This window comes from Lepus europaeus, chromosome X (assembly GCF_033115175.1).
Source record: "Lepus europaeus isolate LE1 chromosome X, mLepTim1.pri, whole genome shotgun sequence".
Taxonomy (NCBI): Eukaryota; Metazoa; Chordata; class Mammalia; order Lagomorpha; family Leporidae; genus Lepus; species Lepus europaeus.
The window spans coordinates 96480241-96622921 of record NC_084850.1 but is presented as its reverse complement, the minus strand read 5'-3'; the positions used below and the strand labels follow the sequence as shown (position 1 = coordinate 96622921).

General features: G+C 47.6%; 2 protein-coding genes across 3 annotated transcripts; one reads left to right on the top strand and one right to left on the bottom strand.

Moving 5' to 3' along the window:
* The first annotated feature begins 73320 nt into the window (after positions 1-73320).
* Positions 73321-78778, top strand: TSR2 (TSR2 ribosome maturation factor). Of its 2 annotated transcripts, none has more exons than XM_062184177.1 (5): positions 73321-73415; positions 73571-73661; positions 77146-77237; positions 77729-77905; positions 78131-78778. In XM_062184177.1, the coding sequence occupies exons 1-5, from the start codon at positions 73332-73334 to the stop codon at positions 78263-78265; spliced, it is 579 nt and encodes a 192-aa protein (XP_062040161.1). In that variant the 5' UTR covers positions 73321-73331; the 3' UTR covers positions 78266-78778. The 2 variants fall into 2 exon arrangements, with proteins under 2 accessions (XP_062040161.1, XP_062040162.1); XM_062184178.1 differs by lacking the exon at positions 73321-73415 and adding an exon at positions 75882-75986 and having other exon boundaries at positions 73593-73661.
* Positions 78779-79759: 981 nt separating this feature from the next.
* FGD1 (FYVE, RhoGEF and PH domain containing 1) lies at positions 79760-123080 on the bottom strand. The gene is made up of 18 exons (XM_062184176.1): positions 122774-123080; positions 105399-105572; positions 104923-105100; positions 104354-104795; positions 103001-103090; positions 101771-101919; positions 99995-100151; positions 99758-99896; positions 89460-89518; positions 89160-89306; positions 88690-88782; positions 88443-88522; positions 82941-82971; positions 82365-82466; positions 82093-82218; positions 81759-81920; positions 80575-80718; positions 79760-80078 (listed from the first exon to the last, which is right to left on the bottom strand). Exons 1-18 carry the CDS (start codon positions 123078-123080, stop codon positions 79773-79775), a joined length of 2886 nt encoding a protein of 961 aa, XP_062040160.1. The 3' UTR covers positions 79760-79772.
* Between the last annotated feature and the right edge of the window lie 19601 nt (positions 123081-142681).

Below are 142681 nucleotides of genomic sequence, written 5' to 3'. Positions count from 1 at the left end.
TTTTAGATCTAGCTCTATTGTATATTCTATTCTATTATATGAATCAATCACACTTGATCTATCCATTGTGATACCGAGGCACAGTTGGATCATTTCCACTTTTTCACTTTTGCATATGGTTATATAGTGAACATACTTGCACATGTCTATCCATACTTATGCTTGAGGCTTTCCTCTGGGACAAACACCTAGAGTTGGATTGCTGGGTAATAGGAGACATGCATCTTTAACTTTTACCTAACATTCCATTATGAAAATTTTCACACATACAGAAAAGTTGAAAGAATTATATAGTGAATTCACAGGTACCCACCCACCTAGATTCTACAATTAATATTTTACTATACTTGCTGTATCAACGTATGTATCTGCCTACTCATCTTTCTAGCCATCCATCAATATCCCCCCCCCACCTTTTTTACCCATTTCAAAGTTGCTGACATCAATACACTTCACCCCTACCTAAACACTTCATCACACACATCACTAATTGGAGTTCATTATTTGTTTACTTCTTTTTTTATTTTGTAGTAAAATTTACCTGTAAGAAAATTCACAATTCTTGAGTGGTAATTCAGTGAGCATGTACGCATATTGACCAAACCCCTTATCAAGGCACAACAGTACGTTACTATCAACCTAGAAATTTTCTTCACTTCTCTTCCCAATCAATTATCCCCAACCCCAGTATAGGCAACCACTGTTCTAACTTTTTCCCACCATAGACCAACAGTTTTGTCTGTTAAAGAACTTCAGATAAATTGAAGCATCCACTAATTATTCTTTGGTGTAAAATTTTTTCACTCAGCAGTTTTGCTGCTGAATAGTATTGCATTGAACCAATACAACACAGTTTATCTGTTCTGTTATTGATGGACATCAAAGCTGTTTCAAGTTTGAGGCTTTAATAAATAAAGCCTCTAAAGGGACTCCAAATAATACCTGTCTCCTGGAGTAAATGAACTTGAAGATTCCAGCCCCTTCAGTAGAGCCTTCACATGTAGCCCTGTGAGAGAGAAACCCTGCGGCAGAGGCGTTCAGCTAAGCCACACCTGGACCCATGAAGACTGTGAAATAAGAACTATTTGTTGCTTTAAGCTGCTAAGTTTTGGGGTAATTTGTTATACAACAACATATAATGCAACAGCTAAGAACATTCTTGTAAATGTCTTGTTCTGGTCACCTGTTTTGATTTCTCTTGAACATGAATCTTTAATTTTACTAAATATTGCTGAATTAATCTACAGAGCAGTTGTACTGATTTATACTTCCATTGTTAACATCTGAGTGCCTTTTTTCCACTCCCTTAACAGTACTAGGTATTATCAGACTTGATTAATTTTTAAAATGTAATCCATTTTGCCAATCTAATGGTTGTGAAGCATTACCAATTTCATTGCATAGAAGTGAGAATAAGTCACATTTCCTTCACTTTGTTTCACTCTGCCTTCAATTTTAATTTTCTTGATTATTAGTAAGATTTACCATATTTTCACATAGTTATTGTCTCTTTTGTGTTTCATCCTGTGTGAATTATCTGCTCCTACTGTTTTCCCATTTTTAAATTGAGTTGTTTACTTTCATTTTGACTTACAGGAGTTCTTTATATAAATTGGGTATTAATTGTTTGCTGCTGTATTTATGGCAATTTCTTTTCCCAGTTTATGGCTTAATTTTTAATGAAATCGCTTCTTTATCCACCCATCACTTATCCATTCATGAATATTCATGGATATATGTTATAGAAAGACTTCACCATTTGTTAACTCTAGTTATTTCCAGGTGACCGGAGTCTAGGGTGCTTGTTCTTGTATTTGTTCTTTTTTTAAAAAAAAGATTTTATTTATTTATTTGAGAGGTGATGTTACAGACAGTGAGAGGGAGAAACAGAGAGATAGGTCTTTCATCCTTTGGTTCACTTCCAAAATGGCTGCAATGGCTGGAGCTGGGCTGATATGAAACCAAGCACTTGAGACATCTTCCATTGCTTTCCCAGGCCATAGCAGAGAGCTGGATCAGAAGAGTAGCAGCCCGGACTCAAACCAGCATTCATATGGGATGTCAGCACCGCAGGTGGAGGATTAACCTACCATGCCTCAGGGCTGCATCCATATTTGTTCTTTTTTACTTGACTCTTCTATTTAAAAAAGTTTATGATTTTTATAAAAGCAATAAAGTTTACATCTTTATTAAATGCAATAAAGTATATATCTACGAAATGAAATCTAGAGAAAGAGAAAAGGAAAATAAGAAAAAGAATGTGATTTGCTTGAGGGGTGGATGATATTGAGAATCAAACAAAGTTGGAGAAAGGGCTAGACAAAGTTGCTGGCCTGGACCTCCAGCTGAAGCAGGGATGGAGTAAGCTGCTCAATGAGTAGCAAGCTACTATACTTAATGAAAACTTCCATACGTGCTCAACTTACTCTATTCTGAATTCAAGAAAAAAGAACCTATATGAGAGGGGCTTGGCCGGCGCCATGGCTCAATAGGCTAATCCTCCACCTTGCGGCGCTGGCACACAGGGTTCTAGTCACGGTTGGGGCGCCGGATTCTATCCCAGTTGCCCCTCTTCCAGGCCAGCTCTCTGCTATGGCCTGGGAAGGCAGTGGAGGATGGCCCAAGTGCTTGGGCCCTGCACCCGCATGGGAGACCAGGAAGCACCTGGCTCCTGGCTTCGGATCAGTGAGATGCGCCAGCCGCAGCGGCCATTGGAGGGTGAACCAACGGCAAAAAGAAAGACCTTTCTCTCTCTCACTATACACTCTGCCTGTCAAAAAAAGAGAGAGAGAGAGAGAGAGAGAGAGAGAGAAGGGCTAATGTTGTGGCACAGTGGGTTAAGCTACCATCTGTAACACCAGCATCTCATGTAGGAGTACTGGTTCAAGTCCCAACTGCTCCACTTCTGATCCAGTTTCCTGTTAATGCACCTGAGAAAACAGCAGAAGATGACCCATGTGCTTGGACCCCTGACATTGATGTGGGAGACCCTGTTGGAGATCCAGGCTCCTAGTTTCTGCCTGGACTAGCCCTGGCCATTGCAGTCATTTGGGGAGTGAACCAGTGGATGGAAGATATATCTCTGTCTCTGTCTCTCTCTGTGTCCACTCTGCTTTCAAATAAATAAAACAAATTTAAAAAAATACCTATAGAAGAACTATCACTGGGGGGCCAGCACTGTGATGTAGCAGGTAAAGCCTCTGCTTGCAGTACCAGCATCCTATATGGGCACCAGTTCTAATCCCAGCTGCTCCACTTCTGATCCAGCTCTCTGCTGTGGTCTGGGAAAGCAGTAGAAGATGGCCCAAGACCTTGGCCCCTGCACTCACATGGGAGACCTGGGAAGAAGCTCCTGAATCCTGGCTCCTGGCTCCTGGCTGCGCCGGCCATTGTGGCCAATTGGGGAGTGATTAGCAGATGAAAGACCTCTCTCTCTCTCTCTCTCTACCTCTCCTTCTCTCTCTGTGTGTAACCCTGACTTTCAAGTAAGTAAATAAATCTTTAAAAAAATCTATCACTGAGCCCTCTGTTTTAGGAAATGTTACGTAGAAGCATCACCAGGAAGAACAGAAGGATGGTACTTAAAGAAGCTTTGGTGCAGCATTGGTTACCTTGGAGAATCACAATTCACAGTCTGGCTCTCACTTGCAGGTTCAATGTGGCTGGACACATTTTAGGTGAAAGTATTTTTTTAGGTAAATTACAATATAAATTTAAATTAATTTAAAGGCAGAGAGACAGACGGAGCTCCCATTCAGTGATTCACTCTCCAAATGCCTGCAATGGCCCCAGGAAGCCAGCAGCCAGGACAGCAATCCAGATCTCCCACTTGGGTGGCAGAAGCCCAGTGACTTGAACCATCACTGCTCTACCCCAGGGTCTGCATGAACAGGAAGCTGGAGTCAGAAACCGAGGGAGGTATTTAATCCAGGCACTCTGATATGGGAAGCGGGTGGCTTAACTTCTGGGCAAAATGCTCATCCCAGGTAAATTTTTCCATAATACATTACATACACATACAGAAAAATGCACAAATCTTAACTGTAGACTTTAGTAAGTTTTGATGAAGACAACACACCATGAAAGCAATATCTAAATCTCAAAACTAGACATGAACAGTCCCCTAGAAGCACTCCTCATTGCCCACAAGGTCACTACTCACTGCGAAGGTAACCACCATCCTGATCAAAAAGTAAAAGTTGCCACTTTTAGAACTTTATATAAATTGAACCATACAGTATGAAGTCTTTATCTGCTTTCTTTTGCTCAACATTGTGCTTGTGAGCATTTTCTAGTTGTTTCATCTGGAAATCACTATCATTGTTTTATATGTCATTACATTGTGTGAATGTACTACACCTTTATCCATTTTACTGTTAAGGAACATTTGGGTAGCATATTAGCTTTTCATCACTGTGACAAATAACTATGAGAAGCTACTTAGGAAGGAAAGAGGTTTAATTTGGCCCATGGTTTTTTTTAAAGATTTATTTTATTTATTTGAAAGACAGAGTTACAGAGAGAGGTAGAGACAGAGAGAGAGGTCTTCCATCCACTGGTTCACTCCCCAGATGGCCACAACAGCCGGAGGTGCACCGATCCGAAGCCAGGAGCTAGGATCTTCCTCCAGGTCTCCCACATGGATGTGGGGGCCCAAGGACTTGGACCATCTTCTTCTGCTTTCCCAGGCCATAGCAGATAGCTGGATTGGAAGTGGAGCAGCTGGGACTTGAACCGGCGCCCATAAGGGATGCCAGCGCTTCAGGCCAGGGCGTTAACCCGCTGCACCACAGCACTGGCCCCGGCTCATGGTTTTGGAGCTTCACAGTTCCAGGCCCACCTCCAGACACAATATTTAGATAAAGTCTTCAATTTTTAGTACCATTAACTTATGACCTTGTGGTTTAACTTTTTTCCTTTTAATTTGAAAGGCACAGAAAGAATGAGAGAGAAAGAACCTTCCCAAGCACTGAATCATTGCTCAAATGCCCACAAGGGTTGGAACTGTGCTGAGGCTGAAGCTGGGAGCCAGAAATACAATCTAGGTCTACCACAAGAGTGGAAGAAACCCAGTCACTTAAGCCATCGCCACTGCTTCCCAGAATCTGCATTGGCAGGAAGCTAGACTTAGGAGCTGGAGCCAGGAATTGAACCCAGGCACTCCCGTGTGAGATGTGAGTCTTAACTGCTAGGCTAAATGCCCATTCCCAACTTTGCAGGTTTTTTTTTTAAAGTATTCTTCAGCTAAAACAGCAGAACTGAGAACAGATCTGGTCCAGAATGTCACAGGCCCAGGGCAATCAGAGACTGTGTCAGCACGGGGGTCTCTGTTAGGTGGTTTCAGGACCCATCAGCAATGGAAGTTTCAGCCGCTTTGAGAGACAGAATGTAGACAGTAGCAGGCAGCCCAACAATTGTACCAGTGTCCCCAGGCTCTGGCCTCCCTTCTGCTCCTTTGATCACCACGGTTACTCAAGCTTGAAGTCCACTGGGACCTCTGCATCATCTGTTGTTGTTTAATATTTATTTATTTTCTGTGAAAGGCAGAAAGAAGGACAGGCAAAGAGAGATATTCTATCTGCTGATTCATGCCCACAAGTGACAGCAACGCCAGGGCAGGTCCAGGCCGAAGCTAGGAGACTGGAACTCCATCTAGATCTCCCATATGGGTGGGTAAGGACCCAACTACTTGAACCATCCTCTGCTGCTTTCCCAGGCACATTAGCAGGGAGGATTGGAAGCAGAACAGTTGGGACTCTATCTGGCACTCCTATGGGATGCTGGCCTCACAAGTGCTGGCTTAATCCACTGTGCCACAAGGCCAGGCCCCCTCATCATTGTTCATTTGCAATTTAGCCTGTGCATTTGCTTCTTCTTCCACTTGGCTCTCACAGCATGGATGTTTATTTTTTTTTTTTAAGATTTATTTATTTATTTGAAACTCAGAGTTACACAGAGAGAGGAGGAGCAGAGAGAGAGAGAGAGAGAGAGAGAGGTCTTCCATCCATTGGTTCACTCCCCAATTGGCCGCAACAGACTTGGGCCATCTTCTACTGCTTTCCCAGGCCACAGCAGAGAGCTGGATCAGAAATGAAGCAGCTGGGTCTTGAACTGGTGCCCTTATGGGATGCCGGCACTGCAGGTGGTGGCTGTACCCACTATGCCACAGTGCCGGACCCCAGTATGGAGGTTTCTAAGATGATAGGTATTAAGGAGAGCAACTTTGGGGTTTAAATGTCTGTCTGCATGAGCTGGGGAGTCAAATCTTGTTCAAATCAAGGCAGGTAGTTTCTATTTAAGGCTATTGTAAGTAGTTCATTAATAAACATTTCTTTTTAAATGATTTACTTATTTATTCATTCATTCATTCATTTATTTTAAGGGAAGAGCCAGAGAGAGTGAGAGAGATCTTCCATCCTCTGGTTCACTCCCCAAATGCAACAACAGTGAGGTCTGGGCCAGGCCAAAGCCAGGAGCCAGGAACTCCATCTTGGTCTCTCACATGGGTGACAGGAGCCTAAGTATGCCAGGTGCGTTTGCAGGGAGCTGGATCGGGAGGAGAGGAGCCAGGATTTGAACGTGCACTTTGGTAGGGGATGCCGGCATCACAATTGGTGGCTTAGCCCTTTGTGCCACAATGATGGCCTCTAGCATTTAAAAAAAAAAAAGATTTTATTTATTTATTTGAAAAGCAGAGTTACAGAGAGGCAGAGACAGAGAAGAGCGAGAGAGGTCTTCCACCCACTGGTTCACTCCCCAATTGGCCGTAATGGCCAGAGCTGCGCCGATCCAAAGCCAGAATCCAGGAGCTCCCTCTGGGTCTCCCACATGGGTGCAGGGGCCCAAGGACTTGGACCATCTTCTACTGCTTTCCCAGGCCATAGCAGAGAGCTGGATTGGAAGTGGAGCAGCTGGGACTCAAACTGGTGCCTGTATGGGATGGTGGCACTGCAGGCAGCGGCTTTACCTACTACGCCATAGTGCTGGCCCCTCTAGCATTTTTTTTTAAAGATTTATTTGAACTACAGAGTGATAGAGAAAGAGAGGTGAGTAGTGGGGGAGAACTGGCACTCATATGGGGATGGCAGCATTGCAGATGGTAGCTTAATCTGCTGCACCACAATGTCGGTCCCTTAATAGTGTTTTTTGATAAACAGCAATTGTTTATATTAATTAATTGAGTCTAATTTATCAGTTTCTTCCTTCTATGGTTAGTACTTCCTGTATCTTATTTATCAATATCTCCAGATAATCTTTTGAAATATTTATTTTTTCTGTCCTGTATTTTCTTCTTTCCCCTTTCCCCATCATGGCAGATAGCAGGATGTCTGCTTCGAGGCCTTCTAGAAAGTACTGGTGAAGTTGAAAACAGATTAGCTTGCAAGATATTTGAGTATCCTTTTCTAAAAGCACATGAAAGAGGATTGGATATGAAGGAGAATGGTCTTCCATCAAATTAAAAAGTGATGTCCGTTGAATTGCAGGGTGAAGGGAGGGGACCTGAGATCTGCTTCTTGAAGTCTCCTGGTGAGGCCGGAAAGGAATGGTTGCTTAATGAACCAGAGGGACAGGAATGCCAGGACGGGGGTAACAGGCATTATAAGAGATATCTGGATCCCAACTGAAGCACATGCCATAGAGAGCCTGCCAATCTAAAGATGCCAAATGAACAGTATGATCCCTCAATCAGAAACTGTGGGGGAAATGATCCTTCCCAGGACCTTCGTAGGATTTGACAACGTGTGAGACCTCAGAACTGGCTAAGGGGGCTCCAAAATGTAACTGAGATGGGTCGCAACAGAAGCAGCTCCATCTATCCCTTTATGTGTAGTTCCTGAAGTTTGAGGTTTAATTGGGAATTGAGATCATTAAAAATTATTTAATGATGTAGCCACCAAGTGTGGATGGAAATTACTTGATGTGAACTGCAGGTGAAACTATAATCTTCTTAATAAATTCCAGTTTTAGCCAGCATAGCTTCCTGAATGATCTAAGATTAAAATAATAGCATGGTTTAAAATGAAAGCGTTTTTTTCCCTTTTCCCCTGAATTATAGTCCTTTTCTTGATCCTCTTAGGAGCTCACCAAACTTTTCTTCCTCCTGTATTTTTCCTTTCCATTAAAACAAAATGAACGTGGTTACTTTCTTTAGATATAAAAATGCATTTAATTTCCATAATAGCAAGTTTAGAATACTCCTAATTTATTTTTACATGTTTAAAGTGAGATAAAACTTGTTGCATACAAAAGAATCTGTATAACTTATATTTAAGTTATAAAGCTTAATAATGCAATGAATACTCATGAGCCCACCACACAACTTAAACACTGGAATATTATCATTAATTTGCATCTATCTGAATGTTACCTACCTTGGCTCTTCTTCCCTCTTCTTTTGAAATTTATGTTTATCATTTTTTTTAAAAAGTTCTACTGCCTATGTATTTACAAAAATATATTATGCAATTTTTCCCAGCTTATAACTTTATAAAAAGAATATCATGCTCCATTTTGTCTTTTGCATGTTGCTCTTTTCACTCATGGTTGTTCCCAAGATTCATCCATTTTTTATGTGTAACTGTTGCTCAATCATTTTCAAAGATATACAATATTCCATTGTGAACATATAGCACAATTTATTTTTTCTCAATGGATGTTTGGGTTGTTCCCATGTTTTTCCTATTACCAATAGCAGTGCTATGAACGCATCTCTTTTTTTTTTTTTAAGATTTTATTTATTTATTTGAGAGGTAAAGTTGCAGACAGCTAGATGGAGAGACAGAGAGAGAGCTCTTCCATCCTCTGGTTCACTCCCCAAATGGCTACATCAGCTGGGAGCTGGACCCATACAAAGCCAGGAGCCAGGGGCTTGCTTCGGGTCTCCCACACAGGTGCAGGGGCCCAAGGACCTGGGCCATCTTCTTTTTTATTTTTTTTTTTGGACAGGCAGAGTGGATAGTGAGAGAGAGAGACAGAGAGAAAGGTCTTCCTTTTTGCCGTTGGTTCACCCTCCAATGGCCGCTGCGGACGGCGCATCGTGCTGATCCAAAGCCAGGAGCCAGGTGCTTCTCCCGGTCTCCCATGCGGGTGCAGGGCCCAAGGACTTGGGCCATCCTCCACTGCCTTCCTGGGCCATAGCAGAGAGCTGGCCTGGAAGAGGGGCAACTGGGATAGAATCCGGCGCCCCGACCGGGACTAGAACCCGGTGTGCCAGCGCCGCAAGGTGGAGAATTAGCCTGTTAAGCCACGGCGCCGGCCCTGGGCCATCTTCTACTGCTTTCCCAGTTTATATCAGAAGAGGAGCAGCCAGGACTAGAACTGGCATCCATATGGGAGGCCGGTGCTTACAAAGACTTTTTCCAGGCCATATGCCTGAGATTGGAATGGCTGGGTTTTACAATATGGGTGTGCTGAACTTTATTAGCTTGTGTCAATGTGTTTCTGAAGAGTTTGCTCCTGTTTATATTCCCACCAGCTGTCTATAAATATCCTCCTTCCTATCAGTTTGCACTTGCAGACTTCTAAACTTTTGATAATCTAATGAGTAGTGCCTCATTGTGATCCTTTTATTTATTTATTTATTTTTATTTTGAAAGACATAGATAGATGATAGGTAGATAGACAGACCGATAGATGATAATAGATAGATAGAGATAGCAAAATTTCTGAGACCCTGTTTCATTCCCCAAATGCCCTCAATAACCAGAGCTGGGCCAGGTCAAAACCAGGAGATTGGAATTCAATCTGGGTCACCCACATTGCAGAGAGGGACCCAACCACTTGAGCCATCACCTGCCTCCCAGAAGTGCATTACAAGGAAGATGGAATTGAGAATACAGCTGGGATTCAAACACAGGCATTCTGATAGAGGATGCTGGTATCCCAAGCAGTGTTTTAACTGCTGTGCCACATGCCTGCCCTGAAGTCTTTTTTAAAAAAAAATTGATTTATTCATTTGAGAGAGAGAGAGAGAGAGGAACATATACAGAGGAGAGTGAGCTTCCACCTCTGGTTCATTCCCTAAGTACCTGCTGGGCCAGGCAGAAGCCAGGAGCCAGGCACTTAACCCACATGGATGGCATAGACCCAATTATGTGAGCCATCACTGCTGCCTCCCAAGTTCTGTATTAGCATGAAGCTGAAGTCAGGAGCTGGAGCCAGGAATGAAACCCAGGTACTCCGGTGTGGGACATGAGTGTCTTCATTGGCATCTCAACCACTAGAGTAAATGCCCTACCCCCACATTGAAGCCTTAATTTGCAATATTCTGAGGTCAAGCATCCTTCCATTGTTTACTTGACATTCAAGTTCCCACTCTGTAAAAATGCTTCTTATTTTTTGCCATTTTTCTATTGAGTCATTTTCCTTCCATTTCGATTTGTAAGAGCACTTGATTTATATTCTAGAAACCAGTCTTTTGTAAATTATGTGTATTTCAACAATTCTCACCTAGTTTACAGCTTTATGATTTCATTTTAATTTCATGTCTTTTGATGAATCAAAGTTAATGATTTTAATGAAGTCTATATAAGATATTTAACAATAATATAAATTACCTTAAAACTTACTGGTTGGAGTGGGTATTGTGTGTGACACACCAGGTTAAGCCACTGCCTGGAACCTATATCAGATTGCTAGTTTGAGTCTTGGTTACTCCGCTTCCAATCTAGCTTCCTTCTAATGCATCCTGGATGGCAGTGGATGGTGGCTCAAGTGCTTCAGCCCCTACCACCCATGTGGGGGACCTGGGTGGAATTTCAGGCTCCTGGCTTCAGCCTTGCCTAAACTCAGCTTTTGTGGGCATTTGGAGAGTAAAACAGCAGCTAAGAGATGTCTCCGTTGCTCTGCCTTTCAAGTAGATGAAAACAAATAAATAAATTTAAAAAAAATTTAGTGGCTTAGGGGTCGGTGCTGTGGCATAGGTTAAGCGGCCTCCTGAAGTGCCAGCATTCCATATGGGTGTCTGTTCAAGTCCCAGCTGCTCTACTTCCAATTCAGCTTCCTACTAATGAGCCTGAGAAAGCAGCGGAAGGTAGCCCAAGTCCTTGGGAGGAAACTCCTGGTTCCTGGTTTCAAACTGGCTCAGCTTCAGCCATTGTGGCCGTTTGGGGAGTGAGCTAGAGGATGGGAGATCTCTCTCTCTCTCCTCTGTGTCTCTGCCTTTCAAATAAGTAAATAAATATTTTTTAAAAATAAAAACCTTAGTGACTTAAAACAATAAATTACATCTCAAACTTTCTGTGTTAGGAATCTAAACTTTTAGCCTCTGGTTCAAGGTCTATCATGAGGTTTAGTCAAGGTTTTGTTGTGGGTGTCTCTCCGAAGATCTGCCTCAGGACATGTACCAGATTACTTGCAGGGTGAGACATTCTAGATGAGAGCGGGGGGGGGGGGGAGTTTGTGAGAGAGAATATCCTAGAGAAGCCACAGTGTTTTGAGGACCTACTCTCAGAAATGGTATCCCATCTATTTTGCCCTATCATTTTTTAAAGATTTATTTATTTTATTTGAAAGAGTTACACGCAGAGAGAAGGAGAAGCAGGGGCGGGGGTCTTCCATCTGCTGGTTCACTCTTCAATTTGCCACAACAGCCAGAGCTGTGCCAATCCGAAGCCAGGAGCCAGGAGCCAGGAGCCTTTTCCGGGTCTCCCATGCGGGTGCAGGGGCCCAAGGACTTGGTCCATCTTCTACTGCTTTCCCAGGCCATAGCAGAGAGCTGGATGGGAAGTGGAGCAGCCAGGAATGGAACCAGTGCCCATACGGGATACTGGTACTGCAGGCGGCAAGCTTTACCTGCTATGCCACAGCACCAGCCCCAACCTATCATATTTCTTCAAAGCAAGTTAGGACAACCAATCCACTCTCAAGGAGAGAGGATTATACCAATGTGTGAATAGCAAATACCAAGAGGGCAGTCACTGGTACCATATCAGAAGCTGCCTACTACATGGCCAAATTTGTCAATTTTATCTTGTATTGTTAATGTTTTTATGTCTTGTTTAAGAAATACTCCCCTGCGCTGGGTTGGGTGTTGTGGAGCAATGGGTTAAACTGTCACTTGAAAGACTCACATCCCATACTGGAGTGCTAGTACAAGTCCTGGCTACTTCGGGCTCTTGGTCCAGCTTCTTGCTAATGCATACCCTGGGAGGTTGGTAGGCAGCATTTGATGGCCTATGTGCTTGGGGTCCTGCAACCCACAGGAGACCTGGATAGAGTTCCTGGCTCCTGGGTTCAGCTAGGACTAGCCCTGGCTGTTGTGGGCATTTGAGGAGTGAACCAGTAGAGGGAAAATTCATCATCCTCTCCCTCCCTTCCTCCCTCTTTCCCTCTCCCTCTCTCTCTCTCTCTGCCTCTCCCTCTCTGTGCCACTTTACCTTTCAAATAAATAAATAAATCTTTAAAAAGAGAACTACTGGGGCTGGTGTTGTGGCATAGCTGTTTAAGTTTCCGCCTGTGAAACTGGCATCCCATATGGGCACTGATTTGAGTCCTGGCTGTTCCAGTTCCCATCCAACTGATGTGTCTGGGAAAGCAGCAGAGGAGGGTCCAAGTGTTTGGGCCCCTGCACCCATGTGGGAGACCCAGAATAAGTTCCCAGTTCCTAGATTCTGCATGGCCCAGCCCCAGCCTTTGGGGCCATTTGGGAGAGTGAACCAGCAGATGGAAGACCTCTCTCTCTTCTCTCTGTAACTCTGCCTTTCAAATAACTAAAAAATAAATCTTTAAAAAAAGAGAAAAGAAAACTACTTCCCTACCCCAGAATAAAATATTCTCCAAAATTTTCTTCTGAAGTTTCTCAAGTTGTCAAGGCATTCCAACCATAGACTGTTCTATTCATCAGTAATATATCTGTAAGTTACAAGGTGGATTTATCGCTCACTACAGCAAGGGAGAATACTCCCCATGAGGAGTCAAGGGGTATCTCAGTAAGACTGTATTAGAAAGAACCTTTTATTAGACTTTGGTGATTTGAAGGAGTGTCTATGAAAGCCGTGGTTTGGTCTACAGTGAATGCTATCAGAAAGTGGAAGACAATTCTATGACTGGGAACCTCAATACATTTTATCTATATGGAACAGAAAATACCGTGAGGATGAAACTGTAATTGGAAAAGAAGTAGCAGTCACTCATTTGGGCCAAGAGAAGGAGTGTTTAGTATTTTGTGGGTGGTATAGTTCTTAGACAAAATTATGAAGCGACCTTGCTTTGTCTCATTTTATCACAGTCTCACAGTAAACTTGTTTGAGGGTAATATTCTGTCATATTGTTTATGTCTAAATAGGAGAATAACATAGCCTGGCTGTGATCTTCAGGTCCGCTTCTGAATGTCAGCGGCTGCTTTTTTTTTTTTTTTTTTGGTTTATTTTGTAAAGTTTTGCCTTTGCTTTTAAGCAATTGATAAGCCCGGAGTTAGATTTTGTATGTGACATAGAGGAAGGCTCAAATTTCATTTTTTCTTATGTATAACTTTTACTATTATGTGCTGCCAAATCTCTGGTCATAAATCTCTTGGTTTGAGAGCTTTTAATAAATGTTATGAGTTTTGTTTTTTTAAATCATGACTTAAGAATGTGGTAAGTTAGTGACATAGCCAGTGTGATATAAATTTATTTTATCTTTTCTATTTCTTCTTCAACACACTTTTTGAGTTTCATGTGGCGTTTTCCAGAGCAGGAAAGGTTTTATTTTACTCTTTGAAGACCCCTGTTGACATAAACTACTCATGACATTTGAGTTCATCTCAAAGAGCATCTCTGGCAGAAATATCACCAGAATGTACTGTTTAGACAACTTGAATGTATTTAAAAGGAAAAATGAAAACAACAGGAAAACGATTGAGTTAACAGATACTTGGCACTATGTTTATATAGTACTTTCAAATAAGAAAGCACTAAGTGGGGACAGAGGATCATAGAAAGGATTATAAGAATATGAGTTTTGGGTCAGCATTGTGATACAGTGGGTTAAGCTGCTGACTGTGGCACTGGTACCTCATAGGAGCACATGTTCAAGTCCCAGCTGCTCTGCTGCTGATCCAGCTCCCTGGTAATAATGCACCTGTGAAAGCAGCAGAAGATGGCCCAAGTGTTTGGGCCCCTGCACCCATGTGGGAGACCCTGATGGAGTTTCTGGCTTCTGACATAGGTCTGGTTCTGCCCTGGTCACTGTGGTCATTTGGGGAATGAACCAGCAGATGGAAAATTTCTCTTTCTCTCTAACTGACTTTTTCTTTTAGATTTTATTTATTGATTTGACAGGTAGAGTTACAGACAGTGAGAGGGAGAGACAGACAGAAAGGTCGTCCGTCCGTTGGTTCACTCCCCAAATGGCTGGAGTTGCGCCAATCTGAAGCCAGGAGCCAGGTGCTTCTTCTTGGTCTCCCATGAGGGTGCAGGGGCCCAAGGAGTTGGGCCATCTTCCACTGCTTTCCCAGGCCATAGCAGAGAGCTAGATAGGAAGTGGAGCAGCCAAGGACCAGAACCTGCGCCCATATGGGATGCCAGCGCCACAGGCAGAGGATTAACCCACTGTGCCACAGTGTCAGCTCCCTAACTGACTTTCAAATAAATAAATAAATATTTTTTTAAGAGTATGAGTTTTGGGGACTGGCTCTGTGGCTTAGTGGGTAAAAGCTGCTGCCTGCAGAGCCAGCATCCCATACGGGCGCCTGTTTGAGTCCCGACTACTCCTCTTCCAGTCCAGCTCTCTGCTATGACCTGGGAAAGCAGTAGAAGATGGCCCAAGTGCTTGGGCTCCCAGTGTGGGAGACCCAGAAACAGCTCCTGGCTCCTGGCTTTGGATTGGCCCAGCTCCAGCTGTGTTGCAACCTTTTGGGGAGTGAACTAGTGGATGGAAGACCTCTCTCTCTCTCTCTCTCTCTCTCTCTCTCTTTCTCCCTCTCTCTGTCACTTTGTCTCTCAAGTAAATAAATTAGTCTTAAAAAAAGAGCCCAGGTTGGGAGGCCCTCATCCCATGTCAGAGTGCCTGGGTTCAAGCCCTGGCTCTGCTCCTGATTCCAGCTTCCTGCTAATGTGCACCCTGAGAAGTTGGTAGGCACTAAGTGATGGCTCAAGTGGTTGGGTTCTTGCCATACATGTGGGAGACCAAGATTGAGTTCCTGGCTTCTGCCTTCTGCCTGGCCCAGCCCTGGATGTTACAAGCATTTGGATAGGGAGCCAGTGGATGGGAGCTCTTTTTCTTTGATTGTCTGTCTCTATCTTTCAAATAAAGAAAAAAAAATTAGAAGAATATTGGTTTTAGAGACATATAGTCAACTCTAAGGAAAATCTTTATGATCTCAATAAGCTCATGAGAAATGATCATGTTCACATGAGATGCTTAAAGTTAAAATAAACGTTTAGCTAAATACAGGTTGGTTGTGTGTAATGTTTGTAAAGAAATTGACAAGACCTTAGAAATGAGATAAAGACTGGAGTTCAGGGGCTGGCGTTGAGGTACAAGGTATTAAGCAATGCAGCATCCCATATGGGTGCCGGTTGGAGTCCCAGCTGCTCTACTTCCAATCCAGCTCCCTGCTAATGTGCCTGGGAAAGCAGCAAAACATGACCCAAATGCTTTGGCTCCTGAACTCACATGGGAGACCTGGAAGAAGCTTCTGGCTCCTGGCTTCGGATTGGCCCAGCTCAAGCCATTGGGGCCATTTGGGGAGTGAACCAGTGGATGGAAGATCTTTCTATCTTTCTCCCCTCATCTCTGTCTCTCCCTGTCTCTATAACACTGCCTTTCAAATAAATAGATAATATATATTTTTGTTTTTTGACAGGCAGAGTGGACAATGAGAGAGAGAGACAGAGAGAAAGGTCTTCCTTTGCCATTGGTTCACCCTCCAATGGCCGCTGCGGCCGGCGCATCTTGCTGATCCGAAGCCAGGAGCCAGGTGCTTCTCCTGGTCTCCCATGGGGTGCAGGGCCCAAGCACTTGGGCCATCCTCCACTGCACTCCCTGGCCACAGCAGAGTGCTGGCCTGGAAGAGGGGCAACCGGGACAGAATCCGGCGCCCCGACTGGGACTAGAACCCAGTGTGCCAGCGCCGCAAGGCGGAGGATTAGCCTAGTGAGCTGCGGCACTGGCAAATAAATAATATTTTTTAAAACACTGGGGTTGCAAGGAGATAGAGTAAATATATCTGGATGCTTTGATTACTGAGCCTGAATCCAGACTTTGATGATATGACATGCTGTAGTTATGAACTACCATTTATGTTTCATTTACTAAATGCTAACTGTTTCACTTGTATTACTCTGTTGAACACTCACAGCAGCCTTGTGAAAATTAGATACTCTTATTATCATCATTGCCTTACTAATGGAGAAACAGAGGCTTAGTGAGATGCAGTGACCGGCCCAACATCACACAGCAGACGGGTGGCAGGAACTGGGATCAAATCTATGCATTCTCCTTCAAAAGCCTCTGCTCCTGATCACAGAGATCTGCGGTTTCCTCACTGGTGGAAAAGGCAGGTGCTTTTGAATAAGAATAGCAGAGTTCAAATTCTGGTTCTTCTACTTAACAGTTGTGCTACCTTGGACTTGACATCTTTGACCCCCGTTTACTCAGCTCGGAAATGAGAATCATACTTGATCCTGGGGCTTTGCTGTGGAAATGCCTGGCTAGTCTGTGTAGACCCTTGAGTCATGTTATTTCTCTTGTTTTTTTTTTTCCTCCCTTTGTAGCCCAGCTCAGTTTTCCCTTCATTGAAGCCAGCTCCTTGTTGTAGCATTAAACTTTGCAGTTATTGTTATTTTGTTTCTGTTCCTTCAAATTCCAGTGGTCTAAATTGTACTTATTTGAAAGGAAGACTGACAGAAAAAGAGAGGGAGAGCTCTTCCTTCTGCTGGTTCATTCTCCAAATGCACACAACAGCCAGGTCTGGGGCAGGTGAAAACCAGGAGCCAGGAACTCCATGCAGGTCTCCCATGTAGGTGGCCTGAACCCAAATACTCGGGCCATCATCTGCTGACTCCCAGGCATATTATGAGGAAGGTGAATCAGAAGCAGAAGTGGGACTGGATCCATAGGTGGGGAATCCATACAATGGCTTAGCCCAGATCTGGTTTGATAGAAATTTGCCTGATAGAAAGATTTAGATGTGCCAGTAGGTTTCTGGAGCTGGCTCTTAGCAGCTCCTAAGAAAGATAATTGTCAAATTCAATTGACATCATGTAATAGCTTGAGATTGGTCATGAAGGGACTGTTTGCATCATGGAAATCAGCAAACACCACGAATCAAAGCTTTTTTCCCTAGAGAGCCTGTTGTTAAACATTTACAAGGGCACAACTGGCACTGGCCATTGTGACAGGTGGGCTGGAAACGGAAAATTGGAGTGAGGGAGCCACATGAATAATCAAGAAGAGAGTTGTTGGGACCAGAGTCTAGGGGAAAATGAAATTTAAAGAAAATAGAAGGAAATAAAAATCGTGAAATTAAACATAAAAACCCTCTATTCTCAAAATTAAACTTGAATCAACAATGTATAAAACAAATTATATGACATGACTCAGTAGAATTTATTCCAGGTATGCAAGTCTGGTTCAACATAAGAAAAGCAATCATTGGGGCCAGCACCGCAGCTCACTTGGCTAATCCTCCGCTTACAGCGCCACACCGGCACTCCGGGTTCTAGTCCCGGTTGGGGCACTGGATTCTGTCCCACGTGCTGCTCTTCCAGTCCAGCTCTCTGCTGTGGCCCGGGAAGGCAGTGGAGGATGGTCCAAGTGCTTGGGCCCTACACACACAAGGGAGACCAGGAGGAAGCACCTGGCTCCTGGCTTCGGATCAGTACGATGCGCCGTCCGCAGCGGCCATTGGAGGGTGAATCAATGGAAGGAAGACCTTTCTCTCTGTCTCTCTCTCTCACTGTCTAACTCTACCTGTCAAAAAAAAATTTTTTTTAATTAAAAAACTAAGCTTGCTTGGTGCAAAAAAAAAAAAAAGAAAGAAAAGAAAAGAAAAGAAAAGCAATCATTATTATTCAAAATATCAATAAACTAAAGAAGAACAAATCATATGATTTATCAATAGGCACAGAAAATGCTCTGGGGCAAAATTCAATACCCATTCTTGAGAAAACCCTCGGTAAATTAGGAATACAGCGGAATTGCTTCAATTTGAAAGTGCAGCTACCAAAGAGCCCCTCTAGTTTATAGAGGAAATATTTGTCTATGTTGAAAATCACAAGAATTTTAAAACAACAGCAAAAAAATAAACATCTACCTTAGATCTAAGTATGGCAAAGTTGCAGGATACAAGATCAATAAAAACACCAATCACATTTCTATATATTAATAAAGAACATGCAAATAACAATATTAAACACAGTACCATTTACAATTATTCCAAAGAAAATGAAATATTTAGATATACACTTAACAATGTGTATAGAATCTGCAAGCTGAAAATTACAAAATGCTGATAAAAAAATTAAAGACCTAAATAAAAAGATATTTTCACTATGTTCATAAATTAGAAGAGTCAGCCTAATAAAAATGTCAATTCTCCTTAAATTAATCTATAGGACTAATCCAATTCCTATCAAATCCCCAGAAATGCTTTCAAAGACAGACAAGCTAATTTTAATACATATATAAAAAGGGGCAGGTGGTTGGCTTGGTTAATATACCACTTGAGATGCCTGCATGCCATATTGGAGTGCCTAGGTTCAGGACCTGGCTCCCCTCCTGGCTCCAGTTTCCTGCTAAGGTGTATGCTGGGAGGCAGCATGTGCTGGCTAAGGTGGTTAGGCTCCTATTGCCCATGTGGGAGACGCTGATTGACTTCCTGGTTCCCAGATGCACCCTGGCCCAGTTCAAGTCATTGTGGGCATCTGGGGAGTGAACTAGTAGAGGGGGGCTCTGTGAGTTTGTGTCTTTCTGACTCTCAAATAAATAAATAGAATAAAAATTTTAAAAGGCAAAGCCAGGGCTGGCTCTGTGGTGTAGAAGGTTAAGCCTCGGCCTGTGGTGCCAGCATCCCATATGGACACCGTTCGAGACCAGGCTGCTCCACTTCCGATCCAGCTCCCTACTAATGGCCTAGGAAAGCAGTAGAAGATAGCCCAAGTGCTTGGTCCCCTGCACCCACGTGGGAGACCCAGTAGAAGGTCCTGGCTCCTGGCTTCGGATTGGCAAAGCTCTGGCCATTGTGGCTATTTGGGGAGTGAACCAACAGATGGAAGACTTTTCTCTCTCTGTTTTTCCCTCTCTCTGTCTGTAATTCTGCCTCTCAAATAGATAAATCTTTTTAAAAAAGGCACAAGCCACTGATTAGATAAATTATCTGAAAAAGAAGAATAATGTGGGAGGAATTAGTTCATCCAATTTTAAGGCTTATTGTAAGGACTGGCATAGTGGCATAGTAGGTTAAGCCATCGCCTGCAATGCTGGCATGCCATATGGGTACCGGTTCAAGTTTTACCTGCTCCACTTCTGATCCAGCTCCCTGTTAATGCACTTGGAAAAGCAGCAGAAGATGACCCAAGTGCTTAGGGCCTGATCACCCAGGTAGGAGACCCAGAAGAAGCGTTTTGCTCCTAAGTTCGGCCAGGTCTAACCCTGGCCATTGTGGCCATCTGGAGAGTGAACCAGCCGATGAAAGAGTCTCTCTCTCTGTCTCTCTAACTCTGCCTTTCAAATAAATAAATAAATAAATAAATAAATAAATAAATCCTTAAAAAACAAAGTGAGCCATGACCTAAATTTCACATATTACATGAAAATTTAACTCAAAGTGGATATTAAATCACACAAATTTAAATATAAAACATAAAACTACAACATTTTAAGGAAAAAGCAGAGAAAAATCTTTGTGATCTATAGCTAGGCAGTGTTCTTAGATTTGAAACTAAAAACACAACCCATAAAAGGAAAAACTGATATGTTGGTATCATAAAAATTAAAATCTTTTGGGAGTCGGTGCTGTGACATAGCAGGTTAAGCTACTGCTTGCAATGCAATTCAAGTCCCAGCTGCTCCACTTCTGATCCGGCTTGGGAAGGCAGTAGAAGATCGTCCAAGTCCTTGGGCCCCTGCACCCACATGGGAGACCTGGAAGAAGCTCCTGGCTCCTGGTTTCGGATAGGCACAGCTCTAGCTGTTGCAGCCAACTAGGGAGTGAACCACTGAATGGAAGCCCTCTCTCTCTGTCTCTGCCTCTCCTCTCTCTGTGTAACTCTGCCTTTTAAATAAATAAATCTTAAAAAAAATCTTCTGCTCCGTGAAAAGCCTTGCTCATAGATTGAAAAAACAAGCTTCAGACTGGAAGGAATATTTGTTATCCATATATCAAATAAAGGATTAGTATTTAGAATATGGTAAACGGCTCTCAAGACTCAACAGTAAACAAAATCCAAGCAATTCAATTTAAAAAATGGATGAAAGCAGGTGGACATTGTGGCACAGCTGATGAAGCCACCACTTGGAATGCCTGCATCCCATATCTGAATGCCTGAGATAGAGTCCCACCTCCAATTCTGATTCAGCTTCCTGCTAGTGCACACCCTGGGAAGGCAGCAGATGGTGGCCCAAGTACTTGGTTCCTGCTACCCATGTGGGGCACCTAGGTAGAGTTCTTGGCTCCTGGCTTTAGCTTGGCCTGGCCTTGACTGTTGCAGTCACCTGGGGAGTAAACCAGTAGGTGGAAGATCTCCCTCTCTCTTTCTCTCTCACTCTGCCTGGGAGACCAGGAGAAGCACCTGGCTCCTGGCTTCAGATCAGCGAGATGCGACGGCCACAGTGGCCACTTGGGGGGTGAACCAACGGCAAAGGAAGACCTTTCTCTCTGTCTCTCACTGTCCACTCTGTCTGAAAAAAAAAAAAAAAGAAAGAAAGAAAGAAATGAACAAAAGACATGAACAGATATTTCACTTAAGATACAGAAATAGCAAAGAAGCATATGAAAAGGTACTAAAAATCATTATCCGGTGGGGAAATGCCAATTAAAATGTGGCATTTGTACACACCTAGCAGAATGCCTAAAATAAAACCAGTGGCCACACCGAGCACTGCTGTCATGCAGAAAGGCTGAATCAGTCACATTTGCCAGTGGGACTGTGCCGGCTATTGTAGGCACCCGGCAAGCAGATGGAAGACCTCTCGCTCTCGCTCTCTGTCTCTCATCTCTCTGTCACTCTGCTTTCCAAAGAAATAAATAACTTAAAAGAAGCAACATGAAGGATCATTTGGATGACGGAACTGGTCAGTATCTTTTCTGTGACGGTGGATACATGAACCTACACAAGTCTAGAACTTCACTTACACACACAAGTTTTATTTAGCAAAACAGAAAATCTGAATAAAATTAGTGGATTCTATCAATCTTAATATCCTGGTTGTGATATCATATTATAGTTTTGGGGATAAGTTTACAAAGGGCACCAGAGACATCTCTGTATTATTTCCTATAACTGCATGTCAATCTATAGTTATCTAACAATATTTTTTGTAAAACATACTTCAATTTAAAAAAATTAAAACTAAATTTGATACGAATGCCACTACCATTCTTTGTCATAAATTATGGGCTAATCTTTGACATGGTACTGATTCTCTTTTTTCAAGGAAATAAGTAGAAACATATAAACCTACCTCTATCAGTATATGTAACAGATTAGAAGGCTTACAGTTCATTTTGCTGGATGAGAATTGCTTTATCAAGACAAAGTAGCTTCTCCAAGACTTTTGGGTTTAATCAGGTTGTGTCATTTTGTCTTCAAGTAAGTGAAATCTGAACTATAGATCCTGTTCACATCACAAACAAAATGATTGCAACCCCATGTTTCAATTTTATGACTATCTGGAAGAAGTAACCTTCCAGAAGCAACCTTCAAAAACACTTCTGTGGCATCTCCAGGTATCTGTAGACTTTTGTGCTCACAGAAACTGACAGGACTTTGTCAACTCTAGTTAGCAGGATTCTCTTTTTTCAGTCTCTCTAAGATTAAGGAAGAGTTATTGTTCTTATTAAAAGCCCAAACTGGGTTGGGTGATCGGTGTAATGGTTAGGATGCCACTTGGAGGGCTGGTGCTGTGGTGTAGCAGGTAAAGCTGTTGCCTGCAGTGCTGGCATCCCATATGGACACCGGTTCGAGTCCCAGTCTATGGTCTTGGAAGGCAGTAGAAGATGACCCAAGACCTTGGGCCCCTACATCTGCGTGGGAGACCCAGAGGAAGCTCCTGGCTCCTGGCTTTGGATCAGTGCAACTCTGGCCGTTGTGGCCATCTGAGGAATGGACCAGATGATGGAGGACCTCTCTCTCTCTCTCTCACTTTCTCTCTCTCTCTGCCTCTCTGTAATAAATAAATAAATAAATAAATCTTAAAAAAAAAAGATGTCGGCCGGCACTGTGGCTTAACAGGCTAATCCTCCGCCTGCGGCACCGGCACCTGGGGTTCTAGTCCCGGTTGGGGCGCCGGATTCTATCCCAGTTGCCCCTCATCCAAGCCAGCTCTCTGCTATGGCCCGGGAAGGCAGTGGAGGATGGCCCAAGTCCTTGGGCCCTGCACCCGCATGGGAGACCAGGAGAAGCACCTGGCTCCTGGCTTCGGATCAGCGCGATGTGCCGGCCACAGCGGCCATTGGAGGGTGAACTAACGGCAAAAAGGAAGACCTTTCTCTCTGTCTCTCTCTCACTATCCACTCTGCCTGTCAAAAAGAAAAAAAAAAAGATGTCACTTGGAACTTCTGCATCCTGTAATAGAGTGCCTGGGGTCAAGTTCCAACTCTGCTCCTAATTCCAGCTTTATGCTAATACACACCTTGGGAGGCATCAGGTGATGGCCCAAGTAATTGGGTCTCTGCCATCCACCTGGAAAACCTGGATGGAGTGCCTCTCTGCTGACTTTAGCCTGGCCCAGTCCCAGCTGTTGTGGGTATTTGGGGGAGTGAACCAACATCTCTTTCTTGTTTCTTTCTTTCTTCTCCCTCTCTCCTTCCTTCATTCCTCCCTTTCTTCCTTTTTAAAAGATTTATTTATTTGAAAGGCAGAGTTACAGAGAGGCAGAGGCAGAGAGAGAGCAAGGTCTTCCATCCGTTGGTTCACTTCCCAGATGGCCGCAACAGCTGGAGCTCGCTGATCTGAAGCCAGGAGCCAAGAGCTTCTTCCAGGTCTCCCACGTGGGTTCAGGGGCCCAAGGACTTGGGCCATCTTCTACTGTTTTCCCAGGCCATAGCAGGGAGCTGGCTCAGAAGTGGAGCAGCTGGGATTCAAACCGGCTCCCATATGGGATGCTGGCACTGCAGGCAGCGGCCATATCTGCTACGCCACAGCACTGGCCCACTTCCTTTCTTTAACTTTCTCCCTTTTTCTTTCTCTCCCTCTCTCCTCTGACTTTAAAAAAAAAAAGCCTAAACTAACTCTTGGCATCAGAGACTAATGTTGGTTGTGGATGCTAAAAATTAAATGGGTTGGCAGCAAGCATTTGCCTCATGCCTAAGACGTCTGTGTCCTACACCAGAGTACCTGGATTCAATTCCTTGCTTTGACTCTTCTCCAGCTTCCTAACAATGCAGTCCCTAGGAGGGATGCTCAAAGCAATTAATTGGGTTCCTGCAACTGAGGTGGGAGAACTGGATTAATTCCTGGCTCCCAGCTTTGGCCTTGGCCCAGCATCAAAGGACACTATTTAGAAGGTGAAAAGACAACCTACTGAATGAGAGAAAAATATTTTTGAATCATATATCTGATAAAGGCCTAGGACTCAGAGTATATAAAAAACTCCTGCAGCTCAACAACAAAAAGACAACTCAATTAAAAATGGGCAAAGGATTTGAATAGACATGTCTCCTAAGAAGATAGATAAATCACCAATGAACACATAAAAATATTCTCAACTTCATTAGTCAAAATGCAAATCAAAACCACAACAAAATACCACTGCATACCCACTACTGGTGAAGATATGGAGAAATCGGAACCCTCATTCATTGCTGGTGGCAATGGAAAGTGGTGCAGTCACTGCTGAAAGAAGTTTAGGTTTCTCAACAAGCTGAAAATAATATTATTATGTGATCCAGCAATTTCACTCCTAGATACATACCTAAAAATTTTTAAAACAGATTTTTGAACAAGAGCTTGTATGTGAATATTCATAGCAGCACTATTGGCAAAAGCCAAAGGGTGGAAACATTCCAAACATCCATGAACTAATGAATGAGAAACAAAACATGATAATGCATACAATGGAATATTCAGCCTTAAAATGAAGCAAGTGCTACATGCCACAACATGGATGAACCTTGAAAATTTTGTGCTAAGTGCAAGAAGCTATACATGAAAGGCCACATGTGTGGTTCTATTCATATGAAATATTCAGAATAGGCAACTTCTTTTATTTTTTAGTTTTCCAAATGTATTTATTTCTTTAAATTTTATTTAAGATATACAAATTTCATGTATTTTCTATATACAGATTCAGGAACATATTGATACTTCCCACCCTCCCCTCCCTCCCGCCCATGCTTCTACCCTTCTTCCTCCTCCCTCTCCTATTCCCACTCATAATTTTTACAAAGATCTATGTTCAGTTTACTTTACATTCGTAAAATTAACCTTACACTAAGTAAAGAGTTCAAAACATAGTAAGAAGAAAAAAGTACTGTTCCTTAACAGTAGAGACAAGAGCTTTAAACAATCATCTAAACTCAAAGTGTTAATTTCACTCCTATATGTTACACTGTAGGTTCTCTATTAGTTACCACAGATCAGGGAAAATATATGGTAACCTTCATAGACACAGAAAGGACATTTGTGGTTTCAGCTGCTGGAGTGAGATGATGGAGAGTGACTGATGAGTGGTCATGGGGCTTCCATTTAGGGTGATGAGCATGGTCTGGGGCTAGATAGTAGTGATGGTTATACATAATATCACTGACTTTTTACATTTTGTGTTAAGAATATTTTAGCACAATAAAACATGGAAAAAAGAGAAAAAATAATTAAAAGGGTCTTGGCAAAACAGCTAAGTTAAATACCATAGTCTTCCAGGTCACATACAAGATGCCATGCCAAAGAAGGTATGGAAAGATCCAAAATCCTGTGAGATCTGCAGAGATGGTAAAATAGATATCATGAGAAAGGCACAACAGTACAAATGCGGAGACTGTTATGATGAAGATGAGACTGCCCTCTTTCAATAAGAACCAACCTCAGGCTGGCACTGCGGCACAGCAGGTTAAGCCACCACTGCAGTGTTGGCATCCCATACAGTCCCTGGTTTGAGTCCCGATTGCTCCACTTCCAATCCAGTTCCCTGCTAATGCCCTTGGAAAAGCAGTGGTGATGGCCCAAGTGCTTGGGCCCCTGTACCCATGTGGAAGATCTGGAAGAAACGCCTGGCTCCTGGCTCCTGGCTCCTGGCTTTGGATCAGCCCAGCTCCAGTCATTGTGGTCATCTGGGGAGTGAACCAGCAGATGGGAGATTGATCTCTCCCTGCCCCTCACTATAATTCTGACTTAAAAATAAATAAATCTTAAAAAAAATCCAACCTAAAGGGGCTGGCGTTGTGGCATAGAGGGCTAAGCCACCATCTGCAGTGCCAGCATCCCATAAAATGCTGGTTCGAGTCCCGGCTGCTCCACTTCCTATCCAGCTCCCTGCTGGTAGCGTGGGAAAAGCAGTGGAAGATGGCACAAGTATTTAGGGCCACCTGCTTAGGAGATCCAGAGGAAGGTCTTGGCTCCTGACTCCTGCCTGGTGCAGTCTTGGCTATTGAGGCCATCTGGGGAGTGAACCAGCAGATGGAAGATCTCTCTCTGTCCCTCTCTCATTATAACTATGACTTTCAAATTAATACATATTTTTAAAAAGAAAGAAACAATATAAAACCCTCATATAGGTACCACTAACTCTTCTAAACTCTTCACAAAATTAAGCTAATGGTATCCCTGTAACAGCCTTATGAAGAAGGTGCTATGAATATTCCCATATAGCACCACGTCTAGAATGATGATGAGACCAAGTTAAGGGTAAGATTGTATTAGTTTTCTACTGCTGTGTAGCAAATTATCATAAATTTAGTGGCTTAAAGCAACATACATGTTCAGTATCTCAGAGTTTCTGTGGGTCAAGAGTTCAGGCATAGCTTTGCTGAGCTCTCTGGTCAAATCCCACCAGGCTGTATTATAGGTGCTGGCTTCTTCAGAGCCAGCAAGGGAGCATCTCTGATTCCAGTCCTCTAAGGTGGAGTCATATATAAGGGTTTTTTGTATTATTTATTTATTCTGAAGGAAGAGGTGCAGAGAGACAGAGAATTTTCCATCTGCTGATTCACGTGCCTGCAATAGTCTAGGCTGAGCCAGGCTGAAATTGGGAACCAGGAACTCAATCCAGGTCCCCCATATGGGTGACAGCACATCCGATTACTTGAGCCATGTTCTGCTGCCTCCCAGGGTGGACATTATCAGGAAGCTGAAATCAGGTATGGGGCCAAGGCTTGAGCCCAGGCAACTCTGGTAGGGGATATGAGCATTCCAAGCAGCATGTTTTTTTTTTTTTTTTTTTAAGATTTATTTGTTTATTTGAAAGTCAGAGTTACACAGAGAGAGAAGCAGAAAGAGAAAGAGGTCTTCCATCCTCTGGTTCACTCCTTAATTGGCCGCAACGGCCAGAGCTGGGCCAATTCGAAGCCAGGAGCCAGTAGCTTTATCTGGGTCTCCCACATGGGTGCAGGGGCCCAAGGACTTGGGCCATCTTCTACTGCTTTCTCAGGCCATAGCAGAGAGCTGGGTTGGATGTAGAATAGCCGGGACTTGAACCAGTGCCCACATGGGATGCCGGCGCTGCAGGTGGCGGCTTTACTCATTATGCACAGTGCTGGTCCCCCAACCAGCATGTTAACTACTATGCCAAACATTCGACCCTAATTTTTTATTATTTTTAATATTTATTTATTTGAAAGAGTTAGAGAGAGAAGGAGAAGCAGAGACAGAGAGGGCTTCCATCCACTGGTTCGCTCCCCAGTTGGCCACAATGACTGGAGCTGTGCTGATCCGAAGCCAGGAGCCAGGAGCTTCTTCCAGGTCTCCCACGTGGGTGCAGGGGCCCAAGGACTTGGGCCATCTTCTACTGCCTTCCCAGGCCACAGCAGAGAGCCATATCAGAAGTGGAACAGCCGGGACTCGAACCGGTGACCATATGGGACGCCAGCACTACAGGTGGCAGCTTAACCCGCTATGCCACAGCGCTGGTCCCCTAATGTTTTCCTAAGTGTGATATACCTCATCCTTGCTATTTAATATAACCTAATCAAATCAGTGACAACCTTTGCCGCATGTTGTTCATTAGAAGGATGTCATAGGTTCCACCTGCACTCAAGGAGAGATGATCTCACAGATGCATGGGCATGAGGGGGTGGTGAGCTTTGGGATCATCCTGGGTTCGCTCTCCACAATGATTGAGCAAATCAATTCTATACTGGGTCCCTGAGATTGAAGATTTTAAACAATTTTAAAGCCTTAACAACTTCTTTATTTTCATTTTTTATTTGAAAGGCAGAGAGACAGATACAGAGATAATCTTCCATCCACTGGTTCATGCCCCAAAAGAATGCAACATCCAGGGCTGGGCCAGGCTAAAGTAAGGAGCCTAGAACTCAATGTGGGTCTTTCACAAGGGTGGCAGGCACCCAAGTACTTGAGCCAGCATCTGCTTCTCCCAAGGGTACACAGTAGCAGGCAGCTGGATTGGAAGCAGAGTAGCTCCAATATGGGATGTAGGAGTCGCAAGCAGTGGCTTAACCACTTAACCACCAAATGTCCATCCTTAAAGCATTTTATTTATTTGAAAGGTAGAATTACAGAGAGAGGAAAAGAGACACAGAGTGAGAGAGATCTTCCATCCTCTGGTTCACTCCCCAAATGGCCACTACGGCCAGGCTGAAGCCAGGAGCTTCTTCTGGGTCTCCCACATGGGTGCAGGGGCCCAAAGAGCTGAGCCATCTTCTACTGCTTTCCCAGGGACATCAGCAAGGAGCTGGATCAAAAGTAGAGCAGCTGGGACTTGAACTGGTGCCCATATGGGATGCTGGCACTGCAGGCAGTGGCTTAACATGCTGCACATAGCACCAGCCCCAGTTTGCCTCTTTCAGAGCCTTGCATAAATTGAGTCATACTGTATGAGTATGAACTCTTATGTCCAGCTCCTTTTGTTCAACATTTTGTTTATAGGGCAAGCAATTGGCCTAGTGGTTAAGAGGCCAGTTAAGATCCCTGTGTCCCACATTGGAGGGCCTGGGTTTGCTACCCAGCTCTGCTCCTGACTCCAGCTTCCTGCTAACATGCACCCTGGGAGGCAATGATGATGGTTCCCGTGATTGGATTCCTGCAATCCACGTGGGAGACCTGGATTGCGTTCCTGGCTCCTGGCTCCTGGCTTCCCATTGGCCCAGCCCCAGTCATTATGGGTATTTGAGGGAATGAACCAACAGATGGGGGTTTTTCTCTCCCTCCCTCCCTCTCGCCCTCTCGCCCTCACCCTTGCCCTCTTGCCCTCTTGCCCTCTCACCCTCTCACCCTCTCGCCCTCTCTTCCTCTCAAGTAAATTCATTTAAAAATTTTTAAGTGAAAATATTTAGACAAAAGAAAAATTACCCAGAAGAGAGTCATCTTCAACTTGGCAGCCAATGAACTCTGTTAGCCTTTGTGCTTCCCACAAGTGGATGTAAATATTACTTGATCATGTTGACACCTGATCTGGCTTTGGCTTTGCATTTCCTATAAAAATAGCCACACTTGCCAGTACCTTTAATGACCTTATCACCTCATGCAAATTGTCAAGTGATTGCTTCAGACTGAGGCTCCTACTTCATCACCTAAAACCATGACAGCTGTTGTTTTTGGAGCTATCCAATCTCATACTTTCCATTGAGTGTAGTCTTGGCAATAGGGAAATGCCTAACACCTGCTTCCCACTGCTGGCTCTCATTGTAAAAGCTGAAGGGACTAGATATTTTCTTTGCTTGTCCCTGGAATAGATATGGTGTGGACACTTGCATGAGTCTCTTGTGTTACCATAATGACATACATGAGGCTGGGTAAGTTTTTTTTTTTTCTTTTTAAGATCTATTTATTTATTTGAAAGGCAGAATTACAGAAAGGCAGAGAGTGAGAGCGAGAGCGAGAGCGAGAGGTCTTCTATCCTCTGGTTCACTCCCCAGATGGCCACACTAGCCAAGCTTCACCGATCTGAAGCAAGGAGCCAGCAGCTTCCTCCAGGTCTCTCACATGGGTGCAGGGACCTAAGGACTTGGGCCATCTTCTACTGCTTTCCTGGACCATAGCAGACAGCCAGATTGGAAATGGAGCAGCCGGGACTCAAACCCGTATGCCCATATGGGATGCTGGCACTGCAGGTGGCGGCTTTACCCACTATGCCACAGCATCGGCCCCGAGGCTGGGTAAGTTTTAAGGAAAAGGGTTTTCTTTTGGCTTATGTTTCTGGAATCCAAGGCTGACGGTCTCATCTGGTGATAGCTTTCTTGCTGGCAGAGTCCCAAGTTGCCACAGGGCATCTCATGGCCAGACACAGGCAATGTATGGACATTTGTGTCTTCTGGGCTCTCTTCTTCCTTTAAAGCTACTAGTATTGAATTATGGAAACTCACCCTGATGACCTCATCTAATCTTGGTCACCTCCTGAAGGCTCTGCCTCTAAACCATCATAGATTAAGCTTCTACTCTCTTAATATCTCACACTAGGGATTAAATTTCAACACGTGCATTCTTGGGTGACACACTCAAATCATATTCAAACCATAGCAGCACTCAACCCAAATTTGGCTCATCCTTAGGACTTTGAATCGTGAATGAATAATGCAATAGTGGAAGAAAATTTTTTTAAAGATTTATATTTATTTTATTTGAAAGGCAGAGTGAGAGAGATAGAACAGGGAGAGAAAGAAAGAGACCTTCCATCTGCTGGTTCACTCCCCAAATAGCTGCAGCCATCAGGGCTGGGCCAGGCCGAACTCAGGAACACCAGCTAGGTCTCCCACATGAGTGGCAGGGGCCCAAGCACTTGGGCCATCTTTCACTGCCTTCCCAGGTGCATCAGCAGGGAACTGGATGGGAGTTAGAGCGGCTGGGACTCCAACCAGCGCCACATGAGATGTCGGCACTGCAGGCAGCAGCTCAACCTGCTGCACCACAACACTGGCCCCAGAGGAAGGAAACTTTGGTGGTGATATTGTTTGCTGTTATTTCAATGACATCACAAATCGCTTTTTTCCTTCACATTCCTCTAGATCAAGAATAAAAGGAGGGGCCAGCGCTGTGGCGTAGTGGGTTATTGCCCTGGCCTGAAGCGCCGGCATCCCATATGCGCGCCATTTCTAGTCCTGGCTGCTCCACTTCAGATCCAGCTTTCTGCTGTGGCCTGGGATAGCAGTGGATGATGGCCTAAGTGCTTGGGCCCCTGCACCCACGTGGGAGACCCAGAGGAGGCTCCTGGCTCCTGGCTTCAGATTAGCACAGCTCTGGCCATTGCGGCCAGTGGGGGTGAACCATCAAATGGAAGACTCTCTCTCTCTCTCTCTCTCTCTTTCTCTCTCTGCCTCTCCTCTCTCTATGTAAGTCTGACTTTCGAATAAGTAAATAAATCTTAAAAAAAAAAAGAATAAAAGGAACTTAAGCTCTAGGCTCTAATGTAGGACTCATGGAATTGAGGATATCCTAGGCCTGGTCCCTTTGTTCCCAATGAGTGTGACTTTATTATAAGGGACCCTTTAGCTGAGGCTGCAGATTCTTTGATTCAAGGAAAATTTATTCAGCACCTGCTCTGGGGCAGGCACTGTTCTTGCTCCTGGTGATAGATTGATACACAAAACACAATACACAATATAGATATGATCATGGTTCTCGTTTGGTTGTATTCCAGTCGCAAAACAGATGATAAATTAACTAGTACACATAGTACTACATGATATGAAGAAAATAAACCAGGAAAAGGTAATATGGATTTAGGGGGGCTGGTGCTGTGGCATAGTGGGTAAAGCCTGCCATGCCAGCATCCCATGTGGGTGAAGTTTCAAGTCCCGGATGCTCTACTTCCAATCCAGCTCTCTGCTATGGCCTGGAAAAGCAGTGGAAGATGGCCCAAGTCCTTGGGCCCCTGAACTCACATGGGAGACTCCGAAGAAGCTCCTGGTTCCTGGCTTCGGATCAGCATCACTCCAGCTGATGTGGCCAACTGGGGAGTAAACCAGCAGATGGAAGACCCCTCTCTCTCTGCCTCTCCTTTTCTCTGTGTAACTCTGACTTTAAAATAAATAAATAAATCTTGGGGCGCCGGATTCTATCCCGGTTGCCCTTCTTCCAGGCCAGCTCTCTGCTATGGCCCGGGAAGGCAGTGGAGGATGGCCCAAGTCCCTGGGCCCTGCACCGGCATGGGAGACCAGGAGAAGCACCTGGCTCCTGGCTTCGGATCAGCGAGATGCGCCGGCTGCAGCGGCCATTGGAGGGTGAACCAACGGCAAAAAGGAAGACCTTTCTCTCTGTCTCTCTCTCACTATCCACTCTGCCTGTCAAAAAATAAATAAATAAATAAAAATAAATAAATAAATCTTAAAAAAGAAAGGGATTTGGAGGTGGAGTGGGGAAGAGAACATTAAATGAAACAGTTCCTTATCCTTCAGGTCTTAGGTCAAATGTCATCTCTATGAACCAGTAGTGTTGCAAGGCCACCACAAAACACACCAAACGCGGGAGTAAGGGAAAGGTTTATTTGGGGAAACCCGACAGACCGGAGGGAAGAGGCAAAGAAGGAAAAGAGGGAAAAGGAGAGTGTAAGAGAGAGAGAGATCAAGAAAGAGAGCGAGAGACGGAGAGAAAAGAGACCGAGAGAGAGACAGAGAGGGACAGAGAGATCAGGAGATGGAGAGAAAGAGAGCCACGTGTTCAGGAATGGGTCCTTTAAAACTTTGCCAGGGGGCGGGCGGGGCAGCAGGAGCAGCGAATTCCATTAGGATGGGGGTGGGGCGGACACCAGTGGTTGGGCCATGTGGCCACCTGGCTTCCAGCAATGGCTGCAGATGCTAGAGCTTAGGATGGTGTCAGGGTGCAGATCGCACCATAGATAAGACTGCACCATTTTACTAACAAGTGTGGCTTCTGGAGGAAAATAATTCCAGGGAGAAGAAAAAACAGGTATAAAGACCCTGAAATAGGATAGGTTTGGTGTGTCTAAGAAACAAAAAGAGGCCATTGTGGCTGGGATAGAGCAAATCAGAAATAGGAGATAAGATCAGAGAGGTCTTGGGAGGCCCGATCATATGGGGCCTTGCAGGCCACAATAAGGACTTTGATTTTGACTCTGTGTAAGTTGGGAGCCCTAGCAGGACTTTTAATGAGGGAGATGTTTGACTTTGGTTTATTAATAAGGACGGAGGTGATTTGCTTTGGTTTATACAGGGTTCCTTTGTCTGCTTCCAGAACAGACTGTAGGGAGCAAGGATGGAAATAAGAACAGGGTAGCTGCCTAGCTGTTATTTGCCTATCATTGTGTGATTTTGAAAAAAAAAATGCCTGGGGCTAGTATTGTGGTGCAACAGATTAAGCCTCCACCTGCAATCTGACATTCTGTATCAGAGCGTTGCTTCCAATCCCACTTCCTGCTAATGCACCGGGGAAAGCAGTGGATGATGACCCAGTACTTGGGGACCTGCTACCCATGTGGGAGACTTGGATATAGTTCCAGGCTCCTGACTTCGGCTGGCTTTCTCCATCCTTGGCTGTTGTGGACATCTGGGGAGTAAAACAGTGGATGGAAGACCTCTCTCCATCTCTCTTTCTCTCTCTCTCTCTCTCTCTCTCTCTCTCTCTCTCTCTCTCTCTCCCTCTCTTTCTCTCCCCCTGTGTGTGTATGTGGCTGTCTGTGTGCGTGTGTGCTCCCTCTCTCTGTGTCATTCTGCCTTTCAAATACATGATAAATAAATTTAAAAAAAAAGAAAAAAGTGCCTCTTTAGGTGAACATGGGCCCATGGCCCTTGGCTTGGAAAGAAGAACCTTTGTCTAAAGAGAAAGATGCTCCTATTCCTGAAGATGCAGCCCCACAGCAGAGTTCATGGCTTAGCACCAGCATACAACCTGGATTTCAGTCCTTGCTGGGTCCTTTAGTGAGATGCCCTGTGCACTAACTACAGGACAGTCTCCAACCCTGATCCAAGACAGTGCTAGGAGGCTATGGTAGTATGACAGGTGCTGTTAGCTTGGCTCAGGGTGGCTGCAGGGGGAAGAGTGGTGATCACAGAAGAGAAATCCTTAGCCCTGGGTCCCAGCCCCAGTCATGGGAGGAATGGTAAGTTTTTGCCTCTCTAAGAACAACTGTGATGTCCACCAGACATGTGGGCTGAGACTCATTTCAGTCTTAAACAACTGCCCGGAGGGAGGGTTTGGGATGGTTACTCTACAAAAAGCTGTAGCCTGCAAGAAGGATGATAGGCAATAGGGGTGCCTCTCCAGGGAGTCCAGGAGCAGGAGTGTATCTGTGCAAATCGTGTGACCTGAGGATATTAATTGCTACCTAAGGTTGTGAGGGTCAAATGTATATTCCTAGCAGCTAGACTGGCACTGCCGCTTACTGGGCACTCCAAAGATCTCAGCTCTAATTCTGGCTCCTCCACAGACTCACCAAGGGATCTTCAACCAATCACTTCTCCCTTTGAATACAGTTTCTGCATTGATGCGATGTGATGTTCCCTGCAAAGGAAAGCTTGCTGAAGCACACGGAATGCAGTCCTTGGGTGCAAGGGAAGCCCTTGGAAGGACGGCCATCTAACCAGTGGCACTGGGATGCTGTAGCTTCTCCTTCTTTCCTGGCTGTCCCCCGAGTCCAGTCCCTTTGGCCAGAACTTCTGGAAGAGCCTCCCAGATGGTTACTGCAGCTTTGGTCTCATTGCTGCCCGATCTAGTCTTCCCGAACCTCCTGAACTGGAAGCTGGCCAAAGCTGAAGGTGCCTTCTGCCCTTGCTCAAAGCAAAGACTTGGATAGAACAACAACAACAAAAGAGATCGCCCTAATTTACCCAGGGGAGTTAGAGGAGCCAGAGGCACTCACTTCCCTTCTCCTTTCTTTCCTTTTTTTCTTCCTGTCCCCCACCCTTCCTGGCCCCTTTCTCTTTCTCTGTGATTCAGATTTCTTTTTTCCGGTTTCCCTTCTCTTTCCTTGCACGGATTGGGCTTTCGGTCTGTTTACCTCTCTGCCTCAACCCTCCCGCCCACCTCTCTCTGGTTCTGTGTCTTCCCCACCCCCACTCTCTACCTTTCCTCCCCCATCCCAGGTTTAAGGATGAACAACCTCTGAGAGTCTGGGGGAGGGGTCGCAGAAAAACAAGAGGTGTCTTTTTTTATATTCATTATAGGCGGGAAAGAGGGAGACAAAGGAGGACTTTACAACTGTTTTTGCCCCATATGCAATTTATGTTGGGCTAAAAGCTTGGTTTGACTTTCGAGGAAAGCAAATTCTTCTAAGAAACCACATAGTTTAAACACGTGGTTTGCTGTGGACCACAGCATCTGATAAGACAATGAAAACAGAAAAGGCTTTTAAAACCAATTTGAGCCACACGCAAATGTAATTGCAATGCAGAATCAATAGTCTGGTGGATCATTTTTCTTGTGACTCCTTGGAGAAGCTTAAAGAGACTTTCAATCAGCGGCATGGGTAGTAAATAAAATGTTCTTTTTGAAATAAATTGAATTGATTTAGGGGCCGGCGTTGTGGCATATGGAGATAAAGCTGCTGCTTGCAAGGCCGGCATCCCCTATGGGTGCCGGTTTGAGTCCTGGCTACACCACTTCCAATTCAGCTCCCTACTCATGGCCTAGGAAAGCAGCAGCAGATGACCCAAGTGCCTAGGTCCCTGCACCTGCATGGGAGACCTGGAGGAAATCCTGGTTCCTGACTTTGTACCACCCAGCTCCAGCTGTTATAGCTATTTGGGGAGTGAGCCAGTGGATGGAAGATCTCTCTCTGTCTCTCTCCCACTCTGTAACTGTGCCTTTCAAATAAATAAATTTTTTTTAAAAAATCAAATTGATTTAAAGACAAAGATTAAGTAAATAATAACTAAGGTGGGGGAGGCGGGTGCTGTGGAGTAGGTGGTTCAACCTTCGCCTGCAGTGTCAGCATCCCATATGGGCACCAGTTCGAGTCCAGACTGCTCTGCTTCTGATCCAGCTGCTTGCTAATGCACCTGGGAAAATAGCGGAAGATGGCTCAATTGCTTGGGCCCCTGCAGCCATGCAGGAGACCCAGAAGAGGCTCCTGGCTTCCACCTGACCCATTCCTGGCCATTTCAGCCATTAGGGGAGTGAACCAGCAGATGGAAGCCAGCTTGCTCTCTCTCTCTCTCTCTCTGCCTCTTCTCTATCTCTGCCTTTCAAATAAATAAATAAGTCTTAAAAAAAAAAAGCAAGGTGGCATTTGGTCTTGGCAAGTCTTTTTTTTTATAAGATTTTATTTATTTGAAAGGCAGAGTGATAGAGAGAGAGGGACACACACATACACACACCCATATATACACATATCTTCTACTCACTGATTCACTCCCCAAATGCTTACAGTGAGACTGAAGCCAGGAGCCAGTAGCTTCATCCAGGGCTCCTGACATGGGTGGCAGGGGCCCGAACACTTGGGTGATCTTCTGCTAGCTCCCAAGCACACCAACAGGAGTAAAAGATCTGAAGCAGAATGGCACTTGATCCCAGGTGCTCCGATATAGGGCTTCTCCAATGCCTGCTTTTGGGAAACACTGATCTAATGGTGTCAGTATGTAATGGGAGAGGCCAAATGCTGAACACAGATTCATCAGGGCTAGGAACACATGTGAAGGAAGAATGGTTCCATGAACAAACGTCCCTTGAAAAGCAGAGACACAGATTGGAGCAGTATGGCTAGGCCGGTCTACAGGAGGGAGATTTGGTGATTTTGCTCTGTGGCTGCCAAGACTCTCTTCTCCATTCCTAACCACACCCTGATGCCTCCGTGGAATTCACTGTGACTCCACTGTGGCAGGCCTTATCAGCTACCCTTTTTGTCCCAGCTCTCAGTCTAATGCTTTGCTTGCAGGGCCCCATGTGACTCAGGACTAAATCCTGATAGATACAAGCCAGTAGTCCTTCTTGTGTAATCTGGAAAGCCCTGGAGGATCCCCAAGAACCTCTCCAATGATAAGCTCAAAACTTTGCGAGCACGATGTGCCTCACTCTCATTCTTTCACAAGTATACAGAGGAGTTTTCCAGAAGTTACATGACATGTGGTGTCATCGTTCTGACACTGAACAGAATGTGTGCCTGTGTGGTATAGGGTCGTCTAAGATTTAGCATATGCATTTCAGTGGTGAACTCAGTCTGATCGCAGTACTTCCACTGTGCTGCTTCCAGCTATCTCCAGTGATGCATGCTAGAACCTCTGTAACTTTATTGTCATCAGGTAAATTATTGTTTTTAAATCCCCATGTTTTCCTTGCATCTATATAGAAATACAGGAAATTTGTACTTTTTTTTTGCTTTTTTGGCAATAATATTCTTTCAGAGATTCATTTTATGTATTTGAAAGGCAGAGTTACAGAGAGATATCTGTTGTTTCATCCCCCAAATGACCATTAACAGCCAAGACTGTGCCATGTTGAAGCCAGGGGCCAGGAACACCATCCAGGTCTCCCATGTGAGTGGCAGGGGCCCAAGCACTTGGCTTTCCCAGGTGTGTTAATAGGGAGCTGGATCAGAACTGATGCAGGGGCAGCCCTGTGGCATAGAAGGTTAAGCCTTTGCCAGCAGTGCCAGCATCCCATATGGGTGCTAATTTGAGTCCTGGCTGCTATGCTTCCCATCCAGCTCCCTGCTATGGCCTGGGAAAAGCAGAAGAAGATGGCTCAAGTGCTTGGGCCCTTGCACCCATGTGGCAGACCCAGAAGAATCTCCTGGCTCCTGGCTTCCTATCGGTCTAGCCCTGGCCGTTGCATTCATTTGGGGAGTGAACCAGCAGATAGAGGGTCTCTGTCTCTGTCTCTCTGTCTCTCTCTCTCTCTGTATCTCTTCCTTTCAACTAAATAAATAAATCTTAAAAAAAAAAGAACTTGAGCAGCCAGGCCTTGAACCGATGTGCATGTGGGATGCTGGCATCACAGGTGGCAGTTTAACTCACTGTACCACAGCACCAGTCCCACAGTTATATATTTTTAAAAGAATACATTTTTCTGTTTTTACAAGTTTTATTTATTTATTTATTTATTTGAGAGGTAGAGTTCCAGAGAGAGGGTTCGGGGTGGGGGAGCTGGTTCACTCCCCAAATGGCTGCAATGACTAAGGCTTCGCCAGGCTGAAGCCAGGAGCCAGGAGCTTCTTCCGGGTCTCCCACGTGGGTGCAGGGGCCCAAGGACTTAGGCCATCTTCTACTGCTTTCCCAGGCCATAGCAGAGAGTTGGATTGGAAGAGGAGAAGCTGGGACTCGAACCGGAGCCCATATGGGATGCTGATGCTGCAGGTGGAGGCTTATCCTAGTATGCCACAGTACTGGCTCCTACAATTATTTAAAAAAAAAACGCTTAGTGAAATAAGCCAGTCTCAAAAAGACAAATATCATGTTTTCTCTGATATGTGGCAGTTAATATATAATACAAAAAACGTATAGGAATGAAATGGACATCTTGTAATGTGATTGGGTTTTTTAGCCCTTGTTTATAGACCCGTGGAACTGTGGAGTATTGTTGCATATTATAGTTAAAACTTGTTGCATATTATAGTTAGGAGTGAATTAAGCCTGTGAGTATAGAGTGTATTAAAATTATGTCTTTGCAAAAACTGAGGAAGAGAGGGGAGGGAGGGAGGGGGATTTGGGAGGAACAGAGGAATGTGGGAAGTGTGTGTGGTTGTCTTCTTGGAACTGTACCTATGGAACGCATGAACTCTGTTCTCTTTATATTAATAAAAATTTATAAATTCCCCCAAATTTCTCATTACTAATTTCTAATATTATAAAAACTGGTAGTTATCACTCACATTATCAAGAGCTCTTTGAGAGCTACTTTTGAAGAATATAAAGATGTTCTAAGGCCAAGAAGTAGTTGGTTTACGCCAACCACAGAATAACAACATGGTAATTGAATTAACCAATTGTGAAGCCCTCTACTAGGTCCTCTTACGATGCGCTATAGGGCGTCTCATTTTTTTTTAAAAAAAATATTTATTTGAAAGGCAGAGTTACAGAGTGGCAGAGGCGGGGTGGGGGGAGGTCTTCCATTTCCTGGTTCACTCCCCCAAATGATTGCAATGGCCGGAGCTTGGCTGATCTGAAGCTAGAAGCCAGGAGCTTCTTCCGGGTCTCCCACATGGGTACAGGGACACAAGGACTTGGGCCATCTTCTGCTGCTTTCCCAGGCACATTAGCAGGGAGATGGATTAGAAGTGGAGCAACCGATACTCAAACCGGTGCCCATATGGGATGCTAGCACTGCAGATGTTGGCTTTACCTGCTATGCCACAACACAGGGCCCCATCTCCTTGTTTTTAAAGTCACTTGAGTGGTGCTTGAAATTTCTTGCAGGTTAATTAATTGATTAATTAATATGCCCATTGCATGTAGTCTTGGTAGGTAGTAAACCCCCACTATGCCAGCTATGAGCATATCATGAGCAAAGCATAAAGGATGGAGGGAAGAGATTGAAGTGGTTCACTCTTCATCCCTATAGCATTCATATTTCCTACCCAGTCTGTAGCCTAGTTGTCCAGTCATATATGGTTCTGCCAGCACTTAATAGCCATCCACTAATTTGTTAGCCAGAGTTGGTTTCTGTTCACAACCAACTAACTTAATAGAGATGGAAGGTCAGAGACAAGGATAAACCAAGGATTAAGAAGTGCTCTCAGGGCCAGTGCTGTGGCGTAGTGGGTAAAGCTGCTGCATGCAGTTACCGGCATCCCATATGGGCACCAGTTCGAGTCCCAGCTGCTCCACTTCCCATCTAGCTCTCTGCTATGGCCTAGGAAAGCAGTGGAAGATGGCCCAAGTCCTTGGGCCTCTGCACCCATGTGGGAGACTCAGAAGAAGCTCCTGGCTCTTGGCTCCGGCCATTGCAGCCAAATGGGGAGTGACCAGTAGATTGAAGACCTCTCTCTTTCTCTGTCTCTCCTTCTCTCTGTGTAACTCTGACTTTCAAATAAATAAATAAATCTTAATAAAAAAAAAGAAAAAAAGAAAGAAGTGCTCTCTGTTTCATTTGTTTCCTCAGGCAAATATCACCAAGACTCTTCACCTCTCTTGGCTCTGGTTCTCAGTCAGGCAGCCAGTCCACAAATTAATTAAATCACGTTTGTTGGGATGGGCATTGTGGTGCAGGGGGCAAAGCCACTGCTTGGGACCTCTGCAACTTGCATTCCATATCAGGACACCTGGGCTTGAGTCCTGCCTTTTTTTCTGATCCAGCTCCCTGTTCATGCACTTGGGAAGGTGGTAGAAGATGGCCCAAATACTTGGGCCCCTGCTCCCCATGTGGGAGATCAGGATGGAGTTCCTGGCTCTTGGCTACAGCCCTGGCTGCAATGAGCATTTGGGGATCTTCCAATGGATGGAAGAGCTCTCTCTGTCTCTGTCTATCTCTGTCACTGTGCCTTTCAAGTAAATAAATAAATCTTTAAAAAAATAACGGTGTATGTTTTGTGGAGTAAGTCCACAGTTTGCTTCTATCACCCAGCTCTGTGTTTTGATTGGCTCCTTGTGTTCTTCAAAATCCAGTGTCTTGGACCCACAAGGCTGAGGTTTATAGACCCTGGATTGTAGAATGTGAGGTCTTTGAACCAGCTGTAAGTAACCATCTATTCAGTCAGCAAATGTTTAGTAAGTATCCAACTGTTCTGGGAGAAAGATGTGGCAGTGAACAAAACAGACGTAGTTCCTATCTCTGTGGAGCTGACATTCTAGTTGGATACAGAAACATTAAATAATCCGTTGTCCAAGTATTTAACTGTAAGCAGCACAGGGGGCTTAAGTACAGCGTGCCTTGAGAATGGGCAGTTGGGCCCCAAACTGATCGATAGTGTCAGGAAAAGCTTGCCTTGAGTCGGGCGAGAGGGAGCATTCTAGGTAGAGTGTCGCAGCATATCAGGATGGAAGGAGGGAACCAGAATAAACTCCTGATTGTTGGGGCAGGAAATGATGGGGAGAATAGGGTCCAAAGGGACTAGAGAGATGGCAGAGGTCACAAGTGACTTTGTAGGCCAGCCTTTCTTTTAAAAAAAATTAATAGTGGTAAATTATGCGTAACATGAAATGTACCATCTCAACAATTTTTATGTCTCTGGCTTAGGGGCATTAAATACACTTAGTTTGTTGGGCAACCACCATCAATGTTCATCTCCAAAACCCTTTTTCTCTCAAAACTCTATACCAATTAAGCAAGAACTCCCCATTTCCCCCTTTCTCTAGTCCCTGCTAACCACCATTCTATTTTCTATCTCTATGATTTTGATTATTCCAGGTGTCTCACACAAATGAAATCCTGAAGTACTGGCTTATTTTACTTAGAAGAATGTCTTTCAAATTTATCCATGGTGTAGTATGTGTCAAAATTTCCTTCAGGCCAGCCCCTCTCTTTAAAAAAAAAAAGTTATTTATTTTCATTTACTTGAAAGGCAGGAAAAGAGAGAGAGAGAGAGAGAGGCACTGGTTGTGCTGGTTCACTTCCCAAATACCCAAAACAACCAGGGTTAGGCTAAGACAAGACCAAAGCCAAGAGCCAAGAACTCTGTCCAGGTCTCATACTTGCATGACAGGAGCCAAAGTACTTGAGCCCTCACCTCAGGATGCATTATCAGGAAGTTGGGTCAGAAGTAGAGTTTCCAGGACTGAAACCTGGCACTCAGATTGAAATACATGTGTCCCACATGGCAGCTTGGCCCACTGTGCCAAATTGCCATCCCTGGTCATCCCTTCTTAACCTGTAATTGTACTACTCTTTATATTCACTTTATTTATTTATTTTTATTTTATTTATTTATTTTAAATTAAACTTTTATTTAATGAATATAAATTTCCAAAGTACAGCTTATGGGTTACAATGGCTTCCCCCTCCCAAAACTTCCCTCCCACCCGCAACCCTCCCCTTTCCCGCTCCCTCTCCCCTTCCAATCACATCATGATTCATTTTCAATTCTCTTTATATACAGAAGATCAGTTTAGTATATATTAGGTAACGATTTCACCAGTTTGCCGCCATATAGCAACACATAGTGAAGAAAAAAAAATACTGTTGGAGTACTAGTTATAGCATTAAATAAGCGTGTACAGCACATCAAAGACAGAGATCCTACATAATATTTTTTTTAAAAAATTAATTAATTTTCTATGCCATTTCTAATTTAACACCAGGGTTTTTTGTTTTTTTTTTTTCATTTCCAATTCTCTTTATATACAGAAGATTGATTCAGTATATAATTAGTAAAGATCACATCAGTTTGTACCCACACAGAAACACAATGTGTAAAATTACTGTTTCAGTACTAGTTATAGCATCACTGCACATTAGATAACACATTAAGGACAGATCCCACATGGGATGTAAGTACACAGTGACTTCTGTTGCTGACTTAACAATTTGACACTCCTGTTCATGGCGTCAGTAATCTCCCTAGGCTCTAGTCATGAGTTGCCAGGGCTATGGAAGCCTTTAGAGTTTGCTGACTTTGATCTTATTCCGATAGGGTCATAGTCAAAGTGGAAGTTCTCTCCTCCCTTCAGAGAAAGGTACCTCCTTCTTTGATGGCCCCATTCTTCCCACTGGGATCTCACTCACAGAAATCTTTCATTTAGGTTTTTTTTTTCCCATGGTATCTTGGCTTTCCATGCCTACAATACTCTCATGGGCTCTTCAGCCAGATCCGAATGCCTTAAGGGCTGATTCTGAGGCCAGAGTGTTGTTTAGGACGCCTGCCATTCTATGAGTCTGCTGTGTATCCCATTTCCCATGTTGGATCTTTCTCTCCCTTTTTGATTCTATCAGTTAGTATTAGCAGACACTAGTCTTGTTTGTGTGATCCCTTTGATTCTTAGACCTATCAGAGCCATCAGTTGTGAACTGAAATTAATCACTTGGACTAGTGAGATGGCATTGGTACATGCCACCTTGATGGGATTGTATTGGAATCCCCTGGTACATTTCTAACTCCATCATTTGCGGCAAGTCAGATTGTGCATGTCCCAAATTGTACATCTCCTCCCTCTCTTTTTCCACTCTTAAATTTAACAGGGATCACTTTTCAGTTAAAATTTAAACACCTAAGAATAATTGTGTGTTAATTACAGAGTTCAACCACTAGTAATAGAACATATGGGCATCGATTCAAGTCCCGGCTCTCTGCTATGGCCTGGGAAAGCAGTGGAAGATTGTCCAAGTCCTTGGGCCCCTGCACCCGTGTGGGAGACCCAGCGGAGACTCCTTGCTCCTGGCTTTAGATCAGCACAGCTCTGGCTGTTGCAGCCATCTAGGGAGTGAACCAGTGGATAAAAGACCTTTCTCTCTCTCTCTCTCTTTGCCTCTGCCTCTCTGTAAGTCTGCCTTTCAAATAAATGAGTCTTTTTTTAAAAAAAAGCGCTGGTGGCAATTTTTTAACAAAAATTTTAAAAGACTTTTAAAAATAAATAAATACCACTAGTAATAGAAGGTATTTATTTATTTTTAAAAGTCTTTTAAAATTTTTGTTAAAAAATTGCCACCAGCTCTTTTTTTTTTTTTTAAAAGACTCATTTATTTGAAAGGCAGACTTACAGAGAGGCAGAGGCAAAGAGAGAGAGAGAGAGAGAGAGAGAGAGAGAGAGAGAGAGAGAGAGAGAGAGAAAGGTCTTTTATCCACTGGTTCACTCCCTAGATGGCTGCAACAGCCAGAGCTGTGCTGATCTAAAGCCAGGAGCAAGGAGTCTCCGCTGGGTCTCCCACACGGGTGCAGGGGCCCAAGGACTTGGACAATCTTCCACTGCTTTCCCAGGCCATAGCAGAGAGCCAGGACTTGAATCGATGCCCATATGGGATGCAGGCGCCACGGACCGGGGCTTTAACCCGCTAAGCCATAACACTAGCCTCAAGATTAACTTTAATTAATGAAATTGTAAAATAAGATCTTGAAATCTTAATCTCTGTGCTATTTCTTTTGCCTTATCTTTGTTTATTTTTACTAGGAAACAAGAACATCTATGTTTGTCTTAGTTTCTCAGGAAGGCCACAAAAGAGTACCACAAGGGGTGGATGTTTGGTGCAATGGTAAAGACAATGCTTGGGACAACCACATCCTGCAAAGGAGTATGGAATTCAAGTCCCAGCTCTGCTCCTGATTCAAGCTTCCTGCTAATGTACACTGTAAGAGGCAACAGGTGATATTTCAAGTAGTTTGGTCCTTGCCATCCATGTGTAATATTCAGATTGATTTTAGGCTCCTGATTTTGACCTGGCTCTGCCCTGACTGTTGTGGGCATCTGGGGAGTGAACCAGTGAATGGAAGATTCTGTCTCTCTCTCTCTCTCTCTCTCTCTCTCTCTCTCTCCTCTGTCTCTCTGCTTCTCAGATAAATGAAAAAAAATTTAAAGTATCACGAGGGGCCAGCATTGTGGCATAGTGGATTGGGCTGCCACCTGCAATGCTGGCATCCCATATGGGCACTGGTTCATGTCCTGGCTGCTCTACTTGTGATTCAGTTCCTTGCTAATATGCCTGCAAAAAGAGTGGAAGGTGGCCCAAGTCCTTGGGCCTCTGCATCCACATAGGAGTCCTGGATGAAGCTCCTGGCTCCTGGCTTCAGCTTGGTCTGGTCCTTGAGACCATTTGGGGAGTGAACCAGTGGATGGAAGATATTTCTCTCTTTCTCTCTGCCTTTCAAATAAATAAACAGGTCTTTAAAAAAGTATCATAACTGGGGTAACTTAAAACAATAGGAATTTATTTTGTTATAGTTAATGAGACCAGAAGTCCAAACTCAAGGTGTTAGCAGGGTTAGTTGTTTCAGGAAGCTGTGAGGGAGGGTCTACAATGCCTCCCTTGTAGTTTCTTGTATTTGCCAGCAATCTTTCATGTTTATTTTTTTTTAAAGATTTATTTATTTACTTGAAGGTCAGAGTTACACAGAGAGAGAAGGAGAGGCAGAGAGAGAGAGAGAGAGAGATCTTCCATTCTCTGGTTCACTCCCCAGCTGGCCGCAACGGCCGGAGCTGTGCCAGTCCAAAGCCAGGAGCCAGGAGCTTCTTCCAGGTCTCCTACGTGGATGCAGGATCTCAAGGACTTTGGCCATCTTCTACTGTTTCCCAGGGCACAACAGAGAGCTGGATCGGAAGTGGAGCAGCTGGGACTCGAACCAGCGCCCATATGGGATGCCAGCGCTGCAGATGGCAGCTTTACCTGCTACGCCACAGTGCTGGCCCCGATCTTTCATGTTTATTGCCTTGTGGGTGCATTCATCCAGTCTTTGCCTCCATCTTCACTCGGCCATCTTGCTGTGTATATCTTCTGATATTTCTGTCCAAAATTGTTTCTTCTTGTAAGGACACTGATCATTGGAACTAGAACACAGGTTAATCCAGTAGTACTCCATCTTAGCTTGGCTATATATTTCCAAATCTGGTCACATTCCCAGGTTTTGGGTGCACATAAATTTGGAGTACCCAGTACACTGCAGTGCATTGTTGCTTGGAAGAGAATGAGATTATTAGAGAAGTAACCAAGAAAAAGATGTAGATAATGTTTAGTGTCTTTTTTTTAATTTCTAAATTGAGATTTTTGAAGAAAGCTAATGTATTTTGACGTTATGCAAAAGAGAAGTCCTTGACTGGGGCAGAACATATTACAACAAAGATTGGAAGTGGAGAAGGGGGAAGGAGAGCCCACTTTGGGGGGCTCTCTTACTGGATACTACTCAAAGGTCACTTGATCTTGTAAGGGGAAGGAGATCAATGGGCCTAAGAAGAAACTATTGAAATGCTTGTGGCTCCATGGCACGGCCCTGGGAGCAGGACATGTGGCAGGAGCAGGATGCAAGCAGGGCTGAGCACTCTTGGGGCAGGTCAGGTTGCCCTCCAGTGGCAAAGGTCTGTTCTTGGTGTATGTAGCAATTAGGTGTGTCTATGGCACCTACCAGGGGAGTTCAAAGTAGCAGAAGAGCCTAGAGTAGGTAGGATATCTGGCCAGAACAAATGACATTCCACCAAAATCTTCAGATATATTGGGGGAGGGACTGGGTTTTTCTAAGATGTGTTGACTAGGATTTGAATTATTTATGAGGATATTTAAGGATAAGGAGACACGGGGCAGATGTTGGGCTACTGATTAAGAGACCACTTGAGTGCCCGAATCCCATATCAGAATGCCTAGGTTTGGGTCCCAGGTCTGTGCTGGATTCCAGGTTCCTGCTAATTCAGACCCCGAGAAGGAACAGTGTTGGCTCAAGTACTTCGATCCCTGGCATCCACATGGGAGACCTAGATTGAGTTCCTCGCTCCAGGTCCGGACTGCATGTCAGTCTCAGCTGTTGCGGGAATCTAGTGAGTGAATCAAGGGGTAGGGGTACTCTCTCTCCCCCTCTGTCTTTCTGCCTCATAATTAATTAATCAAAAAAGAGTGAAGATGCTCTTGGTTCTTTACTGAGATGCCTGCCTAGTCTGTCAGGTGTGTGCTCTTAATTATTTCTTTTTATTAAACTTTGCTAGCATCCTCATGGCTTAAAAAAAAATAAAGAGGGGGCCAATGCTGTGGCTCATGGATTAATGCCACAACCTGCAGCAACGGCATCCCATGTGGGCACTGGTTCAAGTCCTGGCTGCTCCACGTCCTATCCAGCTCCCTGCTTACGCACCTGGAAGGGCAGTAAAGATGGCCCAAGTGCTTGAGCCCCTGCTACCCCTGTGGGAGACCCAGAAGAAGCACCTGGCTCCTGGCTTTGACCTGGTTCAACCCTGGCTGTTGCAGCCATTTGGGGCAGTGAACCAGTGGATGGATGGTCTCTTCTTCTTCTTCTCTCTCTCTCTCTGCAACTCTGCCTTTCAAATAAATAAATAAATCTTAAAAAATATGAGGAGACCATATCAGTCTGTACTCTTTGGGTACATCCAGGCATATGGCATTTAGGTTTTGTCCAATCACTATCAATGTTCTTTTTTAAAAGATTTATTTATTTATTTGAGAGACAGAGTTACAGACAAAGGGAGAGATGGAGAGAGAGGTCTTCCATCCTCTGGTTCACTCCCCAAATAGCCACAATGGCCGGAGCTGAGCGGATCTGAAGCCAGGAGCCACATGGGTGGCAGGGCCCTAAGCACTTGGGCCATCTTCTACTGCTTTCCCAGGCCATAGCAGAGAGCTGGATTGGAAGTGGAGCTGCTGGGACATGAACCAGTGCCCAAATGGGATGCCAGCACCACAGGTGAGGCTTAACTTTCTATACCACAGTGCCAGTCCCATATCAATGTTTTATCTTGAGGCTCTGTATCACATTCATTCATTCAACAAATATTTGCTGAACACCTACCAAGTACTATGTTCTGGGAGTGCAGAAACGAATAAGACAAGTTCCCTTTGGTATTTTCTGGTTTGGAAGGGAACTTCTGAAATAATAATTACATATATATGTATATGTATATATACACAGAGAGAGACTGTGAACAGTTCTACAACTCTTGAGGTACAAGTGTAGTCATATACTTTGTAATTCTCCAAATAAAATGAGGGGACCGGTGCTGTGGCATAGTAGGTAAAGCCACCACCTGCAGTGCTGACATCTGATATGGACACTGGTTCGAGTCCTGACTGCTCCACTTCCTGTCCAGCTCCCTGCTTATGGCCTGGGAAAGCAGTAGAAGATGGCCCAAGTCCTTGGGCCCCTGCATCCACGTGGGAGACCCGGAAGAAGCTCCTGGCTCTTGGCTTTGGATCGGTGCAGCTGCGGCTGTTGCAGCCAATTGGGGAGTGAACCAGTGGATGGAAGACCTCTCTCTGTCTCTGCCTCTCCTTCTCTCTCTATGTAATTTTTTCAAATAAATAAATGGATCTTTAAAAACATTTTAAAAAATAAATTAAATGAAAACTGGCTTGAGTCCTCATGGTCTAGACTATCAAGAAGTTCACTAGGACCCTTTTTGATTTTTTTCTTTCTCTGGCTTCCCCAGGAGTTTATACAGTCCAAGGAGGTTGCCCTGATAGCCTCAGCAGGAAAGACTCCACTGCCACACTTGCCATTGTGCCTCGTGGCCACAGTGTGTCGCTATTGAACACCAGTCTGTTTCCATCTATTATGCTGATCTAGTGTGGTCCTTCCAGGGTTCCCCAAGGTGTAGCTCTGAATGATCAGTCTTTCTTTGCATACACTCGGCTCTTCTCGGAGATCTCATTGTCTGAGCAGCACTGGGTTCAGACTGAGGCAGGTGTTTGCCCACTGTAGACCTTCCCTAAGAATTCATCTCAGGAGTTGGGCAAAATGACTTCATTGACTCCAAGGAGAGTCCATATCTAATGAAAACACAAAGGTTTGTTTAATCCTTCCTGGGGAAAAACACTTCCAAAGCTCACCCTCTCAGAGGACCAAGGATGAAGTGGGCACTTATTTGATTCTTTTGGTAACAGCATTATGATTTGAGAGATTTCAGATGCTCATTTCCTCCACTGGATACAGCCTAGCTGGACTGTCAGTCACAGTATCCTGGCCAAGAGATGGGGCACATGACCTGAACCAAATCAGCTAGATCTTGAACAGCGCAGTGCTTCTCCAAACTCTAAAATTCATACAAATCACCTGGGACTCTTGTTCTGCTGTAGACTGACCCTGAGAGCTACAAAGCTCCCAGGTGCTGCCAGTGCTGCTGGTCCACAGATCATCCTTTGAGTAGAAAGAGGGTAGAGTGAGCAAATAGCTGGAGTTGTTTCATCCAGTTGCAGAAACATTAAAAAACCATCAATCCAGAACTGCGTTGGATCCTACCCTCTCTGACGCGAATCTTCAGCCTTTTCTTGCAGTTCTGCAAGTTCCCCATAGTCATACAGTAGATTATTTTTTATTTCAAGGTGACAGAATCAATTTCTATTACTTGCAACCAAAAGAAAGGAGGGCAGGAAGAGGAGAGAGAGAGAGAGAGAGAGAGAGAGAGAGAGAGAGAGAGAGAAGGAGAGGGTCCGGGTGGGGAGAGAAAGAGATTGATTTCCCTTCAGTATGCAACCCATGTAACTGGGTGAAAATACCACTGTCTCACCATACAGCCAGCACTCAGTTTTTTTTTTCCTTTATGTGCTGCTGATATATCAAATGCATTCTATTTTGTGAGCCCCTTTGGGAAACTATAAAGGCTCCTGAGGTGGTTTCAAAGTGGTAGGAAGTTTCTTTGTCCAGCCACAGTTGGAAGAAGGTTTTGAGCAGTGTGAGCATATACACACTTAGTTGTTCATCTAGTTTTGCTGTTTAGGGAAAGAGAGAAGGTCTGTCCATCACTGTGATTCTTTGTTTTGATGTCAAAGCCTCTCATTAATAATTGTTCTGGTTCATCAAGTTGCTGGAAGGCTATGTTCGAAAGATTTAGTATTAAAAATGAAGTGGTACATTGAGGGCTATGTGGCTGGAGGGAGATATGGTTATGGAGTGATCTGAGCTTGATGTTCCAAACTCACTGTTCTCATAAGCTGGGTCATCCTAACTTCAAAATCTGTTACATGGTTGCAAGACAAGGCATGAGTTTCTCAAGTGTGTCCCAAACAAGGGTTGTTATCAGCCGATAGGAGCATTTCAGAAAGTTCCTTTTTAAAAAAATAAAAATAAGAAATAAACTTAATATCTCTGTGAGGGTTAATCTTTGAACAAAGCCCTCATATGAAGCCCGGGGTCCAAGAGATGGAATGGATGCTTGGTCACACAGGCATCACTGTGGATGGGGCCCAGCAGTTGGAATTTCAGCAATTATTTAATTTTGGTTTCTCCCAAGCAATGTGATAGAATTTCTTTTTGTATAGAATTTTTATTTATTATTTCCATTTTATTTGAATGGAGAGAGAGAGAAAGAGAAAGAAAGAGAAAGAAAGGAAGGAAGGAAGGAAGGAAGGAAGGAAGGAATATATTTCATCTGCTGGTTCATCCCCCGAATGCCCACAATAACTGGCACTGGGCCAGGCTAAAACTAGGAGCCTGGAACTCAATCTGGGTTTCCCACATGAGTGGCAGGGACCCAGGTACTTGAGCCATCACCTGCTGCCTCCCAGAGTATGCATTATCGACTAGTTGGATTAGAAGCAAAGGCATATGAATTAGAACCAGGCACTCTGATATGGAATGTTGTCATCCCTAGCAGTGTCTTTTTAAAAAATAATTTAAAATATTTTTTATTTATTTGAAAGGTAGAGTTACAAAGAGGCAGAGGCAGAGAGAGAGGGGAGAGCGAGAGCGAGAGCGAGAGGTCTTCCATCCGATGGTGCACCGACCTGAAGCCAGGAGCCAGGAGCCAGGAGCTTCTTCTGGGTCTCCCATGCGGGTGCAGGGCCCAAGGACTTGGGCCATCTTTTACTGCTTTCCCAGGCTGTAGCAGAGCTGGATCAGAAGAGGAGCAGCCAGGACTCAAACCGGCAGCTTCACCTGCTACACCACAGCGCTGGCCTTGACTAGCAGTGTCTTAACCACTGTGCCAAACACTGGCACTGGCCCCCTTGCCAACATCTTGATTGTGATGAGTGAGACCTTGAATAAAGAACCTAATTGGGCTGTGCCTGGACTTCTAACCCACGGAAATTGTGAGATAGTAAGTGTGTGTGGTTTTAAGATGCTAAAATTGTATGAATTGTATTATTCAGCAATAGAAAAGTAATGCACCCAACTCATGTTTCTTTATCCATCATCATAATCACTTGCTTGCATGTATCTAGACTATTCTAGCCCTTGTGGCTGACACACAACTAAAGTGACCCCTCAGTAATCCCCACCACCTGGTGTTCATGTCCTCATGTAATCCCCTCCCCTTGAGTACGAGTGGAAGCTATGGTTTGCTCATAGCAAATAGGATATGGCAAAAGTGATGTCATACCCCTGAGATGCCATTGTGGTAGATAAGAGTTTGAGAGATTCTCTTTTGCCAGTTTTGAAGAAGTATGCTGCCATGTTGTAAGAGTGCCATGTGGCAAGGAACTTGGCTATTAGCAGTTGAGAACCATCTCTGGCTGAGAGCTAGCAAGAAAGTGATGCTTTGGGGGCCGGCGCCGTGGTGCAGTAGGTTAATCCTCTGCCTGAGGTGCCGGCAACCCACATGGACGCCGGCTCTAGTCCTGGCTGCACCTCTTCTCTCTGCTGTGGCCTGGGAAAGCAGTGGAGGATGGCCTTGGGCCCCTGCACCCACATGGGAGACCTGGAGGAGGCACCTGGTTCTTAGCTTTGGATCAGTGCAGCTCCGGCCATTGTGGCCATTTTGGGGGTGAACCAATAGAAGGAAGATCTTTCTCTCTGTCTCTCTCTCTCACTGTCTGTAACTCTGTCAAATCAATAAAAAAAAATCTTAAAAAAAGAAAGTTATGCTTTGAGTTCTGTATCTGCAGGATTTCTTCTAACAACTCGAGGAAGCCAAATGTTATTAGAGGAGATCAAAATGCACACAGAAATTCATTTAACTCTAAGTGATTTTTGGTTTTTAAAATGTATTTATTTGAGAGAGACAGAGAGAGAGAGAGAGAGAGAGAGAGAGAGAGAGAGAGGATGCATATCAGCTGCTTTACTCTCCAAATGTGTGCAATAGCCTGGGCTGGGCTGGGCTGGACCAAGCTGAAGCTGGGAACCAGGAACTCCCTCCAGGTCTCCTACATGGGTGGAAGGAACCCACGTAAGTTACTTGAGCCACACTGCCACCTCCCACTGTTTACATTACAGGAAGCTTGGATTTAGGAGCCAGAGGGAGGCATTGAATCCAGGCACTCTAATATGGGCTGCAGGCATTTTAACTTTAAAAAAATTGTTTCTTTGAAAGGGAGACAGAAAGAGAGAGAGAGAGAGAGAGAGAGAGAGAGACAGAGAGAGAGAGAGAGAGAGAAATGAGTCAGAAACAAAGACAGTGATCTTCCACCTGCTTGTTGACTCCCCAGATTCCCACAAAATCACCAGGGCTGGGCAAGGCCAAATCCAGGAACTTGTTATTCAATCCAGTGCTCCCACATGGTGGCAGGAACTCAATTACTTGAGCAATCATCATTGCATCCCAGGGCATGCTGAAACTGGGAGTGGAGCTAGAGGCAGCTGTAACCCCTTGGCCAAAAGCCCACCTGATTTCACGCTACATTATTGATTGCAGTCCTCAAATGGACATTAATAGATCAGCAGTCCTGCTATGCTATCACTTCCCCACCCCCAGAGATAACTATTTCCTATTTTCTCCTCTCCTCCCAAACCTTGCTCCTCCCAGCCTCTGCCCTTAGCTTTGGCTGATAGCCTCACATTACCCATCATTAAGAAGATATGTAGGCTGGGGGGCTGGCCCCGTGGTGCAGTAGGTTAATCCTCCACCTGCGGGCATCCCATATGGGCACCGGTTCTAGTCCCAGCTGCTCTTCTTCCAATCCAGCTCTCTGCTATGGCCTGGGAAAGCAGTAGAAGATGGCCCAAGTCCTTGGGCCCCTGCACCTGCACTGGGAGACAGGGAAGAAGCTCCTGGCTCCTGGCTTTGGATTGGCGCAGCTCCAGCTGTTGCAGCCATTTGGGGAATGAACCGATGAAAGGAAGACCTTTCTCTCTGTCTCTCCCTCTCACTTTCTGTAACTCTACCTCTCAAATGAATAAATAAAAATCTTGCGGTGCCAGCATCCCATATGGGCACCGATTCATGTCCCGGCTGCTCCTCTTATGACCCAGTGTTCTGCGTATGGCCTTGGAAGATGGCCCAATTGCTTGGGCCCCTTGGACCTGTGTGGGTAGACCCGAAAGAAGCTCCCAGCTCCTGGCTTCAGATTGTCTCAGCTCCAGCTGTTGCAGCCATTTGGGGAGTGACCCAGCGGATGGAAGACCCCCTCCCTCTCTGTAACTCTGCCTCTCAAATAAATAAATAAATCTTAAGGAAAAAAAGATATGTAAGTAGGGGTCAACATTGTGGCATAGCGGGTAAAGCCACTGCCGTGACACTGGCATCCCCTTCTTATCCTGGCTACCCTACTCCTAATCTATCTAAATTTCTGCTAATGTACCTGGGAAAGCAACGGAGGATTGCCCAAGTGCTTGGGCCCCTGCACCCACTTGGGAGACTCAGAGAAGCTCTGCACTCCTGGCTCAGCCCCAGCCATTATGGAGTGAACCAGTGAATGGAAGATCTGTCTCTTTCTGTCTCTCTTCCATTCTCTGTAATTCTGCCTTTCAAATAAATAAAAAGAATAAATACTTAAAAATTAAAAAAAAACAATAATACAAGAGACTTCAAAACATTTGAAGAAAATGGAATTAAAAGATAAGTTTGTTTTGGTACAACATTTTTGGAATCTATGCATAGTTTCTTCATAATATGTATTTTCCATCAACTTTTTGGAGACCCCGGTAAACACATTCAAATGGGAGTCTCCTTATTTTACCACCAAATCTATACTCCTCCTTACATCCAGTTTCTTCTTCTGGTTTATCACGTGCAATAACTCTCCTTTATTATTATTATTATTTTTTATTTATTTTTTAGAAAGGTCTTCCTTTTTGCCGTTGGTTCAGCTGCGACCGGTGCATCGCGCTGATCCGAAGCCAGGAGCCAGGTGCTTCTCCTGGCCTCCAATGCGGGTGCAGGGCCCAAGGACTTGGGCCATCCTCCACTGCCTTCCTGGGCCATAGCAGAGAGCTGGCCTGGAAGAGGGGCAACCGGGATAGAATCCGGCGCCCCAACCAGGGGTAGAACCCGGTGTGCCAGCGCCGCAAGGCGGAGGATTAGCCTGTTAAGCCACGGCGCAGGCCAATAACTGTCTCTTGTCATGTCAGAGACCTGACCTTCCCTTTCTGCTTTCTTTTTTTTTTTTTAAGAATGATTTTATTTCTTTGGAAGAGTTACAGAGAGAGGTAGAGCCAGAGAGAGAGGTCTTCCATTCTGCAGTTTCACTCCCCAAATGACCCGAATGGCCAGAGCTGAGCTGATCCGAAACCAGGAGCCAGGAGCCTCTTCCAGGTCTCCCACATGGGTGCAGGGGCCCAAGTGCTTGGGCCATCTTATACTGCCTTCCCAGGCCATAGCAGAGAGCTGGATTGGAAGTGGAGCAGCTGGGACTCGAACCGGTGCCCATATGGGATGCTGGCGCTGCAGGCTGGGGTTTTAACCCTCTACACCACAGCGCTGACCCCCCTTTCTGCTTTCAACCTCTCACTCATTCCTGGACTTCCTGCCTTCCATTACTTCCATCTCTCCTGCATTGTTAGTTTCTCCTCTTTTGGGCCATTCCCAACAATGCATGCATGCACTTTATTAGCTACCAGCTGAAAGAGCGCCACTTGAATTCTACAATCTTTGCCTGCTACTACCTATTTCTCTGATCCTTTCCTAGCGAAATTTCACTAAAGACCTCATGTTGTCAAATCCAACTTGTCTTTTCTGCAACATAAGACAGTCCACCAGAACCTCCTTGAAACATGTCTATTTCTTCTTGGTTGCCTTTCCTGGCCTCTAAATGTTGAAGTTCTCCAAACTTGTAGACCCAAATGGTTCCTTGTCATCTTTACTTGATTATCTAGCGGGCACCCCATATCGAACACATCCAAAACACAATCTTGATCTTTTTTCCTTCCAATTTTGTTCTTTCTCCCACTTTACCCCAACTCAGTACAACCAGCTGTTACTGAACTAGAAAGCTGAGAATCCTCCCTTTCCCTCACCTCTTCTACACTCATCTACAGTGGAATACTATTGTTTCTAACTTCAACATGTATCTTGGTGGTGGGTGGGTGTTTGCTATAGCAGTTAGACGCTGCTTAGGATGCTTGCATCCCATACTGGGATTCAAGTCCCAGCTCTGCTTCTGATTCCAACTTCCTGCTATTGCACATCCTGGGATACAGTAGGTGATGGCTCAAGTATTTGGCTTCCTGCCACCTATGTTGGAGACCCAGATTGAGTTCCAGGCTCCTGCCCCTGATCTGACTGTTGTAGGCATTTGGGGATGAAAGATATCATTCTGTCTGTTTCTCTGCCTTTAAAATAAAATGGAAAAAATAAAGTGAAAATAAATTTAAAAAATTATCTCTGTCACCATGATATCTAACCTTCACCAAGTCACTGTTGTCTCCTTTCTGAAATATTTTTATTGGTTTTAAAGATTTATCTATTTATTTAAAAGGCAAAGAGAGAGAGAGAGAGAGAGAGAGAGAGAGAATCTTCCATCCGCTATTTCATTCCCCCAAATAGCTGCAGTGGCTGGGGCTGGTCCAAGCTGAACCCAGGAGCTGGAAACTCCATCATGGACTCCCACATGGGTGGCAGGGACACAAACACTTGAGCCATCTTCTGCTGTCTTTCCAGGTGCATTTGCAGGGAGCTGGATTGGAAGAAGAGCATCTGAGGCTGGAACTGGAGCTCATATGGGATGCTGGTGCCACAGGTGGCAGCTTAACCTGCTGAGTCACAATGCTGGCCCCATGAAATATTTTTAAATACATTTTAATTTTCAATTAACACATTGTAATTATACATATTTATAGGGCACAGTGTGACTTTTTGAAGATATATATATATATTTAAAATTATCTATTTATTTGAAAGTCAGGGTTATAGGAAGAGGGAGAGACAGAAAGAGAGAGATCTTCCATCTGCTGGTTCACTCCCCTTGTGACTGCAACAACCAGGGCTGAGCCAGGAGTTTCATCCGGGTCTCCCACATAGGTGGCAGGGGCCCAAGTACTTGGGCCATCTTGCACTGCTTTCCCAGGTCATTAGCAGGAACTAATGTGGGACACCTAGTGAAACAGGGGAAGTGAAATAGCAAATCAAAGATCTTTCTCTCTCTGACTTTCAAGTAAATAAATCAATCTTAATTTTAAACATGCCATTAGCAGGGACTGGAAGTGGAGCAGCCAGGACTTGAACCAGCACCCATATGGGATGCCGGCATTGCAGGCAGTGGCTTTACCACTATGCCAGCCCCACAGTGTGACATTTTAACACATATATCCAATGTGTAATGATCAGATCAGGGTAATTGGCATATCCTTCCACCTTAAGACATGTTTCATTTCTCTGTGTTGGGAATATTCAAAATTGTACTGTTGCAATAGCTTCCCAATGGTCTTCCTGCTTCCATTTTTGCCCTCTATAATTCCTTTTCACTATAGTAGCCAAAGTGGTTTTTTTTAAAAGTACATCAAGGCATGTTTGGGTTCGAATCTTAGCTCTGGCTACTGACAACAATTCCAGTGGGATGGTAGGGCTCTCCCTATGTATGTCTGCTTCTCTTTCTCTCTCTCTCTCTCTCTCTCTCCTTTTTTTAAAAAATATTTATTTATTTATCTGAAGTCAGAGTTAGAAAGTGAGGGAGAGGGAGAGGGAGAGGGATAGGGAGAAGGAGAGAGAGAGAGAGAGAGAGAGAGAGAGGGAGAGATCTTCCATCTGCTGGTTCACTCCCCAGCTGGCTACAATGGCCAGGGCTGGGGGCAGGCTGAAGCCAGGATCCAGGAGCTCCCATGTGGGTGTAGGGACTCAAGCACTTGGGCCATCCTCCATTGCTTTCCCAGGCACATTATCAGAAAGCTGGATTGGAAGTGGAGCAACTGGGACTCGAACTGGCACCCATATGGGATGCTGATACTGCAGATAGTGGCTGAACCTGGTGAGCCACAATACCAGCTCAGTGTCTGTCTCGCTCTCTTTTCTCTGCCTCATGAATAAATAAATGTTCATGGGGGAAAAAATGGCATTGGAAGGAGTTTATTTAAAAACAAAAAAGAAAAAAAATGAAAAGCACATCATTTAATTCCCCTGCATAGAACATTTTCTGTTGCATTAAAAAGAATAATCAAACTTTTTGCCATGACCCCAAAGCCCTGGCCTGTATCATTCTCTCATCTCCTATGCATCTTTCCTGCTCACACCTGGCCTTTGTGCTTGTTGTTCTCTTTTCTTGGAAGCTTCTTCTTCTTTGGTGTCTCCATCTCCTCCTTCTGAGCACAACTCAATTGTTATATCCTCTGAAATATTTTCTCTGCCACCCCTTTATTTATTTATTTTTTGACAGGCAGAGTGGACAGTGAGAGAGAGAGTCAGAGAGAAAGGTCTTCCTTTACCGTTGGTTCACCCTCCAATGGCCGCCACGGCTGGCGCGCTGCGGCCGGCACATTGCGCTGATCCAAAGGCAGGAGCCAGGTGCTTCTCCTGGTCTCCCATGGGGTGCAGGGCCCAAGCACTTGGGCCATCCTCCACTGCACTCCCGGGCCATAGCAGAGAGCTGGACTGGAAGAGGGGCAACTGGGACAGAATCCGGTGCCCCGACCGGGACTAGAACCCGGGGTGCCGGCACTGCAGGCAGAGGATTAGCCTATTGAGCCGCGGCACCGGCCTGCCACCCCTTTAAAAATTGCTCCTCTGGGGCTGACACTGTGGTGTAGTGGTTAAAGCCATCTGCTGCAATGCTGGCATCCCATATGGGCACTGGTTCAAGTCCTGGCTGAAACTCCTGGCTCCAGATAGGCCCAGCTAGAGCCATTGTGGCCATCTGGAGAGTGAACCAGCAGATGGAAGACTCTCTCTCTCTCTCCCTCTGCCTCCCTGTAACTCTGTCTTTTAAATAAATAAGATATTTTTAAAAATTTATTTATTTATTTTCAAGGCGGAGCTACACAGAGAGAGGAGGGAGGGAGAGAGAGAGAGAGAGAGAGAGAGAGAGAGAGAGAGAGATCATCCATCCAATGGATCACTCCCCAACTCCGCAATGGCTGGAGCTGAGCCGATCCGAAGCCAGGAGCCTCTTCTGAGCCTCCCAGGCAGGTGCAGGGGTTCAAGGACTTGGGCCATCTTCTACTGCTTTCTCAGGCCACAGCAGAGAGCTGGATTGGAAGAAGAGCAGCTGGGACTAGAACCGGTGCCCATATGGGATGCTGGCACTTCAGGCCAGGGCATTAACCCATTGCGCCACACAGCCATCCCCAATAAGTAAAATCTTTAAAAATGAGAAAAAAAAACACCTGTTCCTCCCTCCTTTCTTATCTTCACACAAATGTAAGCCATATGAAAGCAGAGGTGGGGGGCGGCGCTGTGGTGCGGTGGGTTAACACCCTGGCCTGAAGATCCACTGTCCCATATGAGCGCTGATTCGAGACCCGGATACTCCACTTCTGATCCAGATCTCTGCTATGGTCTGGGAAAGCAGTAGAAGATGGCCCAAGTGCTTGGGCCCCTGCACCCGCGTTGGAGACCTGGAAGAAGCTCCTGGCTCCTGGCCTCGGATCTGCGCAGCCCTGGCTGTTGTGGCCAATGGGGGAGTGAACCAGCGGATGGAAGAGTCTCTCTCTCTCTCTCTTTCTCTGCCTCCTCTCTCTGTGTAACTCTGGCTTTCAAATACATAAATAATAAATCTTAAAAAAAAGAAAAGAAAGCAGAGGTGTTTTCTGTCTTGTTGGCTTCCCAGTGCTTAGTACAGTGCCCAGTATATGGTCAGGGCTCCGTCAATGTTTGCTGAATGAATGAATGAGTGAGACAGTTTCTCTGAGGATCGGAGGGCACTGTACCTTGGTGCGGGGATTCGGACTGGTGTGAAAGATAAACTATACTGCCCAGTCAAGTGGCAACTTTTTTCAGACTATTGCAATAAGTAGCCCATAGACTATGGGGCAAAGAGAGAAAGGTTGACAACCGGAGAGTTTTCTGGCTCCATGAGGAAGGATGATGACTGGTCTTATCTGAGTCACTGAGCAAAGAAAAAGATGCAGTCTGTGAGAACAGTGAGAGCCTTGGAGGCAAGCTCTTTCTCACGGCTCGGCTGGAAAGGGTGGGTGTTTTCAACAGTGGCTGTTTTCCAGGAACATAAGGCTCAGATACATTTCACCAGTCACTGGTCATCTCAATTTCCTGATGGTGCCTTAGTGTAGATAGTCCATTCTGATAGGTCACTTGGGGGTCTAGACTTGGGTTCAATCTGAGCAAACTGAGGGGACCATCACTGGGTATCATGGCAGGTCAGTCTGGGGTCTGAGACTGGAATATTCCATCTTGACACCTCAGTTTGGCAGGATTCATTTCAGCGAACTCTACTTGGGAATTTTCCTCTGTCAAACTCATTTTGGGGGCTATGGGGTACTCTATCTCCTAGGCACAGTCAAGGGGCTCACTCTGGATGTGATTGGCTGGTACTCTATCCAGGGGTTCATTCTGGGTTGGGTAGTATGACTTCCATTTTGTAGGGCTCAGTGTACAACAGCAGAGTGGGAACTTGAAACTTGATTCTGCCAACCAAGTCTTTTGTACACAGCCCTGGAGCTTCCTCGAGGGGCTCAGGCAGTGTTTTTTTGGGAACACAATTTTGGGGGTCTGGTCTAGAACCTACTTGGGCCACCTGATCTATGGCAGTTTGTTTAGCAGCTCAGGCACTGGCAGCTTAGTAGCTGGGCTCATCTGTCAGTCAGGAGCTCTGTCTGGATCACTCACTGTTGGGTGCTCACCACTGGAATTCAGACTTAGAATGCTGAATTATGTGGCTCAGACGTCAGCCCGTTCAAGAGGGCTCAAATGGCATCAGACATGATGGCATGTGACAGAAAACCACCAAATAATGACACGTGAAACAGGATAGAAGCCTCAATTTCTCTTTTATAAAAACGAGTCCAAGGAAAAACCCTTTCTTTTTTTTTAAAGATGAATTTTATTTATTTGAAAGGCAGAGTTATAGAGAGAGTGGAGAGACAGAGAGGTTAGGGAGGAAGGGAGGGAGGGAGAGAGAGAAAGAGAGAAAGAGAGAGAGAGGGAGAGGGAGAGAGAGAGAGAGAGGTCTTCCATCTGCTGGTTCACTCCCCAAATGTCCACAATGGCTAGGACTGAGCCAGGTGGAAACCAGGAGTCAAAGCTTCATTCAGGTCCCCAAGTGCATGCAGAGGCCCAATCACTTGGACCATCTCCTGCTGCTTTCCCAGGCACACTACCAGGGAACTGGATCAGAAGTAGAGTACCCTGGCCTCAAACTGGCACCCACATGGGAAGCCAGGGTTGCGGGCAGAGGCCTAACCTGTTACACCACATTGCCAGCCTCAGGGGGATTATTCTTCAGTCATTATTTTTGTAGACAATCCAGAAGCTTATTCTGGGGCATTTACCCTGGAGACTCAGTCTTGGGAGGTTAATTCTATGCTAATATAGCCTAAGGTTTGGAGAGTGGGGATTCAAGCAGGTGGCCATTCTAGGGTTCACCTGGTTTGTCTCTTCGAAATGAGTCTGCGGCTCAGAATAGAGAATTAGTTTGGGGCTGATGTTGCATATTTCTGTTAGCCGTCACAGAGCATACCGAACACCAGAGTAAGGGAAAGAGTTTATTGGGGGAAACCCAGCAGACTGGAGGGGAGGGACGAAGAAGGATAAGAGAGAGAAAGAGTATAAGAGAGAGAGGGACAGAGGAGAGGAGCTAGTGAGGAGAGAAGATAGAGCAGAGAGAAGAGAGAAGCCAAGAGAGCCACGTGTTCAGGAACAGGTCCTTCTAAAACTTTCCCGAGGGCGGGCAGGGAAGCAGGAGCAGCGAATCCCATTAGGATGGGGGTGGGGCTTGACCACAGTGGTTGGGCCACGGCTGCGGCTGCGGGGGCTAGAGCCTGGAATGTAAATCAGGGTGTCGATTGCGCCATAGATAATGCTGTGCCAGTTTCCTAACAGCTGAGACCCTGGAGCCACATCTAGAGCAACGGTTCTCAAGCTGTACGCTCATTCCAGGGATGAGAATTGAGGCAGCTCACAGCCTCATGCCCAGCAATTTCTGTTAACCCTGAGAAGCAGACACCAGGATGGCATTAAGTGTACAAGGGGTGTTTGTTAGAAGACATGTTCACAAGAGAAAATGGAAAGGTTGCATGGAAGGCTGGGATTGCCGTCACCATGTGAGGCAGTCTGACCCAAAACTCCAGAGGGAGGGAAGCTTGGGTGAGACTCTTCTAGAAAGGATTGGCTAAGCTCTTCAGGTTCCTGAAGCGGGATGGATTTCAGAATAGAAGCTGTGATTCTCGAACAATTACATCCCATGTAGTTTACGGTCTGTGGGATGGAGTCTCGGGGCTCCCAGCAGTGAGTGCTGGCAAGTTCCTCTGGAGATCTCTCTAAGGCTCATGCTGGATGTGTCACCTTAGGGTTCAGGCATTAGGCTTTCAGTCTGGGGGAAATTGTTCCCAAATGTGTGTTTAGTCTGTACGTTCAGTGTGTGTGGAAGGGAATGAGTCTGTGGCCTCAGCGTGTGAAGGGTCCTTCTAGAATGCAACATGAGATCACTTGCAAGATCAATCCCTACATCCCTTTGAGGAGCTAAGTTTGTGTGGCTGATCCTGTTGCTCTATCTAGAAGCTCACTATGGAGACATGACTTTCAGTGTTTAGATGGTGATAGGTCACTCTATTTAATTTAATGTATTTGAAAGGGTTAGAGGGAAGGAGGGAGAGAGAGATTGAGAGAGAGAGACTTGGATCATCCTGCGCTGCTTTCCCAGGCATGTTAACAGGGAGCTGGACCAGAAGCAGAACAGCCAAGACTCAATCTGGGCCCATATGGGATGTGGAAGCTGTAGGCAGTGGCTTAACCCATTGTGCCACAATGTTGACCCTTGTAATCTAATTTTTAAAAATGTTTTATTTAATTTTGTTTGAGAAGGAGAGAGAGAGAGAGAACGCACTCTCCCATCTGCTGCTTCAGTCCCCAAATGCCTGCAACTGCTGTGGCGTGGCTAGGCTAAAACTGGGAACTCAAGGCGGGTCTTCCTCACTGTTAATGACCCTAGGTTCCTTGGCTCACTTTCAAAGATAAATTGACAAGAGGTCCAAGTGCTACCAGGCAAGGTTTATTGCAGGCTTATGCTGAAACACAAGGGAGACAGCACAGTGGGAAGAGAGCCATGGATGGGCTCTCTGACTGGAGTTGAACAGGTGTTTTTACGGGGTTGGAGTGAAAGGGCAGTTCCATCTCGGCATACAGCACTTTCATCTGCACCTGGCCTGGAGTTCTGGCTCATCTCCCTTGGCACACACTTCTATAGTTTGCACTCCGATTGGTCTTTTCTGCAGGTGCTTCATTTTTGTGGGATTTGTTGCACATGGCATGCTAAAAATGGCACTGTTGTTCACAACCACCACCTCAGAAAAGTAACATGAGTCTCAGTGGGGTATTTTGTTATGTGCGCAGGTTGGGGAAGTCCCTTAACAGGGAAGCAGGGAGGACTTTCATGGTTAGAGTCTCAACACTCCTGTTCCTGACTGGTTTGGATCTGGAGATGGATACAAAATCAAGTCAGGAGACGGATATATGTCAGAGGCAGGAGGGATTTGATTTACTCAATGTGAGTGCAGTTTCTATCCTGTCTCATCATGGGTTGCAGGAACCCAACTACTAGAGACATTTCCACTACCACCCAAGCTCTGCATTAGCAGGAAGCTGGAATCAGGAGCCGGAGCTGGGTATTGAACCCAAGTACTCTGATGTGGGATGCAGATGACTTAACTGCTATGCCAAAAGCTGACTCCTATTTTTGTAATATTTTCATAACTGTATTTTTCCCAGAAACCTTTTATTTAAGGAATATAAACTTCATGGATTTCATAAATACAACTTTAGGAACATAGTGATTCTTCCCACCATACATGCCTCACACCCACACCCTTCTTCCTCCTCCTTCTCCTATTCTCATTATTATTTTTCACTAAGATCGATTTTCAATTAACTTTATACACATATGATTAACTCTATACTGAGTAAAGAGGTCGACAATTTGTATGGAAAAAACCAGTTGAGACAAGGACTATTCAAAGTCAATGCAACTCAAAGTGTCAATTCCACATTTTAAAAAATATTTATTTATTTGAAAGGCAGAGTTACAGAGACATAGAGGAACAGAGAGAGAGAGAGAGAGGTCTTCCATCCACTGGATCACCCCCCAGGTGGCCGCAGCAGTCAGAGCTGCACCAGTTGAAATCCAGGAGCTGGGAGATTCTTCCGGGTCTCCCACACGGTTGCAGGGTCCCAAGTGCTTGGGCCATCCTCTACTGTTTTCCCAGGCCATAGCAGAGAGCTGGATCAGAAGAGGAGCAGCCGGGTCTCAAACTGGCACCCATATGGTATGCTGGCGCTTCAGGCCAGGGTGTTAACCCGCTGCACCACAGCGCCGGTCCCTATCCTTTCACTTTCAGTCTACATGTATCTCTGTTGGTGAGATGTATTTCTTGCAGGCAGCAAATAGATTGGTTTTGTTTTTTAATCCATTCAGTGAGTCTGTATCTCTTAACTGGAGAGTTGAGGCCATTTACATTTAAATTGACTATGGATAAGTAATGACTTGGTCATGCTATTTTTCCATAAATATTCCCATTGTTTACTTTGGATTTCTGTTGTACTTTTACTGGGAGATTTTCTGCCTTCACCTTCTTTCATAGAGGTGACCGTGTCTCTGTGTTTTTGTGTGTAGCACATCCTTATGCATCTTTTGTAAGGCTGGATGAGTGGTGACAAATTCTTTCAATTTCTGTTTGTTATGGAAGGTCTTTATTTCACCTTCATTCATAAATGACAGCTTTGCGGGGTACAGTATTCTGGGATGATAGCTTTTTTCTCTTAAGACTTGGAATATACCTCTCCATTCTCTCCTATCCTATAGGGTTTCTGATGAGAAGTCTGCTGTGAGTCTAACTGGAGATCCTCTGAAAGTAACTTTGTGTTTCTCTCGTGCACATTTTAGAATCGTTATGTTTTACTATGGAACGTTTTACTACAGTGTATTGTGGTAAAGATCTTTTCTGGTCCTGGCTATTAGGAGTTCTATGTGCTTCTCTTCATCTTCACATTCTGGTATTGAAATGTAGTGCTCTTTTGGGGGCATCATGTTGTCATCTTTACTCTTGTTTCTTCACTTTCCATGTTTATTTTTAGTCATTTGTGGAGATACTTGTTTTTTTTTTCCCCTGTAATGGTTTTTATTTTTGGACTACACCTCTATTATCACCTCTTTCAGTGAATACCCAGAGGCATGTGCTGGGTGTGGCCAGGGAGCTCTGTTCAGTACTTCAGGGTAAAGGGAGTTTTCAAGGTGACACCCAAGTTGGGCGTGGTAAATCTCCTCTTTTTTATTTTATCAGAAGGGAGGTATGATCAACTCTGTTGGCATAGTCTCACACTCACCTCCTCTCCTCCAAGGAGACCAGTGCGTGGGTGCAAGCCCCAGTGTGTACAATATGCATCTGCACTGCCACAAGGACCACACAGAGGACCCCTGCAGTCCTCGGTGTGAGCATGGATCCTGCAGCAGTGACCCTCACCAGAGCCCTGAGCATGCGGAGCCACCCACAGTGACTGCCCAGAGACCCAGCCGTGCTCTGTGACCTCCCACACAGCCACAGTGTCTTCACAGTCCCAGCACACAAGGCTCCCACAGTCATGAGCACCCGGCCCCCTGTCAATTCTCCCAGCCAGACTCAGGCGTCTCCTCTCAGCTGGTTGCTGAGCACACGGACACAAGCTGGCACAGCTGTTACTTATGTCCCAAATGGCGCCTGCTCTCTCTCGGCTAGTTACAGGATGCTGGTGCTGACTGGTCAGGGAGAGAAAAACATACCCCTTTTCCTTACTCTAGGTTATCAGGTACACTGTCCCCCACAGGGTTCCAAGCTGGACTCAAGACAGGCTCTTCCCACAACTTTATCGCCAGTGGCTTGGGCAGTTGCAGTCTGGTCTCACCTCACTCTCCAAAGCTGGTGGGAGGCTCTCGGCTGCTAGGGCCCTGAGTTGTGGGCATCCACACCCTCCACATAGATCCACAGTGCCCCTCTGGCTTGTGTGGAGTTTCCTCTGCCATTTTCTCCCTAGTTCTCCCCTAAGATCGCACTCTCTTCACTTTTTTCTTAAAAGATTTATTTGAAAGTCAGAGTTACATAGAGAGAGGAGAGGCAGAGAGAGAGAGAGAGAGAGAGAGAGAGAGAGAGAGAAAGTATTCAATCCACTGGTTCACTCCCCAATTGGCTGCAATGGCTGGAGCTGCGCCGATCCGAAGACAGGAGCCAGGAGCTTCCTCTGGGTCTCCCACGCAGGTGCAGGGGCCCAAGGACTTGGGCCATCTTCTACTGCTTTCCCAGGCCATAGCAGAGAGCTGGATTGGAAGTGGAGCAGCCGGGTCTTGAACTGGTGCCCAGCGCTTCAGGCCATGGCTTTAACCCACTGTGCCACAGCGCCAGACCCTCTCTCCACTTTTTTAAAACTATCTTCCCCTGGACTAGATCAGTATGCTCCCTCCCTATTCTACCATCTTCTCTTCTCCCATAACTATATTTTAATACAATTTATATCCTTTGTAATCTTGTATTTTATTTTATGCATTTAAAATATTATTCTATGAGGCCAGTGCTGTGGTGTAGCAGAATAAAGCTGCCGCCTGCAGTGCCCACATCCCATATGAGCGCCGGTTCAACTCCTGGCTGCTCCACTTCTGATCCAGCTCTCTGCTATGGCCTGGGAAAGCAGTAGAAGATGGCCCAAGTGCTTGGGCCCCTGTGCCCTCGTGAGAGACCTAGAAGAAGCTCATGGTTCCTGGCTTCAGATCGGTTCTTCTCCGGCTGTTTTGACCATTTGAGGAGTGAACCAGCGGATGGAAGATCTCTCTCTCTCTGTCTTTGCCTCTCTGTCATTCTTTCAAATGATTAAATAAATCTTTAAAAAGAAAAGAAAATATTATTTTGGGTCTGGGCATTGGGTGCAATGATTAAGTAACTGTTTGCGATGCCTGAATCCCATATTGGAGTGCCGGAGTTCAAGTCCTAGCTCCACTTCCAATCCCAACGTCTTGCTAATGTGGACCCCAAGAGCCAGCAGATAATAGCTCAAGGACTCCAGTCCCTGCCACCCACAATGGGAGACCCAGATTGAGTTCTGAATTCCTGGCTTTGGCCTGGCTCAGCCCCAGCTATTGCAGGCATGCGGGTAGTGAACCAGTGGGTAAAAATCTGTTTGTCTCTCTGCCTTTTAGATAAGATGAAAATGAAATAAAAATTAAAAACATTCTGGGAAGGGCTATGTTGGCTTCATCAAAATGTCAGTTGGGTTCAAGGTACAACAAAAGTGAAGACATTTGTTACTTAGGAAATTCAACCTTGAACTTCAGTCTCCAGGCTAAGCCTCTGGGTTCATTCAGAGGTCTTGTTATAGCCTAGAGGGGGATTTTATGTATGGGGATTCCTAGGTGGCCTACTCCTTCTACGTATATTTGAGGCCTCAGACCCTGGGAACTCTGACTGAGGGAATTAACTGCAGAATCATCACTTGGGTCTTTTGTTTATTTTTTAAAAATATTTATTTATTTTAGTTAATTTATTTTAAAATAAAATATTTATTTTATTTGTCTGAAAGGCAGGCCGGGGGGAGAGAGACAGATACCTCCCATCCATTGGTTCACTCCCCAAATGGCTACAATGTCTGGGCCGGGGTGAAGACAGGAGTCGGAGCTTCTTCTGGGTCTCCCATGTGGGTGAAGGCACCCAAGCATTTGGGCCATCTTTTGCTGCTTTCCAAGGTGCATTAACAGGGAGCTGAATCAGAAGTGGAGCAGCAGGACTCCAACCAGCGTCCATGTGGGATGCAGACACTGCAAACAGAGGCTTAACCTTCTATGGCTTAGCACCAGCCTCCTGTTGGGCCTTTTAAAACTCAGTCTAGGTGCCGGCACTGTGGTGTAGCTTGTAGAGCTGCCACCTGCAATGCCAGGATCCAATATGTGTGTGCTCCAGTTCAAGTCCCATCTGCTCCACTTCTGATCCAGCTCCCTGCTAATGTGCCTGGGAAAGCAGTAAAGGGTGGCCCAAGTGCTTGGTTGAGCCCCTGCACCCACATGGGAGACCTGGAGGGGATTCCTGGTTCCTGGCTTGGGATCGACCCAGCTCCAGCCATTGCGGTCATTTGGAAAGTGAACCAGAAGATGGACAATTTTTCTCTCTCTGCCTCTCCCTCCTTGTAAGTTTGCCTTTCAAATAAATAAATACACCTTTAATAAAAAAAATCTAGGGGCCAGTATTGTGGCAAGCTGTTAAGCCTCCACTTGTGACACGAGCACCCCAAATCAGAATGCTGGTTTGATTGAGTCCTGGCTGCTTTACTTCTGATCCAGCTCATTGTTATTGCACCTGGTAAAGATGTGGAAGATGGCCCAAGTGCTTGGTCCTGTGCCACCCACATGGGAGACTAGGATGGAGCTCCTTGGTTTCAGCCTGACCTAGCCCTGATGGTTGTGGCCATTTGGAAAGTAAACCAGCAGATAGAAAAATATCTTTCTCTTTCTCTGTAACTCTGCCTTTCAAATAAATAAGTAAATAATTTTTTAAATAACCCAGTCCAGATTGCTGGGTCTACAGAAATGAGTCTCTGGAGCCCCAGAGGAGCCTGTACCTCTTGAGCTGAGCTTCTCTGTCTAGAAGTACTCATAATTATCACCACATACCTTGCTGTCTTCCCCCTGTGGCATCAGCATATATTGTTTCTTCCGTGTGCAAGGCCCTTTCCTCCTTTTTCCCCTCCAGATTTATTGAACATCACAAAAATCTATAATATACAAGTGGCCTAGATCTGCTGCTTTATAACATGACCCTTACTAAGAACTTGGTTGACACATCCATCCATGCAGTATTAAAAATCAAGTAACTGGGGCTGGTGCTGTGGTGTAGTGAGTAAAACTGCCACCTGCAGTGCCTGCATCCCATATGGGCGTCGGTTTGAGTCCCGGCTGCTCCTCTTCCAATCCAGCTCTCTGCTATGGTCTGGGAAAGCAGTAGAAGTGGCCCAAGTCCTTGGGCCCCTGCACCTGCGTGAGAGACCTGGAAGAGGCTCCTGGCTCCTGGCTTCAGATCGGCGCAGCCCCAGCCATTGCAGTCATCTGGGGAATGAACCAGCGGATGGAAAATCTCTCTCTCTCTCTCTCTCCCTCTCTCTCTCTCTCTCTCTGCTTCTGCCTTTCAAATAAATAAATAAATCTTAAAAAAAAAAAACTCAGGTTCAGCAGCTAATAAAGTGGAACTGGGTTGGAAACCATCTTTCAAGCACAAATTTTTTTAGCTTCAGGGGATGCGGTCCATTGAACAAGTTCCAAGTTTCAGCTTGTGTTCCATCTCTTTGCTTCATCTCCTGGTCTCAGCCCCCATTCTACATGGATCCTTGTTTTTTCCCTCTCTCCCTCCCTCCTCCCCCCTCCCCCCTCTTTCTTTCTTTCTTTCTTACTTTCTTTCCCATAGACTAAGATAAGATGGTGGTAGATGAGGGGGCCGCAGAAGGATGTGGACTGCTCTTACTGTGGCGCTGATCCGTGATTACAGTCTTCAGGTGTGGGCCAGTCTGCACTATGTTTTCCAGATAAATCCTGGTAAGTGAACTGGGGAAGATGATAGAGCAAAAGTCTGAAAGAACCTGTTGTGCTCCTTCAGCTGGAAACGTTTGGCGAATGAATTGTCACATTCAGACTACTGTAAAGATGGGTAAATCTTAGAGGGGAGTTGGGAACATATGCTCCGCAGGTGCACTTGCAGTACTGGAGTTTGTAAACATGAGCAAAGCAGCGTTGGGACCTCAGAGAATCAATATAAGCCACTAAGAGGCAAGGAGAACTCCAATGTTGCAATAAACTCAGAAACCTACACTCAGTGGCTGGTCATTCAGCTGTTAACTCACAGGGAGTAGCGAGAGTGTAGTTACAATTGTTTGGGTTTTGCTTGTGCTGTTTGTTTCTTTAGATTCCATCTCTCTCTCATTTTTTTTTTTTACTAATAAAGTTTGTTTATTTTTCCCCAGAAACCCTTTTATTTAAGGATTACAAACTTCATGCATTTCATAAGTACAACTTTAGGAACAAAGTAATTCTTTCTACCTTACTTGCCCTCCCAACCACACTCCCACCCCTCTGCCACCTCCTTCTCCCATTCCAAATTTTTTTTTACTAATATCTATTTTCAATTAACTTTATATACATATGATGAACTCTATATTAAGTAAAGAGTTCAATAAATTGTATGAGAAAACAAAAAAACCTGTTCCTCATCAGTGGAGACAAGGGATGTTCAGTCATCCCACCTCAAAGTGTCAATTGCACTTCTATAGATTACCTTTTAGGTGCTCTATTAGTTATCACAGGTCAGGGAGAACATATGGTATTTGTCTTTTTGGGACTGGCTTATTTCACTAAGTCTGATATTTCCCAGATTCATCCATTTTGATACAAATGACCAGATTCATTTTTTTCCTGCTGTGTAGTATTCCATGGTGTACATATCCCATAATTTCTTTATCCATTCTTCAGTTGATGGACATCTGGGTTGATTCCATATCTTAGCTATTGTGAATTGAGCTGCAATAAACATGGGGGTGCAGATAACTCTTTCATATGCTGATTTCATTTCCCTTGGGTAAATTCTTCTATGTGTACTTTTTGGTAGAATGGGCAAATCCACTTTGTAAAATATCCTAGCCATGTTATGCTCTTGATAGTGCTTTTTATTTGGAAATTTGGAAGATAAAAGTGACCATACAGGGAAAAAAAATTAAAAAAAATAAAAAGCAAAAATAAAAAGCAACTAACTCTCTGTCTCTCCCTAATTCTGCCTTTCAAATAAAACTTTAAACATTAGAAAATAAAAGGCAACTAACTCTAAAATAATTGGAACAGTGAAAGGTCTAACTCCTGGAATTTGAGTAGTTTTATGAGATAACATGTAGGAACAAGCCCCTGGGACAGGCTGCTAGAGAACTGATAAGAGATGTCAAGAAGCCATGTTGTGCATTGCCACTGGGACCCCATTGTTCCCATTGTCTGATTTTAGACACGCCACAGAATGTCTGTGAGGTCAGTGGTTAGCTTAGCTGCTTGCTAGGCTAGAACAGATATCACTCCAGCATGTGCATCTGATAGGGTTCCACAGTGGTCCAGATTAAGTCCTTGTGAATCCATGCCCAGGTGTCTTCCAGATGCTGCTCCAAGGTTGTCTCCATCCCGCCTGCCATGCACCCCAGCCCAGGACCCTTCCCTCCTTCCTCATTTTAGTAACACATCCACAAGCTCACACGTACAACCCCCAGCCCAGCAAAATACCGCTCCAGTTTTGAGAATCAGCTCAGCCACCACTTCCTCTGAGAAGCCGGTTGCAACCCTCAAAGCTGGATTGGGTGCCTTCTGCTGGACTTCCACAGGCCCTCATGCTCCTTTCTCCCGGAGCATTGCATGGAGATGGATTTGTCATAGAACTAACAAACATTAAGTGTTGGGGCCCCACACTCACACAAGCCACTTCGGAGTCTCTGGTTATTGAGCCCAGTCAATTTGAAGAGTATTTAATATTTGTCACTTCACAGGATAAGTTAACATACCCTGAAATCTTACAGCTCGCATGTAAAAAAAAATCTAGAGAGAGAGTTTCCCAAATTTGATAACAATTTTAAACTTTACATTACAAATAAAGAGTTGTAAATTTGAAACTTTTCTGAACTGCCAATAATAAGAAAAATTGGATTAAGTAGAATTGAAGTCAATTGAATTCTTTTTAAAAACGTAAAGCCATTTTTAGATTGATTTATTTATTTGAAAGTCAGAATTACAGGGGGAGACAGAGAGCTAGAGTGAGAGTGAGAGCAAGAGCGAGAGTGAGAGTGAGAGCGAGAGAGAGATCTTCCATCCGCTGGTCCATTCCCCAAATGGCTACGACAGCCAGGGCTGGGCCAGGCAGAAGCCGGAAGCTTCTTTCAGGTCTCCCATGTGGGTGCAGGGGCCCAAGCACTTGGGCCATTCTCTGCTGCCTTCCCAGGTGCATTAGCAGGGAGCTGGATTGGGAATGGAGCAGCCAGGACTCGAATTGATGCCCATATGGGATGCTGGCACTGCAGATGGCCACTTAACCTACTATGGCACAGCACTGGCTGCTAAAAGCCATTTTTTTAAAAAAAATTTTTATTTATTTGAAAGGCAGAGTGACAGAGAGATTGAGAGAGAGAGAGAGAGAGAGAGAGAGAGAGAGAGGAAAAGAGAGAGAGAGAGCTTTCATCCATTGGTTCACTCCCCAAATGACCACAATAGCCCCCTGGGCCAGGCCACTCAGGAGCCAGGAGCAGCATCTGGGTCTCCCACATGGGTGGCAGGGGACAAAGCATTTGGGCCATCTTCTGCTGCCTTCCCAGGAGCATTAACAGGGCTCTGGATTAGAAGCCAGAGCAGCTGGGACTCGAGCCAACACTCCAGTATGGGATAGCAGCAGTAGCTTAACCTGCTGCACCACATTGCTGGCCCCATTAAAGAGGGCTTGCAAAATTGTATTTACTCAGACCCTGCAAAGCCTAGATTCTCTTTAGGCAGTGATGGTACTCAATGGTCCTTGGACAGTCTGGCATGCCAGACTGTGAGGTCCTTGAGCAACTGACCCAAACTCCTTGACCCAGCACTATTTAGCATAGAGCCAGGTCCACGAATGTCAGTAGTGTTTATTAGCATAGTCCAGTCAAAAGTTTGCAACCTTTGCAGTGTGAGGAAAGTACCTACTACTCCACATTTATAAAAACAGCTTTATTGAAACATTATTTATGTACTGTAAGGAAAGCCATTTGAATATCCAGTTTAATGATTTTTACTCTATTTGCAGAATTAACTATTAGTTTACTAGGGCTACCATAACAAAATACCACAGTCATGGTGACATAAACAACAAAAAATTATTTTGTCACATTGTGGAGGCTACAGGTCTGTGATTAAGGTGTTAGCAGGTTTGGTTTCTTCTGATTTTTTTCCCTTGGCTCTCCCCTTAGCCTTTTTTCTGTGTGCTCACCTAGTCTTCTCTGCATACACCTGTCTGGTACCCCTGTGTCCTAATCGCTTCTTTACAGGGACATCAGTCATCTTGTAATAGGCCCAGCCACATGGCCTCATTTTACCATAATCTCTTCTTCAAAGGCCCTAGATACAGTCACATTCTGAGGTACTGGGGCTAGGACTTCAAACTTGAATATGGGTGGTGGTGGTGGTGGCCACAATGTAGTCCATAACAGCAACCACTACCACATCTGATTTTAGAACATTTTCATCACTCCCCAAAGAAACCTTGGACCTGTTAGGAGACATGCACCATTCCTCTCCCCCCTACAAACCCTGTATAAACATTCATCTATTTTGTATTTTTTTTTTTACTGTTCTACACATTTCATATAAATGGTATACAAAAATACAGTATTTGTATTTTTTGCTGATCAGCAATGATATCCCCTCTTTCATTTTTGATTTCAGTAATTTGAATCTTCTTCCTTCTTTTCTTAGCCAATCTAGCTAAAGGTTTGTAAATTTTGTTGATCTTTCAAATACCTGACTTCTGGCCTCACAGATTTTCTCTATCATTTGCTCTTTTTTTTTTTTAAGATTTATTTATTTATGTGAAAGTCAGAGATACACACAGACAGAAGGAGAGGCAGAGAGAGAGAGGTCTTTCATCCGCTGGTTCACTCCCCAATTGGCCGCAATGGCTGGAGCTGTGCCGATCTGAAACCAGGAGCCAGGAGCTTCTTCTGGGTCTCCCACGCAGGTGCAGGGGCCCAAGGACTTGGGCCATCTTCTACTGCTTTCCCAGGCCATAGCAGAGAGCTGGATCAGAAGTGGAGCAGCCGGGTCTCGAACCAGCACCCATCTGGGATGCTAGCACTGCAGGCGGTGGCTTTACCTGCTACGCCACAGCGCCGCCCCTGCTCTTTTTTTTTTAATTGTTTATTTGTGAGGCAGAGTTACAGAGAGAGAAAGAGACACAGAGAGGTCTTCCATCTGTTGGTTCACTCTCCAAATGGCCACGATGGCTGGAGCTGAGAGGATCAGAACCTAGGAGCCAGGAGCTTCTTCCGGGTCTCCAACGCGGGTGCAGGGGCCCAAGGACTTGGGCCATCTTCTACTGCTTTCCCAGGCCACAACAGAGAGCTGGATTGGAAGAGGAGCAGCTGGGACTCGAACCGGTGTCCATATGTGATGCTGCCAGTGCAGGCGGCAGCTTTACCCACTATGCCACTGCACCGGCCCCTATTGTTTACTCTTTATTTAGTTTATTTCTGCACTAACCTCTATTATCTCTTCCTTCGTGCTTGCCGTAACATGATTTTACTCTCTTTTTAAAAAATTATTTACTGTGTCTGGGGTTATGGCATAGTGGCAAAACCCCTACCTGCAAGGTGGGAGCTATAGCTATATAGTGCCAGCTCTGACCCATTCATTATTTAGGAGTTTGTTAATTTCCAAGTTTATGAAGTTCACAAGTTTTTTTTTTCTGTTATTTTGTTGATTTTTTTTGTCTTGTTTTGTTTTCCCACTAAATCTCTCTCTCTCTCTCTCTCTCTCTCTCTCTCTCTTTTTGACAGGCAGAGTGGACAGTGAGAGAGAGAGAGACAGAGAGAAAGGTCTTCCTTTTGCCGTTGGTTCACCCTCCAATGGCTGCTGCAGCCAGCGCACTGCGCTGATCCGAAGCCAGGAGCCAGGTGCTTCTCCTGGTCTCCCATGTGGGTCAGGGCCCAAGCACTTGGGCCATCCTCCACTGCACTCCCGGGCCACAGCAGAGAGCTGGACAGGAAGAGGGGCAACCGGGACAGAATCCGGCGCCCCGACCGGGACTAGAACCCGGTGTGCCGGCGCCGAAAGGCTGAGGATTAGCCTGTTGAGCCGCGGCTAAATCTCTCTCTCTCTTTTTTTTTAAGATTACATACTTTATATTATACTCAAAGGCTTAATCTGTTATTGGTTTGTAATTTCACTCCATTGTGGTTGTATTATTTCGATCCTAAATCTCTCTAGGCCTGCTTTGTGGCCTTGCAGATGGTCTCTCCTGGAGATTGCTCTAGTGCACTTCTGCACTGTTGGTGTTGGTCACAGTGCTCTAGACATAAATCCAGACTTTTTAGGATATGCTCTCTGAGCGTTCTGTCCCAGGGCCTGCAATCTATATCGGTACTAACTTCCGCACATCTTATCTGATCCCGAACCCACAGCACCACAGGTCGTCCAGGTCCATTGAGTAACGGTGCTGCTGTCATCAATCACTCCGACAGGCTTTTCTATTGCTCTAGTCTTGCTGCCAGCTCAGCGGAAAAGCGGATCTGTTCTCAGTCTCGGCTTTCGGCTCATTCTGCCTGGGCTGAGCCGCGAAGGGGTTGGGACTCTTGGGCGTCACGTGGTCCAGACTTGATGATGGCGGGCGCCGGGGAAGATGCGCGAGCGCTCTTCAGGGCCGGTGTCCGCGCCGCACTGGAGGCTTGGCCTGCCCTGCAGGTGAGTGGGGGCGACGGCGGGATCACGGTTAGGGCTCACGGCAGAACAGGACTTGGCCGAGCGAGGTTTGTGTGGCTATCGTAAGCGGCGGGCCCCTGGCCATGCCGTGGACTGGCTCACGGGCTGACGTGGTGGGCTTGGGCCTGTGTTCGCAGATCGCGGTGGAGAATGGCTTCGGGGGCGTGCACAGCCAGGAGAAGGCCGAGTGGCTGGAGGGGGCAGTGGAAGATTACTTCATCCGCAATGGTGAGTGAACACGAGGCGCTGGCGGCCCGTGTGGGGGACGTGGAGGGGAGGAAGCCAGCCCTGGTGGGCCTGCGCTTCCTCTGGAGCAGCTGGTGGTGATATATGAAGCCAAGGTGGAATAAACCCTGACTTTGAACTCGGAATCTTGCGGACGAATGTCTTGGGGGCTGTGCTTTGGACAAGGCGTTGTACCTCCCTGAATCTGAGTTTCCTAGTTCTTCAAACGGGTATGTGGTTACAAATGTATCCACCCTGGCACTGGCCAATGCCAGTCACAGATTGTAGTTTCAAGTATTTTAGCAGCTACTTTAAAGAAGCTGGCTGAATTAATAATGTCATCCAACTCAATATATCCAGAATATTTCAATGTGTCTCAGCATAAAATATCATTAAAACATTTTACATCTTTTTTTAGCGTTATGTTTTCTTTTTTAAAAAAAGATTTATTTATTTGAAAGAGCAAGAGGGAGAGAGAGAGAGGTCTTCCATCTGCTGGTTCCCTGCCCAAATGGCCGCAACGATCAGAGCTGTGCCAGGAGCCAGGAGCTTCTTCCTGGTCTCCCACGTGGGTGCAGGGATCCAAGAACTTGGGCCACCCTCCTGCTATCCCAGGCCACAGCAGAGAGCTGGATCGGAAGAGGGGCAGCCGGGACTAGAACCGGTGCCCACATGGGATGCCGGCACTGCAGGCCAGGGCTTTAACCCACTGTGCCACAGCGCCAGCCCCTAGCATTATGTTTTCAAAATCTGCTGTCTTACAATTTTAGCACATCTTAGTCTGGCCATTCCGTTTGGTCAGTAACCACACGTGGCTATTGTGACAGCAAACATCCGCACCTTAGGTTTATCTTAAGGGTTATAGAGCAACAAGGGGTCTGAAAGAGGACCTGTTGCAGAATGTGGTTTTTGAGGAGATTCCTTATTCATTTTCTAGCCCTTGGAATGATAGCAGGCAGATTCTCATGTCTCAAGAAAGTTTACTGTCTAGTGAGGGATCCAGACAGATAGACAGTTACATCCTGGGTGATAGGTGGTTTTTTTTTTTTTTTTTAAGATGTATTTCTTTTATTTGAATGGCAGAGTTAGAGGCAGAGGCAGAGAGATAGAGAGGTGTTCTATCTGCTGGTTCACTCCCCAAATGGCCACAATGGCTGGAGCTGTGCCAGTCCAAAGCCAGGAGCTAGGAGCTTCTTCTTGGTCTCCCACGCGGAGGGCAGGGGCCCAAGGACTTGAAACATCTTCTACTGCTTTCCCAGGCCATAACAGAGAGCTGGATTGGATATGGAGCAGCCAGAACTCGAACTGGTGCCCATATGGGATGCCTGCACTGCATGTGGTGGCTTTACCTGCTATGGCACAGTGCCTGTCCCGATGATAGGTGTTTTGATAAAAGCTCAGAGTACTTGGGGTAACATGAGACTGGGGAGAAAGCCTCTCAGGGGGAGGTGGTGATTGGGCTGGGTCTTTAAAAAAAAAGGTTTATTTATTTATTTGATAGGCAGAATTGCAAAGAGAATGATATCTTCCATCCACGGGTCACTTCCCAGATGGCCACAATGGCGTGGGCTGGGCCAGACTGTAAGCCTGGAGCCAGGAACTCCATTTGAGTCTCCTATGTGGGTGGCGGGAACCCATGTACTTGGGCCATCCTCCGTTGCTTTCCCAGGTACATTAGCAGAGAGCTGGATCGGAAATGGAGCAGCCAGGACAGGTGCTCATATAGGATGCCAGCGCCGTAGGCAGCAGCTTAACCCACTGTGCCACAGCACACCCCTGGCCTGCGTCTTAAGGGATGAGAAGGAGTTAACTACACTGGGGAGGCAGAAAGAACAACACTCATAGTTCTGTGGTTTGAGGCGATAATGAGTTATATTTGGAACGTGGCAGGGAACTCAGTGTTGTAGCAAGGGTATTTGCACGTGTGTGGGGTGGGGTGGGATGGAGGAATGCTCTAGAATGAAACTGGGGGCGGGGGCAGGACCTGGAAGGCTCTGTGTGCCTTTGATTTTATGCTTTAGGCCAGTGTTTCCAAAATGCATGCTAAGGAAGACTCACCCCAGTTAGATGTTCAGTGAAGAAAAAGCTTCTCCAGTCAAATTACGTAAGAAAAGCTCTTTTCTTCAGTTCCTGCTTGAGTCCCGACACTCATTAACATATTATAGGCTTGGCTAAGGATAAGAACCACTAAAAAGAAACCTATTTACCTTTGTTTCCCATTAGCTTTCTATGGATAGCTTCCCTTAAAACCCAGCAGAACAGATATTTCTCAAAGGCAAACTATGAAACACTGCAGTCGGTGATAAAAATTCATGGGTAGGTTCTAAGGTGAGTAATAGGATGGGATTTGCTGACTAGAGAGTTCAGAAAGTAAGCAGTATGGGGCCCAGCCTGGAGAGGGAAAGACCCAATGAGAGGGCTGTAAAGATCTAGAACATGGTGAGGCCTGAAGCAGGGCGGTGGCCATAGCCATGGGAAAGAAAATTAAAGGCCTGGGAGATTGCTCGGCTGTAGAGGGGAAGGGAAAAAGAGGCCAATTTCGGGTTCGAGTTCCCTCAGCTGGGTGGATTAAGTGCCTTTCTCGGAATAAGGAACCCAAGAGGATGAGAAGCGGGTGCTTGGAGTGGAACGTGATGAGCCTGGCTTTGGGTATGGCAGACGAGAGGCCCCGGTGAAACATCCAGGCACAGAGGAGTCTGAGTTAGAGGCAGACATGGGGACTGTTAGGTTTGAGTGGTGGAGGAAACCAAGGGAGAGGATGAGCTCTCGCAGGGGGAGCATCTGGGGGAAGGAGGGTGTGAGGAGTTTTGTGCAGGACTTGAGTCATTGTCTAATTCAGAAGATTAGAGTAGGGGCCCATGAGATTCCTGGAGCCCAGAGAGGGCTCAGAGTCACACAGTAGGATGCTGGTGTCGAGGCTGTGACAGATGCATCACTGGAGATGTCACGTCCGTTTTCTTCTTACCTTTCCGATTAGTCTGTGGCCTTCCATGTCAGTGGAGGCACAGTTGTGAAGGGTCTCTACACTTAGAAACCTTCAGGCCTTAAGTCATGGAAATTAACCTGGTTCATGGATTTCCCCTGCGCCAGGCATTGCATTGGATGACTCCTCATAACAGACCTTTGAGGAGACCATTATTAGACCCGCTTTACGGATGAGAAAACTGAGGCTCAGAGAGGAAGAAGTAGCTTGCTTAAGGTTTCATAGAGGGGAGGTGCTTCAGAGTAGGCCAGATGAAAGAGGGTGAATGTGAGGCTAGGAATAAGGCTGCAGGGGCTTGAAAATTAGATATTAATATTCAGAGACTTTTCAAAAGTCATGTTAAAACCTGACATGCAGAGCATTTTAGCAAATAAAAGGCTCACTGCTTGGGCCTTTACCCACCAACCAGATGTGGAGCCACCAAGTAGGTATTGAATAGTAGTGAGCAGGGGGTGATGAAGTTGGCTGGTTGTTGACCAAAAGGTTCTCTCCTTTTCTACTCAGCTGACTTGGAGCAAGAGGAGGTGGAAGACTTCCTTGGGGAGCTGATGACCAACGAGTTTGATACAGTTGTGGAGGATGGAAGTCTGCCCCAGGTGAGTTTATCATGGTCACAGCTTGCCATGTCCCTGCCTGTTTTGGGTCCATACTCCTGACTCCAACCATTCTCCTGGGTGGTGCACAAAACTCTTCTAACCGAGACTCTCTTGTCTCTGTGTTCTTTTATTTCTCTCCGTGTGTCATTCTCTGCCAGGCTTACTCCTCAATCCCACCCCATGGGAGGTCAGTCCACCTCTGTTCTGGTTAACACGGTTCCCCATGATGAGACTGCTTTCCCTTTTTGCATCTGTGCTTTTTCAAAGCCCAGTTCTAGTGCCTTCCCAGCTGGAGGCCCTCCCTCAGTGCTTCCAAGCCCTCACCTGAGCTCTTCATATGTGGTTGCTTCATTGGTGAACTGTTTGGGGGAGAGCGAGCTCCATTCTCTTCTGGAAAATTCCAGCCCCTTTCCCACCCTTGCTGCAGACACTGGCTGGTGCTATAGAAGACTGTCTGGAAAATGCAAGCTGGTTGAATGTTTTCTTGCCAGGTGAGCCAGCAGCTACAGACCATGTTCGGCCACTTCCAGAGGGGTGATGGGGCTGCTTTAAGGGAGATGGCCTCCCACATCACTCAAAAAAAGTGCAAGGTCACAGCCACCGCTGTTATGACAGCCAAAGAAACTGATGAGGATGAGGTGGATGCGGACAGCGTGGAAGAGATGGAGGTGACAAGGGTGCCTCTTGGGTGGGTGGGGTACAAATGTTTTCAGTTTTCTGGGAAAGCAGCTAGATGGACAAGAGAAGTGATGAATTGGGGCAGGTAGTGTGATATGGAGAGGGCGGGGAGCTTTACTAAGGTCACTCCAGCAAGCAATCCTGCAGAAGCTGGGAGCAGAGCATGGGTTGCCAGTGGCCAGTGTAGTCAGTGCTGTCTTGTACTTTTCCACCAGGTCACGGCTATGAATGATGGAGCTGCTACAGATGGGGTCCGCCCCCAGCCTGAGCCCTCTGATCCAAACTCCCAGACTATTAAGGAAGAAGATATAGTGGAAGATGGCTGGACCATTGTCCGGAGAAAGAAATGAGTAGGGCTGAAAGTGGTTTGGGCCCTTGGTTTGCTAGGTGTTTTGAGACTTACTTGTAGGGGGGTTTGTGGAGGGTTGTAGACCGCTGGACTGGCTACCCTTTTCCCACCCTCTCTTTCACTCCCCTGTCCAGTTTCCTCCACGTGAAGGAAAGCCCCTAGAGTCTTTGGTCCTGGGGGTGGTAGGACCCAGTCTACCACAGCCTCTCAGGCTTTAAGTTACCATGTGAGTCTGAGGCCCGTTTCCCAGCAGAGTGCCTCTTGGGTGGCAGCAGTATGAAGAGGACGTGTGGCTGGAGGAGGAGCTTGAGCTTGCCAGCGGGCAGGTGGATTTGTGAAGGGAGAGGCCCAGAAAGAGAACTGGTACTTGGCACCAGGGGCCTGGCTGGGTCAGGAGTGGTGCGGTGAACATGCACATGGAAGGTAGTTGAATGTGGGAACTACAAGTAGCTGTGGTGCGCTCCCCTCGCCTTCCCCACCCTACCCACAGCAGCTCTGAATCTCTGCCCAGAACCCGGAACCTCCCAGGAATGCTCCTTTTGTGCAGCTGGCCTCCCACCCTGGGAATTCCAAGAGCTTGGCTAGGTGGTGAGCTTGGGAGACTGGGGCTTTGTTTTCTGCCTCCTCTAACCTCTTTCCTGACTCTCTCCCATCCCATTTAAGTCCAGGGATGAGGCCTAAGACCTTAATAAATGCTAGCTTATTGTTTAATCCGTGGCTTGACCTGTGAGTAACCTTGGAAGCAGCCTTCTGGGAGCCGAACCTCAGAGTTCACAAGGGAGTGGTTTCTGGGCCCACCCTGGTAGCCTGGTACTCTCAACAGACAGACAGACGAGCGCAGCAGAGCGGTGCTCTGGAAGTTACTGTAAGCCTGAAATAAACTGTATTTTTCTTTAAAAAACAAAACAAAACAAAACAAAGAGTATCCATTGTCCTCCCCCCACCCCCTTCCCCTGTCCTGCCCGGTGGCCCCGCCATGGGTCTGGACGATAAAATACTGAGTAGCCTTGAGGCCAGGTAGAAGCTGAAGCCATGGGAGAGGTGAGAGGGGGTCTAGTCACCACCTCACGTGGAGTCGTGTGTGTGGAAACACGGGCTGAGGAGGCAGGGGTGGGTCGGTGGCAGAGCTGGCACTGGAATCCAGGTCTCCTGCCCCCTGGTGCTTTGGAGGTGGGGGGATTAGGTGGAAGGCAGGATCTGTAAGGTGTTGGAGATGGGAGACTCAATGGCCCGATTCAGGCGAGGTCTGGCAACAGCTCCCACCCTCCCTGGGGACAGGGATTAAAAAAAAATGAACATCACTGTAGGAATATCTTTTTAAAAGCCCACAATTTGTGAAAAGATGAATTAAAAAAACCCAAAACCCAGCATTCGGGATTGAAAGTGCCCGTGATGGGAGTTCAAGTATTGACTGAGCTGGGAGGGAGGGGGCTGGAGCTCCCCAATCGGATATGGGCAGCTAGAGTGTGGGGCAGGGGCTGCGAGTTTCCCCCCCGCCCCCGAACCCTCTAGGTCTTGTCTCGGGGCTGGGGGGCTTCGAGGGGTTCAGCAGTGGCTCCTGACGCCGCCACTGGTGCCTCCTCTGTTTCCCTGTCCTCAGACAGTGTGGGCCCTGGGCAGAACGTGTCCCCACGGCCAGCCCGGCCAAGCACGGCCATCCAGCGCCGCTGTAGCTCCTCTGTCTCAGGGCTGAAGTACCAGCTCAGGTGGCTCTGGGTGATTTTAAAGACGTGCCTTCGGTCAGGCCTCTCCCCTGCCTCAGGAGGCCCCACCTCAAAGCCAATGAGGGGCAGGCTGCGCTGGGCTTTCACATCCTGGAGAAGAGGAATGGAGCTGGCGTCACCGTGGGGCTGCTCCTTCCCCTCGGCCCCAGCTTCTCTCTGGTTTTGCATCTGCCTCCCTGTTTTCCTTCCCCTGCTCAAGAACCTTCCACGGCTCCACGGTTACCAACAGGAAGGTGTCTGAACTGGGGTCAGAAGGCAGGCCAGTGCAAATAAATCCCTGTGCCCTCCCACACCCAGAATCAGCTGGGCTGGTCTCGAGCATACCAAACAGTGGTTCCAGGCCTTTGTCCCCTCTCTGCATGCTCTTGCCTCCCCCGAACCAGAACTAACTCAACTAACTCTTGTTTCCTCTCAAAAGCCACCCCCTCCCCCGAACTCACCCCCATGTCTCTCCATCCTTGGCCCACGATCACCCCTTGTCTCTAGTCAGTCTTTGCCTCATAGGGTTGGCGGTCTGGTTTCCTCAGCTAAAGCTAGGCTCACCTTATCACTTGTGGCCAAGGACTGGAAGGAACAGGATGTATACCTGAGGGGCTCCATAGATGTACAGCACCAAGGGTTCATTCTCAGGGACCACGAACCATGCCTTGTGCCATCCTTTGCCACCCTTCTCCATGTAGTGCAGGAAGCTACAGATGACGCTGTTCTCCGCAGCCACTGAGGCCTGTTTCTGTGGCCAGAGACACGTGGGGAGCATCGGTGTTGACAGAAGGCCCTGCCTGGCTCCCTTGGCCTTTAACCCACCCCACCCCACCCCACCCTCCTAATGTAGAGATCGCTATTTCCCTGTCTCAGATGAAGATGCTGCAGCTCAAGTGGCAGGAGCGGCTTGCCCAGTGTCACCCAGTCATGTAGAGTGGAGGAGATTCCAAGCCAGACTTGTCTGCCTGCTGTGGACAGGGCTGCTGGCTCTAAGAGCCAGTGGAAGGGGTGTTGCGGATCTTAGGTGGGGCCCTTGAAATGCTAAGTAGGCATTCTTTCTTCAATTTATTCCTCAAGTCATCCGCACACTTAGGCCTCACTCTTCTCTCATCTTTTCATAGTACATCTGCTCCCTACACTCCAGCTCCAGCATTGTGGCTCAGGGGGTGCCGGTGGGTGGTTAATGCAGTTGGGCTGGGAAATCCCAGCTCTAGATGGGAATGTACTGACTTGGAAGGAGAGCACTGAGCGCTGTTAGGATGAAATGAGTTAGTATACGCAAAGCATTTAGACTGCTCCTGGCACAGAAGTGTTCTTTAACTGTTAGATACCTCCATTTATTAAAATAACTAACTGAAAAATATGTATGTGTGCACGCCTAGAAAGATGAGCGTTAACAGTGCTAACTTGGGGTAGAAGGAATATGGTGTTTTTTTTATTGTTTATATTGTCTTATGCTACTTGGTGATAAGAAAAGGCAATTTGTTCATTTAAAAAGTCCCAGCTCTGCGATTCGTTGGACAAATGAGTGCTCTGATCCTTGGTTTCCTCATTTGTAAAACAGGGTTGATAATAGTATGGGCACATACTCTGAGGATTAAATGTGTGAAGTTCTTCAATAAAAATTGCTTTCGTTCACTCCTTTTACTCACACACTGCTAGCCTGGGCTGTTTGATCAGCAGGTGTACATAGTCCCCTACGGTTTCAAAGACATCCAGGCCTCTTCCATCACACTGGGTAGGCTGCTGGGGTCCCCTGGGCCACTGTGGGGGTTAGTTGGGGCCTACCTCCAGGATGGACCTCCGGCGCTGGGGTGTATGCTGGCTGCAAGCTGGGCTGCTCCCGGGCACCCCGTGCAAGGCCACGTAGCAGTCCGTGCACACACGGTTGGAGCGGTTGTTGTCATAGATGAGGCGGGCCCGGAACTCGGAACACTTCCCACAAACCACCTGGGTGGCAAGTGGGCAAGAAGAGCCTGATTCCAGCAGGCCTTCCCCTTTGGTGTACCAACTCCCACAACCGACTTGTCACCTCCCCCTACTTGGAGGGTACCCACTCAGAAGTGGGCCTTTAGGCTGTCAGCCTGTCCCTCCAGCTGTGCCCCTGCCTCCCAACACTCACATGCCCGCAGGCCTTGCAGTGGTGCCTGCGTTTGGTGATGGAATTGAAGGGTTCCTGGCAGCGCATGCACATGGTGACTTCTTTTTCCCGGATGGGCGTGGGTGCCCTCTTCCCAAGATCCACGTTCTAGGGGGAGGGCCAGGTCCCGGGTCAGAGACCGCTACTCCGCAGCCCAGTCCAGCCAGCCCTTGCCTGTTCCCCAAGGCCTGGATCATCTTAGAATTGAAGGGAAACCGGAAGGCTGGTGCAGGGAGAAGAGTGGGGGCTCTTACTGGAGAGTTGGGTGGAGTGTCTTCATCTTCCCTGTTGGTCGAGTTCAATAGTTTGAAGGTCTCTAGCGTCTGTTCATGCTTCAGGAGGGTGGAGTTGATGGCCTGGAGAGGAGGTGTCAGGAGAGGTCACACCATCCTACAAAGCCACCCATTCCCACCCTCCCCTCGCCTTCCTATGCCCTAGCCTGGAGTCAAGAGAAATTGGGTTCTAGCCCAGCTTTGCTCCTGTGAGGCACGTGACCTTGAGCAAGCTCCTTCCCAAATGCAGGGCACAGTCTTAACAATTGTAAAATGAGAGGAGCATGGCTGAAATCCTCAGGTGGCCTTCTTGCCTGTTGCTTAGACCTAAGGTTTTACAGGGCTTGACTCTCGGGGGGGTTATGTAACCTGAGAAGAACCAGCTTTCCAAGAGAAGCATCCGAGTTCTGCTTAATGTCTGGATCTCTGTGTGCTTATTTGTAAAACGGGCATAGCAGTTTGGAGGGCAGGTGCCCAGGCCCATTCTGGTCTCTGTGACTTTTAAAGCAGAGCCCCCCTGCGTCCAGCCCCTACCCACAAAGCCTTCCTGGATGTTACCTGGACCCAGTCTTTCTTCTCCTCCTCAGTCCTTGGGCAGGGGAAAGGGGGACAGGGGAAGGAAAAAGAAAGGTATGGGTTAGGCAGACTAACACAAAGCAGTTGCAGTGTTTGGGGTTCAGAGGGTTTGACCCTCTGCTGCTTCGCTTATTACTTTCGTGGGCAAGTTATTTAACCTGTAATTGCCAGCCCCTGTGCTTACAGGAACTTGGACCTCAGCGAAGACCCTGCCCTCAAAGGAGCATGTGGTCTAGCAGATGACAAGGTGCTGTAACAAGCTGAAAACAGGATCGAGGTGCCCAGAGGGGTGGAGGCTTTGGAGGAAGTTTTCCTCAAGGGGTTCTAGCCTCAGGTAGAGCGTGAATATGACGGATGGGTATGGAACGCACAAGAAAGCAGCATTTCCGTAACTGGAGGAGGTCAAGCTTGAGAAAGAGTGCAGTTTATCATGTTTTCTCATCTGTACATGAAGATGATTATCACTCTGTGAGCTGTTAGGAACAGCAACTGAGGAGCTGTGTCAAGTGCCCAGTATGGCGTTTGCAGTGCTAATCAGTGCTTAATCAGTGTGAGTTCCCTTTCCTATTGTCTTTCTTTCCTGCCCCTCCGGTCTGCCCTGCTGTCTCCAAGACCTCTGGCCTGGTGCAGCTCCCTTGAATGCCTCCCTGTGGCCTCCCATTTGGGCTCTTCTAATCTGCTTCCACATCCACACTCCAGATGTCAAAAGTATTTTTCTACTATGAAAAGTTTGACTACAGTTGTAGAACCACTTCATGAAAAATTAAGGATGTGAGTCAATATTTAGCTACCAGAATGCCCACTGCAATGCTCTTTATTATAGTGAAAATTTGGAAGCAGCTTGTGTCCAACAATAGGAGGTCAGGTAAAAATCAAAAAAGGTAGTGTATAACTACTACAAGAGAACATTCATTATCTAGAAAGATGTTTACAATGTGCTAAGTGAAAAGGACATATATTAAGATAATGTGCTATCCCATTTTTGTTTAAAAAATATATATGAGGGTACTTCTAAAAGTTCATGGAAAATGGAATTAAAAGATAAGCTTAGGCTAAGGTAGGCATTCAGCCTAGCAGTTAAGAAACTGGTTGCAGGAGCTGTTGTTGTGGCATAGAGGGTAAACTCGCCTACAATGCCAGCATCCCATACAGGTGCCAGTTTGAGTCCTAGCTGCTCCACTTCCAATCCAGGTCCCCTGCTAAAGGCCTGGGAAAAGCAGCAGAGGATGGTCCAAGTGTTCAGGCCCCTGCCACCCATGTGGGACACCCAAATGAAGCTCCTGGCTTTGGCCTAGCCCAGCCTTGGCCATTGCGGCCATTTGGACAGTGAAATGGTAGATGGAAGATCTCTCTCTCTTTCCCTCTGCCTTTCCCTCTCTATAACTCTTTCAAATAAATATATTAAAAACCTTAAAAAAAAGGACACTGGAATGATTGCATCCCATATTAGAATGCCTGGGTTCAAGTCCCAGTTCCACTCCTGATTCCAGCTTCCTTCTGGTGAACACCCTGAGTCTGTCCGTAGGTGATGGCTCAAGTAGTTGGGTCTGTGCCATCACATGGGAGACCTGGATTGAGTTCCTGGTTCCCAGCAAGCTCAGTCCAGCCCAGGCTGTTGTGGGCATATGGGGAGTGAGCCAGCAGATGGGAACTTGTCAAACAAAAAATAAGTAAATAGCAAAAAAGATATTTATTTTGGTGTAACATTTTTTGAAATCCATATATGGTTTTCCATAACATGCGTTTTCCCATGAATTTTTTTGAAGACCTCTCATGTGACTTGAGTGTTCACATTTCACAAAGCTCATCCATGGTACACTTAAGATCCGTCACATTTTACAGTATGAAAATGTTGCCTCAAGAAAAAGGAGGAGAATGGGTGGGCATTGTGGTATAGCAGGTTAAGCCTCTGCTTGGGATGCCAGCATCTTATATCAGAGTATCAGAGTCCCAGCGCCCTCTCTGCTAATGCACCTGGGAAGCAGCACATGATGGCTCAAGTACTTGAGTCCCTGTCACCCACACAGGAGATACAGATGGTGTTCCTGGCTCTTGGCTTTGGCCTGCCCCAGCCCTCGCTGTTGTGGCCATTTGAAGAGTGAATCCGCAAATAAAAGATATATCCCTCTGTCTTGAAATGTTTTTGAAGATTTATTTAGTTATTTGAAATGCAGAGTGAGAGAAAAGGAGGGAGAGACACAGAGAGAGCGAGCTTCCATCTGCTGGTTCACAATGGTCAGGGCTGGTCCAGATTGAAGCCAGGAGCCAAAAATTCCATCTGGGTCTCCCACGTGGGTGCAGGGTCCCAAGCACCTGAGTGATTTTCTGCTGCCTTCTCAGGCACATTAGCAGGGACCTGGATCACAAGTGGAGTAGCCAGGATATCAACTGGCACTCTGATATTGGATTCTGGCATCATAAATGGCTGCCTAACCTACAGCACTGCAATGCTGAGCCCTAAATTTTCTTTTTAAAGACATCCATTTGAAAGGTAGCATGATAGAAGGGGGTGGGGGAGAGAGAGCGAGCGCAAGCGAGCTCTTCTATCTGCTGGTTCACTCCCAAGAGCCCAGAACTCGATCTAGGTCCTGTCACATGGTGACATGGACCCAAGTACTTCATTGACCCAAGGCCATCATCAGCTGCCTTCTAGAGTACACGAGCAGGAAGTTGGATTAGGGGTGCAGCAGCTGGGGCTTGAACCGGCACTCTGATATGGGATGTGCGCTACACCCTAAGATATATCTCTCTCTCTGCCTCTCAAATAAATCTTTTTTAGATTTGTTTAGAGAGACGGAGAGACAGAGAAAGAGAAATCTTCCACCTGCTTGTTCACTCCCAACGTGGACGCACTGGCCAGGGTTTGGCCAGACAGCTGCCAGGAGCCAAGAGCTTTTTCTGGGTCTCCCACGTTGGTGCAGGGGCCCAAGCATTTGGGCCATCTTCTGCTGTTTTTCCAGGTGCATTAGCAAGAAGCTGGATTGGAAGTGGAGCAGCCGGGACTCGAACAAGCACCCATATGGGACGCTGGCACCGCAGGCGGAGGCCTAACCAACTATGCCACAGCATCAGCCCCCAATAAATAAATCTTTAAAAAGATGAAGTGGGGTCTTGGGCAAATATTGAATTCTAGTTCATAATCTGCATGGCAAACTCTTGAGGGTGTCTAGTTATACCTGTAACTGATTTTGAAATGCATTAAAAAATCAAATGGATTGATAGATGAATAAAAGGACAGCTACAAAGTAAATATAGCACAGTATTAACACTTGGAGGATCTCAATGGTGGGTTTACAGGTGTTCACCTAATTCTTTCAAGCTGACTATTTCGGAGAGCTATCATGATAAAATATGCCAAGTAAAGGACAAAAAGGGATTGTGATACCACATCAGTCTGGGTTATTTCTGGGTGGTAGGGTTCTGGCAGGGATTTTACTTTTTTCTGATTGTATTTTTTTTTTTGAAAACATGGTTTCATATGTATCTAAATTTTCTAATAATATCTTTGCAGTGACCATATGTTGCTTTTGATTTTTAAGAGCCACAGTAATGTTTTTGGCCATTCATACCCAAAGTGTCATGATATTTTTTGTTTCCTTTGAAATGGTTCAATAAAAGACCTACAAGGCAAAATTGTCAGTAGTTGTTGACTCTTAAATCAGTGGTTCTAAACTCTCGCATACACGTTAACATCACCTGGGGAGTTTTTAAAACTTCCTCATGTTCAGACTACACCCCAGACCAGTTAAATCAGAATCTCTGGGGGTGGGGCCCCCGAGGCAGTAGTATTTGTTAAAAGCTCCTCAGTTGATTCCAAGGGTCAACTAGGTTGTGGGCAAATGAGCTCCTGTTGTGCTTTACTTTTGTGGCTAGCTGAACATTTTCATTGAAAATAATTTTTAAGGGCAGTAAAAGCGAATGCAAAGCGAACCCTCTGTGCCTTCCTGCCACCACTAGGAGGAAACCCTACACTGCTCAGGGGCCTCTTCAGGGCTGAGTCCATCTGTGGCACTCTCGCTCTCTGCAGACAATGCATCTTTATCATGTGGCTTGTCACCACCTCCCCCGGATGTGACAGTACGCCTCGCAACCCCAGGCCTCCGGGAGGTTCTCTGGGTCTCCCTGAGTCTCAAGGCCCAACTCCCATCTCACTTCAGCTTCCACATGCATCTCTCTCTTACCTCCACACAATCCCGCCAGTCATTTCTCACTTCTCAGAAGCAGGTCATCTGATGTGCATCCATTCTCTGACCCTGACCCTGACCTTGGTACCCTTTCACCTGAGTCCTTAGAAGGTAGCATGGACAGTGGTCAGTAGCGTGGACTCCAGATCCAGAGACCCTGAGCTTTAATTCGAGATCTGTTCCTTACTAGCTGTGGGATGTTGGGAAACATACATAAGGGTTCTGTGCCTCTGTTTTCTTATCTGTAAAGTGGTTGGACACTTCGAAAGTTGTTGTAAGGATTCCACTAATCAGTTTAAACAAATGTATAAGTTAAAATTAGCTCACTGGCACAAGAGTAAGTCTGCATGAAATGTCAGCTATTATAATGATCTCTAGAGGAAGTAGATGAAAAACCCCTCTGTTAATGGCTGGGCATTTTATTCATGGTATTATTTTAAAGTTTTTATTCTGAAAAATTTCAAGCATACCAAAAAGTGAGCAGGATAGCCTAAGTATAGCACATCTATTCTTACTAAATACATGCAAATTAAAAAATATATTTTAGCATATTTACTCCATGTATATGTATGTATGCATGTCTTCAAAAAGTGTATTAAAAACCATTAGGCAAAAGTACAGGGATTCCAAAGTTTTCTTGTGCCGAAATAAACTTTTCCTTTAATTCCATTTTCCAGGAGCTTTTTGAAGCACCTTTGCTGATAAATGTGTGTGTGTGTGTGTATAAATGTGTATTTTTTGGATGATGAATCATTTTAAGGTAAATTATAGACATCATAGCAGTACATCCTCAGCAGGCATTGATGAAGGAAATAAAAGGCCATTACCTAACCACCACATGTCATCTCATCTAGGAAAGGCAGCAGTAATTCCCCCAAATGTCTAGTGAGCAGTTCACGTCCACATTTTCCTTACTATCCCACAAACGTCTTTAAGGGCTGTTTTCCCCAAACCACATTTTCTGCTTGCTACTTGTCTTAAATCTCTGGCCGCACAATAAACTATGAATTTATTCCCGCTCCTCTAACAAAACTCACCGGAAGAAATTCTTGTTTTAGTCCCGGGGAGCTGCTTCATTCTCCAAAAGGCTCTCAGGGCAGGGGTGCTGCCTTTCCCCACACCAGGAAGTACTCACCCCAGGTCCAAATGGTATCTAGCCCTTGGGGATCACCCTCACAGCGGAAGAGCAAGCCTGTGTCTTTGGGGGAAGTGGCCCGCTCTTTCTCTGGAACGATCTGTGGACTTGGAATATCTGCAGGCCAGAGGGGGCTGGAGGGAGAGCATGGGCAAGGACAGGTACCTGGCCTGGAGCTCCAGGGAGCGCTGCTTTCCTGACACCAGGAAGGTCCGAGGCAGATTGAGGTTGGAGCTCTCCTTTAGCTGATTGCAGAGAGAAAGGGGTGTGCTGAGGCCTACTGAGCTCCCCCAGGCCCTCAGCCCTTTGCACACATGCACGTACAGACTTGGGGTCAAAGCCAGCCAGTCTGTGTTGCTCCCGACACTAGTGCCCCACTCCAGGTTCCCATTTCCCACCTCCTGGTGCTCACCTCCATGCCATCTACATCAATGCGTGCCCGCACGCTAAACTTCTGGCCAAGGAGCCGCAGCCTGGGCACGCAGTAAAGGAGGCGGTCGTTGAACTAGGAAGAGAAAAGGTTGGGCTGGATGTGGCGAGGACCTAGTGGAGATGTGGCCTGGCTCCCTACCCTCACAGGACTCCTCAAGCTTTACTGCTGAGGACTCCAGGCAATCGGTGGAGAAAAGCCCAGGGTGGGCACAGGGGTTGCAAGGAAAGGGTCTGGGCATGGGAGTTACCTCCTAGTGGGTGACCTTGGGCTTAGTCACTTCTCTCTAATGCTTAGTTATGCTAGCTGAGGCAAAAAAAAAAATAACACTAAGTGCAGTTAGTGAAAATACAATGCAGTACTAGAGGAAAGAATGGAGGTGCAGGTGAGTGAGTACCAGGTCAATGTGCATGAGGGCATGAGCTACTCGCAACCCCACACCTGGCACTTACGAGTATGAGGTATCGGTCTTGAGTGGTCCCATTCTTCGCTGAAAGCTTAAGGATGTGGCCTTCTTTTATGAGCTCTTTGGTGGGGCTGACAATGTCCTCCTCACCCCCTAGCAGCTCATATACCTTCAGCAGCTTGTGCATTCGCTCCTGGCAGGAAGACAGTGAGCAAAAGGCAAGGCTTGGGATTGCCAACTGCCCCTCATATGCACCCCCCCCCCCAAGTTGCAAGCTTCTCACCCTTGGACAGAGATGCCACAGATAGGTGGCCAAGGAAGGGGAGGGGCAACAAGGGCCACTCACCATTTTGCGGATGGCAGCATTAGAGTGCTCTGCTGCTGTGGCTATCAGCTCCAGAGACTCTACGAGCAAAGAGAAGTGAGGTCAGATGGGGGAGGAGACGAGGTGAGGCTCCTGGGGGGCTTCTTTCCTCCCTGCAAACCTCTTCCTGGCCTCACCACGCTCTCCCCAGCTCAGAAAGTGCCAGCCTCAAGGATGTCCGTAGCAACATCATTGAAAGTCAGAAACTACCTCAATGGCACACTAGCAGAATCATAGTACCTAGGCTAGCTGGCAGCCAGTAAAATGCAAACTTGCCAAGATCATTATTACCATCAACAGTAACAAGAGTTACATACATACCCGGAAGGAGACACACCCATGTTTAACAAATTGGCTCTGGATAGTGGCTTTAGGGTCTTCCTCAGATTTTTCTGTATTTTCTATGATTTGATAAAAATATCTACCACTTTTATAAGGGTACTTCAAAAAAAATCATAGGGGGGCAGGTGTTTGCTGCAGCAGTTAAGATGCCGCTTGGGACACCCATATCCCATGCTGGAGTACCCTGATTCAAGTCCAGGCTCTGGTTCCAGCTTCCTGCTAATGTGTAGCCTGAGAGGCAGCAGGTGATGGTTCAAGTACTGGAGTTCCTGCCACTCAATGAGAGAGTGCTGGATTGAATTCCAGGCTCCTAGCTTTGCTCTGGCCCAGCCCTGGCTGTTGTGGGCATTTAAGGAGTTAAACCAGTTTGATGGGTGATCTCTCTCTACAGGTCTCTCTGACTTTCAAGTAAATAAACTTTTTAAGACATTCACAGAAAGTGGAATTGGAAGGTAAGTTTATTTTGGTGCAAAAACAATTGAAATCCATGCAGTTTGCCCATAACACAAATTTTCCATGAACTTTTTGAAGACCTCTGTATAATCTGAAAAGTCATATAAAGAAACAGAGCGGCCAATGCTGTGGCATGATGGGTAAAGCTGCCGCCTGCAGTGCCATCATCCCATATGGGCGCTGGTTCGAGTCCCAGCTGCTCCACTTCCAATCCAGCTCTCTGCTACGGCCTGGAAAAGCAGTAGAAGATGGCCCAAGTCCTTGAGCCCCTGCACCTGTGTGGGAGACCCAGAAGAAGCTCCTGGCTCCTGGCTTCAGATTAGCCCAGCTCTGGCCCTTACTGCAATTTGAGGAGTGAACCAGCAGATGGAAAACTCACTCTCTCTCTCTCTCTCTCTCTGCCTTTCAAATAAATAAATAAATCTTAAAAAAAAAAAAAACCAAAGAAATGGTCTCTGTCTCTCAAGATAAATTAAAAAATTTTTTAAAAGATTTATTTATTTATTTGAAAGTCAGAGTTGCACAGAGAGAGGAGAGGCAGAGAGAGAGAGAGAGAGAGAGGTCTTCCATCTGCTGATTCACTCGCCAACTGGCTGCAATGGCTGGAGCTGTGCTGATCCGAAGCCAGGAGTCAGGAGCTTCTTCTGGGTCTCCCATGTGGGTGCAGGGGCCCAAGGACTTGGGCCATCTTCTACTGCTTTCCCAGCCCATAGCAGAGAGCTGGATCGGAAGAGGAGCAGCCAGGACTCGAACTGGCACCCATATGGGATACCCACGCTTCAGGCCAGGGCTTTAACCTGCTGTGCCACAGTGCCGGCTCCAATTTAAAAATTTTTAAATTTCTTATTTTAAGTGCCAGTGTTGTGGCACAGAGGATTAAGCCACTGTGTGAGACACCGGCATCCTATACCAAAGTGTTGGTTCAAGTCTCAGCTGCTCCACTTCTGATCCATCTCCTTGCTAAGGCACCTGGGAAAGCAACAGAAGATGGCCCAAGTTGCTTGGGCCCCTGCCACCCATGTGGGAGACTTGGATAGAGTTCTAGGCACTTGGCTTCTACCTAGCCCAGACCTAGCTGTTGTGGCCATTTGGGGAGTCAACCAATAGATGGGAGCTTGGGTCCTTGCACCCATGTGGGAGACCTGGAAGAAATTTCTGGCTCCTGCCTTTGGCCTGGCCAAGCCCCAACCATTGCACCCATTTGGAGAGTGAACTAGCAGATGAAAGATTCTCTCTCTCTCTCTCTCTTTCACGCTGCCTTTTAAATAAATAAATAAATAAATAAATCTTTTAAAAAAGTTCTTAATTTAGAAACAAAGAGGTGATCCTGTTCTTTGTCTTGATAATTCCTAATATAGTTATCTATGCTGTGAAAATACATATAGTTATTCTATGTACAAATACACTTCTGTTGCAGTTGTGTTTACAACAGTGCCAAACTAGAAACAAAAAGTGCCCAACTATAGAGGTTCAGTTAAATAAACTACAGTAAATTCACTTCATGAAATATCAAACAATATTTACAAGTGGTACTTTTTTTAAGAAAAGATTTATTGATGGCTGGCGCCGTGGCTTAACAGGGTAATCCTCCACCTTGCGGCGCCGGCACACCGGGTTCTACCCCCGGTTGGGGCGCCGGATTCTGTCCCAGTTGCCCCTCTTCCAGGCCAGCTCTCTGCTGTGGCCCGGGAGTACAGTGGAGGATGGCCCAAGTGCTTGGGCCCTGCACCCCATGGGAGACCAGGAGAAGCACCTGGCTCCTGCCTTCGGATCAGCCAGCCGCAGCGGCCATTGGAGGGTGAACCAACGGCAAAAAGGAAGACCTTTCTCTCTCTCTCTCACTATCCACTCTGCCTGTCAAAAACAAACAAACAAACAAAAAACAGAAAGTCAGAATTAGAGAGAGAGAGACAGAGACAGAGACAGAGAGCAAGTGATCTTCTATCTACTGGCTCATTCCCTAAATGGCCACAACAGCAAGGGCTGGGCCAGGCTGAAGCCAGGAGCCATGTGAATGCAGGGGCCCAAGCACTTGGCACATCCTCCACTGCTTTCTCAGACACATTAGCAGGGAGATGGATCAGAAGTGGAGCAGCCAGGACTTGAACCGGCACCCCTATGGGTTGCTGGTATTGCAGGTGGTGGCTTAACCCCATGCGCCATAGCACCAGCCCCAACACAGGGTTTTTAATAACCTATTACATATACATATACATACATGTATATGTATACATATACAAAATTCTCATGAATATCAGGGAGATATCAGTAAGAGTATACAAGGGTACTCCAAAAAGCTTGTGGAAAATTAAAATATAAGTTAATTTTCATGCAAAGAAACTTGAAATATGTGCATAGCTGTTTCATAAGCAGCATCTGTCATGAAGTTTTGTCCAGACCCCTCACCTGTGTGGATTTCAATATTTCTCTGTACCAAACTACACTTAAAATTCCATTTGCCATGAACTTAATAAGAAAAAGAACTTATTATTTACTTTTATTTGAAAGGCAGAGAGACAGAAAAAGTTCTTTCAGCTAGCTGCTGGTTCATTCCCCAAATGCCCCCATCAGCCAGAGGTGGAGCAGGCTCAAGGCAGGTGCCTGAAACTCCATCTGGGTCTCCCATGTGGGTGGCAGGTGCCCATGTGCTTGTGCCATCACCTGCTGCCTCCTAGGGTCATGCTAGCAGGAAGCTGGATCACAAGCGGAGGTGCTGGGCTCAAACCAGGCAGTCTGATGTGGAATGAAGGTGTCCCAAGTGGCATCTCTACCACTGTGCCAAATGCCTGCCTCTCCATGAACTTTCCGAAGTATCCTCGTATGTTCCTTCTGCCTATTCTTTGGGGATTCAGATCACAGACACTATTTCCCCCTGCTCCTTTTTTCCCCCTATAATTTCCCTATTTCTCATAGTGACCAGGTATCATCAGGAAAAAAGTGAAAGCAGTCCTCTAGGATCTGCACACGCTAGTAAACCCTGCCTCTGCTTAAGGCCTTGTCACAGCCTCACTGCACCCCATTCTACATGTTGGATTGCCCCCACTCAGAAGATACCGCTGTCTTGGAGAAGCACAGGTACTTCTGAAGAGGGCTCAAATGGCTGGCAAACCAAGTCTCGTTTTCCTAGGACGCTCTCTGCGTGACCAAGTTTTGGTCCTCAACAGGATCTATGGGCCCTTGGCTCAGCTCAGGCCTGCACATGCCTTTCAGTCACCGGGCTTCAATCTGCGAACCCTCCTACAGCCTCACTACTAGAAGGCACTTTTCTCTCACACCCAGCTTACTGTCTGTCTGCTCAGATCGGTCAATGGCTCCCTCCCCTTTGCCTGCAGGGTAAAGACTCAGGCTTTTCATGGGAAGTCCTTGGTGATCTGGCTTCTGCTGACCATTCCAGCTTCCTCCATATGCACCACCCTAAACATGCCCTGTCTTGTTTCATCTGGCCACGTGCCATTTGGTTTTCTGGATTTAGCTCACCTCTCCCAGTAAGGCTGCTCTGAGTTCCCAGGCTGGGCCAAGTCTCTGTCTGGGTTCCTACATTCCCCCTTCCTCCCTTCTGTTCCACTGGTCAGGGCCATAGTCCCATTACCCTGTCCAGGGTTTTTTTTTTTCCAGCACTTTCTATAAATCACTATGCCCCACTTGTCCAATAAGGAAAACAAGGCTCAGAGAAAAGGTGGCTGCCTAGGTTGTCTACCTGGGGCTGATCTCCTAAACATTTTGCATTTCTCCTACCCAGGGCAGGAGGTAGGCTAGGTGGTGGAGGTAGAGACTGCCTAGGGAAGGGGACAGGACAATTTTGGCAAGCTGTAGGCACACAAGCTCAGGCCTGTATAGGCCGCTGGGCTCAGACTGGAGGTTTTCCTACAGGGAGCTCTTTCTGCAGATGTCTCATGTGTGGCAGAGACTGGCATTTCCAGTCCAGCGTGGGCAGGCTCTGGGGTTCAATGTGGAGATGTTAGCCCAGAATTTCACTTGGAAGTTCAGGCCAGGGAGTGCACTTCAGGGAGCTTGGTCTGGAAGCCTTTACTGGGGCTTGGTCTGGACTCAACAGTTTAGGATCTTGGCTGGAGTTCAGTTTTGGGCTCAGCATGGTCAGCGGAGGCCAGGAGTTCTAGCTAGCCTGGTTTGGAGAGTTAAATCTAGTAGCTAGCCTCTGCAGTTCAGACTGGGATACAGAAAAGTGTGGGTGAGTTAGTCTGGGGAACCAGAGAGATGATTCAGTGGAACTCAGACTGGAAGGAACTTTCTGGGGCTCAGCCTTGGGATTTTAGTCTCGGGCAAAAAAATAGAGAGCTCAGGGGCCGGCATTGTGGCATAGTAGGTTAAGCCTCCACCTGTGATGCCAACATCCCATATGGGTGCCAGTTCGAGTCTCAGCTGCTCTGCTTCTGTACCAGCTCCCTGCTAATGTGCCTAGGAAAGCAGTGGAAGATGGTTCAAGTGCTTGGGCCACTGCACCCACATGGGAGACCCAAAAGAAGCTCTTGGCTCCTGGCTTCGGCCTGGCCCATCTCCAGCCATTGTGGCCATTTGGGGACTGATGGACAATCTCTCTCTCTCTTTCTCTCTCTCTCCTCTTATCTCTGTAACTCTACTTTTCAAATAAATTAAAAGGTTAAATCTGAGAGAAAATGTGGGGGTGGTGTTGTGATGTAGTAGGTAAAGCCACCACCTGCAGTGCCGACATCCCATATGGGTGCTGATTCGAGTCCTGGCTGCTCCACTTCTAGCTGGCTCCCTGCTAGTGCACCTGGGAAAGCAGTAGAAGATGGCCCAAATCCTTGGGCCCCTGTACCCACACAGGAGACCCAGAAGAAGCTCCTAGCTTCGGCTCAGCCCAGCTCTGGCCGTTGTGGCCATTAGAGGAGTAAACCAGAGGATGGGAGACCTCTCTCTCTTTCTCTCTTCCTCTCTCTCTGTAACTCTGCCTTTGAAATAAACAAATATAAATCTTAAAAAAAAATAGGGAGCTCAGCTGAGCAGAAAACCATGTGGGGAACTTCTTTCTGGGGGTTTCATCTTTGGGCTCAATGTGGGGAGCTTGGTTGGCCAAGCTCAAGCTCTGAGGTTTATTCTGGGGGCTCACATAGAGTTGGGATTGATATAAAACAGGAAGTTAACTTCCTTATATGTGGGAACTAAAACAAACAAACAAAAAAAGAAATGCCTGTGTGTATCAGTTTTGCTGTAAATACAGTATCTTGTCAAACTTTGTTTAAAATCTTTGTCAGATTGATAGGAATTATATACTACTATAGTTTTTAATGGTTTTTAAACCATTTTAAAATCGACTTTATGAGTGAAGTTGAACTTTTTTTTCATTTGATTCTTTTTTCTAGCCCTTGCCTATTTTCCTGCTAGACTGTAGTCTTTCTACTGTTTATTGAACTCTTTATTTAGTAGAGCCATTAAACCTTTAATGTAAATTAAAAATGTGATTGCAAAGAATAAATAAAATATTGTTCCATAAAAGAAGACTCAGGAAATTAACTGCGATAAACTTCATCCGGGGGCTGATTTTCAGGGAGTCAGCCTACAGAGCGTCAGCCAGGGTATTCGATAATAAAAAGCAACCTTTATTGAGCCTTTACCATGCACCAGGCATGTGCTAAAAGCTTGACCCAGAGTATCTCACTTCGCCTCAAACCAACCCTATGAGGTAAGTAAGACTGAGAAGCTTCATGCAGAGTTGATAAAAGGACCCAACCGAGTCCCAGTCTAAGAAGCTGACACTGGAATCCAATCCAGGGAACTCATTTGGGGGTTTTCTATCTAGGAATGCCATGCAAGGGATCCGGTGTGGAAATAAAACCGCAGCACCAGGCCCTGGAAACTCAGCATACAACGTGTGAGTCTGTGGGGCTCTGAGTGGAGCAATGAGATGGGAGGCTCCTTCGTGGGGATCCCAGCCGGGCAGGGATGTGATGACTCAATAAGGCAGGGAGACGGCCTTCTGTAGGGCCAGTTTGGAGACCTGTTAGTCTGCTGGACTCAGCCTGGGAATCTCAATCCCTGCAGCCAAGTCTGGGAGACAGAAACTAGGGGGCTCAGCCTGGGAGTTGAGGCTTAGAAAATTAGACTAGGTGCTTAGCCTGGGTGATTGCATTTTGAGGGACAGTCTTAGGGCATTAGTCTGAGGGCTTGGCATAGGACACTCAATGTGGTGGATGGAATGCAGGGTTGTTTAGTCTGGGCACTTGGGCTAGGGAGAACAGACTGGAAGCTCTGGAGCTCAGTGTGGGCTGCTCAATGTTAGGGATCCCTTTGGGGCTTTCACTGGGAGCTCTGGTAATCTAGTCTGTGGGGTGGACCAGGAGAGTCAGGCTTTTGGCTAAGGCTGCAGGTTTAGGTCTGAGGGGTAGTAAATAGATTAATCTAGGGTGCTCATTTGGGCAATACCTGTGTTTAGAAAGGTGGCCAGAGAGATGACCTTGGGATGCTCCTTTGGAGGACTCATTCTGGGGCCTCAGGCAGACCGCTATGACTGGAAATCCACTCTTAGGGCTCATAGCAGGCACAACATCCTTGAAGCCTGGTCTGGGCATCCTGGTTTGAGAAAATGGTATGGGGCTCTCTAACTGGGACTCAGACTGGACTTGGCCTGAGGGCTGAGGTTGCAGATAGCAGTTCATGAGGCTCACACCATGGAATCAGTCTAGAGGGCTCTTTCTAGAGGTTTGGGTTATGTAGCTCATCCTGGCACCTCAGCAGGGGGAGGCAGGAGGTACTGACTCACTCTGTAGATGTCTCTCTGTGGAGCTCAGCCGTGGAAGTTCTTAGGGTTCTAGCTCTTTCTGGAAGTTCAGGCTTGGTAGCGAAGTGTTCCATCTAGTGAAGTGGACGGGGCTGAGTTTGGGAAGCAGATACAGCAGCAGCTACAACTGTCTGCTTGCCATTCTTGTAGCTTCCAGGACCGTATGATTTCCTCATGTTCCTCTACCTTTAGAGCTACTCCTTCTAAGTCTCCTTCGGTGAGTCCACCTTCTTGGCCATTGTTCTTCTCCCCCTTTTTCCTCCATTCACACTCCCTCCCTTTGGTGGTCTTGTCCAGCTCCAAGGTTTGATTACTATCTATGTGCCAGTGTTAACCAAATGTCTCCTTCTGGCATTCTAGATTCATCTAACTAACCAACTAGCAGCTTAGTTTGAACATATCTGAAATAAAACTCCTGAACTCATCTTAGGAACCATCCAAAAACCAGCAGTCATTCTTGACTTTTCTTCCCAACTCTGCATCCACTGTATCTCAAGCCTTTCGGTGCTGCTTCCAAATATAATATACTTTCAATCTAACCATTTCTCACCACTTTCACTGCTACTAGCCTCACCCAGGCCAACATTTCTCACTTAGATTACTGCAAAAGTCTTGTAACTTATCCCTTGGCCCCTGCTGTTGCTCCCAAGTAACCCATACTGGAATCTTCCCCTGGCTACCTACCACACTCAGACTAAAATCTATCTCCTTATCTTAGTCTTCAAAGTCTTGTTCATCTCAAATGTCTTTGATCATTCTACCCTTACTTGTCATGTCCGGATCATACTGGCTCCCTTGCTGGTCACAGATATGCAAGCTGGCTACCTCCTCCCCCTAAACCCCCCAACCTCCTCCCTTCCTTGGGGGATTCTATTCCAGTTGTTGCCTTGGCCTGGAACATGCTCTTCCTAATTGGTGCTTACTTTCTTCTTGCTGTTCAGGGCTTGGCTCCCATGTCTTCTATTCAGAGGGGTCACCGAATCTAAAGGGGGTTCCCCAGTCACTGTCACATCACCCCCTTTTTAATTCTCTAGAGTGTACTGAGTACCTAATTTTCTCCTGTGTATCTGTTACTTTTGTTTGTTGTCTCTTTCTCTGACTAAAAGGTTTGTTGCCTGAGATCAAGGACCTGTTCTGTTCTGTTCACCTTTCTATCTCCAGTCTCTAGAACAATCCCCAGAACATGGAAGAGCTAAGTAAGTAGCTGGTAAGTTAACGAATAAGTGCAAACAGAAGTCTGGGAAAGAGAAAGTGGAGTAGACTCTGGTGGGGGGGGGGGCTCCATATGGGATGTGACCCTATGGGAGTGGGCTGATATAGGAAGAGTCAAAAGAAAATATTTTTCTGGTGGCTCAGTGGGTAAAGACTCAGTCTGAGGAGGAGGTATCTTATCTTAGAGATTTGAATCTGAGAAGTAGAAAATATGGGATCCAGGGGCCGGCGCTGTGGTGTAGCCAGTAAAACTGCCACCTGAAGTGCCGGCATCCCATATGGGCACCGGTTCGTATCCCGGCTGCTCCACTTCTGATCCAGCTCTCTGCTATGGCCTGGGGAAGCAGTAGAAGATGGCCCAAGTCCTTGGGCTCCTGCACCCACGTGGGAGACCCGGAAGAAGCTCCTGGCTCCTGGCTTCAGATTGGCGCAGCTCCGGCCATTGCGGCCATCTGGGGAGTGAACCAGCGGATGGAAGACCTCTCTCTGTCTCTCTGCCTTTCCTTCTCTCTCTGTGTAACTCTGACTTTCAAATAAATAAATCTTAAAAAAAAAGAAAATGTGGGGTCCAGTTAGTTGTGGAGCGGTGATTCTGCATGGCTCTGATCAGACGTGAGGTTCTTTGAGGAAGGTTTGTTCAGGGTAGTGATTGGTGTACATGGAGTGGAACTCTGTGCAGGCTGAAAGATCAGGAGCTTGATGAGACAGGGCTCTTTCTGGGGGGCTTAGCCATGGAGACTCAGTGAGGAGGGCCAGTGTGGGCTCTCATCCTGCTGGCTCAGTCCCTGAGGGTTCACGCTGAGTTTCATTTCCCAATTGGTACAACTTCACTTGGGGATGAGTCTTGGGCTCAGCCTTAAGGTCTTGGCCTAGGAAACGGGTAGCTCCCTTTAGGTGACCATTCATGGTATGCCCCTTACACTCAAAAGTTCCAGTTGGGAAGTTCATACTGGGGTCTACTTCTGAATGTTCTCTCTGGGTAAGTCAGACAGAGACCTCAGCCTGGAGCTTCACCCTGCAGTCTCACATCAGAACTTCAATATCAGACCTTCTAGTTTGTGGATCCCATCCTAGGATCTCTACCATGTGATAACGTAAGGGAAGGCTGACTCTGAATTAAGATTTGAGGCCCGGGGCATAGCAGGGCAGTGGTGGGGAGGGGCAGTGGTGACTAGCAGTTAAACAGGCCATTTGAGATGTCCATGTCCCACATCAGAGTACCTGATTCTAGCTCCTGACTCCAGCTTCTTGCAAACACACACTCTGGCAGGCAGTGGTGATGGCTCAAGTAATTGAGTCTCTGCCACCCATGTGGGAGACCTAGATTGGGTTCCTGGATCTCTGATTTGGCCTAGCCCAGCCCAGACCCAGCCATTGCAAATATGTGGGGAATGAACCAGCATATGGGATCTGTCTACTTCTCAAATAAAAAAGAAATAATACACACACACACACACAGACCTGCTCCAGAGGTCTGTGTTGAGGAGCAGGGCAGGGCTTAGGTGTACACACTTACTTTGGGCATCCTTGCTGTCCGGGGAGCCATGGGGCAGCTTTAATAGATAGTCCTTGAGAAGCAGCTCATAGCGGGGGATGCGCTGCACGGGCTCCAGCATGTGATGCTGCAACGTCAGGTTGCCACAGGCTTCCTCCTTCTATGGAAAGTGGAAGCAAAAGAGCTCAGGTCTGGCTGCAGAGCCCGCCCTACATCCCCACAGACTGCTCCTCTCCCAGGCTGCTCCATCCAACTTACCTGCACCTCATGGATGATGACTTTAAACTGGGTGGAGCGTTCTGTCCAGGTGTTCACCAGCTCCACGGCCCGGTCAAAGTTCTTCACATACTCGCCATACATCTTGAGGAAGGGTGCTAGCTTCTGCAGGATGTCCCCAATGCGTGGGTAGCGGTCCCTGGGTACAAGCAGGGGCTCACATGATCTGCCTGAACCTTACCTCCCAGAATCCTCCCTAGTAGGTCTCCAGCCCCAGGCAGACTGTACTCATCTCAGTCCTGGAAACCCACTTCTCAATCAGTCTGCTCCTTTGGAAACGATGCTTAGTTACAGGCCAATTGAGCCAAGAAGCTCAGGTTGACCTTAGTCCATGGCCTAGGACACAACTTGCCCCAACTCTGCCCTCCTAAGCACCAGGAATGACGCATCCTAGACCTTACTTCAAGGGCAGCTTCAAACATTGATTATTGATCTGTGCCTAGTGTTGTGCCAGGTGATGATGGGGACACAGAAATGCATCACACCCAGTTCTGCCCCTGAGAAGGTCACAGTCTTGGAAGTAAAGTGACCAGGCCTGGTCATAGTCTGAGGTGGGAGACAAAGAAACTAGACCTGGTGCACACCCTCAGGGGTCACAGGCTGGGAGAGGGAATATGGAAACCAGGCTTCACGCCAGCCCTCCGTGGTCAGAGTCTAGGGAGGGGAACACACTTTACCCTGTGGGTGTGGGCAATGTGGAACCAATTTTAAGCAGAGAGTGCCATGGTCTGACTGTTGTTTAGAAAGACCATTCCAGGGGCTGGTGCTTTGGCTCAGCAGGTTCAGCTGCCATCTGCAGCGCCAGCATCCCACAAACTGGGCACCAGTTTGAGTTCCAGCTGTTCCACTTCCAATTCAGCTCCCTCTAATGCACCTAGGAAGGCAGTGGAGGATGGCCCCTATACCCACATACCACATATACCCTATACGACAGGGGAGACCTGGAAGAAGCTCTGGGCTCCTGGCTTCAGCCTGGCCCAGGCCTGGTGTTGTAGCCATTTGGGGAGTGAACTAGCAGAACGAAGATTCTCTCTCTCTCTCTCTGTAATTCTGACTTTCAAATAAGCAAATAAATCTTAAAACAAAAGACCATTCTAGCAAGTGATGCAGACACTACAGGCTAGATTGGAAAGACAATCTTCTTCCTCAGCACTCAGCTCAGGCATTGCCTCCTCCCTGAATCTTTCCCAAAGCCCCCGGCTCGCCTTGCTCCCTGTGTCTGGATTTCCATGGCCTCCCATTCTCACCTGTATCATAGCACTGACACAAATGACAGCAGCTCGCACTGACTGAGTCATTATATCCTGGGTGCTGTTCTGAGCTCTCTATGTATCAACTCACTTCTTTTTTTTTTTTTTTAGTAAAAGGCGAAAGATTTATACGATCTGAAGAGAAACCAGAGTATTCACTTCACTCTTACAACAAGCCTTCAAGACAGGTTGTTCTTATTCTGATCATGCCCATCGTACAGACGAGAAAACTGAGGCATAGCAACTTCAGAAAGTCAGCAAGTGGTAGAGTCAGAATTTGAATCCAGCTAATTTGGTTCCTACCCTCAAACTCTTAAGGGCTCTGCTATCTGCTGTAATTTTGTGAGTCTTCGTGTGTGTTTTGCATTAGTTTGGAAGGCCTAAAGAACCTTAGGCCTGGTTCTTTCTGTGAAAGTAATAGGAGGTGGCAAGCAGTAAGGAACTCTTGTGTACACTTCTGGGCTTGGCCTGGGCAGGCAAGTGGGCAGCCTGGTGGGGAGCCTCTCACCATTCTTCCATGCGCTTCTCTAGCTCAGGCAGCAGGAACTGCTGGTGGAAGCAATAGATGGAGCAGATGTTGGAGAAGATGCCATGGACAACGTCAGCGGGGAAGGAGCTGCGGTTCCGAGCTTCTTCCAGCAGCCGGGCACAGAACACCTGCGGGGGTAGGACAGGAATGCTCAGCCCAGCTGGATCTGGGACTTGGCTGGGGAACAGACAGCTTGCCAGTGGGGATAGTACTTGTGGGCAGTTGTGTAGAGCTTTGAGGTTGGCACTGGTGTTGAGACTGAGGAGGGAGGGAATGGAATTAAGGTTATATATGAGGTTGGAGATCAGGTTGTCAAAGTGGGACCTGCAATTAGGCATTGGAATGAGAATTCAGGATCATGGTCAAGGTCAGAAATTGATTCAGGGTCAGAGAGAATGTTATAATTAGATCCATTCATTAAACCATATTTGTGAGTGTTTACACTGTGTCAGGTATTGTCCCAGAGGCTGGGGTAGATCGGTGAACAAAATAGACAAGAATCTCTTTCCAGGGCTGGTACTGTGGCATAGTGGGTAAAGCCACTGCCTGCACTGCCAGCATCCCATATGGGTGCGGGTTTGAGTCCCGGCTGCTCCACTTCCGATCCAACTTTCTGCTATGGCCTGGGAAAGCAGTAGAGGATGGCCCAAGTCCTTGGGCCCCTGCACGTGTGTGGGAGATCCGGAAGAAGCTCCTGGCTCTTTGCTTCAGATCGGCACAGCTCTGGCCATTGCAGCCAATTGAGGAGTGAACCAGCAGATGGAAGACCTCTCTCTCTCTCTCTCTCTCTCTTTCTCTCTGCCTCTCTTTCTCTCTCTGTGCAACTCTGACTTTCAAATAAATAAATAAATCTTAAAAAAAAAATAGAATCCCTACCCTCGGGGATTCTACTGGTTTGAGGATGAGGAATAGGGACAGAGTTAGGATGACGTTCACAGCCAGGGGTAAACAGAAGATATGGGTCATAGTGAGCATTAGTGTCACAGTCTCAGTCAACGCTGGTGTAACTGCCCAGGATTAGGCATGAGGGTTGCTACAAGGACCAACTTTGGGGTCATAGAGTTGTCTTTCATGGACAAGTTGGCTCCAAGGTCAGAGAGGGGGCTTACTACCTCTAGATTCTGGCCCTTAGAGGTGGAGCTGGTCTCAGGCCCCTTTGCTTCCTCCTTAGAACCCACCTACTAGTCCTGGGGCCCTGGGACCACTCACCTGATCCAGGAGATGGAGCCGGGAGACATAGGCTTTCTCCGTTTGCAGGAGCTCATTGGCAATGTGGAATACCTTCTGCTGCACAGTCAACTGGAAAGGGGGAAAGATGGCCCCTGGATGCAACATCCTCTCCCTGAACCCTCACTTGAGTCCTCAGGAGTCTCCGAATAGCTCACACACTACTCTAAGCCTAAAGCCACCCCAACAGCCTCACCCTCACCCCAGACTCCTCAGCCTATCGTACAGCCCCGCTCTCAACCCAGAAGGCATGCACTCCATCCCCCAGACATTCGTTCACCCACGCGTCCGCTCTTTCCATTCCTTCAGCATAGTGCAGGGGCAAGTGGGCAGAGCCATCAGACTTCCTGGGTTCAAATCCTAGCTCTGCTGTTCACTAGCTTGCATAAGTTGTTTAACTACTCTCTGTGTTTCAGATTTTTCATCTATAAATACAGATAATAACAGCATCCAAGTCCAATTGAAATGGAGACTATTAAATGATTTCATACATAAAAAAACCCATATAGCAGACTACAGACCAAGTAGTCTATGAATGTTACTTATTTATTCACCCACTCAGTTCACTGTCAGCACAAGCTTGCTGTGCACCTGGGGTGTGAGAAAAATACAAAAGGATAAAATTATAGGAGACTCACTGCCTGTTGGCCCAGCTTCCTACTCACTAGACATCTATTTGCTCAGTAGCTGCCATCCCAGCAGTCCCTGGCTTCAGCCCCCACACTTGAGCTTGGTCCTGGCCGAGACCTAACTCAGGTGCACAGGCGCCTTTTGAAGAAGTCCTGGGCTGCCGGGGTGCAGAAAGTGGTCCCTGTCGCCAGAAGCCTTCATCGCCATAGCCTCGCGTCCCTGGGGAGCTCTTGCTCTAGTGCCCCTCCTCCAGCTGTCAGGAAGGCTCTCTGGATGTGACTTCCCATTTTACAAATAAGGAAACTGAGGCTTGTGGTGGCAGAGCAGAGACGGAAGAGACTTGCCCTGTTGTGACACAGCTGCTGAGTCCTGGGATTTTCCACCTGGAATAGGACTGTAAAGGCCCCCAACTAGGATGCCCATCTTGAAGATGGCAAAACTGAGGTCCAGCTAGTGGCTCTGTGATGAAGGGAGACCAACCTTCCTAGTTGGCATGTGGAACCGTACAAGGCGGCTTTGGTAGTCACAACGACCAGGGCTTCATGACTGGTATTTAGTACCGGAAGGACCAGGGACGCTAAACATTCAAAATGGCAATGATGCCCCTGTTTGGAGAACTACTGAGCTAGGGGAAGAACCAAGCATAAAAGCCAGTCTCCTGGTTTCTCCAAAGGGTCCTGCCTCTCGGTGAACATAGGTCAGTACCTCCACAGACTCCTGTCTCTCCAGCGGGGGCACTGGGATTTCTCTGTCCTTCTCCTCATCCTCCTCCTCGTCGTCCTCCTCCTCCAGGTCACTGTCAACCTCCTGGGAGCCAGGCCGGTGGGGGTCGGCCAAAGCAACAGGCACACTGGCCAGGGCAGGGGGCCCGGGGCAGAGGCTGTGGCTGGGGGGCCCGTCATCACTGACGAAGCAGGTCTCTTCGCTGTTGGATGGCGAGCTGATGCTGTCAATGCCGCTGTCCCGGTTGGGTACCTTCTCACCATCCCGGGGCCCAGGAGCCAGCAGGAACAGGCAGCGGGAGGCCTCACCCTCAGGGAGCTGGGGCACTGGTGGCTGCGGGGGTGGCTGTGGCAACATGGCTGGCTCTGGGGGACCTGGGCAGGGGCCAGGGGCTGGCCTATCCGAGGCGACAATCACAGGCTCTCTGAGGTGGGTGGCGGACACACATGGAGGCAGGGTATGAGCTTGACTGAGAGGCCTCTCCTACAACTACTATCCCTTCCTGTCCCAGGCCCGCCCTGCCCCCAGGGCCCCCCAGGGACCAGACTCACCTTTCAAACTTCTCAATTAGTGAGGATACTGCTGCAGAACTGGGGCTGGCCTCCACTCTGGGGGCCAGGCCCTTTGCCACTCGGGGGTCTGCAGGCAGCGGACGTGATGGTGGAGGGGGGATGGGCTCAGGTGGAGGGGGCATCCGGGGCATCTGCAGGTAGCTGGGCTTTGGGGGCACTGGAGAGACGAATGGGGAAGAGAGAGCAGGGAGAACTCATGAGTTGGCCTTGCAAGTGGCTGTCATGGCCAGGCTACACCACCCTGAAATGGGCGCAGTGTAGGTCTGAGGTGAGATGCGAGTATACACGCGTGACCCCAGGCCACAGCTCTCAAGCCCTGGGTAGGCCGCCATGCCCCAGAGATCATGGTGCTCCCCCCCGCCCCAACCCCATCCTAATAAGCCCTCTCTTCCGCCACTGGCTAACCTTCTCCTTTCCTCTAGTCCATTTCTCTGTTCCTTTCTGGAAACACTTACCCTGTGGCTTTGGGCCTGGTGCCCGCTTCAGTGGCGAAGGACGCTGGCTGGGAGACTCAGTGGGGGGGCCTGGGTCTGAGCGAAGCCGCTGGGGGCCTTCGGGATGAGGCTCAAGGCTCTGGCCAGGGTCAAGGGACAAACTTTTAACCAGGATCCGGTTTCCCTGGTGTAGCCCTTTAGAAAGAGAAAGTAGATGTGAAGCAATTGACTTTACCCAAAGGGGACAGGGGAGTTGCCTATCTGAGCAGGTGTCTGCAGTGTTGGGTTTCTCTGAGCCCCTTTCCTGGGCACACTACTTTTTGGGAAGTCCTGACCCTGGCTCTCAGCTGGGGAGCCAGGCCCAGGGCTGGAGCTGCCTGTTTTCATTAATAGAGACTTTCTCTGGGATTAGGGCATCGGTTCCATGCATGTCAGCGGGCAGTGTTATTACAGAGTTTAGCCAGGCTGGGAGTGTGAGTGAGCATGGTCAACTCTGTGTGTTGCAGGGGGTGTGCTGAGAATAAACCATTCCTCTCCCTTTTCTTTCTTTTTAAAAAAGATTCATTTATTTGCTTATTTGAAATTTAGAGAGAGAGAGAGAGAGAGAGAGAGAGAGAGAGAGATATCTTCCATCCGCTGGTTCACTCCCCAAATGGCCAAAACAATCAGGGCTGGGCCAGGCTAAAGCCAGGAGCCTGGATCTTCAACTGGGTCTCCCACATGGGTTCAGGAACCCAGGCACTTGGACCTTTCTCCTCTGCTTTCTTAGGTACATTAGCAGGGAGCTGGATCAGAAATGGAGCAGCTGGGTCTTGAACCGGCACCCATATGGAATGTTGGCATCACAGGTGGCAACTTAACCTGCTACATCACAGTGCCAGTCCCAACTTCCTCCTTTTTCTTAAGGCCCTAAGAATAGCTGGAGAAATAGATAGATAGATAGATAGATAGATGATAGATAGAGATCTTCTATCTACTGGTTCATTCTCCAAATGGCCACAATGGTCAGGGCTGGCCAGGCTAAAGCCAGGAACCTAGAACTCCATCTAGGTCTCCCAGATGGGTGTCAAGCGACCAAGGACTTGGGCTGTCTTCTGCTGCCTTCCCAGATGCATTAGCAGGGAGCTGGATCAGAAGCAGCCAGGCCAGGACTTGAACAGGCGATCTACTATGAGACGCCGGTGTCACAAATTGTGGCTTAACCTGCTGTGATACAATACTGACCCCATTCTTGCTTACAGTTTTGTACAGCTTGATGTGCTTAAAAGTGATGACTTTATATTTCTTTTTTAAAAATGCACATATATTTATTTCAATTTTCACAACTGTTACAGGCCATCATGGTTTAAATAAGAACAAAAATTGTGAGAAAGGACAGGAAACCTTTAGTTTAGAGAATAAATATAAATTGTTAATTCACTTTTTAAAATTTTTAAAATTTTTATTTATTTTTATTTTTTGACAGGCAGAGTGGACAGTGAGAGAGAAAGAGACAGAGAGAAAGGTCTTCCTTTGCCGTTGGTTCATCCTCCAATGGCCACCGCACTGCAGCCGGCGCACCTCACTGATCCAAAGCCAGGAGCCAGGTGCTTCTCCTGGTCTCCCATGCGGGTGCAGGGCCCAAGGACTTGGACCATCCTCCACTGCCTTCCCGGGCCATAGCAGAGAGCTGGCCTGGAAGAGGGGCAACCGGGACAGAATCTGGCGCCCCAACTGGGACTAGAACCCGGAGTGCCAGCGCCGCTAGGCGGAGGATTAGCCTGTTGAGCCACGGCGCCGGCTTGTTAATTCACTTTTAAGACACAGAAACATTTTTTGTAGTAACCTTTTTTTTTTTTTATAAAAAGCCATCGTGGACTTTTTCTGTGTCTTAAAAGTGAAATTATATTTCATGAGCCAAAGTTTTGCTTCCTCAAATCCCAGCCTTTTCACTAGTCTGCACCCTCCTGCTCCACTTCCACATCCACACACGTCCACATCCACATGCCCGGCACCCAGAGCTCAGCTCACAGGAGCGACTTCAAAACCAGCAAGCAGGAAATTCAGAGAAAAGGGGAGGCCTCTGCACTGTCCCTCTCTCCTCATCGTAGGTCCCCCAGAGCCACCTCTGTCTCTGGCTGTGGTGGAGATGATGGTCCTACTTACAAGGGAAGATTTGGTGTGGGAGGCGGCAAGGAACCCCTCACAGAAGACATGTCCCAAGGAAAGGAGTGTGGGGCTCACGTGCTTGTGGCTCGGCTGGGGTTGGGGGAGTGCCTGAGATGACAGAGAATTCATGTGGGGCCAGAGAGAAGGGGAAAAAGCTGTGGGTGCCAGGCTGTCGAGCCGGCCATCCACCCATCCTGTGGCAGAAGGGAGCCATGAAAGCATCTGTGCTGGGGGAGACATAGGCAGACAGGTGTGCAGACAAAAGAGTGAGCTCCAGCCGAGAGCTCCCCAGAGCCGCCATCTGCACAAGCGTCAGCCACATGGCCTCTAACAGCCACAAAGTGTCTGTTACCTGTGTCACACACGGTCTCGCCAGTCACAAAATCACACGGTGTTATTTATACTGCAGGGCCACACAAATCCAGACATCTAGTCACATACCCTCACCCTGTTGAAAGCCTAGTCACACACAGTCACAGAGAAAGACCCCACAGCCACAGCTTCAAAGGGCTGCTCACATGGCCTCACACTCACCTGCAAATATGGTCAAGCACAGTCACAGACACAGTGACACCATCACGATATGATCATACAGTGATCATGCAATGATCGCCCAACCACATACTATCCACATACCCAGTGTATACATCCCTTCAATGTGGTTTCACTGAGTCACAAAGATACACAGCATCATGTACACTGTATCTCACAAGTGAATGGCCACAGAGTGGCAAATATATCATAATGGGCCTTTACACACCTGCAAATATGCTTACATATACTCAAAGGTAGTCCATATGGGGTCAATTATACCAAGGCAGACACGACCTCACACAATGGCAAAAGAGCATGCCAACATATACTCAGAAACACAGACACTTATGTCATACTCAAGAAACAAACATGGCCATGGCCATGGCCATAGAGTCCCTGGGTCTTAGCCATGGGTTCAGGGACACACACACACACGAGACATTTACCTCCTCCTGGTCTACATACTAACAGGTGGCCTCTGCTATAAAATCATATGGCTGTGACACACCCCAAATCATGTGTACCCTCCCTTACAAGGTCACACAGACAGAAAGGGTTACAGGGGGTTGGCAGTCTCCCAGTCCAACAGATTCCTTGGGCCCCTGACCCCACCCTGGCTACCACGCAGCCAGGAAAGCCACAGGGACTTGGGCCAGAGTCCTTTCCCAGCCCCAAGGGAACTTGGTACCCCAGACCCCAGGCAAAGCACCCATCCCCCACCCTGTACCTGGCTCTGGGTGCAGTTTCCTCACTTCCTCTCCCACCTGAACAGGCAGTGCCACAGCCGGCCAGAGGAAGTGTTCCTCTCAGCTCAGCTGGGCTGCTTACCCTGCCCGGCTCAGCATATCCTGGCCTGGTCCTGCCCTTGCCCTCCCCCTGGGCGTGGGGTTGAGGAAGATGAGTCACCTAGAGGTGGCACCAGTGGAGACATGGTTGCAGAGACACATGACCAGAGAAAGTGAGAGATGCAGACAGTAGCTGGAAGGGACGGAGAGCCAGGAGGCAAAGCCAAGTGGAGGCCCCCTACTTCATCTATACACACATGGGTGTTAGGGTCCCTGAGGCTCCTTGCCTGCCTCCTAGTGCTGGGTGGTGCCTATCTGGCCCCGTCTCCACATCTCAAAGTGGCCAGGCCTCCCTCCTGGGCAAGCCCTCTCTGCCTGGCTGGGGTTTCTGTCCCTCTGGCTACACATGCCAACCTCCATGGCACTGGCCTGGCCCACCCTCTGCCCCCTGCACAGCTGGCAGCCCTCAGTTGGGCCAGCCTCTCCATTCCGTTTGCCTCCTTGCAGGCAGCTCTACAGAATAGGAGGCTGAATGAAATTCACACCTTAGAGTCCCATGTAAGAGGAGAAGGGATGGATAGGGCAGTGTCCAGTGAGGAGATAAAGGCAGACAGAGAGGAAGTGACTTGCCCAAGGTCTCACAGCAAGTTCATGGCATACTCTCAAGCTGACTAGCCATGCACTGCACTCCTTGCTTTGAACTCTGCTCTCCAAGAGGAAGCTGGAAAAGAGGGAGACCAGAAGAGGCAGGCCTGAGTCCCGGTGCTTCCAAAAGTCACAAACTGCAGAGTGGCTAGTGACAGGGACACCCCAACTCTGCCCATATGGAGAGCAATAAGGTTCTATCCAGGGGAAAACGGTTCAAGATCCCCCCCAGTCCCGTGTCCAATTTCAGCACTTCCCCTTCCTTGCCTTTTTGCCTACCTTCTCCTGTCTCCTCCTGTATTTTCCCTCAATGGCTCCCTGATCCCTGGGTCTTAGATTCCCTGCAGGTGGCTGGATAAACTTTCTTATAATCCAGCTCAGCTCATGCCACTTCCCTGCACTTGAACCTTCTGGAACTCCTCGCTGCCCATGAGAAAATCAACTTCTCAGGCCTCTGTGGCCCCCTAGCCACCCCAAGGAACTCTCTGGCTTCTCTCAGCTCAGTTTGAGCCCCTAAATGTTTCTGAGCCTGGTAGACTCTTGGGGGGGACAAGAAAATCTTACCTCTTACCCTTGGGGAGCTCACAGGGTAGCCCCCCCCCTTCCTTGAAATCACAGCCAGCTCTTCCCATTGCCCCATCTCACCCCCGCCAAGTCAGACCCTGCACGGATTTTCCAGAGCCCGTTTTTCTTACGGTTGATAATTTCCGACCTTCTGTCTCACACATACTCATCCCCACACCTATACCCCTGACAAGATCCTCTACCAGCACCAGTGTCTCCAGTGCCCATTAGAGCAGAGGCCACACAGTCTATAGCAACAAGTCCTACAATGCTTGGAGAAGCTGTCCCCATCCACACACCAACTGTGTGTATCCCCTGAAGACCTAGAGAGAACCGCAGAGCTGTACTCAAGTTCATGTGTGACGTGTTCAGCCCAACATGCACACCCACCACCACCACTGCCATTTGGACACCTCTCATCACAGATGGGAAGCATACCCTGGAAATTGCAGGGATAGCACATAGCCTCCCTGGCCCATCCTCACCCCTGCTGGGCTCTCAGCAAGCATGGGAAGTCAACGGGGCAATCTTGACCCTTATCCTCAGGGAGCTCCGAATCTCAAGGACAAGAGACTCATTCAGGAAAAGCTAACTGGTGGCTCAGGAAGTGCAAGGGGGTCAGCCTGTTGGGATGGGGACACTGAGGGAAGGGAGAAGGCAAGGATAGGGTGGCCACATAAAATACAGGATATCCAGTTAAATTTGAGTTTCAGATAAACAATAAATGTTTTAATAAGTCTCTCATGCAATACTTATACTAAAAATTCATTATGCTATCAGGTTGACTATCCCTTATCTGAAATACTTGGGACTGGAAGTGTTTCAGATTTGGGGAGTTTTTTGGATTTTTTTTTTAAATTGCATACATTTTACCAATTACGCATCCTTAATCCAAAAAATGTGAAATTCAAAATGCTCCAAAATCTGAAGCTTTCTAATTGCCATGTTGACCATTTCTGAGCATTTGAGGTTTTGCATTTTCCAATTAGGAATGCTCAACTGGTCATAGCAGCCCCCTCACTTGGGAGAAGCTATGAGACCACGAAAGGAAAGAACACAGTGCTCCCTCTCTCTCTCTCTCTCACACACACACACACAGAGAGAGAGAGAGAGAGAGAGAGAGAGAGAGAGAAAACCCCTAAGAACCACATATTCAGAAGGACACAAAATGTCACACACAGATGCATACATGCTCAGATCACAGGCTGCAACCCAACATAAAGCTACAGCTATGCTACAAAGCCAACCAGAGGTGGGCCCAGAATCCAGCCCTTGCTCCCCAGGACAGTTCTGCAGGTGGAGAGGGTTATTGAGAGGCGCAGCACAGTGAAAAGACAAAGGTGCTCAGCACCCCGACTTTCAATCAAATTCAACTCCAAATACAAACTGTCCAAGACTGCAAAATCAGGGTTGAGGAGTGTTGCTGGGTTTTGAATTTTCCCATGACAACTTATTGTTGTTGAAATAGCAAAGATCATTCCAAAAATTGTTTCTGGTTGCTGCATGTCCCTGCTTGGCAGGTGCCTGGAGCACATGCTTCCAGGTTGAGTGGCAGAGCAGGTCCAGTCTCTAGCTGTGTTTCAGAACAAGGACTTGTCTGCCCATTCCCCCCTGGGACCAGACCCTGCTTCTCCCTCACCTCTTTCTGGGCATTTCAGCTGTCAACATTCCCCATCTTCCCTGGCCAGCGGCAGCCCCCTCTCCCTTCTCCCATTTGTAGCCATGGCTTCATCTCAAGACAGCTATTAGGGACCCTGGTGATCTGAGGCAAGTGGACCCCAACATCGCCATTTGCAGAAAAAGGTGGCAGGCGGTTGGGGGTGGGGGGAAGGTGGGAAGAAATATGTGTGTGCTGCTCATTGTGAGGAATCCGAGATGCTAGGGTGGACAGAAGCCGGCTGCCCTCACAGCTGATGCGAGCTTCTCCCTACACGCCCCAAATCTCTGCCTTTCCTGGCTGAGAGGTAGGCCCCAGGGACAACTGGAATTCCTGCGGGTGGAGCGGGGGTTGGGGGGGAGCAGAGGGAGTGGAGAAGAAAGAACAACAGCAAAAAAGCAAAGCAAAGTGCCTTTTGGGAAGCCAGCTCCCTGGGGGAAGGGTAGGGGAGTCCCTCAGCTGTGGAGAAAAAAAAAGCAGGGGATAAAGGCATAACTGCTCCACCTCTTCCCACCTGCCCCTTGAATGTCAGCTCCAGCCAAGCTGTCCCACTCCAACCTCGAGGCCAGACTGCAGCTAGGCCCCTGCTTGGCCCGGCAAATGTGCTCTCTGAAAGTTCAAACACAAAGCTCTGTCAAGTGTGAAAGGTGCAGGAGGAGCTGTTTACAGGAACCCTGTGGGTAGTCCAAAGGCTCCTTCCCCGAAGTCTTCTGACCACAAGGACTCTGCAGAAAAGGGGGGGGGGGAGGCGGCGGGGAGAGCAGCCAGGTGAAAACACTTTGGGAAGATGGGATTCATTCTGGCAAGTGAGGCGCTTCCTAAGCCTAAGCCCTGTTCCCACCTGCAATATGGAGAAACTGCGTGAAAAGGGAGGGCTCTTTGGTAAAAAGAAGAGCCCTTCTGTAAAGGGAAGAAGTTTCTAGCAAATGGAGGAGGCTTCTTTAAAGCAGAGGGACATTCTATGAAGTGGAGAGAGTTCTATAAAGACCCTTTTGTAAAAAGGATGATCTGTAAATTACATACTCTGACAAAATAGGAGACTGGAGAATCCCCTTTTTTTCTAAAGTGAGTCCCCTTCCATGGAGCAAAGAACATTTCTGTAAAGCGTAGGGCCCTGTGTAAAGTGAGGAACTAAGGAAGTATAAGCCAACAGGGAATGGTGCGGACTGTGGAAAACTACAAAGCATATGCCTCACCCGAAGTAGGGACAGCAGCTCCTCCCCCTCTGTCCAGTTATCACCTTGCAGTTATGCAGCCATGAACTGTCAGATCTTCCGAAGCCACATAGCTAGATTTTTATGTAAAATCTCCTAGTTATAAAAAGTGAGCAGGCCAGAGCAAAACTTTGGCCTAGCAGTTTAAAATGTCAGCATCCTATATCAGGGTAAATGTGTTTGACCACCAGCTATGGCTCCCGACTTCCTGCTGATGGCTCGTGTAATTGATTTCCTGCCGCCCACATGGGACACCTGGATTGTTTTCCTGGCCCAGGATTTCAGCCTGGCCCAGCCCTTCAGCTGTGGCTGTTTGGAACATTTGGAGGAGTAAACCAGTTATAGGGGCTTTCTCTGTCTCTGTGTTTCCACCCCTCAAATAAATAAATTTAATAGAAATGAGCAGGGCAAATGAAACTTGTGAGTTAAGTTCAACTTGTAGGCCATCACATTGTAAAAATCTAAGTTAGATGGTCCTGAAGGCTCCTTCCAGCCCTGCTGTTTACCTCTTGCCCTATCTGGAATGTTCTGACCTTTAGGGCCTTGGAGGTACCTTCTCCCATTCCTAGGAAGGGCCCAGTCTCCTCTCGTCTAAGCAGGCTCAGTGAGTTAACTCATGCAATATTTGTCAGCTGTTCCCTGAATTGGAATCTGCCTTTTGTTCTGTCTGGCCCCGTTCACCTTCTGCTCTGTGCAGGAAGCCTGGAGGAGAGAGCAGGAGACAGTGGAAGAACACTCAGAACTCTCGGGAACCCCAGCTGCTCATTTTTCCGTATAGGATATACAAGGTATGGGGATGCAACTGTTCATTGAACACCTACTCTGGGCCAGGCGTTGTGTTGATGCTTTCCAGGAGTGTAGGGCATTCTGCTAATAACCCTGGGAGCAAAGGGCTCCATTTTACAGTTGGGGAATCTAAGGCACACAGAAGCAAAATAATTGTTCTGAGGACACAGAGGTAGAAGTGTTTGAACTGGGACTGGATCCCAAGTGGGTCTGTTTCCAGAGTCACAGAGTGTATCTTCAGTGAACATCTACTAAGTTGGAAAAGACATCACATGTGGAGGGGCGAGGGAAAAGACTTTCTAAAGCAGGTAGCTTTTAGTCGAACCGTCAGGATGGGGTATGTTGTTTCAGTTTTGGATGGACCAGGGGTGATACTGCAGACAAGGGAAGAAGAGCAGGCAAAACTGTGCATAATAGGGAAAGCGGTGTAAGAAAGCATGTGGTTGAAGGACAGAGAGTCCTGAGTTTGCAAGAAAGTCCAGAGCAGCAAGAAAGGGTAAGGGCCAAAAACTGCATGCAGGCAGACAGGCTGGCAGACATCTCCCTCTGCTCCCAATACCACCAAGTGGTACAGACCTACAGGGGGCATTAAAAGACAGACACAGGGGCCGATACTGTAGGACAGTGGATCAGGCTGCTGCCTACAGCACCGGCATCCTATATGGCACGAATTTGAGTTCCAGCTGCGCCACTTTTTTTTTTTAAGATGTATTTGTTTATTTGAAAGACAGAGAGAGGTCTTCCATCCGCTGGTTCACTCCTCAGATGGCCACAGCGACCAGAAATGCACTGATCCGAAGCCAGGAGCTTCTTTCAGGTCTCCCACGTGGGTGCAGGGGCCCAAGGACTTGGGCCACTTTCTACTGCTTTCCCAGGCCATAGCAGAGACCTGGACCAGAAAGTGGAGCAGCTGGGACTCGAACTGGTGTTCAAATAGGATGCTAGCACTGCAGGCAGCGGCATTACCCGCTACACCACAGCACCGGCCCCGCTGTTCTACTTCTGATCCGGCTCCCTGCTAATGCACCTAGGAAAGCAGCAGATGACCCAAGTGCCTGGGCCCTTGTCACTCATGTAGGAGACCCAGACGAAGCTCTTGGCTTCTGCCTGGCCCAGGCATTGTGATCATTTGGGGAATGAACCAGCAGATGGAACATCTCTCTCTCTCTCTCTCTCTCTCTCTCTAATTCTGCCTTTCAAATAAGGAAATACGTCTTTTTTAAAAAAGACACACAGAGACACAGACACACACAAGATCCAGAGACCTATACACAGAAATATGTAGAAACCCACATGGGCTTACATAGAGCCAAGGTGACACACAACCTGGAACACACAATAACAATGCATGCAGACTCAAAGACACACAGGAATAATACACACACATGCAAATATGCATATGGACATATAAAAATCAAGAACATAAAGACCTACACAAAATAGGCCTCTGGTGACCCAGCCAGGCAGCTAGGTACATGCCGGCAGGCACGCACACACAAACCACATGGCCACATGAGAACTTCAGCAGCCCATCCCTGTTCTAGTGGCTTGATTACTGTGAGGGCCTGGCCACCTCTTCCCTGCTTCTCTGGACCAAAGGCCAGAGGACAGGGGTGGTGACTCCACCCCCAGCCCCTCCCCCGAGGAGCTGGGGACTTCAGAGGACAGGAAGGGAAGGGAGTGGAGCTGCAGCTGGGAGCACTGGGGGCAGTAATTACCCAGTGCTGGGGCTGCCACGCTGGCTGGGATTCCCCTCCCTGCGAGGACAAAGCCACTAGGGGGATGGTCCCTCTGACCCCTGCCTCCACCCCAGGGACCCCAACACCCACTCATGTCCCTTCCCATCCACCAGAGCCTGGTCAAATGTGAGAGTCGGAGACACTGAGAGAGTATGAGGGAAAAAGACAGAGATAAAGAAAGACACGGGGACAAAGACAAAGAGGGAGAGGACAGGAAAAATACAGAGATCCGCAGGGAACCAGAAAAAGGAAGCGGTCAGTGAGAAGGGAGACAAAGTCCCGAGGAGTTCACACAGGGTCTGGGAGTCAGCGAGGGACAGGGGCAGGGACACGAAGGGTGGCCAGGGCCATCTGGTGACCACGACTGCAATGTCCCCCAGCAAGGGCTGTGGGCTTCAGCTCTGGCATTTAAATCCCTACAACAGCCCTAGGAGGTGGGGTGACAAGCCCCTACTAGAGATGAGAAAACCGGGGCGCAGAGAGATAAGGTGACTAGCCCAAAGTCACATAAAACTTAAGACCTCGGCAAAACTGGGGGGGGGGGCTCTCCCCACTACGGGTTCCTGCCATGGACACGTGCCCAGATAGCTCTAAAAGAATTCTCCAGAGAAAGAAGCCATCAGTGAGACTGGGAGACTCACCCTAAGAGATGTACTGTGAAGGAGACCCACGGCTTCCCTGCCCCCCTCCCCGGCCGCCCCTGGGTGGGGGAAGGGCACATCTACACCTGGAATGCATTAGGTAGGGAGGCCCGGCCTAGGGGAGCCAGGAAGAAGCTGGAGGGGGAGCAGGAAAGGTGAAGGTGAAGGCGGCGGCGGCGGCGGCGGCGGCGGTGGCGGCGGCGTGGGCGGCAGTGGCTGTGGCAGTGGCAGCAGCGGGAGCCCGGCAGGCCGGGGCGGAAGGGCTTCTATGCCAGCTGCAGCTCCCAGGGGCCAGCCCTGCCAGGCCCGCCTTTCCCGCTTTCCACAAGCTCCTTCCCTCGGTGACTTAACCCCTTCCCTCCAGGAGCCCTGGGTGAGCGCCTTGGACTAAAAGGCCGCTGGCACCCGGAAGAGCCTGCCCTGCCCTTTTGGCCTCTGCCACACACCTGTGCCCTTCACCCTTCTGCTCTAAGTCCGGGGGCTCAGAGTGGCACAGCTGATGCCTGTCGGGCGCTGTGGCCTCAATGTCCGGGCTTCGGGCTGCTGGGACTCTGCATCCTAAATCAACCACACGCCTACACTGCTCCTCTCCAGCCCCTCCAGTCCATCCCGTCACAGGCTGGGCTGTCTCTTCTGCTCCTCCCTCTCCCTCAATGCACACATCCGGCCATCTCCGCGGACTTAGTAGCTGAGAATCTGTATATTCATCCGGAACCCCTGCCCCCACCCCAGTTCGCCACACCACAGCCCGCTTTGGGAAAACACAGCCCCCCTTCATTTCCTTCAGCCTCGTCAAGGGCTCCCCTTTGCCTTCAGGGCGAACGCGGAACCCCTGAGCCAGGGGACAAGGAAGGCCTAAGCTCAAGTACACTTCCCCGCCCCCACCCTCCAGCCACAATGGCCTCTTGTCTGTTCCTCGAAAGTGCTCTCTTCCGCCTGGGGCTTTGGCACATGTCGTTCCCGTCCCCTGAATTGCTTTTCCGCTTCTCCTTACCTCTGGACTCTATGTATCCTTCAGGTCTCAACTCAAGTGTCCTCTTTGTCTCTGCCCCCCAACCCATTGTGCTCCTGCAGCAAGTATGCTGGCCATAACTTGAGGAGTGTCTCCTTCCTGCTACATAGAAGCTCCATGGGGACAGGCGTTGTGTTCCTCGTGTGGCCCAGACACTCAGTAGGCACATGTTCAACAAATGGTCTCCTCCCTCCCCTCTTGCACACTCCAGTACTTATCCATGCCATAGTCTATGCCAAGCAAATGCAACGAACATGTCTGCAACCTTACAAATGGGGAAACGAAGGCCCTGCGAGAGGGGCAAGGGAGGCCTGGAGGCACAGCGGGCGAACAGCAAAGCCACAGCGCCGAGGCACCTTCTGCGATGCCCCGCGTGTCTCCGGCCCTGCGTGTGTTCGGAGGCACCTCTTGAAGGTGCGATGCCTTCCAGGTTCAAGGAAGTGGCCCCTGGAGCTCCAAGAGGCCAGACTGGCTGCTCCAAGGATGGCTGCTCTCTTCAGAGGAGGGAACTTAACTTTGAGGGGCTAGCCAATGGCAGACTGTGCTTCCTGCCCTCATTCCAGACAGGTCCTAGCCCCACCCAGGCAGTGTCTGGCCAGCTCCACATCTGCCTAAGGCATTTAGCTAACCGGCCCCCAGAAAGCCACAGTTTGTATCTGACTGAGGCACTGTTAGCTGTCACTCACCCTTGAGGGAGCAGACAGCTCCAGCCAGGCCCTCCTCCAGGCACAGAGGCCCCTGAGAGGGCTGAGGAGTGGGGGCGCCAACCATGTGCAATTTGGAAACCAACTCTTTTAGTCCTGTCTGGGGGAAGTCCTTCTCCCAGCTACCCAGAGTCTTTCCATTTTGTTGGCATTTGTTAGGAAGGCCTCAGCTGATTAGAAATGGAATCTGGGTCTTTTCCCAGACACTCTCCTGGAATCGCAATAGCACTGCTCTGCAGAACTCTCCAGCAGGGTCCACCAACCCCTCCCATCTTGAGCCCCTTCTTCAGTCTTTCCGTGAGCTAACCACCTCTACGGCCTCTCAGGATAGGAAGAATAGCCAGGGAGTCACATGACCTGAGTTCACCTGTGTCTGGTTGGCTTTTCAGCACACCCCCTCATTTCTTTGCACCGGCTAGCCTGGGTGTCCGCGAAATGGATCTCAGCTTCGGGCAAACGTGCTTCAAGAACTCCCACACACAACAGAGGCATTCCTTCAGCAGTCTGAGCAGGTGGTGGCGAATGAGCCACCTGAGCGTGACTCTGCTGATCTCACTTTCTGACTTGGAGGAGGAGACTGCCTCCAGAGCCGCACACACTCTACTCTCCCCATGAACGCTTGTGTGGGGCATGGTATGTGTTGCTGGTGAAACTCCCAACCATCGCTGGCCCAGGCCCTTCTCCGGAGTTTTCCAATCTTACGCCTGCTGGCCATCTGCACCCTGATATTCTCCTCCATCTCTCAAACTCAATAGATCTCAAATATTATTCATTATCTTTCCCTAAAGCTGCTCCTTCTCTTTGCATCTAGATGGCCCTGTTATCTACCAGGTCAGTGTCAGGAGTTTCAGAAGAAAAAACAAACAAACCAACCCAGAGCCATCTTGGACTTGCCTCCCTTCCTCGGCCTCTACATCCGGCACCTTAACGCCTGTCCACGTTAACACCGAAATCTCTCTCAGGCCTTCCTTTCCTCACCTGCCACCATGAGCTCCACCACCCTGCACCAGGCCACCTGGAACACCCACCTGCCCGTCTCCCTGCTGCCTCTCTTGCGCCGCTTCCATCCAGCCAGCCTATGCAGCTTGCAGACATCCACATCTGAGCACACGAGCCCGTGATTCCCCGGTTCCTCAACCCTCCAGTGGTCCGTATGCACATGCGAGAACATTTCTCTGCCAGTCTCATCGCACCACTCCTCCCGATAGCAGCCTCACTCGCCAGTGCCCTGTTTTGGCACCTCTGCTCCCTAACCCACCCACCTGAACTGCCCTCCACATTCTTCTCTAGCACTACGAGCCTTGCTGGACATCCCTCTAGTAGCTCTTGCTTTGGCCCAGGCCCTGGGCTGGACACTGCTGATGCCAAGGTTTCCCGTGCCTACAGTCCCAGAACTGCAACTTGCCTTCCAACTTGAACTGCCAAATGGTAGCTATTCATGAGAGCTGGGACTGGAGGGTAAACTGAAACGTGTGTATGTGGGTGAGGGGTTGACCCACTCCCATTTATTTCCGATCTTGTCCCTCCCTAGGGGGTTGAGGGGCCCATCGAGGGCCCTGGAGACAGGGCCTCAGGAGGAGATGGAGACATTCTTCGGGCCCTAGAGCTGCTGACTCACTGTGGGACCATGGCCACATTCCTGCCTCTCTGAGCCTCCACTACCCCAACTGGAAAATGGGCTTGACCAGCAGTCCCCACTGCGGGCTGTGCGTCAGAATCATCTGGGCAACCAGACTACTAGGTTCCAGCCCTGAGGTTCTGGAACTCCAAGGTGGAGTCTGAGAATCACGTTTCTTTCCCTCAGGCTAACAAGGGATTCAGATGATCACTCAGAACCAAACAGTGTGGAGGCACCTTTCCAGCTGCCATTTCAACTCTTGGAAGTCTCCGAAAATGCCCCAGGCTCCACGTCAGAAAAAGCCAGCCCTTCTTGCTGCTCCCGGCTCCCCTAGCCCTGGTTTCCCCTGCTACCCAACAGAAGGCTCTAACAGCAGGTGTGATGGAGCTAAGGTCAGACCCCTAGCTTCTCCACCACCAACATCGGGAAGGACGTTCTAGGCTTTAACCCCAAGGAATAGGGTAGCTCTCCTGCAAATCCTGTGGGGTAATCCATCCTTGGGAACCCCTTTCTGACTCTCTCAAAGCCTTCTCTGGTATCTCAATATGTTATCCCAGTGCTGCAATGAGGCCTCAGGTTTTATCAATCCGGAAAATGGGCACACTAACAATTGTCCCCTCTCTCCAGGAATTGGACAGGATAATGAAAAAAAGGGCTCTCAAGCAATTTGAGGCTCTTCATAAGCACAAGATGTACTTAGTATTTTACAAAGCCTCCCCCATCTCCACGATAAGCCACTGAGTCCTGAGGATGGTGATTCAATAAAGGCCTCAGCAGACTGAGGGAGGAAGTCGGGCGGCGCACGGACATCTTAACATGTGGACTAAAACGTTTCAACCCTTTAATTGAAGCTCAGGAATCTCTCTCTCTCTCTCTCTCTCTCTCTCTCTCTCTCTCGCTTGCTCGCTCCTTCTCTTACATACACACCCTACAACCACCAACCCTGCCCTCTTCAGGCCAATTATAGGCGAGTCCCATGGAGAGAGAAGTCAGTGGCTTGTGCCTGCCCCTGGGCTGGCTGGGCAGTGGGGGAGGCGGGTCTCTCACCACCCATGCTGCTGTGAATCACATGGCCCAGCGCCCGCCTTGCCAGGGCCTGAGTAATCCCTCCGCCTCCTCTTCAGGAGCTTTTTCTCTCTTATGATGTGATTTGAGTTTTTTTTAAACTCCTGGTGGTTGACGGTTTAGGCCATGCTGCAGGCTTTGCAAACAGACTCTTCGCGGCATTCTCCAGATGAGGAAATTGAAGCTCAGAGAAGGGAAGTCACTCAGTGAGTCAGTTAGGAATGATTGGATGCGAGGCCAGGTCCTTCCCGGATCTCTTTCTTATTCCCAATCCCCGTTTTGGATTGAAAAAAAAAAGACTCCCCCACCCCCATCCCAGGCAACTGCAGAAGCAGGGACTTCAATGGGGAAAGGGTCCTGAGAACTTCCTGCTGTTTTTCGGGGGGAGCAGGAGAGCGGTTTAGGCAGGGGACTGTGATTTGGGACTCGGAAGGATTGGTGCAGTGGGAAGGCATCCTCAGAATCATCGTGGTGTACTGATCAGAGAGGCCAGAGAACTCTGGGTCTCTGTGTGTGGAGAGCAGGCATCTAGTGCCCTTTGCTTAGGTGACAGTTCCTGAGGGCCTACTATGTGCCTGCTTGCTATCTGTTCAGGCATTTGTCCAACAAGGATTTATGGAGCACCTACTGTGTGCAAGGCACTGTGTCAGTCAGTGGGGACCCAACAGAGAACAGAACAGAGAGGATCCCTTGGCCCTCATGGAGCTCACACTGTAGCAGCAGAAGATGGGCAATAAGCAAAGGGAAGTTAACTTCAGACTGTACAGAGTGCAAGGGTGGGAGCAGGGCTGGCAGCTGCAATGGAGGGGTCAGGGAAAGTCTCTTGGAGGAGGTGACATCTGAGCTGAGACCTGAAAGATGAGGAGCAAGCCAGGTGGAGGGCTGGAGGCAAAGCTGCAGGCAGAGGGAAGAGCAAATGCAAAGGTCCTGCGGTGGGAGTGCCCGTGGCATGTGCTGGGATAAGAAGGTGCTGTAGGAGAGCCACTGAATAGCCCTCTAGCCACAGTCTGACAAGGGGAGTTTAGACAGACAGTGGAAACTGGCTGTTAGCTGGTTACCTCCAGCCCACGTGCAGGGAGCCCCCTGAAATCTCCCAAAGGTTCCAGGACTAACTCAAGGTCACAACAGCAGTAGGGAGCACAGCCTTTATGCTTTGCCACTGCTACCTGCTGCTGGGCCACAGTCCCAAAGCCCTGTGGGACGTGGAAGGTGAGCCTGGGGAGCCCCCAGAAACTCAACAACTCCTTTGGTCTTAGTGAAAGACAGGGCCCACAGCACTGCTCTTCTCCTGCGACTCTTGGGCTCAGGCCCACAGGAGAATTGGCCCAGATGCTGGGTCCCTCACTCAGGTCTATGCAACACAAAGGACTCTCCAGGCAGTGGTCTGTGGCCCCAGCCTCTCCCAGGGCTGCTCTGCCTCTATACACCCAAGAAACAGCCTCGTGGCCCTGCAGCTCTCTAGCTCTGCTGCAACTGCCTCCTGCCCCTGCTGTCTCCCTACCCAACAACCCCTCCAGCTTGCTCCCCATCCCCCCCCCCCACCTTTCCCTCTCATCAGTACCTTCTGCTCCCTCCTTCCCTTGTCCTCCCGCCACACACCCCTGGCAACACCCCAGCCTTGGATCAATCCACCATCCCTCTTTTTTTTTTCCACTCATACTCCAGAGCTGCCGAACAGTACAGGAGAAAATCACATAAGCAGAAGGCTTGGCATTACTTTCACGCTCTCCAGCCTCAGTTTGGGGAAGGCGGAAAGACCACAGACTTTGGACTCAAACAGATCTGGTACTGAATCCTGGCTCCATACAAGCTGTGTGACCTTGGACAAGTTACTTAACTTCTCTGAGCCTCAGTTTCCTCTCCTACAAAATTTGGTTAATCTAGCTGCTTGGCTAATGAGAGGCTCCTCCTTTTCTCCTACTCCTCCCAATTAAATTCTGATTCCCCCAACTAGACCCGGATTCCCCCAACCAAATCCCCGCTGCTGTCTTGCAATCCTGCTCCTTTTTCTTGGAGTTTTCCTTCTCCCATTAGCCTCGGCAGACAGAAGAGAGGGGGGCTAGAAGGTTGAGGGGCACAGGGGACAGCAGAGGAGACCGGGCCCGAGGTTGAAAGGACGGGTGGGAAGGCCCAGGGACGAGGGCAGGAGGTGGAGGCTGAGGGCATCTGAAGGACCGGGATGAGCAGGCCGGCCCCGAGGTGGGGCTTAGAGGGCCTGAGAACAAGAACCCGCTCCCAGTACCAGGCCCGTGGCCCCGGCTCCCATGCCCTCTGGATCACTCACCAGGCCGAGGCTGCGAGCCCTCCAGGTGGTAAGAGAAGCGCAGGGCCCGGTGGTGCTGTGGACTGGGGCCGCAGGGCAAGACCCGGGGCCCTGGTACAGCACCCAGGCTGGCGTCCGAGGGTCCGGGAAACTGGGGATCCAGGGGGCCGCCGAGAGCCGAGCCTGAGCCCCTGCGCACCGGTAGTCCGGGCTCCGAGGCTCCAGGGTCCGAGTCGGCACAGGCCGGTGGAGCGGCGCCGGGGGGGTTCGCAGCCGGGTGTTCGGGCTCCGAAGGCCCGGCGCCCCCCGGAGCTCGGTGGCCGTGCATGGTCCGGGCCTGGGCGCGGGGCCCGGGCTCCCCGCTTGGCTCCAGCTCCTGGGGCGGAGGCGCGGGCGGAGGAGGCCCGGCGCCCGGCAGAGCAGCGGCCTCAGGCTCGGGGGGCGGGGCTGCGGGCTCAGCCCCACTGCGGAGACTCGAGCCCCCGGCCCGGGCCCGGGCCAGCAGCCGTGGCAGCGGTGGCAGTGGCAGCAGCAGCCGCGGCCACCGCCGCTGCCGTGCCAGGCATCGCCGGCCCCGGCTCCGCGCGGGGAGTGGGCTTGGCGGGGCCGGGGGCCCGCTGGGGAGCGCTGTCTATGCGGCTGCGGCTGGGCGAGGGTCGGAGGGCTGCGCTGGCCGCGGGCTCTCCGGCGGACTGCGAGCTACTTCCGTGGCCCCGGGGAGAGCGGTCGGTCGGATCGGAGTGCGGGGGTCTCTTCTTTCTGCCCGAATGGGAATCGATCTGGACTCTCCCGGCTGGTCGGAAAGGGTTCTTCCTCCCGCCGCAGCGGAGGCTGGGGGCGGAGGAGAGGGGAGGGGAGGGAAAGGAAGGGGAGGGAGGAGAGGATGGCGGTGGCCGGGGGCGCGCGTGTGCGCCGCGCGCTAGCTTGGGCTTCGGGGCTCGCCTTCGGCCAGTCCTCCCGGGCGATGCTCCAGCCCCGGGGACAGGGGAACGGCCTGGGCCGGGCTTCACCGTTCTCCCCAGCCTCAGCCTGAGTCTCGGCGGCGGCGGCAGGCGGGAAGCAGCCCTGGGAAGGGGGGCTGGGAGGCGGGAGCCGTCGCTGAGGCAGCCGCAGCCACAGCGGCGCTGGGACCCAGTTACCGGGGCCCCGCCCCCTCGCCCGGGATTTGCGCTTGACCACGCCCCCTCGCTCGGGTCCACCTCCCTTCTCGCTGCGACCGCCCTCAAGGTCCTCCTTCTGCCCCTTAAAAATCCCCCCTCAAGCCGCCTTCCCTCTCCCTTCCTGGTCCCACACGGGCAAGTCTCGGGCTCAAGCCCTCAAATTTGCCCTTCTGACCCAGCTCAGGTCTTTTCACCTTCTCGCGCCCTTCACTCTCTTTTCCAGAAGCCTTTTCCAACATGTTCCAGAGCTTCCCATAGGGCGCAGCTCGCAGACGCGACTCTGCTCAAACCAGACTTCATGGTTCTTTACTTGTCACTGTCTTAGCAGTAACCTCAGTTCCTGGTTTGTCGCATCCGCCTGGCAACAGCCCAAGTTTGGATCCGTCCTCAACTGCCTGCCTTTTCCATGCTTGAGCTAAACACTGCTGGAGAAAACGTTTAACCTCGCAGATTTGGGCCATTATAAACCCACAGTTTCCAGCTTCTGCTGGGCCCTCGGTGCCGTCCCAGACCCTAATAGCCATCCCATTTGCCACAGCGGCCGTTTCAAACCTTCTGTTCTTCTGTCAACCCCCCCCCCCCCCCCGCCAACTTCTGTAACTACCCTCTAACTCTCAGCAGCTGACCCTGCCTATGGCTTCACAGAGTCAACCGAAGTCACCTAAGAGGTTTCTGATTTCTTGCCACCACGCTTAGAAATTTGCTCCTTGCTCCTTCCGGTCAACATCTAAACATGCTCAGGTGTCTTCCATCTAAAAACAGATAATCACATCAAATTCTCCCTCCTCCACCACCTCCCTCTCTTCTTTCTACGAATTTCTTGAAAGAGTTGCCTACACTGAACTGTCCTTATTTTTCCACTTCCCACTTATGTTTCAACCCACTTCAATCTGCCTCCGCTGCTTGCCCGAAACTGTTGTCTCATCAAGGTCTGCCGTGGACCTGTGCCACCAAATCCAAGAGCATCTCTTCAGAGGTTATCCTCCTACTTGGCTCTGGGTAGCATTTGGGATTGGTGACCACTCCCTCCTCCTTACCACCTCCTCCCCCTTGTTTTTCTCCTACTTCCTTGGTAATTCCTTCTTACTTTCCAGGCTCCTCTGTTCAACTTTTTATTTTTTAATTGAAAGAGTTGCAGAGAGAGAGGTAGAGACAGAGAGAGAGGTATTCCATTTGCTGGTTCACTCCCCAGATGGCCGCAATGGCCAGAGCTGTGCCAATCCGAAGCCAGGAGCCAGGAGCTTCCTCCAGCTCTCTCACGTGCGTGCAGGGGCCCAAGGACTTGGGCCATCTTCTACTGCTTTCCCAGGCCATAGCAGAGAGCTGGATTGGAAGAGGAGCAGCCAGGACTAGAACTGGCGCCCATATGGATGCCGGTGCTTCAGGCCAGGGCGTTAACCCACTGCACCACAGCGCGGTCCCAGTCTGTTCAACTTAAAAAAATTTTTTTAAAAAAATTTTATTTGAAAGGCAGAGTTATAGAGAGGCAGAGGCAGGGGCCAGGGTGGGGGGGACTTCCATCTGCTGGTTCACCCCAATGGCCAGAGCTGCGCCAATCCGAAGCCAAGAGCCAGGAGCTACCTGTGGCTCTCCCACGCGGGTGCAGGGGCTCTAGGACTTGGGCTATCTTCTACTGCTTTCCCAGGCCACAGCAGAGAGCTGGATCGGAAGAGGAGCAGCCAGGACTAGAACCGGCGCCCATTTGGGATGATGGTGCTTCAGGCCAGGGAATTAACCTGCTACGACATAGCGCCAGCCCCAGTCTGTTCAACTTTTTAAAAAAAATTTTTTTCTGGGGGGCCGGCGCCATGGCTCACTTGGCAATCCTCTGCCTGTGGCGCCGGCATCCCATATGGGCGCTGGGTTCTAGTTCCGGCTGTTCCTCTTCCAGTCCAGCTCTCTGCTGTGGCCTGGGAGGGCAGTGGAGGATGGCCCAAATGCTTGGGCACTTGCACCAGCATGGGAGACCAGGAGGAAGCACCTGGCTTCTGGCTTCGGATCGGCATAGCTCTGGCCGTAGCGGCCATTTGGGGAGTGAACCAACGGAAGGAAGACCTTTCTCTCTGTCTCTCTCTCTCTCTCTCTCACTGTCTAGCTCTGTCAAATAAAATAAAAAAAATATTTATTTGAAAGGCAGAGTTACAGAGAGGCAGAGGCAGAGGTGGGGGGAGGGACTTCCATCCTCTGGTTCACCCCAATGGCCGGAGCTGCACCGATCAGAAGCCAGGAGCCAGGAGCTTCCTCCGAGTCTCCCACAAGGGTGCAGGGGCTCAAGGACTTGGGCCATCTTCCACTGCTTTCCCAGGCCACGGCAGAGAGCTGGATCAGGAGTGGAGCAGCTGGGACTCGAACCGGTGCCCATTTGGGATGCCAACACTGCAGGCGGTGGCTTTACCGGCTACGCCACAGCGCTGGCCCCTCTGTCCAACTCTTAATGTGAATTCTCTTTAGGGCTTGAGCTCTCTTCTCTGTCTATGTTCTTTCTTTCGTTTATCTCATTCACTCCCATGGCTTCAGTTAGCCTCTATTTGCTGATGACTCCAAAATTGATATCTCAGGTCCAGATATTTCTCTTGATCCATGCATTCAACTATTTTCTCTACCTAAATATCCCAGAGACACCTAGAACCTCAGCTTCTCTGTGACTCAATGCGTCCTGCTCCCAGTTTGTCCTTCTTTGAATCTTGCCTTAGTGAATGACCCCAGTAGATTCCTGGCTCTTCTTGCTCCTCCACCCTCTATGCAATCTGCAAGTCCTGTCATTTTTGCCTCCTGAATGTCTATCAGATCTATTTATGCAGGCTTTTTATTTAAGCCTGCACATACCCTCATTTAAGCCAGCACCTTTTCTCTCTCTTTTTTTTAAAGAATTATTTTATTTGTAAGGCAGAATTACAGAGAGAGAGAGGGAGAGACACGGAGGGATCTCTCATCTGTTGGTCCATTCTCAAAATGGCCACAACAGCGGGAGCTGGGCCAGGCTGAAGCTATTAGCCTGGAACTCCATCTGAGGCTCCCACATGGCTGGCAGGAGCCCGAACACTTGGGCCATCTTCCTCTGCTTTTCCAGGAGCATTAGTAGGGAGCTGGATCAGAAGCACAGCAGTTGAGACTGGAACCAGCGCTCATATGGGATGCCGGCATCCCAGGTGGTGGCTTAACCCACTGTGCTACAATGCCAGCCTAAGCCAGCACCCTTTCTGATTTGCAATGTTGTCATAGCCTCCCTGTTTGTATCTTGTTCTCTGGACTCTATTCTTTACACTTTTGTCAATATGTATCTTTGAAAAGGTAAATAAAATCATATCACTCCCATGTTTAGAATTCTTCAGTGAGAACTTACCTTCCTGAACAGGAAAAATTTAAGCTGAGTCCTTCATGATCTGCGCTGCTCCCCTGGACTCACCAGCCTTTCCAGAGTCCACGATTGCTTGAGTCAAAGCTGAAATTCTTAGGCTGTTCTTAGTCTCGTTAGCTTCTGAGTTGTGGCACATGCTGCTGCCTCTGCATGCAACTCTCTACGCCACATCTCCCCGATCCCACCTCACTAGTTCTTCACATCTCAGCTCATTCGATGGCTGTCTTTTGAGCACACACTATGGGCCAGGCACTAGGTGAGGCACTGGCTATGCAGCAGTGAATCAGACAGACATGAACAAGACCATGGTGAGCCACCACCTGCAGTGCCGTTATCCTGTATAGGCACCGGTTCGAGTCCCGGCTGCTCCACTTCCCATCCAGCTCTCTGCTATAGCCTGGGAAAACCGTAGAAATGGCCCAAGTCCTTGGGCCCCTGTACCTACATGGGAGACCTGGAAGAAGCTCCTGGCTCCTAGCTTCAGATCAGTGCAGCTCTGGCTGTTGTGGCCAATTAGGGAGTGAACCAGTGGATGGAAGACCTCTTTCTCTGTTATTCTCTGTCTCTCTTTTTCTCTCTGTGTAACTCTGACTTTCAAATAAATAAATAAATAAATCTTTTTTAAAAAAGACAGTGGTGAACAAACTCTGCTTTCAGAGTTTATGGTCTGGTGCTGGAGAAGCCATGAAACAAACACATAATTACGACACATAAACACACATAATTATAAATTGTGATAAGGCTATTAAGGGACAGAACAGGGTGAGAGGAGAGAGAATAACGGGTAGGGGTGATTTAGCCAGAGGTGTCAGGCAATGCCTGATACTGGAGCTGAGACATAAAGGGGTGGGAGTGATCAGATGAGGAGTGGAGGCAAAACTGTTCTAGGCAGAGAAAGCAGTAAGTGGGAAGGCCCTGGGGATAAAGGAAAATGGCATATTCAAGAGCTATAAGAAGGCTAGCCTGGCTAGAGCACAGTGAGCCCAGGGAAAGAGGGTGGCAAGTAAGATTGAAGAGGAAGGCAGGAGCCAGATTGTGTGGAGGCTTTCTAGGCCTTAGCAAGTAGGATAGATTTTATTTTATGAGCAATGGCAAAGTTATTAAGGCAGTGCTTTTAAGTGTGGGTCAAACTGGAGAAGGTACTGAAATCAATTTAAGAATAGAAAATATCAGAGTGTATCACAGGATCAAATAAGGGAGGGGAAATACATGGGTACTTCAACACACTTCATAGAAACGGAATTAAAAGTATGAGTTTATTTTGGTACAAAAAATTTGGGTTTACAAAGTTTTTTTATAATATGTGGAAAATGTGTATTATAAAAAAAACTATGCATGTATTTGAAAAATGATTTTTGCACTAAAATAAACTCATACTAAATAAAACTTTTTTTTTTTTAATTTGAAAGGCAGAGAGAGACAACAATTGAGACAGACAACCAAAGAGAGCTCTTGCTCTCACTGGTTCCCTCCCCAAATGCAACAGCTGGGGCTGAGTCAGGCTAAAGCCAGGAGCCTGGAGCTCAGCACAGAGCTCCCATGTGGGTGGCAGTTACCATTGCTGGCTCCCAGTGTCTGCATAAGCAGGACGTTGGAATTGGAAGCAGAACCAGAACTCAAACCGAAGCCCTCCAATATGGGATGTGGGTATCCCAAGAGGGGATTTTAACTGCCGTGCCAAGCACCTGCCCCGAAACTCATACTTTTAATTCAATTTTCCACAAACTTTTTGAAGTACCATTGTATGTTTCATGAGACTTTTCCATTTGTATTATGTATGAACTGTATCATGAGGATATAGTATGCCTTTTGTAGATACTTTACATCCAGAAGATGCGGAGATACACATTGAAAGGTTTTAAGCTTGGGGTTGACTTGGTGTATTTAACATTTTTATTTATTTATTTATTTGAAAGGCAGAGTTACACAGAGAGAGAAGGAGAGGCAGAAAGAGAGTCTTCCATCCGCTGGTTCACTCCACAATTTATGGCAATGGCTGGAGCTGCGTTGATCCAAAGCCAGGAGACAGGAGCCTCCTCCGGGTCTCCCATGCAGGCTCAGGGGCCCAAGGACTCGAGCCATCCTCCACTGCCTTCCCAGGCCATAGCAGAGAGCTGGATTGGAAGTGGAGCTGGTGCCCATATGAGATGCTGGTGCTGCAGGTCAGGGCTTTAACCCACAGCACCACAGCACCAGCATCATATTTAGCATTTTAAAAAGATGACTTTGGTTGTTGTGGATTGGATTGGAGGTGAACAAGATTAAGAACATACAGCAGTCAGAGGTGATGACAGGTTGACTAAGGTGGTGGCAGTGCACATGGAGAGAGGTAGACAGATTTGAGAGATATCTAGAATTTGGAGGGTCTGATGTGGAGACTTGGAAGAAGGAGGGAGAGGGAGGAATCAAGGATAATTTCCAGGATCCCAGCAATGGTGGTGCCAGTTATTCATTGAGACAAAGAAACAGGTTTTCAGAACATCAAGAGTTCAGTTTTGATACATTAAGCCAAACAAGCCCTTGAGATATCCAAGTGGAGAAGTCAGGCAGGTAATGGCATATTCAAGGGGAGAGGTCTGGGTAGAAAAAAATGAGAATTGTCAACAGATAGATGGCATTAACAGTTATGAGGGTAGGGTTGGTTATTTTGATATACCTGTTAAGATGCTCCTTTGGTATACCTACATCCAAAATCAGAGCTCCTGGTTCAAGTCCTTGCTGCTCTATTTCTGATCCAGCTTCCTGCTAATGGGTACCCTCAGGGGAAGCGGAGGATGACTCAAGTAATTGGGTCCCTGCCACCTAAATGGGAGATCTGGATTGAGTTCCAGGCTCCTGGCTCAGTCCCAGCTACTGCAGGCATTTGGGGAATGAACCTGTGGATGACTGTCTCTGTCTCTGCCTTTCAAAGAAATTAATTAATTGTTTTTTTTTTAATGAGAGAGCTGACAAGATCAACCTGAAACACAGCAAAGAGTGAGAAAGCAAGAGGATCTATGATTTTTTTAAAAAAATATTTATTTATTTGAAAGTCAGAGTTACACAGAGGAGAGGCGGGGTGGGGGTGGGGTCTTCCATCTGCTGATTCACTCCCTAATTGGCTGCAATGGCTGGAGCTGGGCCAATCCGAAGCCAGGAGCTTCCTCTGGGTCTTCCCATGTGGGTGCAGGGGCCCAAAGACTTGGGCCATCTTCTACTGCTTTCCCAGGCCATAGCAGAGAGCTGGATTGGAAGTAGAGCAGCCAGGACTCAAACCAGTGCCCATATGGGATGCTGGCGCTGCAGGTGGCGGCCTTACCCTCTACACCACAGTGCCGGCCCTGAGGATCTATGATTGAGCCCTAAGAAATGCCAACTTTACGGGTTGGCTGAAGGAACAGAGAGACTGAGAGAGAGGTTAAGAGGTAGAAACATAACTAGGAGTGTGTCAGGGATGTTTCAAGAGCACTGAGTTGGGTAAGATGAGGACAGAAGATGGTCTGTTGGATCAGGTCACATGGATGTCATTAGTGACCTTGACAGGAGCAGTTTTGGAGGAGTGATGGGAGTGAATGCCAGAGTGGAAAAAGAGTGAATGAATATCCCAGGGGAGGGAGCATTCTTTGATACAACCATGCGTAGATAAAGTTGAGCATTTTGAGCAAAGCTAAATGACGCACCATACTCTATGACCCAGCAATCCTAGGTGTATTGGGATATCCCAGAGTAGTGATTCTCCCAGTGTAGTCTGGGGATCCTGTGGACCGGGGTGGGGGAGCAAAAACTATAAAATACTAGTAAGATATTATTTGCTTTTAAAAACTCTTATTCTCTCAAGAATGTAGAGTGGAGTTTTACAGAGGCTACATGACATGTGATATCACAACAGATTGAATGCACAAGTAGATAGGAGAATCCAGTTGTCTTCTCTGAAGCCACACAGTAGATTTACAAAAATGTAAAATAGTGCCACTCTTCTCACTAAATCCTTTTTATTTTGGAAATTATGGTTCTTTTTCATAAAAATGTTATTTGTGTTCAATGTAATGGGTTTATTCTTGTTATTTAAAAATTAATATATTTGACCAGCACCGCGGCTCAATAGGCTAATCCTCCACCTGTGGCGCCAGCACACCGGGTTCTAGTCCCGGTCGGGGCACCGGATTCTGTCCCGGTTGCCCCTCCTCCAGGCCAGCTCTCTGCTATGGCCCGGGAGTGCAGTGGAGGATGGCCCAAGTCCTTGGGCCCTGCACCCCATGGGAGACCAGGAGAAGCACCTGGCTCCTGGCTTTGGATCAGCACGATACGCCGGCCACAGCGGCCATTGGAGGGTGAACCAACGGCAAAAGGAAGACCTTTCTCTCTGTCTCTCTCTCTCTCTCTCACTGTTCACTCTGCCTGTCAAAAATTTTTTTCAAAAAATTAATATATTTAAACTTTATCATTTTTAATTTCTTTTTTGAAAGATTTATTTTACTTATTTGAAAGACAGAGTTACAGAGAGGGGTAGAGACAGAGAGAGAGGTCTTCCATCCGATGGTTCGCTCCCCAGATGGCCGCAATGGCTGAAACTGCGCCGATCCGAAGCCAGGAGCCAGAAGCTTCTTCCGGGTCTCCCATGTGGGTGCAGGGGCCCAAGCACTTGGACCATCTTCTATTGCTTTCCCAGGCCACAACAGAGAGCTGGATCAGAAGTGGAGCAGCCGGGACTCAAACCGGCGCCCATATGGGAGGCTGGCGCTTCAGGCTAGGGCTTTAACCCATTGCACCACAGCACCGGCCCCTCTTTTTTTTTTCTTTTTTTTTTTAAAGATTTATTTATTTATTTGGAAGGCAGAGTTACAGAGAGAGGAGAGGCAGAGAGAGAGAGAGAGAGAGAGAGACAGAGAGATATCTTCCATCTGCTGGTTCACTCCTCAAATAGACGCAATGGCTGGAGCTGCACCAATCCGAAGCCAGAAGTGTGTGCCTAGGAAGCACAAGCATATGGCTCAAGTACATGAGTCCGTGTCACCCATGTGGGAGACCAAGATGGAGTTCCTGGCCCCTGGCTTCAGCCTAGCCTGGCCCTGGCTGTTGTGTCCATTTGGGGAATGATCCAGCAGACAAAATATCTTTGTTTTTTTCTTTCCCTCTCCCTCTGTCACTCCGCCTTTAAAAAAGGTTTATTTGTTTGAAAGGCAGAGTGACAGAGAGTTAGGGAGAGCGATCTTCCATCCACTGGTTTACTTCTCAAATGGGCACAAGCTGGGGTAGTCCAAAGCCAGGAGCCAGGGGCTTCTTCTCCAATGTGGGTGCAGGGGCCCACGCACTTGGGACATCTTCCATGCTTTCCCAGGCACATTAGTAGGGAGTTGGATCAGAAATGGAGCAGCTGGGTCTCAAACTGGCAACCATATGGGATGCCAGCACTGCAGGCAGCTGCTTTACCCGCTATGCCACAGCACCAGGCCCTAATTTCTTTTCTTTAAAGATTTAGTTATTTGAAAGGCAGAGTGACAGAGAGGGAGAGAGAGTCAAAGAGAGAGAGAGAGAGCAAGCTTCCATCTTCTGGTTTACTCCCCAGATGGCTGCAACAGCCAAGTCTGGACCAGGCTGAATTCAGGAGTCAGGGACTCCATCATTGGCAGGGGCCCAAGCACTTGGACCATCTTCTGCTGCCTCCCTAGGCACATTAGCAGGAAGCTGAATTTGAAATGGAGCAGCTGGGCCTCAAAATTGTGCTCTTATTTGGGATGTTGGCATTACAAGCAGTGGTTTAACCTGCAGTGCCACAATGCCAGCCCCTCAGTTTTCATTTCAAATGGCTATAATTCATATAAACCAAAACCCTTTGAGCATTCAATGCTTTTTAAGAATGTAAAGGGGTCTTGAGACAAAGACGTTTGAGGACTGCTTCCTAGAGCAACCTTTCCACATGTATACTGGGAGACCCTCCAGGACTGTTCACAAAGGGGAGGTGTTTGGCTTAGCCATTAAAGATACCATTTGAGATGCCCTTGTCAATATTGGAGTGCCTGGGTTTGATACCTGCTTCCAGTTTCTGATTCCAGTTTCCTGTTGATGCACACTCTAGGTGTCAGGAGATGTTGGCTCAAGTAATTAGGTGCCTGTCACCCATGTGGGAGACCTGGATTGAGTTCCCAGTTCCTAACTTTGTCCCTTGCCTATTCCCAGCCCTTGTAGATATTTGGGGAGTGAATCAGTAGATGGAGTCTCTCTGTCTCTCTCTCCCTCCTTCCATCCCTCCCTCTCTCCCTCTCAAATAAAGAAATATTTGTTCTTAAAAAAAGAATGTTCAGGGCCGGCATTGAGACATAAGTCACCGCCCGAGACAACGGCATCCTATAGGGCGCTGGTTTGTGTCCTGGTTGTTCTATTTCTGATCTAGCTTACTGCTAATGTCCTGGAAAAGGAAGTGGAAGATGGCCCAACAGCTTGGGCTCCTGCCTCCCATGTGGGAGACCCAAATGAAGCGCTTGGTTTCAGTCTGGTCCAGTCCTGGCCATTGTAGCCATCTGGGGAGCGAACCAGAGGATAGAAGAGCTCTGTCTTTCCCTCTCTCTCTGTAACTCTTTTAAATAACTAAATAAATTGTTAAATAAAAAAGAAGAATGCTCACAAAAGCCTGTTTATCATACCAAGAAACTGGAAACAAGCATGGGATGAACACATTGAGACATAGCTATGTAATGAAATACTATAAGGGAATAAAAAATGAATGACTGAGGCTGGCGCTGTGGCATAGTGGGTAAAGCCACCACATGCAACGCCGGTATCCCATATGAGCGCTGGTTCGATTCCTGGCTGCTCCACTTCTGATCCAGCTCTCTGCTAATGCAACCTGAGAAAGCAGCAGAAAATGGCCCAAGTGCTTGGGCCCCTGCACCCATGTGAGAGACCTGGAAGAAGCTCCTGGCTCCTAGTTTTTGTCTGGCCCAGCTCTGGCTGTTGCAGCCATTTGGAAGGTGAACCAGCAGATGGAAGATCTCTTTGTCTCTCCTTCTCTCTGTGTGTGTAACTCTGCCTTTAAGAAAAAAAAAAATAGGGGCCGACGCTGTGGTGTAGCCGGTAAAGCTGCTGCCTGCAGTGCCGGCATCCCATGTGGGCACCGATTCAAATCCTGGCAGCTCCACTTCTGATCCAGCTCTCTGCTATGGCCTGGGAAAGCAGTAAATGATGGCCCACATCCATGGGCCTGTGCACCCGCGTGGGAGACCTGGAAGAAGATCCTGGCTCCTGGCTTCGGATCGACGCAGCTCCGGCTGTTGCAGCCAATTGAGGAGTGAACCGGTGGATAGAAGACTTCTCTCTCTCTCTTTGTCTGTCTCTGCTTCTCTCTGTGTAACTCTGATTTTCAAATAAAAATCTAACGGAAAAAGAAAAAAATAAATGAATGATTCTAGCTACATCTATCAATGTGGATGAGATTCAGGAAATCTAATGCTGATTCAGAAAAGTCATGGAATCATGTTTAATGAAGCTGAAAACATGCAAAATTAAACAATATATGGGTGCACTTTTTAGAAAAAAGATTTATTTCAAAGGCAGACTTACAGAGGCATAAGTGGGGGGAGGAGTCTTCTATCCACTGGTTCACTCCCCAAATGGCTGGGACTTGAACCAGTGCCCATATGGGATGATGGCATCACAGGTGACAGCTTAACCCACTGTGCCACAATGCCGGCCCAGATATGTATATTCTAAAATGTATATTGTATATCATGGAAAACAAATACATTCATAGAAAAAAAAAGCAACAAAACAGGGTTACTTGACTAGATTGCTGGTAGAAATGTAGGAGCAGGTTCCCTTCCCAACCCAAGTGGAGTGAAGCTAAGGGTGCAGAAAATTCCCTTGCAAAATTTGGCTCTCAGGAACAAAGCACAGAGATGTAGGGCAATGGTAGGAGGGGGGGTGAATGAATGATTTGTTTATTTATTTATTTTTTTAAAACATAGGAGATACTGGGGCCGGCGATGTGGCACAGTGGGTTAAAGCCCCAGCCTGCAGTGCCGGCATCCCCTATGGGAGCCAGTTTGAGTTCCAGCTGCTCCACTTCCAATCCAGCTCTCTGCTATGGCCTGAGAAAGCAGTAGAAGATGGCCCAAGCACTTGAGCCCCTGCACCCGTGTGGGAGACCTGAAAGAAGTTGCTGGCTTCTGGCTTCAGCTTGGCCCAGCTCCAGCCATTGCAGCCATTTGGGGAGTGAATCAGTGGATGGAAGATGTCTCTCTCTCTCTCTCTCTCTCTCTCTCTCTCTCTCTCTCTCAGACTGTCTCTCTCTTTCTCTCTGTCTCTACCTCTCTCTGCAACTCTGCCTTTCAAATAAATTAAATAAATCTTCAAAAATAAAAGATAGGAGATACTGAACTATATTTGTTTGCTTCTGAGAATAATATAGTAGAGAGGGAGAGAAAAGGAATACAGCGAGGGAAAGATGGGGTTGGGGACAGGGTCTGGAGCACTGGGCCTCAGAGGTGAGGAAAGGTCCCGCCCCTGCTCCAGTTGCCTCGTTGTAACAGGAAGGATGAATGCAGATACCAGTAGGTTTAGAAATTTGGTGGTGGGACGATGAGGACTCTGTGACGATTTGCAAGTCTGGTGACTTCTATTTTATTACTGAAGCTTGAAGTGAAGGCATTTTCCACAGAGAGTAAAAATATTTGTCTTTCTTAATACCATGGTTGACAGAAGTTTGTTTTATGCTATGGATAATTTTTAAAGCTTTCAGCTTTAAAATATCTTACGTATTTTTTAGGACTGCTGTCAAGTTTTGGGAAAACCTCTGGTTTGTCTCATATGTGGACTGTAAGACTTCTGGGCATTTAAATTTTCTTGTAGAATAACAACTATTCAGTATTCTGATTTCTCACTGTTCATTAACTAGGGCCTCCGAAGGAGCCTGTCCTTGATTTCTTTTTCCTTTTTCTTAAAGATTTGCTTATTTTTTATTTGAAAGGAAGAGGTACAGAGAGAGGATAGAGGGAGAGGGAGAGAAGGGAGCTAGATCTGAAATAGGGCACTCATATGGGATGCTGGCACAGCAGGTGGGCTATAGGTGGCTGCTTAATCTGCTTCTGGCCTCTTTGAACTACCTCCTCCTCCAGGAAGCTTTCTTTGATTTTCCCTGGCTGATAAATTCTGTTCTCCCACAGGATTTATCTCTGCCACTCATAAGACTTTTCCCAGTCTCTCTGAGCCAGCTAGAGCTGCCTGTTTAACTAGATGGCAGGAGCTCCTGTCCATAGATGCTCTGCAGTCGCCCATTAGACTGTCAGCAAGTCCTCATTGAAGCACTATGTTTGGTGATCAGTCATCTAGGCCTTGGAGGCAGGCACACAGGACTTTGCCTTTTTGTTCCTTAGGTATAAGGAATAGGATTCATCCCAACCCTTTGTTCACGATTTACTCCCAGGCTGGGGTTTCACTCCCAGTTCATCTATGAGACTGTGGATAAGTGATCAACTTGAACTCTCAGTTTGCGCATCTCAAAACTGGGGAAGATGGAGAATGCCTGTGCCATCACAGCTGTGACAATTTCCTGACGTAATCCACACAAAGGCATGCACAGTCCGTGGTATCTAGTGGTTAATAAATGGGAGCCCTCCCTATAACTGATACTCTATTATGGATGTAGATAGTAGCGGACAGCAATGAGGAACAAAGGCCTGGGCCCTGCCTTCCTGACCCTCTACAATCCAGTTCCAGTTCTGGTATATCCAACAGACTTTTCCATGATTGCTGGAGTGAAAGAACTTCATCCTTTTCTCGTTTTTTTTTTTTAATATGTATTGATTTGTTTGAAAGTCAGTGTAGGGGGTGGGGAGAGAGAGAGGAATAGATTTGTGATCCATTGGTTCAGATATCAAATGCTTGCAACAGCTGGGGATGGGCCAGATCAAAGACTGGAGCCAGGAGCTGAATCCAGGTTTCCCACATGGGTGGCAGGGACCTAAGTACTTGATCCATCACTTGCTGCCTCCTAGGGTGCATTGGAATCAGAAACTGAGCCAGGACTCAAACCCAGTGACTCCAATATGAGATGCGGGCATGCCAAATAGCATCTTATTGATGTGCCAAATGCCCACCCTCCTTTCACATATTGGTCTGTGTTCCCCTGCTGCCCATCCCCCATCACCATCCCCACCTCCCAGCCCCCATCTCTCTTTTGCTTTCTCTTTTTCTGTTTACATCTATCTGGCTTTCTTTTTCCTATCTCTCATATTTTGTTTCTCACACTTGCTCCCCTTCTTCCTGTTCTCTGTCTCTCCCTATTCGTTATGTTGAGAGCTGTCTTGTCTACATCCTGTCCCCATCTAACGCATGGTCCCCAGCTTGATCTGTATCCCTGTCTATAAATATAGTACTACATTGCTCCACCTCATCTGTTTCTGAATTTATATGTTCCTAAATTTCAGTCTTTTCTGTTTGCCCTGGCTTCTTGGCCTTTTTTCTCTCCTTCTCTCACTCTGTTCATATTTATCTTATCTCTGGCTGTCCCTAGTCCTTCCTCATCTTTCTCTTGTGTTGCTATATTCATCTGTCTCCATTCCCCACCTGTCTCACATTCTGTTCTCGTTTTTCTGCTCCAATCTCTGTATATCTGTCTTCATCTTTTTTTCCCTTAACATTTACATGCTTTGTCTCTATCTCTCTGTCACTGACAGACTGGTCAAGAATATGGTCTCTGGTGCTAGATTGTTGCATTCCAATTCTAGCTGTGCCATTGACTTTCTGTACCTCAGTGTCCTCATCTGTAAAATGGGGATAATCATAATACGTATACTTCATAGTGTTACTAAGGGGATCAGATGAGTTCATGCACATACAGTCTGTAGAATGATGTCTCTGACATAACAAATACTCAGAAATGTTAGCTTCTATGTCATCAACATCATCCTCATTACATCACCATCTATTTCCATCTTTGTCCATCTAATCATAGTCACCCCCTCCTGATCTATTTGTCCGTGTGTCTCTCTTCCATCATTTTTAAACATTTATTTATTTATTTGAAATACAGAGTGAGAGTGACAGTGAGAGTGATAGAGAAGATTTTCTATCTATTGGTTCACTCCCCAAATGACTGCAATAGCCAGGGCAGGGCCAGGCTGAAGCCAGAAGCCAGGAACTCCATCCTGGCCTCCCATGTGGGTAGCAGGGCCTAAGCTCTTAAGCCATCATCTACTCCCTTACAGCATTAGCAGGAAGCTAGGTTGAAAACAGAGGTGGGGATGGATCCCAAGCACTCTGGTATGGGATGTGGGTGTCCCAAGTGGTGGCTTAACCTGCTGGACCACAATGCCTGCCCCTCTGCCCTCATTTTTTTTTAACATAGCTGCTCTTCTCACCTCCATATGACTCCGTCCATATCTCTGTATCTCTGCCTACATTCCTACCTCTTTTGCGCCTGTCCCTCTTCCTCCACTCTGCTCACTTCATCTGTGTGTCTGTCTCTATGCTTCTATTTCTTGGTCTCCCTCTTGCTTCCATTTTTTAAAAAGATTTATTTATTTATTTAAAAGTCAGAGTTACACAGAGAGAGAGGCAGAGAGAGAGATCTTCCATCCGATGGTTCACTCCCCAATTGGCCGCAACGGCTGAAGCTGTGCCGATCTGAAGCCAGGAGCTTCTTCTGGGTCTCCCACGTGGGTGCAGGGGCCCAAGGACTTGGGCCATCTTCTACTGCTTTCCTAGGCCATAACAGAGAGCTGGATCAGAAGAGGAACAGCCGGGACTAGAACTGGCGGCCATATGGGATGCTGGCGCTTCAGGCCAGGGCATTAACCCACTGAGCCACAGAGCCGGCCCCACTTCCATCTTTCAAACTCTGTTTCTTGATCCCTGTTGCTTTGTCTTTACTGCTGTTTTCTATCTGTTCCCCACATCTATCTTGTTTTAAAATCTATTTACTTTAAAAAGTCTCATGCCGTTCTTTGTCCCCATCTGTCTGAGCCTTCCTCTGGCCACTTTGAACAACTTAGATTGGAATTGGGCTGGTAGATAATGTGGAGCTATAAAAGGGTTCAGGAGGAAGAAGTAGGCCTAGCAAGAGGCGAGTGGCAGGGTGTGGAATTTCATGGCTCTGCCAAAACCTCCTGAAAGACGTGGCCTCTGAGGTCAAGGTTAACATAAACCCCCTCAACTTAGGCTCTTGAAGAAAGACAAAGAATGCTGCATTTATTGGGAGGACCAGGAAGGGGGGTATTTTTTTTTTCTTTTTAGTGAAATTCCATCCGGAAGCTGGAATCCAGAGCATTTCCTGTTGTAATGTTTCTTCCAGACTTGGAGAGTCTGAACTTGCCACGTAGCATGTGCACTTCGTGCATATATTTTTACAGCAGAACGCAGAGACACATACAGAACCCTCCACCCTTACAGCCCCAGACATGTGCAAAGACATAAAGACACACAGAGAAGCACGGACTGTCACAGATGCAGATAATCAGCGACATGGAAAAGCACATAGACTCACCCACTGACCGAAACGCAGACATGCACAGGGACACTGAGAGACCACAAGTTTACCCCTCACAGCTCAGGGACCTGTGCAAACAGATACAGAAGAACAGCTACACAGAAAATCATCTAGCCAATTTCCCTTTGAAAAACTGTTCTCTTTCAGTCTTCTATTTTTGTATAAACAGAAGCACAGCAGAGCATCATGTGTAAATACACACATTCAGAGATGTGTACACAACCATATACAGTCACAAATATCCAAAGCCACAGAAAAATCAAACATAACCATTGCTTTGCTGGAAGTGCAAAGGTAGCCAAACTCCCTCTGCCCCCAAATGACAAGCATGTTGCTCCTCTGGCGCCCCTCTCTCTGGGAAGGCACTGCCAGGCGTTCAAGCCAGAAATCTGACAGTTAAGAACTAGACAGAAATAATCTGAAAGTCTGGGTAAGACTTTTTTTTTCCTAGAGAAATATAAAATGACAAAAATGGTTTAGGAACAAGTAGAGAACTTGAATAGACTACAAATATTAATGAAACTGAAATAGTAATCAAGGACCTCCCCTTCCCCTCAAATCCAGGCCCAGATGATTTTACAGGTGCATTGTGCTAGAATCTCAAATAGTTAATTCTCTCTCTTTATTTTTTTAAGGGGCTGGTGCTGTGGCGTATTGGGTTAAAGCCACTACCTGTGATACCAGCATCCTATAAGGGCACTGGTTTGATTCCCGGCTGGTCCACTTCTGTTCCAATTCCCTACTAATGTGCCTGGGAATGCAGTAGAAGATGGCCCAAGTGTTTGGGCCCCTGCACCCACATTGGAGACCCAGAAGCTCCTGGCTCCTGGCTTCGGACCAGCCCAGCTCCAGCCATTGCGGCCATTTGGGAAGTAAACCAGTGGATGGAAGATCTCTCTCCCTCTCCCTCTGTCACTCTGCCTTTCAAACAAATAAATCTTTTATAAAGGCAGACTGACAGAGAGAGAGGGAAAGAAAGAAAGATATTTTGTCTGCTGGATCATTCGCCAAATGGTCACAACAGCCAGGGCCAGGCTAGGCTGAAGCCAGGGGCCAGGAACTCCATCTGGGTCTCCCACATGGGTGACACGGACTCATGTACTTGAGCCATACACTTGTGCTTCCTAGGCACATTAATGAGGGGCTAGGTCAGAGATGGAGCAGCTAGGATTCAAACTGGTGTTCTGATATGTCCCATGCAGCAGCTTAACCCACTGTACCACACCACCGGCCCTTATTTCTCTTCTTATATAAGTTATTCTAAAAAATAGAAAAGGAAAAAAAATCTGTCCAGCTCATTTTATTAGTCTAGTATAACCTTAAAATCTTTCTAAAAGATTCTTTTATTTGAAAGGCAGAATGAGGTGGGAGAGATAGCTTTCATCTGCTGGTTCACTCCTCAAGTGGCTGCAACAGTTGGGGCTGGGCCAGGCTGAAGCTGGGAGCCTAGAGTTCCATCAGGATCTCCCATGTGGGTGGCAGGGGCCCAAGCACTTGGGTCATCTTCTGCTGCTTTCTCAGGTGCATTCACAAGGAGCTGCATTAGAAGCAGGGCAGCTGGGACTCAAACTGGTGCTCCTATATGGGATGCTGGCATCACAAGTAGTGACTTAACCTGCTGCACCACGATGCTGGCCCCTAATCTTGAGATTTTGATTCTCCAAAGCCAGGAGCCAGGAGCTTCTTCCAGCTCTCCTACGCGGGTGCAGGGGCCCAAGCCATCTTCTACTGCTTTCCCAGGCCATAGCAAAGAGCTGGATTGGAACCGGTGCAGCCAGGAGACTTGAACTAGCGCCCATATGCTATGCCAACATTGCAGGTGGGGGGCTTTACCTGCTATAGCACAATGCTGGCCCCAAGAAGGGAAATTTCTTAACTTAGTAAAGGTTAATCCCCCAAATTTACAGCATATTTTATACTAGTTGGAGAAATTTAAAATACATTTAAGATTGAGAATAAGAAGAATCACATTAACTACTAGTTAACACAGAATTATAAATCTTTTTTTTAAAAAAAAACTGGAAGTCTTGATCCATACTTTATAGTATGGAAGAAAAAGAAGTAATAGATGCCAAGACTGCAAGAAAAGAAATTTTAAAAATTTCAACAGACGTACTTTTGGAATTAGGAAGACTTCAGCAAGGATGCCAGATACAAAATCAGTGCATAAAAACCAATGGCGGCCGGCGCCGCGGCTCAATAGGCTAATCTTCCGCCTTGCGGCGCCGGCACACCGGGTTCTAGTTCCGGATTCTGTCCCGGTTGCCCCTCTTCCAGTCCAGCTCTCTGCTGTGGCCTGGGAGTGCAGCGGAGGATGGCCCAAGTGCTTGGGCCCTGCAAACATAAGGGAGACCAGAAGAAGCACCTGGCTCCCGGCTTCGGATCAGCACAGTGCACCAGCCGCAGTGGCCATTGGAGGGTGAATCAATGGAAAAGGAAGACCTCTCTGTCTCTCTCTCTCTCTCACTGTCCACTCTGCCTGTCAAAAAAAAAAAAAGGCATCTGTTTACCTTACCATTAAAAAATTAGAAAAAAGTAATAAAATTAATAAAATTTATCACTGGTCAAAATATAAACCTTCTAAATGTGAGAATTATTACAGACACAAATCAGACTACATAAGAAAATGCTTTTAATATATTAACATACAGGGGCCGGCGCTGTGGCCCAGTGGGTAAAGCCACCGCCTGCAGTGCCGGCATCCCATAGGGGCGGCTGCTCTACTTCCAATCCAGCTCTCTGCTATGGCCTGGGAAACAGTAGAAGATGGCCCGAGTCCTTGGGTTCCTGCACCCACGTGGGAGACCTGGAAGAAGCTTCTGGCTCTTGGCTTCGGATTGGCACAGCTCTGGCCATTGTGGCCATCTGGGGAGTGAACCAGCAGATGGAAGACCTCTGTCTCTCTCTGCCTCTCCTCTCTCTGTGTAACTCTTTCAAGTAAAAATAAATAA

Coding starts and splice junctions, on each gene's coding strand:
- TSR2 (XM_062184177.1), top strand. CDS start 73,332: ATGATGGCGGGCGCCGGGGAAGATGCGCGAGCGCTCTTCAGGGCCGGT. Junction 73,662..77,145: donor AGATTACTTCATCCGCAATG/GTGAGTGAACAC, acceptor TTTTCTACTCAG/CTGACTTGGAGCAAGAGGAG. Junction 77,238..77,728: donor AGGATGGAAGTCTGCCCCAG/GTGAGTTTATCA, acceptor TTTTCTTGCCAG/GTGAGCCAGCAGCTACAGAC.
- FGD1 (XM_062184176.1), bottom strand. CDS start 123,080: ATGCACGGCCACCGAGCTCCGGGGGGCGCCGGGCCTTCGGAGCCCGAA. Junction 104,796..104,922: donor CTAATTGAGAAGTTTGAAAG/GTGAGTCTGGTC, acceptor CACCCACCTCAG/AGAGCCTGTGATTGTCGCCT. Junction 82,467..82,940: donor AGAAGAAAGACTGGGTCCAG/GTAACATCCAGG, acceptor CCTCCTCTCCAG/GCCATCAACTCCACCCTCCT.